This window comes from Cnephaeus nilssonii, assembly GCF_951640355.1.
Source record: "Cnephaeus nilssonii genome assembly, chromosome: Y".
Lineage (NCBI taxonomy): Eukaryota > Metazoa > Chordata > Mammalia > Chiroptera > Vespertilionidae > Cnephaeus > Cnephaeus nilssonii.
In genome coordinates, this window is record NC_137096.1 from 5,539,587 (window position 1) to 5,683,765 (window position 144,179).

Consider the following 144,179-nt stretch of genomic DNA (forward strand, 5'->3'; position numbering starts at 1 on the left):
CAAGGAGTACACCAGAAGGCTGAGTGGATCCTTTGAAATTCACAGGGTGGATTTGCATTTTATGACCTACTGCTGACTCAATGGCCTAAAACTAACACCCCCAAAACCTGATAATCTTACTCTTTACTATAAACATTTCCATCAACATGTCTGTTTGCATTCCTAAAAGGCAATTGTGTATTCTAGTAAATAAAAGCAGCTGGGAAAAGGAGACTCAGTGGAATTTGACTTCTATAGTTGAGTTTGCCCTAGCCTCCCCTATAAAATCAAAATTAATCTTGTCTTGTGTGTATCATTTGTACGTCAGCTCTTTCTCCAAGCCTTTGAACCCGAAAGCCACGCTGGCCTTGGCCTTTCACAATTGACGCTCCTGAACTGGGACTTGGAGAAAAAGGATTCACCTAAGTGGAAAATATCACCGGACCCAGTGGTGGAAAATTAACTGCACGCAAAACTCTTGTCAGCTTCGGAATCTGGAGATCCCTAAGTGCTTGAGTATTTTTCTTGTTTCAGCCAGATCATGGGGCAGAATTCGTCAAAAGAAGAAATATTTTATTGTAAACTTTTGGCTTGCTTACTAAAATATAAGGGAGTTGTAGTTTCAGAATATCTTCTTTTACAGTTTGTACAGATTATCCTCCTTAATAAAAGAGTAATATGCAAATTAACTTGCCTTCACTACACCCAAGCCACGCCCACCAGCCAAAGCCATGCCCACCAGTCAATCAGGGCAAGTATGCAAATTACCCAACAAAGATGGCAGTTAATTTGCATACACTGAGGGAGGGAGGATTGAAGACTGAAGACAACTTAGAAGGAAGAGGAAGAAAAAGCGGAAAGCAAGGTGGCTGCCAGAGGGAAAGTGCGTGTGGGGTGGGGCTGGGCGGAGCGGGGCAGGCAGCAGTGACGCACGGGTTCGGGCGTGGTGGCTGCAATGGCAGCAGCACGCGTGGCTGCAGCGGCCGCTCGCAGGAATCTTCCTGCAAATGGGCTCCTAGTTATAGAAGATAATCGATGGTTTTCTGATGTGGGTACATTGGATATTGAATGTTGGGAACGAATAGATCAGAACTTGAAAGAAGCTCAGCAGCAGGGGAAAAATTTGCCTCCAAATTGTTTCTCCTTGTGGGAAACAGTATTGCATTTGCTGGAGGCTTTCAGAGAAGAAAGACCTCCTCCCTTTGCACCCTCAGCTCCTAAAGAGAAGCAGGAAGATAAATTGGAGGAGTGGCCTTCATGTCCTGATTTTGAAACATTTAAATGGCCATTAACAGAATCACCTATGCAAAGAGCCACTGAAAGGGATTAAATGACATGACAGTGGAAGATAGACTTGTTTTTCCTATCATACAGGTAGCTAATCCACAAGTTCCTAATCCTCTCTAATAAAATGGTAATATGCAAATTAACCATCACTCCGCTACACAGGCCACGCCCACCAGCCAAGCCACGCCCACCAGCCAATCAGGGCGAGTATGCAAATTAACCCCAATCCAAGATGGCTACAGCCACAGACAGCAAGGTTTCCCAGGTAACAGAGGAAGCCAAGCTTTCCATAGCCGTTGCAGGCCTAAGCCTCCACTCAAGCTACAAAGTTTCAGTTATAGAAGGTAAACAAATTCAAACAAATGGCGGCAGAATGGAGCTTGAGAGAGCAGGCCAGGGTTGCCAGCGGCAACAGCAAAGCTTTCCCCACACCCTGGCCGGGCTCACCCACTTAAGGCTACAAAGTTTCAATTGTAGAAGGTGAATTAACTGCCACAGAAATGGCTGCTGCCCCAGGCTACAAAGTTTCAATTGTAGAAGGAAAATAAATTCCAGATACCAGGGCCTCCACTTGGGTCGCCAGGGGGCGTGGCCGGCCTGCAAACCACCACAGGCCCCTTGCTCAGGCCGCCCCACGCCCCAAGGGAAACCCACCCTGATCCGGGACACCCTTCAGGGCAAACCAGCTGGCCCCCACCTGTGCACCAGGCCTCTATCCTATCTAATAAAAGAATACTATGCAGATTGATCATCACTGCAACACACAATATAGCTGCCCCCATGTGGTCAAAGATCCTGCCCCCATGTCTACACAAGATGGCCACCACAAGATGGCCAGCAGGAGAGGGCAGTTGGGAGGCACCTGGCCTGCAAGGGAGGGCAGTTGAGAGGGACCAAGCCTGCAAGGGAGGGCAGTTGGAGGTGATCAACCCTGCAGGAGAGGGCAGTTAGGGGTGCCCAGGCCGGCAGAGGAGAGAAGCTGGGGGCAAACAGGCTGGCAGGGGATCAGTTAAGCATCAACCAGGCTGGCAGCGGAGTGGTTAGGGGGTGATCAGGCTGGCAGACAGAAGCGGTTAGGGGCAATCAGGAAGGCAGGCAGGCAAGCAGTTGGGAGCCAGCAGTCCTGGATTGTGAGAGGGATGTCCCAGATTGGAGAGGGTACAGGCTGGGCAGAGGGACAACCCCCCGCCGTGCACGAATTTCGTGCACTGGGCTTCTAGTCAAATAATAAGACAGCATGAAAGATTTGACTTTAAAATGATAAAGGCCTTGCGTGATAGTGTAATACAGAATGGCGCAAATGCTCCATTTACTGGAGAAATTATAATTAACATTTCTGAAGCATTCCTAGCTCCTTATGATTGGTATACTCTAGCCCGTGCAACTCTGGATGGAGGTGATTAATTACTATGAAAAGGAGAATTTTTAGAGAAATGTCAAGAACAAGCTTCTTCAAATCTCAGACAGAATGTTCTTATAACTTTTGAAATGCTTGCAGGACAGGAACAATTTAGTGATGTGCAAAATCAGCTCCAATACTTCCAACAGGCATATGAGCAAATTAGACTTTGTGGACAAAAAGCCTGGGTGGACTTTACCAGCAAAAGGGGACCCTGAGGGAGCCTTTAGTAAGTGCATGCAGGGGCCCACTGAATCATTCTCTGATTTTGTAGCTCGCCTCACTCAAGCAGTGAAATGGCAGATTCAAGATGAGACAGAGGAGACATTTTGACTCAGCAATTGGCTTATGAAAATGCCATGCTGATTGTAAGAAATGTCTAATGCCTCTAAGAAAAAATAGTACCATCACAGAAATGATTCAAACATATCAGAATGTGGGGTCAGGCAAGCTTACTAGCTGCCACAATTACAACAAGAAACAAATTATGTTTTAATTGTGGACAACAACGACATTTGAAAAAGGAATGTAAACAACCAAAAGGAACACAAGGTGACACTCAAGAAGGCGTAAACATTCTGCCTCCCAACTCAGGTAATGCAGGTCTATGTCCCAGATGTAAGAAGGGGAATCATTGGGCCAATCAGTGTAAATATAAATTTCATAGAAATGGCCAGCCATTAAATCAAGACATAGGAAATGGCCAGCCACAGGTTAACGGCCGGAAGGGCTCCCCACAGCCCCGTTATTAAATAAGGGGAAGTTCCACCCTGCCAGGACCACAGTAGATTACCTCCTTCAAGTCACTCCAGAAAGAAATGTTGGCTTTGATCTTAATAGCACAATAACAATCACCCTGATCCCCGATATGGCTAGACAAGTTATTCCTACAGGAATGTGGGGATCTGTGCCACCAGGAATATCAGGTTTAGTCCTAGGACAGAGTGAAAATATGCTAAAAGGACTAACTGCTTTTCCTGAAGTCATAGATTCAGAATATAAGGAAGAAATCAAAGTAATTTTAGAATGCAAATATATTCTGCAAATTATTCCAGGACAAAAAATTGCTCAGTTCCTGCTTTTACCTTATATTCAGCAAGGTGAAATTATAAATAGGAAGAGAGGAACACAAGATTTGGAAGCTCAGTTATATATTGGATACAGAAAATTAGCAAGACCCATCCTATGATTAATCCAAGAATAGAGGGAAAACTTTTTAAAGGATTAGTGGACCCTGGAGCAGATATTAGTGTCATTAGTCAAGAATTCTTGCTTCCAAGTTGGTCCATGGTAGAAGCTATAGGTTCTATCATAGGTATTGGAATTCCTGATAACACACAACACAGCGCAGCAATGTTAAAGTGGAAAGATGAAGAAGAACAAACAGGATGGTTTCAGCTTTATATAGTCTCTGGAATTGCAGTCAACTTATGGGGCTTAGATGTTTGTTTACAAGCTTGTATTATTACTGGCAAGGGACAACAGTTAACTCAGATGGGATATCAAACTGGTCAAGGTTTAGAAAAAGATAATCAGGAGATTAAAGAACCCATTCAGACCAAAGAAAACACAGGAAAACAAGGATTAAAATACCAGCCTTTTTAGGAGTGGTCACTACTCAATCTCCTCACCCCCATGCTGAGCCTATACAATGGAAAGATGATAGGCCTATATGGGTGGATCAGTGGCTCTTTTAAAATTAACCAAGGAGAAATTAAGTCATATTCCTGAATGAATACAGGAACAAGTAGAGGCTGGTCATATAGAACCTTCCAATAGTCCTTGGAATACTCCTATATTTACAATACCTAGGAAGGCAGCAGGAAAATAGCAATTGTTACATGATCTTAGAGCCATTAACGCTACTATGCATACCATTGGAGCTTTACAGCCTGGACTCCCAGCACCTTCACAAATCCCTCTAGATTGGTCTCTTATAGTAGTAGATCTTAAGGATTGTTTCTTCACCATTCCTTTTGCACTGCAAGATAAACAAAGATTTGCCTTTTCAGTACCATCTATTAATAATATAGAGCCTATGAAAAGATATCAATGGAAAGTTTTGCTTCAAAGAATGGCCAATAACCCTACTTTATGTCAAAAATATGTAGTTCAAGCTATTCAGCCTTTAAGAGGCAAATATTCCCAGTATTATATTGTCCATTACATGGATGACTTGCTCCTAGCGAGTCCACGGGAAGAACAGACTTTAGCAATGTTTTCTCAATTAGAAAAAAAAAACTTCCTAAATCGGGTTTAAAAATTGCTCCAGAAAAAGTACAGAAAGAAATACCTTTTAAATATCTAGGTACCATAATTGAAAACCAGTATATTAGGCCCCAGAAAGTAGAAATAAGGAAAGACTGCCTTAAAACATTAAATGACTTTCAAAAATTATTAGGGAATATTAATTGGTTAAGACCTTATCTAAAAATCTCTACAGGAGAAATGACAAATTTATTTAATATACTTAGAGGTGACTCTAATCTTTCCTCACCGCGAGTATTGACAGATGTAGCTAGAAAGGAGTTACAAAGAATTGAGCAGGCAATCTCCTTAGCCCAAGTGGCACGACTACTGCTGAATTGCCTTTATTGGGACAGATTAATCCTACTGCAAATAGTCCCACTAGAGTTATCTTCCAAAATAAAAACTCTTGCTATTATTGAATGGGTCCACCTAGGACATCAATCCTCTAAAACTGCAGCTACATATATAGAACTTATGGCTCAGTTGATTTTTCAGCTTAGAAAGTGATGCAGACAGCTTACAGGACAAGAATCCCAATGTATTTACCTTCCCCTTACTGGGAAGCAATTAGAAATATTATTTCAGACTGATTTAAATTGGCAAATTGGATTGAGTGGATATTCAGGGGAACTTAGTTGTCAACTACTAAAAGACAAATTATTAACAATTTTTATATTATACTCCTATTATTATACCAAAAAATACTAGGCAGGAACCTATTCCTGAAGCATTAACTGTTTTTACTGATGGATCATCAAATGGCAAAGCTGCTTATCATACAATGAATTTAGACCGAGTCATCCAAACTAGTCAAACTTTGGTACAAAGAACTGAGTTGGAAGCTATTAAGGCTGCACAACAGGATTTGCAAGAGCCTCTTAATATTATCTCAGATTCTTCTTATGTTGCAGGTTTGTTATATAGAATTGAAACTGCTCTTTTAAAATGGCTCAGTGACCAAAGTTTATTTTTACTATTCAAATAAGTTCAGCAGATTGTGCAACAAAGACAATATTTTTTCTATATTACTCACATAACAGCTCATAGTTTATTATCTGGCCCTTTGGCAAAAGGAAATGCACAGGCTGATAAATTGGTTGCTTTTTTAAAAGAGGCCTCAGAATCTCATCAGCTTTTACATCAGCCTGCCAAAAAGTTGTCTAAACAGTTTTCAATCTCTCAACAGCAGGCAAAACAGATTACCAGAGAATGTTCCACTTGCATGTTACATCTACCTCAAGGGCCTAACACAGGAGTCAACCCTAAAGGTTTGCTGAGGGACCATATCTGGCAAATGGATGTGACACATTATGCTTCCTTTGGACGCCTTGGGGCATTACATGTCTCTGTAGACACCCTTTCAAAAGTCCTATGGGCTACTGCATCTACAGGGGAAATGGCAAAACAGGTTATTAATCATTGCCTAGCTGCTTTTGCCATCATGGGAATTCCAAAAATATTAAAACTGATAATGGGCCTGCTTACACAAGCTGTCATTTTCAGCAATTTTGTAAAAAAGTGGAAAATTCAGCACATTACAGGAATACCATATAATTCCCGAGGACAGGCCATTATTGAATGACAGCATCAGTGGCTAAAATCCCAACTTGAAAAAAAAAAGGGGGGGGATTATGATGGAGAAATCACCTGTGGGTAGGCTGCACTAAGGCTTAATTACTTTAATTTTTTTCATTTGTGATGCTGATGGCAAGACAACTATGGCGTTACACTGGTGTCAGAATAAAACAAAGGAAAATGGTCTAGTTAAATGGAAAGATCCTGAATCTGGTTTATAGAAGGGACCCGATCCATTATTAACCTTTGGCAGAGGGTATGCTTGTATATTTCCAGAGAATTTTTCCAAACCCGTGTGGATTCCTGCTAGAAATATTAAACTTCAACATGGATCCAAGAGAGTAACTAGCCAGTGTAAGGTTTGAGGAGCAGGAAATGGGAGTTAGAGACCAAGACATGTTAAAGAGAAAGTTTATTCCGCACTAATGAGTGAGATTCATTATGGAGGAGGTAGAGAAACCAGGGTTAGAGGATGGGGAGGAGAAGAAGGAGGGACCCAACTGGGCTGACTCGAAGACTGGGAGAATAGTAACATGTGCAGCAGTGAACATGCCTTTTGAGGGGAGGAACAGGAAGGGGTTGGGCCCAGGGTGGAACGGGAAGGGGTGGGCCCATGGCACTCGGCACGTGCTGATTGGTGGTTCAATGTCTTGGGGATGTCCTGGTGGTAGATGCAAGTTATGTCATACTCTGCCCACCAATTGGGGGAAGGGAGGATCTATCATTCTAGGCTTTTGGTGATATTAAAAAAATTGAGAGTCCGGGCAAGGTCAGGGGCTGAATGTCTGTTTTCCGTAGCTACTTCCTGCTGAGAGGGGGCGTCATTAGGGGTGTATACCCAGGGTCTCAAGAATTCTGGTGCTAGGTTCTGAATTCAGGGCCAGATAGATCTCTTCCACCTTCTGGTTGGTGAACGCCAGCATTCTGTTCTGCAAAAGACTAGTGAAACAGCACATGAGACAGGGGCCAAAGAGCAAAATTAAAGGAATAGATACCAGTGGGCCTAATGATGGGAGGAGCCATGGGGTAAGTGAGCGAAAAACAGGGAGTGTTTTCCATGCTGGACGAAGGTGCAGCCGCATGGTTTCCCCAAGGGACTGGTTGGTAAAGTTTCAAGAGCAATCCTGTTGAGTCACTTGGGAGGTAAAAACTGGTCCTGAGGCTGCCACAGCATCACTTGTCTGGTTTTGCTGCTTTTCTGGGACTGGAGCTGAAATACAACCTGGGGGAAAGGTTCTTGAGGAGGATTGAGTCCCTTGGCTGGAGGGCTGGTCTGCAGGAGTCTTGGTCGGCTGGTTCTGGCCTGGGAAGAAACCTGTCAGCATGTTCCTGGAGGATTCTGGTCAGGGCCAGGCAGGAGGTCCAGCCAGGAGCTGCGAATTTCTAGAGAGTGTTTAGTTAGATGGTCTTTAAGGAAGCCATTGATCCTCTTGATTTTACCCAATGATTGTGGGTGGTAGGGTATATGCAGTTTAGTTAAGTCAGGATTAGAGAGAGGAAAATCTGAGAGTCCCACCCGAGGTTGAATGAGGGCCTCTAACTACCTCGGGTTGCCACAGGTTGGGTGGAGGCAATGGGAAGGAGAGTGGCCGGGTTCAGAGCTGGGGACTGGGTTAGGGAAGAGTCCTTGCCCAGACTCTCAATTTTTTTTTTTAATATCACCAAAAGCCTAGAATGATAGATCCTCCCTTCCCCCAGTCCCTAACCCAGTCCCCAGCCCTGAACCCGGCCACTCTCCTTCCCGCTGCCTCCATCCAACCTGTGGCAACGCACTCCTGCCCCGAGGTAGTCAGAGGCCCTCATTCAACCTCGGGTGGGACTCTGAGATTTTCCTCTCTCTAATCCTGACTTAACTAAACTGCATATACCCTACCACCCACAATTATTGGGTAAAATCAAGATGATCAATGGCTTCCTTGAGGAACAGGAGATGGAGTTCCTGTATGTGACAGGGGACAAGGAGAGATAAGGATCAGTGGGACAGAAGATCCTGTAGTCTATGGGTGGAGAAGACCTATAAAGGTTGCTGGAGGTAGATCTTCTGGGCCTCCTTGGTGAGAACGGTGGCTGCAGCCAGAGCCCAGAGGCAGAGCTGCCATCCCCAAACCGTGGGATCAAGCTGTCTGGACAGGTAGGCTATGGGGGTTAAGGCTGGCCCTAGAGGCTGGGTGAGAACCCCCATAGCTATTCCTGTCTTTCATCAGTAAATAGTTTGAAAGGCCAAGAGATGTCTGGGAGAGAGAGAGAGAGAGAAAGAGAGAGAGAGAGAGAGAGAGAGAGAGAGAGAGAGAGAGAGAGAGAGAGAAAGAGAGAGAGAGAGAGAGAAAGTCAGAAGGGTATATCCCGGAGCTTAGAAAAAGCCTGGCAAACGAGGGAGGGTGAGGAGAGGGGGCTTACTGGTGTTTCTTTAGCGGCCTATTATAGGGGCTTAGCTAGGAGAGCAAAGTTTGGGACCCAATGGTGGAAGAATCCTACCAGCCCTAGAAAGGATAAGATCTGTTCCACAAAAGTGAGAGGCTGTAGGTCTCGTATTGCTTGCATTTTTTAAAACTGCCACTTTTTCCTAGAGATAAAGATCTAAGTTTCTGATAAGCCTGTGCCAGCAAGACAGTTGTTCTCTAGGAAGGGTGGAGTGGGGGAGAGGGCGGGGTGAGAAGGCGCTGAGGCCAGAGCAGTTTTCAGAGCATTAAAGGATGATTTGCCGTCAATACCCATGACCAAAATCATGGAAGGGAAGAATGGCCTGGAAAAAGGAGGGCAGGACAGAGAAGGTAGCCCCTGTATCGACCAGAAAGGAGACCTGCTTACCCACTACCTTGAGCGTAGGGTGATGGGTGTCGTCGGGTCCGGGCATCTTCAGTCTTCAGCCAGTCCCAGCATGGCCAGTGGCGGGTTATGACCTGGAAGGGCGGCCTCTCTACGCTGAGACGCAGAGGGCCCGTCACTTTTACTGCATGCTAGGCAGGGCTTGGTTGGAGCCAGGGGCCGGGGCACTGCTTTGCCCAGTGGCCTACATTTCTGCATTTGAAGAATCCTCCAGGTGGCGTTCATCCTCTCATTGCACCCCCACCACGCACATTCCCCTTTGGACCATGCATGGCTGCCGTCAGCCTCAAAGCTACCAAGGCTTGGGTTTGCAGATTCACCTTTTGTCGAAGGTGGGCTTACTCTGCCTTCTCCTCACGGGCATTAAAAACCTTAAATGCCGTGTTTACTGGATCTCGGACCTGGGTCTGAGAAGGCGTTAAGGGAGGGGGTGGTTTAGCAGGTGGCGGGCCATGGGCTGGAGGAGGAGGAGGAGCACGGTGGCGGGCAGCCACACCAGGCCAGGCCTGTGGGGCGGGCTGTGGGAGGTCTCAGTAACTATTTAACCCTTTGCACTCGCTTGCTTTTTTCTCGATTCCTTTATTCTAATGCTAACCGTGTCGAGTCACACTCAACATCCGAGTGCAAAAGGTTAAAGAGAGGGGTTGGACTTAATGTGTCAAGATGGCATCCCCCATGGGAATGACAGGCCATGTGGCCAGAGAGGGGCGGGACTTGCTGTGTCAAGATGGTGGCCCCCAGGGGAATGGCAAGCCATGTGGCCAACATGGTGGCTGCTCACAATACATAAGGGAAGAGCAAACCAAAACAGAAATCTCACTTAGCTGTTTGGAGCGGCTGGTGGGACAGTGGGTGGGTGGCTCTCACGCTGTGCGGCGGCCTCTGGTGGGCTTGCAGCCCCGAGGCAGCGATGGTGGCTCCCACGATGGCGGCAGCCAGGGGAAGGGGTGGCTGGGAAAGGGGCAGCCATGGTGAAGAAGGAGAAAGAGGAAGAGAGGGAGCAGAAAGTGGGCAGTGGGATTGAGAGGGGTGGAAATGAGATATCTTCTGGGTCAAAAGAGTCAGAAGACAGAGAGAGGGGCTGAGGACCAGTTTGAGGGGGTTTCTCGCAAGCTAGGAGAACCTGGGCTGTGAAACGGAAGGAACAGAGGGAGGGATGGGAGCCCAGATAGAAAAAGGCCTGGACATATGGGACCTCGCGCCACTTCCTGGCTTTCCTGAAGAAATTACTGAGGTCAGTGAGGATGTTAAGTCCCACTTTTGGGTCATCTGGACCCATTCCAATTCATACTGAATCCATACCACATTACAGAAGTAGCCAGATTGGTGAGGAGACACCCTAGAGGTGTCTTTGGTGATTGCCCATTCCAATTCCTCGGGTTGGGTAGCAAAAGGCTAAGGACCAGCGTCCCAGTCTTTGAGCCAAGGCTACAAACGGGGAACCCGAGGGACAGTAGAGAATGTCTCCTCTACTTCCTGGGGTCTGGACAGAGGCCAAAAGGCCATAGAACGAGGGGGGAAGGAACATCTTCGCTGCCTCCCCAGGTTTGGAAACCCTTCTGGAGGGGCCCGGAGGGCTATGCCTGGCAGGCAATCTCTGATACGGGCTGCAGTTTACGGACAGAGACGCCAGAAAAACCGCCAGAAATTAGCACGGGCTGGGAATTATCACTGACACTGCTGAGCCAGGGGAAGGAGGCTGAGGGTCCCGAGCCATGAGGAGAGAAGAGGGGAGAAGTGGGGGGCACCCCAGACCATGAAAGGTAAAATGGAATGCTCTCACCCACCCGGCACCAGATGTAAGGTTCGAGGAGCAGGACACGGGAGTTGGAAACCAAGACATGTTAAAGAGGAAGTTTATTTCGCACTAACAAATGAGATTCATTATGGAGGAGGTAGAAAAACCAGGATTAGAGGAGTGGGAGAAGAAGAAGGAGGAACCCAACTGGGCTGACTCAAAGACTGGGAGAACAGCAACACATACAGCGGTGAACATGCCTTTTGAGGGGAGGAACAGGAAGGGGTTGGGCCCAAGGTGGAACGAGAATGGGTGGGCCCAGGGCACTTGGCACGCGCTGATTGGTGGTTCAATGTCTCGGGGATGTCCCAGTGGCAGACGCAAGTTATGCCCACCAGTTAGGAGAAGGGAGGATCTATCAGCCAGATTAATGAGGATCTTGCACCTCGAGCCACACCATGCAGCTCTAGACAATCGGCTACCCCAGTCACAAACAGCAGCCCCCGGCAATACACTGAATATAAGGAGTGGAAGAAGAACAAGGAGGACAATAAACAGCCCAGAGATGACTTGGGGAGTGATAAAGAAGACAGTCCAGAAAGCTGAACGAATTTGTGAAGAGACCAAAACCCCAAGAACACCTGAAAATGTCTTTCTTGCCATGCTGGCAGTAACCAGCTGTGTGGTAATTTCACCAAGGGCTAATGGGAAAGTCCTCCCTGGGTAAAATCCCTTAAGTGGACTGATCCTCCGCCTAGTATAGTAAATATATGGGCAAAGTATAATTACACAGGTGTCCCCACCTGATTTCTCTTTTTTATATAACACAAGATTCAAACTATTGCTCCTTTGTGTGTAGAATTAAAGCTGGCTAGCATCACACCAAAGGAGGGGGAAGCAAAAATCTAAATACAATCACTATCACTGCTTGATTCTGGGAGAGGCAAAGAGAATTTAACTTTACTAAGACCTCCCCACACTAAGCCATTATGTAAAAAGTCTTATGAATGGCACCCACAGGCAGCAAACTTAAGAACAGTTTTTTTTCTTTTGTGGATTGAAGCCCCTATGGGTCTGGGTATAGTAATAATCAATGAAAATCAGCTGCTGCAATTGCACCAGTAAAATGATAGTTTAAAATGATAACTTCAATGAAAAATCACCTTCTTGGTGCTTAAAGTAAAAATAACACCACCCTTGATATTTTGGAATTACAGCAGCATATTGTATAATTATCCCAGGCAAACTTACCAACTAATTCCTTAGATGCCTGGCAGCAATTTAAATAAAGAATTTGCTCCTTTACTTTTGCCTTTTAGCATAACCACTATTGCCTGTCTCATGCTTGTTCTTATTTGTTTAATTTTAGTCTGCAGATGCAGAATAAAAATCTTAAAAGAATTGAAACTCTGCAAATGGCATATCAACAACATATCAACATCTATTAAGGATTTAAAGAAGGGGGTAATGCTGGAAACAAAGATCAACCATAATTAATATGAATTCCAGGAGTGCACCAGAAGGCTGAGTGGCTCCTTTGAAATTCAGGGGGTGAATTTGTATTTTATGATCTACTGCTGACTCAATGGCCTAAAGCAAACACCCCAAAACCTGATCATCTTGTTTACTATAAACATTACCATTAATATGTCTGTTTGCATTCCTAAAACACAATTGTGTATTCTAGTGAATAAAAGCAGCTGGGAAAAGGAGACTCAGTGGAACTTGACTTCTATAGTTGAGTTTGCCCTGGCCTCCCCCCATAAAATCAAAATTAATCTTGTCTTATGTATATCATTTGTAAGTCAGCTCTTTCTCCAAGCCTTTGAACCCGAAAGACCCACTGGCTGTGGCCTTTCACAGGGCTACACAGGTCAATACCTCTATCCCTTTTCAACCCCTTATGGGAGCAGCCATATCTGGATTTCTCCCTATTTGGGAAAATGAAAACAACAAACTTACTCACCTCTTCACTATAAAAAATACTTTCTGTTTAGAAAATCAAGGCATTTCCCTTCTATGGTGAACTAATACCTATCTTTGTCTCACAGCCGACTGGACAGGAATCTGTACCCTAGTCTATCTTGCCACTGAAATAGACATTGCCCCTAATAATTAGTCCTCTCACCACTCATTCTTATACCAAGAAAGGCATTGTCCTCCTTCCTCTCCTTACTGGCCTAGGAATATCTGCAGGTCTAGGCACTGGAATAGGATGTATAGTATCCTCTTTCCCACTATCAATTCCTATCCAAATACCTTGCAGATAGCTAGGATAATGCCAAAAGTATTGTAGTGGTAGAAGACCAAATAAATTCCTTAGCAGCAGTTACCCTTCAAAATAGAAGAGGCCTTGACCTGATGTGAGGATCACAGTAGAAAAAAAGGGGGACTTTGTCTATTCCTTGGGGGAAAATGTTGATTTTATGCCAACCAATCTGACATAGTAAGAGACGGAGCCAAGAAATTAATTGATAAAGCCTCCTTAATTAGAAAATGAGCAGCTGAATCGTGGCTACAACTTTCCTCATGGATAACCTTTATCCTGTCTTTCCTAATGCCTTTCATACTACTACAATTTCTAGCCATCGGACCTTATGCTTTTAAACTCTTCACACAATTCCTCCAAAAAAATACTCAAAGCACAACTCAAACACAAATTAACCATCTTCTTCTTCTCCAAAGATACAGATATCAACCTTTAAATACCATGGAACAACCCTATTTAGACATTTACATTCCCCAGGGAGAGCACGGGGGCAGGGGAGGGGGGTGACAGGGAGGAGGGGGGTGTTGGGGAGTGGTGGTGGGGGAGGGCAAAAATGAATCATTAGCTTTCCCTTCTCAGCAGGAAGTAGACTCAACCAAGTAGACATCCCTCTTTCCTGACCCAAAGATCCCCATTATATAAAGAAAAAGGCAGGAATGACAGGCCAGCAGAGGACATTTGGCTCAGGCAGACTAGAAAGTCCTACACAAGAAAGTGGCCCTAGCCTCATTTTGTAAAACAGCCAGAAGCCACCCTATCCAGCACAACAGGAGGCAGCCACACCAGAGGGGGAGATAGCTCACACCCTCCATCTAATCAGACTAGAACCAGTATCTCCCCCAGCCTACTCCCTCTGCCATTTTTGCACATGAAATTTGAGCCAAGACAGTGGAGACTGAGTTCTAACCTTCCTCGGTTGGGGCTCCTTCCCCATTCCCAAAATAAGTAAACTCCCCTCTTGCTTATTTTAGCCTCATCTATCCCCAAGGGACTTCAATCTTACAACCCTCTCTCTTTTTCAATTTTTTTAAATTGATTTCAGAGAGAGGATGGAAGAGGGAGACAGAAACATCAATAAGAGAGAAACATCCATCCTTGAGCTACCCCCTGCATGGCCCCTACCAAGGGTGAAGAGGCAACTTGGATATGTACCCTGACCAGGAAACAATCCTGTGCATGGGCCCACTCTCAACCAATGGAGCCACACCAGCTGGGCACTCCCTCTTTTCTTGCCATCCTTCTAGCTCATTCCAGGAAAGCAAGTGGCCTGATCTAATCTTTTACCCAGTAAAGCTGGGCCCTGGATTTCCCAACTGTCATGTGTTGAAAGCAGGCCTATCACTACAGGTATTAGCGGGGACAGAGGTATCAGAATCCTTTATCCCATCTTTATTTCTTATATGTGTTCATGTGTACAGATACATGTCAGTACATGTGTTGAACAAAATCCAGGAGGCCAGATATGATATCCCTGTCTCATCACCTGTTGCTCATCAAGCTGGAACTCAACACTGTCCTTTGACTGTGATTTGGTAGTCCATGCGGTGTGTCTGCAGTCAGGTAGACATCTCAGTGTGCCTGTTTTAAAAGTGTGGGGGACAGGAGAACACACTGAATGAGGGGAAATAACAAGTCCAGGGGACTCATCCATCATAATCAGAGCTGGTGGTCCAACCTCAGGAAGAGTCTGGGCTGCAACCAGTATGTGGAGAGGCCCTTAAGAGTGAATCGGACTTCCCAAAGATAGCTAGGCCCAGGAGACCATCAGTCACAAAAGGTGCAGCCTCAGAGACTGGAGAGAAGCCAAAACAACCATGCCACAGAAACCCAGGGAAGAAAACATCTCCATATCAAGGAAGTGGACCCTGGTATCAAAAGCCACAGTGACCGCCCTGGCCAGGGGGCTCCGTTAGTTGGAGTCATCTGCACACCACAAAGTTACAAGTTCGATTTCTGGTCAGGGCAGATACAGGAAACAGCCAAGCCATGTTTCTCCCTTTCCTTCCTCTCAATCTAAAAACAAAAAAATCAATAAAAACATATCCTCAGGTGAGGATTTCAAAAAAGCCTTCAAAAATAAATGATAAAGGTGGGTGGGATAAGTAACCACAATGGTACAGAGAATGAGACATCAGGGTGGTCGAGTAGGAGTGGCTTGTCTCAGCCCTGCCCCCTCACCATAGAAAGACTGCCCTGGTGGACTGTGCTGGGGCACTGTAGTGCTGCAGGCTATACAGTATCTGTCATGGGTGGGCAGTCCTAGGCCCCGCAGCTCAAGTATGGCTCAGTTGGTTGAGCATGGGCCCATTCACAGGATCAATTCCCAGTCATAGCACATGTCCAAGTTGCCTCTGCCAGTTGGAGAATACCCCACTCCTATTCCCCAACCCTGGTGGGCTGTGTGTCACTGAAGAAAGAAAAAGAAAGAAGAGAGAGAGAGAGAGAGAGAGAGAGAGAGAGAGAGAGAGAGAGAGAGAGAGAGAGAAAGGAAGGAAGGAAGGAAGGAAGGAAGGAAGGAAGGAAGGAAGGAAGGAAGGAAGGAAGGAAGGAAAGGGAGGGAGGGAAGGAGGGAGGGAGGGAGGGAGGGAGGGAGGGAGGGAGGGAGGGAGGGAGGGAGGGAGGGAGGGAGGGAAGGAAGGAAGGAAGAAAGAAAGAAAGAAAGAAAGAAAGAAAGAAAGAAAGGAAGAAAGAAAGAAAGAAAGAAAGAAAGAAAGAAAGAAAGAAAGAAGGAAAGAAAGAAAGAAAGAAATCAAAGTGGATAAGATCTGTGAACCATGGGTGAGAAGTGTCAGTGTCTGTCCTCCAGAAACAAAAAGTCATCAGACAGGGCTCATCTGACATCAGGCCCAAGCCCACATCATGCAAGCCAGCTGCAGAGGTTTGCTCTACATGGCCTTGACCTTAGCTACTCATCCACCCTCTGTGGGCGCCACCTGTGGTGAACTCAGGTTTCCTGCCAACTCCCTGTGGCCACCACCACAGGGCCTCTTAATGATGCAGCTATCCAAGCCTGCTGCCTCCTTTCCCGGTACAGTTTCCAGAGGCAGGCGAGGGCATAGTAGACACCCTGGGACACCCTCAGGCTGCCCTTCCATTTAGGATCATTCTCTATGAGGACCCCCAGGTCAGCAGAGAAGTGGTACAGGGCCTCGGCCAGGTGCTCAGTGTTCAATGCACTCACACCAGCTTCCTCCATCCTTGTACCCACCGGTGAAAACCAGTTCTAGCCTTTTGAAGGCCAGGCCTTTCCTTGACTCCCAGGGCATCCCAAAGCCTCTGGAATTTACATCCTCAGCATCCTGGGGTATTTTGCAGGGAAGGCATTTCACATGGGTCTGCAACAGGTGGGCAACATCAGCCTCTGCCATGTCCCAAGGCACATGTGGCTGGCTAGTGCCACAATGCTATGGCAGAGCTGGGTCTCAGTGCCAGGCTTCAAAGTGCCAGCGGCACACACTTGGGCCAGTGCTTCCTCCAGGCACTGTTCATGGTGGCAGGCTGAAGCTCCTCCTGTGCCGTGCCAGCACAGCCAAAGGTTCGGTGAGCCTGAGGGGTTGACGAAGGATTGAAGAAAAGACAAAGGGAATATAGCTGGGTCTTGTTGGATCTCTGGTGCCTGACTGAGGCCACAGAGAGAGATGCAGAGGGCAAGCTGAGCCTTTATATTATAGCCAGAGGTAAACAAGGTAGTGGTCACCATAGTTACAATGTTCTTGTGAGTTTTACTTGTTTTGGCATCACTTGCTGCACCTCCCACAGTCCATTAGCTACCAGATAGGGGCATCATAAGGTCAAGCTTAATTATGGTAAGAGTGCTGTGCCCTCTAAGCTGGGACTTGTTTGTGGCCTTGCCAACAGGTCAGTCCGAGGCTTAAACCTATAGCTGCTCCCTACACCTCCCAGGCTTGGGCAATGTTGTCTACTGCTGTCATGAAGTATAGCTGCGCCAGAACTCCTGCATGGAGGGCGGGTCTCCACCATACTTCTCCTGGACCAGCTGGCTAAGCATGTGGTGCAGGTAATGGACCTTGAAGGTGGCAATGATGCCCTGATTTGTGGGCTGGATCAGGGCCAATGTGTTCTTGGGCAGAAACTCAACATGCACGCATGTGCTGCACCAGCACGGCCAGGTTCAGTGAGCCCGAGGAAGGTCAGTGAAGGATTAAAGAAGAAAGACAAGAGAATACAGCTGGGGCTAGGGCGGATCACTGTGCCTGGATAAGGAAACAGTGACCCAGCCTACCAGATGAAGCTTTATTTTTTTAAAATATATTTTATTAATTTTTACAGAGAGGACGGGAGTGGGATAGAGAGTTAGAAACATCAATGGGAGAGAAACATTGATCAGCTGCCTCCTGCACACCTCCTATTGGGGATGTGCCCGCAACCAAGGTACATGCCCTTGACCGGAATCGAACCTGGGACCCTTCAGTCCACAGGCCAATGCTCTATCCACTGAGCCAAACCAGTTAGGGCCGAAGCTTTATTTTATAGTCAGTGCACACAAATTAAAACAAGGGAAGTGGATAGCTGCTCCCTACACATGCAGGCTGAGACACTACCCAGGTGGGCAGGGTGACAGGCACGCCATCCAGGAGCATCAGGGCATGATGTGGGAGGTGGTGGCTGGTGCAATAGCTCTCTAAAGCAGGGGAGAAGCAGCCAGTAAACCACTCCTGGAAAATGCTGGGTGTCAGCCGGTCGCTTTGATTGGAGCACCAGACAACAGACAGGCAGGCTGGCTTTGGAGCAGCCCCTGAGGGCGCACGGGTTCTCTGAGGGGTACACCAGCAGGGGCTTTAGCTTGAAGTCACCAGCTGTGTTGCCATCCAGCAGCAGGGTCAGGTGGTCCTTAGGGGCCTTGGGCCCCTCAGCTTGGCTGTCCCCTCCAGCTCTAGCAGCCACTTCTAGAAAAGGCCTGTGCCATCCACATTGAAGACTTGGCACTGAGGGGTAGCAGGCAATGGCCTGGGCATCAGCCACAGCTGGGTCATCCATCAGCAGCACATTGGCATGCATTGAAACAGGCAAACCAGTGATTGCTGGCGCCAAAGGTCTCAGCCTGGGCTCCACCGCCCTGCAGCTGTGCAGAGTCCTGTGCCTTGTCCTGGATGAGCTGCATGCTCACAGGCAGGTTCTGCTGTTTCTGCTCCTCAATCCACAGACTCAGCAGGCATTTCATATGACCCATCTCCATACCCATGCAGCCAGTCAGCTGCTGGGCACTGCTGGGCATAGATGCCTGAGAAGTGGCTCAGATCTTGTCTTTGTTGAGGAGGTGACCAGGCCAGAGCCTGGGTGATCTGCATCAGCTTCTCACCCTCTTCAGCTCTCTGAAATACCTCCAACTTCATGTGCAGGGTGACGGACTTCCAGTCCCACTTAGTACTGTGGCAGAGGCCAATCCTCCAGGGGGTGCCTTCCCCAATACCTGAAGGTAGGGATTGTCTTCATTCCACGTCCTTGCGCCATGCACCTTACGAGCTCTATACTCCTTGCCCCTCCACAGTAGCTACCACTGTGCCCACAATGGTGGCCTCTTGACCTCTGTAAGAGGGAGACATATAGGCATTAATATCTGAGCACATGGGAGTCCCAACCACTACCCAGCTTTCCCATGCACTGACACGGAGCACAGAACCCTGCTCAGAGGCTTGTCAGGCCCTTCCCTCCCCACTGCTAAAAGCACTGCACACTCATAGAAGAGCATGCCACTTAGTTTTCGCTCATTAGATCAAAACACAGGTAAAACTTCACTCTCTTCACCTCCCCATACCTCCCAAACCTCCTATAACCTCAAGCATCTAGAAACCATCACCCACCTCCCAGATACTGATGAGCAGATGAGCAACCCAGCTCTAATGCTTCTCGCTGAGAAGTCAGTCCTCAGTGTGGGAGGCGGAACAAGGACATCTCCCAAAAACATCCACATCTGAATCCCAGGAACCTATGAATAAATAACCTTGCATAGCAAGAGACATTACGGGTACAATTAAGTTTATCCTGAGTTGGGAGATTATCCTGCGTTATCAGAATGGGCCCTCAATGTAATCACAGGAGTCCTGGAAAGAGGAGGCAGAAGGTTTCACTTAGAAGGCAGGGGTGAGTACTGAACTCTTGAACACCAGAAGCCAGCTCTATCAAAAACTTGATTTTAGCCCAGAGAGAAAACACTTCACATTTATGACTTCTGGTAATCTAAGATGATAAATTTAGCACTAACTTAGTAATGCTATGCAACAGCAGTCATAGGAACCTTACATGGAAGGGAAACTCCCTAAGTCCTGCACCATCGGAAGTACCTGGAGATAGAGGAGGAAGAGGATTTCCTACATAACAGCCAGAACGAGTCAGTAAGAACTAACTAAGTCAGATCTAGTCACTCTGCTCAGAGCACTTCCTGCCTCATACTTCTCCCTGAGGAAAAGCCACAGGCCTCACCAGTTTCCTTGAGGACATCAAAGCCTCCTCTTCTCCTTTGCTAAATCCTGACTCGGGCCTTTGCTCCCGTGGTTCCTTGACCCAGAGTAGAGGTGTGGGGAAGCATGAGACTTGGTTGTAAAGCTTGTAAGGAGGATATTCCAAGAAAAGTAAAGTGTGTTGAAGGCTGCCTGCCCTGTTTGTCAGAATTCCCACTAAGGGGAGACTCAGGGGAGTATCGTAGGTGGTGCCCCTAATTATCCCTTGACCTTTCCAAACAAGTCTGTGCATATGCAGACCCCTGGGTGTTTATGGAATTCTTATGCTTAATCTCCGGATGCCCTTGCCTAGAGGACAATGAAAACACATGTGTCCTTACATGACGACTCACCCTACTGATTGTATCTGAAAGATAAACTTTATCTCAAACTGTAATAAAAGCCTAGTGAGGAAGGAAATCACATCTGCTTGGTCCCTTGAGCCAAGCAACCCCTTAGTCCTCTCTTTCACAGTGAAACTGTGTTGGAGTAATCTGCTCATCCATCATTCAGGGTCTGCAGGCCAGCCCTGGCTAGTAGGTTCCCCATGTGAGGACCAAGTCATAGCGGAACCCTCAAAAACAAAGAGGAAGTTAAGAAAAGTAACTGCACAGTGAGTCATTGGAGCCTGCTTGGCATTTACAAGTTCGAGGGAATTGTTTTTCAGCAAGGTTTCACTTAGGACAGAAACTGTCCTCTGAGTAACAGATGTCTTTGTTACTTAAAAAGTTATTTAAAGCAAACGGTGCCTATAATTTATAATCCATGGTTCCCTAATGATGAAACATTAGATGTTGATCTCTTGGGACAAGTAGGTAGGAATTTAAAGATAAATCAGGCACAGGGAAAACAAGTGCCTTTGTCATCTTTAACTGTGCGGGCTCTTGCACTATTCCCACTTTATATTAAGGATCAAAAGCCTGAAGAATGCCAGGAGGATTTACCTCTGCCCCCTTATCCAGAAGTAGAGTCTGTAAAGGCTATAATACCTAAGGCCTCCAGGCCCCCACCTCTGGTGTGGGATGGCTCATCAACTAGAGAATATGGGCTAACAGTCCATTTACAAAAGGACGCCTTAATGTTTTGTATAAAAATTACCATATGGCACCGTGGGACTGGCAGATTTTGGCTAAAACAACTCTGTATGACAGCCAATATTTGCTATTGAGAGGAGAATCTGATGAGATCTTTGAACAACAGGCTGTTTGAGGGTGTTCACTTGGCCACCCCACCTGTGAGACCCTGGGCAGCACTCTAGCTGTAAGTCCCGGGCACTGTAAGACATCTTCTGAAAGATCCATGAAAAGAACTGATTTATTAAGTCTTGTCTGTGTGTTATGTGTGCCTGTAAATATTGTATATATGAGTGTCTGTTGACTGTTGTTTTATGTGTCTTGGTTGTTTGTTTTTACTTGTTTAAGGATGAGGCATATTTCACTTTGCTAGGGGCCCAGCTGCTTATAGCAGGCTGAACACATGGCAGGGATTGCAGGAACTTCCCAGCAGCTGTCAAGAATTCTTAATCTTGGGGATCCTTCCTGCTCTCCTTCTAAAGTCATCAGCCACTAGAAACTCTTAGTGGAAGTTATTATCTGTCTGTGATGTAACTTGGTTACTGATTGGTGTTTTTTGTTTGCTTCCTTATCTTTGGGGGACACTTAACCATTTTATGAACATAGAGAATCCTCTGTCTCTGCTCTTTGCACTTTGCACCACTCAGAACCCATGTGCTGTGCTGGGTTAGGGTGAAATAAGATTCTAAGGCTAATGTCCCACTCCACCCGTTTATGAGTACTCATCTATTTACTGTAGGGTTTTTCTCTTTGATCTCTTCTTATATGTAAGACTAGAGGCCCAGTGCTTGAATTCATGCAACAGTGGGTCCCTGGGTCTGGCCTGTGGGATCAGGCAAAACCAGCTCTTTGTTATCCCCCAAGGTGTTCTGGATTGCGAGAGGGCACAGGCAAGGCCTAGGGACCCCACCAGTGTACCATCAGGGCAGGGAGGGACTGTGGGAGATGTCTGGCCCATATCCCTCAGTCCTGATCAGCCAGACCCCAGCAGCAAGCTAATCTATTGGTTGCATCTATCCCCTGGTAGTGAGTGCATAGCAAGCAGTTGAGTGGCCTTAGCATATCATTAGCATATTACACTTTGATTGATTGAATGAACAACCAGATGACCGGAAACTTAGCATATTAGGCCTTTATTATATAGGACATTATGTTGTATATATATATATATATATATATATATATATATATATATATATATATATATATATATATGAAATAATCATTTAAATCCCCCAAGTCTTTTTCCCAGGATGAGCAGACCTGGAGAAGTGCCCTCCATCAGGCTGCATAAATAGCAGTGTGCATAAATAGCAGTTCATCCATCATTCAGGGTCTGTCTTCTGGTCAGCCCCAGCACTGGGGCTCTTCCCTCTCATCTGTATAGCTTGTTGCCTATCCTTCTGCAGATCTCTGCTCAAATGTAACCTCCCCAGCTATGCTTTATTGTGTGTCTGTCATTCACTGCCTATGAACTATAGCCTGTCTGTGGAGCTCTCTGCTGTCTCTGTGGGCCCAGGAATAGTGCCTGGAACTTTTCAGGCACCCAGTAGTTGCTTACTGAGTAAATGATTAAATGAAGTACATTGGTGGAACTGAGATGGCAAGCCCTTTCCCTGCTTGCACCACCATAACCTCACCTCAGCTTCTGTAATCTCGCTTGCTGCTTCTGCTTCTGTTTCAGCAGGATCCACTGCAGGTCAAGCTTCTGCTGTCCAAGGTTGTGGCACCTGCCCCTCCTCCCCAAACTGCAACAATCACCCAGAAGCTTAACTTGTAATGCAGAAAGAATATCTAGAATGTGTATGTATGCCATATATGGGAGACAAAGAACCTAGGGATGTATATAAGGCAAAGCCCTGCCTCATTTGGTGCTCAGCCTGGGGAGGATTCTGCTGAGCCAGCATCAGTGCAAATGAATAGTCCTTTTCTGAACCTCTAAGTGTATTTCATTTGTCGCTTCCTGCCAGTGATTTCTGCCATAACATTTGATTTCCTGACGATAATGCCAACAGCTTCCCTGGCCCTTTGAGCCACTGTTGTCAGAAGCCAGCGGGAGGGACTGCTAATTGCAGGAACCTGCAAAGGAAAGGGAGGCGTGATGCTGGTAATTTCACTGAACCCAACCCTCACTGGTCCCAAATGCAGCAGGCCACCACTGTGCTCAAAAGGACTCCAGGAGGACAGAAAAGCCTGCCAGGACTTCAGATAGGTAAGTGTGCCTGGGGACCCAGGACCAGTTCAGGCCCAGCTTTAAGGTAGAAGGGGAGCTTGATCACCTCCAGGGGGAACTCCTGGGTTGGAGTCTGGAACCCTGTCTGAATCGGTGTGTGTGTGTGTGTGTGTGTGTGTGTGTGTGTGTGTGTGTGTGTGTGTGTGTGTGTGTAAAAGGCTGTCTGCTGGTAACTGTGCTTGCATGGTGCCACCTGATCCTCACATTGGTTTGGGAAAAGAAATGTGGCCCTCACCTTCATCCCTGAGAAGAAATCAAGACTGGGGCCCTTGGGGAGGGAGGAGCAGATGGAGTCTCTTCTGCTGGGCCATGGTCCCTACCCCTGCAGGTCAGATATCTGGGAAAGCTGCAGCCATCCCAGATGGATGGCAGAGTCCATGCCCTCATCAATGGGTGCCAGGGTCCAGCCATCCCACTGGCACAGAAGTGCCCTAGAGACAGAGGGCCCAATCCCTTTCACCTCTCCTTCTGTTAGGATGCGGAGAGGGCACACAGCTGTCCAGCACAGTGCTGTCCTGTTCTTTCCCTATCCTGGCCTCTGCTTCTTTGTCCTGGCCTCTAGCACTCTTTCAGTCCCTTTCTCGACCCAGAGGAGGGCAGTCCCAAAGATGAGTGCCAGTGGTTAAATAAAAAGCCCAAAGCTTTTGAAGGCCTGCTCTTGCACAAGGAATGGCCTGGCCCCATGGGAGAAATGGTGGACATGGTGGGTCGGGGTGGGGCTGAACTCCTTCAGGGGAGTCAGAGGGAGGCAGTGTTAGTGCTGCAGGACCCCGAGCCTTGGACAGCTCCAGGGGTGACTAGAGGACCCCTATGTCCCCAGACCCCTGCATCTCATACTCCTCCCCATCACCTCCTTGAGGTCCTTGGTGGAAACCTCAAGCCTGCCCCATGCCAGCGGCCATCCCTCACCACTCCCCACAGGTAACCAGAGGCTGCACCCTCCCTCCTTACCTCCTCTCTTGCCGCAGTCCTTGCAGCCCCAAACCTCCTGGCCTGCCCCCAAGTCTCCTGCCCCACACACCTTCTGGTTCCCAGTCCCATGGCCTTGGCCCAACCTGAGTCACCAGAAAACTGGGCTCTGAATCAGGGTCGGGGGTGCAGCACTTGGGCCCTAGCTTGGGGATAGGGCCCAGCCACTGAGACACAGAACCGCCAGAACTGATACTGGGGCAGTAGGAGTCCTGGTCAGGACTCCATAGGAGAGAAACAGGGCAAGACAGAAACCTGGATCAAAGGTGGCCAGAGACACAGTTGCAACTAATTAGTTAAAACTAGAGACTGAGGCAAGGAGAGGCTTAGAGAGCAAAACAAGGAGAGGGACAGCGATGGATTTGGAGGTAGAGATGGACATGGGCTGAATTAAAGACAGAGACAGGGCCGAGATAAAAGTTAGGGGAGGAAAAATCAAAAATAGGTCCACAAAATAGACTAGGGTCAAGGTGAGACTGAAGACCTGAGCCACGGTCATGGACAGGGAAAGTAAGGCTTGAGGAAAGCAGAAGAAAGGGGGATGCCATTTCACACAGCTGGGCCGCCTGCAGGGTGGATGCTGACTTGTCCACATGCACTGTGTGTGAACATACTGCAGGGGAGTAGAGGGAAAGTAAGAGCCTGGAGTACCCTTGGGCCCTGGGCCCTGGGCCCTCATCTCTCTGGCCCAGTTCTCCACTCCATCTCCACGCTGCCCGGACCAGGATCCCACATGCTGGGACTAGTTAAGTCTCCCTGGATGTCCCCACAGTCCAGGCTGTAGTATATAGGATAGTCATTGGAAGCCCTGGCCACCTGGACCCGTTTCCTTACATAGACTAATCGTTGGACATAGCTCAGATCAAAACTTTCCTCGGTCCGGTTCTGCATTACTGGTCAAAGACAGTGTAAGGTCTCGTGGCACAAAGTGAAAGAAATACTTCATTAAAAGTACAGCGGCCTCTCATATTGCAAGGGGATTCTGAGGAAGCCAGTCTTCCCCTCACCAGAGACACCTGAGCCTACAGGAGGATGTTTTAGGTCAGCGGCCCAAGGACCAAGACCCCCAGCGGCAATGCAGATGACACTGCGGGAGATGAAGAGTCCCCCGAGAGTAGATCCTGATGGGACCCCACAAGAGGGGGGATCAGTCTTTAACTATCAGCCATTCTCCACCACTGACCTCCTCAACTGGAACATCACATGCTTCCATATTCTGAAAAACCCCAGACAATGATAGAGCTCCTGGAATCCATATTTCAGACTCAGAGACCCAACTGGGTCAAACAGTTCCTCCTTACCTTGTTTAACACAGAAGAATGCCAGAAAATTGTTACTGAGGCCAGCAAATGGCTCCAATCTTAGGCACCAGCTGAACATTTAGATGCAGAGGCCTGGGCACGGGAAGCCCTGCCCAATGAGGAGCCACGCTGGGACCCAAATACAGAGAAAGAAAAAAATCCCCTAGAAAGATACTGACTCACTTTCCTCCAAGGAATAAGGGCAGGAGCCAAGAAGCCTACAAACCTGGCAAAGACCTCCGAGGTCTTACAGAAACCAGATGAGGGTCCGGCTGACTTCTATGAAAGATTCTGCGAGGGCTACAGAGTCCACTCCATTTGACCCAGAGGTCCCTGAGAACCAATGCATGGTCAATGCTTCCCTTCTAGGACAGGCTCAAACCAACATCTGACAAACGCTTCAGCTATTAGAGGGATCCCTTGGAAAGAGTGTACTGAATTGCTGGAAATCGCCCACAATCACCCCTTTGTAAACTGGGACCACACAGCCAGGAAGAAAGCAAATCAAAGAATGTGAAGCACCAGGTGGCCCTCCTGGCTGCTGACGTGGGCCATCCAACCCCACCGGGTGACACAGGGGCTGAACACTCTGAGGTGACACAAAGGGTAGCACCCCTATCAGGATGGGAAGTCACCATTGTGAGTACTACTGGGACCACAACCAATAGACCATTCTGTGGCCCCGACAATGCCAGCTGGGGGCCACAGGTGGTGCATGAGATCCTGTATAAACCACTGCAAAATCCTGACATCATTCTGTACATGGACGGCAGTAGTTTCATGGAAATGGCAAAAGATATGCTGGGTAAGCAATAGTTTTGGATTACAAAATGTTGGAGGCAAGGGCCTTTCCTCCAAAGAGCATAACTGTGGGCCCTGATGAGGACATTAGAGCTTAGCAAGAATAAGCGGGTTCACATATATACTGATTCACACTACGCCTTTGCTCCCTACGTATACATGGAGCTATATACAAGGAAAGAGGACTCCTTATGGCAGAAGGGAAAGGAATCAAAAACTAAAATAAAATCCTAGAACTGTTAGAGATAGTCTAGGAACCAAAGGAGGTAGCAGTCATCCACTGTAAGGGACACCAAAAGGGAAAAGACTCAGTGTCAGAGGGGAAGTAGCAGGCAGACACTGCAGCTAAACAAGCCGCAAGAGAACAGGCAACACCACCCCAAATCATACTGGCTCCAGAACTGCACACACCCCCAAAATACACAGCTCAGAAAAAGGAATAGACACAGCAAGATGAAGGAAATATGACTAAGAAGTATTGGTGGATACTTCCAGACCACAGGATCTGTGTGCCAGAAAACTAGCCCAGGGGTTAGTCCTCCTACAACATGAACTGACCCACCTGGAAAAAAAAGCCCTAGAAGTCTTTTATTTATTTACTAGAGGGCCAGTGCATGAAATTCATTCATGGGGTGTGAATGTGTTCCTCAGCCAAGCCTGCACTCTCTCCATTCTGACATCCCTTTCACAATCCAGGATTGCTGGCTCCCACCCACTCGCCTGCCTGCCTGCCTAATTGCCCCTAACCACTTGTGCCTGCCAGCCTGATCACCCCATAACCACTCCCCTGTCAGCCTGATCAATGCCTAACCGCTCCCCTGCTGGCCCGATTGCTCATAATTGCCCTACCCTGCTCGCCTGGTCACCACTAACTGCCCTCTCCTGCCACCCTGGCCACCCCTAACTGCCCTCCCCTATGGACCTGGTCACCACTAACTGCCCTCCCTTGCCAGCCTGGTCGCCCCCAACTGCCCTCCCCTGCTGTCCTGGTTGCCCCGAATGCCCCTTCCCTGTAGGCCTGGTCCCCCCAACTGCCCTCTCCTTCATGCCTGATCCCCCAAACTGCCCTCCCCTTCAGGCCTGGTCACCCCCAACTTCCCTCCCCAGCAGGCCTGGTTGCCCTCAACTGCCCTCTCCTGTTGGCCCTGTGGTGGCCATCTTGTGTCCACATGGGGGCGGCCATCTTTGACCACATGGGGGTGGCCATCTTGTTAGAGTGACAGTCAATTTGCATATTACTATTTTATTAGATAGGCTTTATTTATTTATTTATTTATTTATTTATTTATTTATTTACTGTCTAAAGTTTTACATATGTCTCCTTTTTCCCCCATTGACCCCCCAGCCATTCCCAATCTGGGCAAGCCCCACTGCCCCAGTGTCTGTGTCCATTGTTATGCTAATATGCATGCATACATGTCCTTTGATTGCTCTCTAACCCCCTTCCTCTACCATTTGTCTCTGGATCTATTCTTGTTTATGAAATTACTAGAGGCCCAGTGCATGAAATTCATGCACTTGGGGGTTTGAGGTCCCTCATCCCAGCCTGTGCCCTCTTGCAGTCCAGGAGCCCTCAGAGGATGTCCGACTGACGGCTTAGGCCTGTGGGGAGCGGGCCTAAGCCGTCAGCCGGATATCCTTAGCGCTGTGATGGAGATGGGAGAGGCTCCCGCCACTGCAGCTGCGCTTGCCAGCCATAAGCCTGTCTTCTGGCTGAGCAGCACTCCCCCTGTGGGAGCGCACTGACCACAAGGGGGCAGCTCCTGAGTTGAGCGTCTGCCCCCTGCTGATCAGTGTGTGTCATAGCGACCAGTCGTTCTGCCATCGGACTGAAACTGGCTCTCTGACATCTCCTGAGGGGTCCCAGGTTTTGAGAGGGCTCAGGCCAGGCTGAGGGACCCCCACCAGTGCACAATCAGGGCCAGGGAGGGATGTGGGAGGTTGGCCAGCCAGGAAGGTACCGAGGGAGGGCTCCAGGGCCTGTCTGGCCCGCCTCGCTCTGTCCCAATTGGCTGGAACCCAGCAGCAAGCTAACCTACCAGTTGGAGCATCTGCCCCCTGGTGGTCAGTGCACATCGTAGCGGGAAGTTGAGCAGCCTTAGCATATCATTAGCAATTTATGCTCTGATTGGTTTAACAGCCAACTGGCTGACCGGACACTTAGCATATTAGGCTTTTATTATATAGAATGTTGATCATTATATCCCACATATGAGTGAGATCATGTGACAGTTATCTTTCTCTGACAGCCTTACTTTGCTTAGCATAATGCTCTTCAGTTCCATCCATGCTGTAGCAAATGGTAAAAAGTTCCTTCTATTATAGAGCAGTGTAGTATTCCATTGTATAGATGTACCACAGTTTTTCAATCCACTCATCTGCTGATGGGCACTTAGGCTGTTTCCAAATCTTAGCTATGGTAAATGGTGCTGCTATGAACATAGGGGTGCACATATCCTTTCTGATTGGTGTTTCTGGTTTCCTGGGATATAGACCTAGAAGTGGGATTACTGGGTCAAATGGGAATTCCATTTTTAACATTTTGAGGAAACTCCATACTGTCTTCCACAGTGTCTGCACCAGTCTGCATTCCCAACAGCAGTGCAAGAGGGTTCTTTTTTCTCCATATCCTCATCAGCACTTCCTGTTTGTTGATTTGTTGATGATAGCCATTCTGACAAGTGTGAGAAGGTATCTCATTGTTATTTTGATTTGCAACTCTCAGATGATTAGTGACTTTGAGCATGTTTTCATATGTACCTGGACCTTCTGAATGTCCTCTTTCAAAAAGTGTCTATTTAGATCCTTTGCCCATTTTTTGATTGGGTCATTAATCTTCCTTTTGTTAAATTTTATGAGTTCCCTATAAATGTTGGAGATTAAACCCTTATCTGAAATATTATTGGCAAATATGTTCTCCCATGAAGTGGACTTTCTAGTTGTTATCTTGATGGTTTCTTTTGATTGGCACATTTTATCCATTTACCTTTAAAGTTATTATTGACAATGAAAAATATCCTTGTTCATTAAGGATATTGGCCTGTAGTTCTCTTTTTTTGTAGTGTCTTTATCTGGCTTTGGGATTAGGGTAATGCTGGCTTGTTCTTCTTCTTAGGGGAAATGAGTTTAATTTTTGCCCTTTGAGTATGATGTTAGCTATAGCATTTTCATATAAGGCTTGTATAATGTTGAAGTTTGATTCCTCTATCCCCACTTTGCTCAGAGTTTTTATCAAAAAAGGGTGTTGGATTTTGTCAAATATTTTCTGCATCAATTGATGATTATATGATTTTTGTCTCTCAGTGTGTTTATGTGATGTATCACAGTTATTGATTTGTGGATATTGTACCATCTTTGAATCCCAGGGATAAATCCCACTTGGTCATGGTATATGATCTTTCTAATGTAATGATGAATCCAATTTGCTAGAATTTTGTTGAGGATTTTAGCATCTATGTTCTTCAGAGATATTGGCCTGTAGTTCTCTTTTTTGTGGTGTCTTTATCTGGTTTTGGGATTAGGTAAGGTGACCAGATTTTAACATTGGTAAAGTGGGACACCATTGACCAGGGGGGGGGGCGGGGGGCGGGTTCTTTTTTTCTTTTTTTTTTCTTTTTTTTTTTAAATATATTTTATTGATTTTTTACAGAGAGGAAGAGAGAGGGATAGAGAGTTAGAAACATCAATGAGAGAGAAACATTGAGCAGCTGCCTCTTGCACACCCCCTACTGGGGATGTGCCCACAACCAAGGTACATGCCCTTGACCAGAATCGAACCTGGGACCCTTGAGTCCGCAGGCCGAAGCTCTATCCACTGAGCCAAACTGGTTTCAGCGCTGGGGGGGGGGGGGGGGGCGGTTCTTGTTTAAAAATTAGGTCTATATTGTAATCACTTTTGTTTTTTTAATAAAAGGAAATTCACTTCTTAGATCATCGTTGAATTTGCATCCTCTTTTCTTACTCATTATGTTAAAAATCTAAAAAAAATAATTTAAAATTATATTATAAATTATTATATACATATTGCTTAAAACACAGTAAGTAGGTACATAATTACATGAACATATTTTATTGTTAGTTTATAAATTAAATTAATTTGATTGTTATAAAGTAACTATATTTTAAAAATTATTTTAATCCTATATTTCTTTCTAAATAATAACAATACTAACTTGTATTATTTTTCCTCTGAATTTGGGATTAGGGTAATGCTGGCTTGTTCTTACTTATAACGTAAGTCGTAAGTGTCACTTTCAAGGCTGGCGCTAGACTTTTTGTCGCAACTATAAAATATAAATAATACGAGTACTGTCTGCTAAATTCAAGAAAATTTATGTATTTATGAAATAAATAAATACATTACTTACCTAAATTATCTGAATAGCTGATTTATAATGACATCACTTGTTTAACTAGCTTACTAGCACACAGTACGATGTGTATCATCTGAGAGACAGTTACAAAATGTTTTCGTCATTGCCAATCCCAAAAAATGCCATTGTTCTTTAAGTCCAAACAATGGTGGTCGGATTCTAATAACTGATCAACAATGCGAACTTTGATAAGCAGTTCTCGATAATCAGTTCTCAACAATTATTTGTTATTATTAAAGTCTAACATTATAAAATTAACAAAAATAATATAAAACTCATATCCTGGCTAAATAGCCACATGGCCGCCAAAAACCGTATATTCCCTTCCCGTTCTCCCACCGTTCCCTAGCTTGTAGTGCATTCTTTCCAAAAATTGGGACTTTTTTAAAACACCACGGGACGCGGGACAAATTGTTAAAAATTGGGACTGTCCCGCCAAAAGCGGGAAGTCTGGTCACCTTAGATTAGGGTAATGCTGCCTTCATAGAAAAAGCCTGGAAGTGTGCCTTTTTCTTAAATATTTTGAATATTCTGAGGAGGATAGGTTTTAGTTTTTCTTTGGATGCTTGGTAGAACTCCCCTGTAAAGTTATCCAGACCAGGGCTTTTGTTTGCTGCAAGATTTTTGATCACTGCTTCAATTTCTTTGGTAGGTATTGGCCTATTTAGGCTTTATATTCTTCCTGATTGAGTTTTGGGAGCTTGTATATTTCTAAGAATATGTTCATTTCATCTAGGTTGTCCATTTTGTTGTTATAGAGTTGTTCAAAGTATTTTTTCATAATTTTTTATATTTCTGTGGGACCAATTGTTACTTCACCTTTTTCATTTCTGATTTTGATTATTTGGGTCATCTCTCTTTGCTTTTTGGTGAGCCTAGCTAGAGGTTCATCAATCCTGTTTATCCTTTCAAAAATCCAGCTTTTGGATTTGTTGATCTTTGTATTGTTTTATTTTTTGTCTATATGTTGTTTTATTTCTGCTCTGATCTTTATTATTTCCTTCCTTCTGCTTACGCTGGGCTTTTCATGTTGCTATCTTTCTAATTCTTTGAGTTGTAGGGTTAGATATTTTATTACCATTTTTTCTTATTGTTGTTTTTTGTTGTTTTTTGAGGTAGTCCTGTAGAGCTATGAACTTCCCTCTCAGACTTTGTCACATAGATTTTAAATTATTGTGTATTCATTGTCATTTGTTGCAATGGTGCATTTTTATTTCTTCTTTGATTTCTTTGGTAACCCAATAATTGTTGTCAACTACAAAAAAAAACAATAAAAAAGCAAACACATGTGTTTCCTTTTTTATTGTTTCTTTGTAGTTGATTTCAATTTTATGCCATTGTGATTTGAGAAGAAGCTTGATATGATTTCTCTCTTTTTTAATTTGAAGAAACTTTGCATGTTTCCCAATATGTGGCCTATGTTTGAAAATGACCCATGTGCACTTGAGAAGAATGTATATTCTGTGGCTTTGGGGTGAAATGTTCTGAAGATATTAATTACATCTGATATCTTGAGTCATTTAGGATTGATGTTTCCTTGCTGATTTTTTGTTGAGAGGATTTTTCCAGAGGTGTTTTGGGGTATTAAAGTCCCTATTAAGAATGTACTGGAGGCCTGGTGCACGAAATTCGTGCACAGGGGTGTGTGTGTCCCTCAGCCAAGCCTGCACACTCTCCAATCTGGGACCCCTCAGAGGATGTTGGAGAGCCGGTTTCGGCCCAACGGTGGAACAACCGGTTGCTATGATGTGCACTGACCAACAGGGGCAGATGCTCAACGCAGGAGCTGCCCCCTGGTGGTCAGTGCACAGGGGAAGCACCGCTCAGCTAGAATCCGGTCTCATGGCTGGTGAGCACAGCAGCAATGGCAGGAGCCTCTCCCATCTCTGCAGCAGTGCTAATGATGTCTGACTGACAGATTAGGCCTGCTCCTTGCAAGAGGGTGCAGGCCAGACTGAGGGACGGCGCCCTCCTCCCCCCCCCCCCCCCCGAGTGCAAGAATTTTGTGCACCAGGCCTCTAATGTGTGTGTGTATAATTTCCCCTGTTTTTAATCTATTTATCTATGTATTTGTCTACTGTTGGAAAAGGAGAATAATAGAGAGTAGACAGGCCTGAGTTGGTGATTGGAATTAATAAAGCTATTAGTAGAAGAGAACATGCAAGGAGAGGAAAAACAGAAGCAAGAAAAGGAAAAAACAAAAACCTAACTAACAATCAAACAAACAACAAGAAGACAGAAAGAAAGAAAAAGGTAAAAAAAAGGAAGAACAATTTGGATAGTAAAGAAAGATAAGAGAGAAATGTTCATGGATTCAAAAAATCAGCAAGGAAACATAAATCCTAAAGGGTAGAGGAAATTAGATATATGAGTAAGATCAATTTTTAACAGGGAGTAAAGAGAAAGGATAGACAAAAACTAAAGCAGGAACAGGGTAAGAAAAACAGGATGAAAAGGGTGGAGAGTGAGGAAGAGAGTGTTGGCATAAAGGAAAAATTTTAATAGAGCAAAATAATGCTAAATGAAAAATAAAAATAGAATGTAGAACACTAATCAAAAATAAAATAAAGAAAAATAAAATATAGCTTTAACAAAGGTAAGATAATAGTAATAAAAATAATAAGTAAAAATATAATAATAAATTAAATCAAGTAAGAAAAAAAAATTAGTTTCCTAAAAAATAAAGAGAAGTAGTGAAGGTTGTTCACTTCCTCTACTGTTCTGCTTGACACGTCTGTTTCTTGTCAGGTAGTCAGCACAGTATTGAAGTTCCCTGCGATCCAATATTCCTTTGTGTCATAGCCATGGCCCTGTTTTCAAGCAGGCAGGATATCTCTGCTCACTTTTGTTTTGGTTGTATTTACATAAGAGTCAATTTATGACACAACCCCTGGGTGGCTATGTTTCTGTATTAATATTCAGGGCTAAAAGACCCCTCTATCCAGTGTTTAGATTGTTCTTTCCCTGCCAAACTTAATACTCGGTTAGAGGGCCGGACTGTCCCAGAGCTGGTTTCCTGCTTGTCTCTTCCCATTCTGTTCCCCAGTTTCCACAAAAACAACTTTCCCCTGCAGTCTCAGTGAGTGTTTTTAATTGGAGAATCCTATGTACTGGACTTTGCAAGAAAAAGCAAGGAGTTAAAAAGTAAAAAAGACCAATGAATCATGCAGACATGTATCTTTTTCCCCAGCACTGCACAGCCATTATAGAACTTCAGGCTGCCTTTCTGGGCCAAGCCCAGCTGTGGGCTAATATCTAGAATCCCCTTCTATCAGCAGCCCTGTGGACCCCTTTCCACATCAAAGGATGACTCTAACCCAACGGCCATGGATTTTATGGGGCACAGTCTTCCTCTGAGACTCTAGTCCCTGCTGTGTGTGTTTCTCCCTGCAGCCTAGATCCCAGATCTCACTTTTCTCTAGGCAATATCTGACCTTTACATCCATGGATTGCCTCACCAGCTGTGTTTAATTCGCCAATTCCGGGTGTATGTTGTTCAATTCAGCTGTTCCTTCTATCTGCTCTGTAAGAAGGTGCAGGGCCTGTCTGAATATTTGACACAGCTGTGTCTGCCCCTGGACAGATTTTTTAGGCACCTGCAGTTTGGGAAGCTGGAATCTCAGTGTTTTTGGGTTTGAGGTTGTTGTTCCCTAGGCATTGTGGTTGTAGGGTCCCAGGAGGTATCAGCTGTCTCCCAGTTAAAGGTAAAGCTGAGCTTCCAAACACAGCCTGTCTCCCCTTCAAGATGGTGCAGTCTCTGCAGCAGAACCAGCCACTCCAGGACATATTTCAGCAATAGTAGAGGCTTCCCAGCCAGGGAAACCCAGTCCTCCAGTCCCCAACAGTCCTATGGAATATAGCTGTCCATCACTCACAGATACAGACACTCCCCATACGTTTATGCATTCTCCTTTCACTTTCTCCTTCAATCTCTCATTCTTTCAGCCTGCTGCCCCATCAGCAGCCATCTTGGATTCACTATCCAAGTCTTATTGAGTTTGTGATACATGATTGCTCAATGTCCATCCCTCTGTGCCTCAGTCACCCAATACTGAGTCCTGTGTGTACAAAACAATGCCAGACAAGGCCCCATTGGGACTGCTGGAATCCAGTGCTGTGGCCAAACACCTAACGAAGATCTAGAGGTGAACTTCACTGAAATAGGACCCAGCAGGGGAAATAATTATCTCCTAGTGTTTGTCTGTATTTTCTCAGGCTGGGTTGAGGCCTACCACATGCATACAGAGAAGGCAAGAGAAGTAACCAAGGCTCTAGTAAGAGAATCATCCTGAGATATGCGATCCATTAACTATGGGATCAGACAATGGCCCAGCCTTTGTGGCAGAAGTAGTACAGCAAGTAGCTAAAACTCTAGGCATCCAATGGAATTTACACAAGCCAACTGGATCCAGAGCTCAGGAAGAGTAAAACGCATGGATTGGACTCTTAAGTAGGCTATGGCAAAGCTATGTCAGGAAACCAACCTGTCCTGGACTGATATACTACCTCTGGCTCTCCTGTAGGTATGTTTACCTTGCAGACAAAGATAGGGTTCTCCCCTTTTAAAATCCTATATGGGAGACCTCCCCCACTAACCAAACTCAAGGGGGACATAAAAGAGTTAGGAAATTTAGAAATTCAGAAGCAACTACAAAGACTAGACAAAAAAGTCCTTAATATACATTGATGGGACACTGATAGAATACCCATTTTCCTGGGAATAACTGTACACCCCCACTGACCAGGGGATCAAGTCTAGGTAAAAGACAGGAAGAGCAAACCCCTCAAACCAACCTGGAAAGGACCTATTTTGTCATACTAACTACTCCCACAGCCCTTAGAGTTGCAGGTCTGAACACCTGGAGGCACCATATCCCAGTAAACACAGCCCAATCTGAGTGGTTGGATTGTCCCCAGCCAGGACAATCCTCTGCAGACCACCCGAATGAAGACAGTAAAACCTGTTAATCAGTCTACACAAAAGCCTGAGGACTCACTGCATCAGTATACCCTAAAGTCACCACCTGTTGGACTGATGATCTCAGTGCTGGACCCTGCATCCTTACTTACATTTCTCTGTCAGCAATATTAACAGTTTTTCCTCTCACCCTCCTTGTTTATTGTTTTCCCCAACCAAAATAAGACTGTTTTTTTTACTGTCACTAATCTCTCTCACTGACACCTCCAGCCTTCCCCAATGTTCCTACCAGGAAAGTGCCTATACAGGGCTTAGGAGCCAGGGGAACTAGGGAGGAGGGGTCATGGTGGGCCTATATAGAGGGTATGTCAGAAAGCTGAATACTCCAAGCCAGAGCTTTGTCCACTACACTTTAAGGTTAATGATGTTCTCTAAGTCTGCTAAAGGCAGCTTGAGAATCAAAAGTGGGGAATGAAATGGCAAGACCCCTTCCTGCTTGCACCACCATAACCATGCCTCAGCTTCTGTAATCTCACTTGCTTCTGCTCCAGCAAGGTCTGTTGCTGAGTAAGCTTCTGCTGTCTGGGGTTGTGGTGCCTGCTCCTCCTCCCCAAACTGCAACACATACCCAGAAGCTTAACATGTAATTAGCTGTAGAAAGAATGTCTAGAATGTATATGTATGCCATATATAAGACACAAAGAACCTAGGGATGTATATAAGGCAAAGCCCTCCTCATTCAGTGCTCAGCCTCTGGAGAGGTCTCTGCTGAGCCAGCATCAGTGCAAATAAGCAGTCGTTTTGTGAACCTCTGAGTGTGTTTGGTTTGTTGCTTCCCAAACAGCCTGATTTCTGCCATAACAGGACAGGCTTCTCGCCTTATCCTTTTAGCATTTTGAACCCAGTGAAAGTAGCACCTGATCAAAATAGTGAAACTGTTTTTGAATGAGTGCCATGTGAAAATCAGGGAGAAATGCCTAATGGGTCTTTATTTGTGGAGTGGCCACACTGCTTTGGAGTGGCTGCACCTAGGACCTGTGTCTGCACTAGCTTGAAACAAGGTGGTACTGATAGGGGACTTACAACCTGATAGATAGAGCACCTGAATTGACCTGAAAAATAAACACTATTTTAAATCTTAAAACACAGAGATTTATGTGAGTAGGGGGGTAAGTATCTCATATGTGAAGAGAAGGTTAAGTTTTTCTTAAGTTTTCTTTTTCAAGGCCTGTGAGGAGGTGACTAGGCTGTGTATCCTGCAAGCAGAACTGATAAGCTTGGTCAGGCACTGCCACCAGGAGTCAAAATATTGTCTATCTCATCAATATCATCTCATCCCCTGATGACTAAAGACAATAGCTGAAGTCTTTGGACCAGGGCTGCATTAGCTGAATTACCTTCACCCCAGCCCACTCCCCTTTAAAATCCTGTCCCCTGCACTTTGCTGTAAGGATTTGAATTCTTATAAGCACTCTGCCTTGGTTGGCTTGCCTTCTCAATAAATGCCTTATAGGATTCAACCCTAGCGTCCTTATTGGACACAGGGACAGGCAGTCAGAGCCCAACCAGGGGTTTCCTGTTAATAGTACAGCCCACCAAGGCCCTGGAGCCAGGGAGGCAGGAACATGTGAGTGGGCAAGAAAGGCTCCTTCCTGGAAGGAGGCCCCTAATTCTGGATGCTGGAATCCTGCTTAGTGTCCTACAGGGTGACACAGCTCTAACTTGGGGTTCTCTTTTCTAAGGAATGGAGAGCATTTGCATCCTATTAAGTTTTCCAACTTAGCATATGGACTCTCACCAAAGTAATTTAAAACAGTTGCTTTGATTAGGGAGTCAGACAGGGCTCCCAGTCAGATTTTTATTCTCTTTGTCAAGTTTTGGCTTAGTTTTCCTGACAAGTCTCCCTCCAACTCTTTCTGGCTCTCTTCTTGCTGTCACCTTCTCTTAGTCTTTGAAAACGCTCAATCCATTTTACTGTCCCTCTTATTTTTGTCTCCTTCTCCCATCTTGCCTTTGTATTCCTCTATTCTTTTCTGCCCCTTGACTCTTGTGGATGCAAGGGGCCACATGCCAACCTGACAAGCTCAGGGAAGGCCTGCATAGCAGTCTTGCAAACTCAAGGATCTAAAGTAACCACAAAGGATGGTCTGAAATTAAACTAAAAGCAGTTATGGTGGGTAGTCACCTCCTAGGCCAGTAACATCACTGACAAGGTCAACCTTTACCTTAACTGAGCCTATCTGTCTTTTTGCATCTGTGATAACATGTCATTGAAATGTCTGGGTAACTTCCATTTTTCCGGACCTCTTGGGACACAACCTAATGTGCCTGGGCATCAGGACAGATACCACAAATTCCTTCATTGTTATTATTATCACATTAATTGTTAACTGTTAATTATCCTGCACCCACCTAAGTATATCTCATGTAACCCGCCTACATCCCTTCTTTTGATTGCAATATATAAAGATAGATGAGCAATTCCCATTCTATGGAGCATTATTCAATGCATTGAGATACTGCTTCCTGGCAATTGTCCACAGTTTGGCTCAAATAAACTCACTAAAATTCTTCACAGGTTTGAATATTTTTACATTAACAATCTCCATGTCTGTACTTCCATTACCTGTTAATCTATTCCCCTCTTCCCCTTCCTCTCCTTTCACCTCCACCCCTTATTGATCTCCCTCCCTATTGCTAACTATTCTGGAACATATTTCTATCAGGGTCTGAACCCTGACCCTCTGGCTTTTTATCACATTCTCTAGGTCTGAGAGAGTAGAGATCTTTCTCTGCTATCTTCTTCTGTCTGTTCACAACTGGCAAACTCTGAGTCTCTCCCTGCCCCCAAGTCAGTCACTCTTCTCTCTCCACTCTCTTCCCCCACCCTCTTTATCCAGTCCCCTCCCCATGCCCTCATCCCATTTCTGACACCCCAAGGCTGGCGGGACCCCAAATTATTCTGGAGACCAGAGTTGCCCACAGGTTACCAAGGGCAGGCAGGGTCAGCTACCGCCCACCAACACAAACTACTGTCCTCTCAATGTGTATGTGCAGGGAGGGCCAGGCATGGGCCCCAGTCTCTCCACTCCAGGCAGGCTTGGGGGAAGGGCACCTCCCCAAATCTCCACAGGGGTTGCCATGGAGACTGTAGCTGACCTCAATTTAGCAAGGCCATGATTAGTGCAGGACCTGCTAATCCTCTGACAGGCCCTTAGAGAACTGAGAGAGAGGGCTTGGGAGGCATGTGTGGTTGCAAAGGCAGCTCTGCTGTCAGTTGCCCCCTGAGAAGTTTGCAAATGTCTCCAGGCGCAACATGCCTGTATTAGAGGCGGGCAGCTTAGGAAGAGGTGGCCTGGAGTATGACCTGATCTTTGGGAACAAAGCTACCTGGGGAAACAGGATGGAAACAGGGGCGAGGGTTGGAGAAGGGCCAGGAAGCAATCAGACTGCAAGTGCACATGCCCAGGAGAGCAGACATGGCCAATGGCCTAAATTATTTGACTAACGAAAGTGTAAAGATACAGTAATTAATTTCCAGGTGGGTCAGGGGAGTTAAACCCCGTGGACCCAGGTACAAGGTCAATGCACTGCAGGGGCTGCTGTGTGGTAGGCTTCGCAAATACAAACATGTGCAGATAAGGTGCACCCAGCAGTTCTCAGCAAGGGGTGGCGAGGGTCTTGTTTCCCAAGTCATTCTCAATGCCACCTGCCTGTGCTGAGAGAGGCTCTGAGGTTGCCCAGGCTCAGTGGGAGTGTGGTGATCTGGGGGAGGTACATCCCTGACCTCATGTCTCTTTCTCAGGGCAGCTGAGTCCATGCAGAGAGAGCAGTGGCCCCTGCTTCAGCTCTGAATTGGTTCCCAGACCCCTGCGCCCTCTCTACCTTCCCTTGTCCACCACTACAGACCTGGAAGACACAGGCACTGAAAGCTATTCATCAAGACTTGCGTTCCAAACCACCTGGTGTCTGAAGCTACCTGTGTGACTCAACTTTGAATGACAAACTAATGGCTGGGGTCACCCTCCCATTTTATAGATTGCAAACAGGCACAAAGAAGTTGAGAATCTTGCCTTAAGTCACACAGTTGGTGAGGTCAGAGCAGAGACTCAAACCCTCGTGGACTGATCTGGAGTCCACATGCTGTGCACCATAAGATGCTGACCCTAAAGAACCAACAAGGAGAGAGTGAGGGAGACCAGGTACATGCATTCCCAGACTATCACATGCAGTAGACACACACACATATGCATACACTTCCTCATTGGCTTTCACCTCTGAAACTAGAGAGGGCTGAGGAAACCAGGAAAGGAGCTAAGAGAAGCCAAGGGTAGGAGGGGAGAGCCTATTAGGATAAAAATTCCCACTTCCCAGGAATCCAGGGAATTCTCTTTCCTGGTGAGTCTGTCTCATAACCTTCTCGCAGGACAGGAACCTAACTGACTCCAGGTTTATGCCTTTCTAGGGGTTGAGTTTTTGTAGCAGAAAGTACAAAATCTCTGTGACCTTCCAGGAATTCTGTTTTCAGTGATAAGGAATGAGGTATATAGGATTCAGATTTGTATCAAAACAAATTTTATTAGAATGTGGCCAAAGAAAAAAGGGATGAGATTGGTTTAGACATGCCCTCAGCACTTAAGAAATTGATTGTCGATTTCAGCTTTTGTCATGAAAGTGGAGGATTTAACCAGAAACTTCTGTACTAATTACAACTTTGGGGGTGGATAAGAGGCCAGCAGATTTCCTCTAAAGTCCCCTCAGTGCTGGAGTATGAAGTATATGGTGACTACATTGGTCCTATGGCTGTTGAGATATGATTTAGGGCTAATGACTCACTCACCCTCCATGCAAGCATAGGACTTCTCCCCTGAGTGTGTCCTCTGATGTGTGATGAGATGTGGCTTCTTTGTAAAGCCTTGCCCACACTCCCTGCAAACATAGGGTTTCTCCCCTGAGTGTGTCCTCTGGTGTCTAATGAGACCTGAATTCTGTGTAAAGGCTTGCCCACACTCCCTGCAAACATAGGGTTTCTCACCTGAGTGTGTCCTCTGATGTCTTATGAGACCTGACTTATCTGTAAAGCCTCGGCTACATTCCCTGCAAATATAAGGCTTTTCCCCTGAGTGTGTCCTCTGGTGTCTGATGAGATCTGACTTCTGTGTAAAGCCTCGATCACACTCCGTGCAAACATAAGGCTTCTCTCCTGAGTGTGTCCTCTGGTGTTTGATGAGATCTGACTTCTGTGTAAAGCCTCGCTCACATTCACTGCAAATACAGGGCTTCTCCCCTGAGTGTGTCCTTTGGTGTCTGATGAAATGTGACTTCTGTGTAAAGCCTTGCCCACACTCTGTGCAAACATAGGGCTTCTCCCCTGAGTGTGTTCTCTGGTGTCTGGTGAGATGTGACTTCTGTGTAAAGCCTTGCTCACACTCCCTGCAAACAAAGGGCTTTTCCCCTGAGTGTGTCCTCTGGTGTATGTCAATATATGACTCATCATCCACACCTTGCCCACACACTCCAGACTTGATTGTTACAATTTTTGACATTCCTGCTCCCACAAATAATTTGCCTGTGTTGTTTGGATTCACATTCTGGCCTCTACTAGGTTCTTCCTCCATTATTCTCTCACACTCACTAGAGCTCCCCATTTGTTCTCCTGGAGGTTTGGAAAAAGTCTGTGAAATTCTCCTCTGCCTGATCCTTTTAGGCAAAGGTTTGGACCTTTTTTTGACCTCTTGACCTTCAGCTTTGTCATTCCAGCCATGTGTACCAGTATGTCCCTGCTGCTGATCCTGATCCTCTGGGCCAGGCTCCTCTGGCTGGAGGTGCTTTCTTGCGGATGTTCCTGGCAGAATCTCAGAGGAGTGATTGCGTTTCAGATGTTGGCCAAGAAATGTCTGACTGGAGAAGGCCATCGAGCAGGAGGGGCATGGATAGATTTCTGGCTTTGGGTCTGCTGAAGGAGAAAGGTTTGGTCAGGTCAGGTGTTGATTAAGGCTGCCTGTGCCGTACACTTTGTCTCCTGGTAAGACCTGACCCACAAATCATTCTTATTGTGTTGACAATGCAAGCTTTGTCTCCCACTAAGTGTTCCTTCACAGTCTATTTTTCTTTTTCTTCTTATGCACTACATCTTCTTCAGAAATCCAGAAAGCCTATATCAAGGATTTTCTATATATGGTCAGAGTAGGCACTTTCAAGGAGCAATAGAGGCCATTTCACATCTTGTATGGATGAAACTACAGTGACCTTTACTTATACATGTATTTTCCAAGTCATGCTGAAGAGAAAAACTACTGGCCCAGCCAGTATATTCAGTGCTTGAGCATCAACTCATGCTCTAGGAGGTCACTGGTTCTATTCCTGGTCAGGGCACATACCCAGATTGCTGGCTCAATCCCTAGCAGGGGGCATGCAGGGGCAGCTGATTGATGTTGATGTTTTTATCTCTCTCTCCCTCTCCCTTTATCTCTCTACAATCAATAAAAACATTAAAAGAGAGAGACAGACAGATAGAGAAAGAAACCATAGGACCCAATTAGAAATAGCTTCTTGCCCTAGCCAGTTTTGCTCAGTGGATAGAGCGTCAGCCTGTGGAATAAAGGGTCCCAGGTTCAATTCTGGCCAAGGGCACATGCCTGAGTTGCTGGCAAGATCCCCAGTAGGGGGCCTGCAGGAGGCAGCTTATCAATGATTCTCTGTCATCATTGATGTTTCTATCTCTCTCTCCCTCTCCCTTTCTCTCTGAAATCAATAATATATATATATATATATATTTTTAAAATAGCTTCTCTCTCAATTTATCACATATCATAAAATGAAGACATGTCCTTCTGCAAGCCTTATACCAAGTATTTCTAGTTGATTTTATTCAGTGTTAGCCCATTTCAAATACAATAGGAAATACTGTTTCAAAATGTTTCACTAACCATGATTCTTCTTACATTCCTGACTCTCATCCCTCTCTATCCAACTGCCATCCTCTCTCATTTGAACATAAAGTAATATCAGAGGGAATTCCCTAGTGAAGTTTATTTCCCCCAAAAATGTGTTTTAAATATATATATTTAAAATATATTTAAATATATTTTTATTGATTTCAGAGAGAAAGGGAGAGGGAAAGAGAGATAGAAACATCAATGATGAGAGAGAATCATTGATTGGCTGCCTCCTGCATGCCCCCCACTGGGAATCAAGTCCACAACCCGGGCATGTGCCCTTGACCAGAATCGAACCTGGGACCCTTCAGTCCGCAGGCTGACACTCTATCCACTGATCCAAACCAGCTAGGGCATTAAATATATTTTTATTGACTTTAGAGGAAGGGAGAGGGAGAGAGAGACAGAAATGTCAATGATAAGAAAAAATCATTGACTGCATCCTGCATGCGCCACACTGGGGACTGAGTCCCCAGCCCTGGCATGTGCCTTGACTGGGAATCAAACAATGACCTTCTGGTTCATAGGTTGATGCTCAACCTCTGAGCATTAAAATTAACAGAGCATAATTATAGAACAGAGAACATGCTACTCTGCAGCTGAAAACTTCTCAGTTGTCCCATCTCACTCAGGAAAGTCCCCAGTACCTCAGCTTGGATCACAGGCACTGTTTTTTCCAGGCTGCAAGGCATCTACTAACCTCTGTTCATGTCCTCTGTACCAAGACTGAGATCTGAGTGGCCCTCAGCCAGCTCAATGTCCCACCTCTTTTCCTCCCTGCACTAGCTGTTTCCTCTCCCCAGACCCTGTACACACAGGTATTTTTGTAAATGATACATCCTGAGAGAGCCCTTCCCTGACCATCTGACTCACTGAACCCTCCCCTCACACTCATCCCTAGGCACTTATCCTGGATCAGTCTTCTCCAAATCACTAATCACTGTGTAATTTTATGCACATGCATGCATGTATGCCTGGGTTTTCCTCCTTCACCCACCAGCTGCTCAAGAACAGTGATTCTGATCATCCTGTTAATCTGTATTACAGCTCCCAGAAACCTGTGTGGCACAGAGTAGGAACTCACATGACAAGTCACCAAAATAATGAATGAATGCATGTTTACACATTTCACTTAGAAATATGGAGCAAGTTAAGAATAAAGAGCTAGAAGGGTCAGAAAAAAATGCATTGCTTAGAGAGATGGAAAGTGCTTGAAAACTTGTTCTTTTGCTTCTAGCCTTTCAGCACTACATGATGTTGTATATTTTGTGCATGAAGCATTTAAAAAAATAAAACAAAAATCAGTGTAGCTCAGTGGGTTTAGCATAGTACCAAGAGGTTACTAGCCACTTTGATTCCTGGTTAGGGCACATTCCTGGGTTGTAGGCTTGATCCCCTGCAGGGGCCTGCAGGAGGCAGAAGATTGATGTTTCTCTCTCTCCTTCTCCCTTCATCTGTCTCTAAAATCAATAATACAAAAAAAATAATAAATCGAATCAATAAATACATACTTTTCAAAGTTAGAACAAAAATTTAAAATATTAATATTTCCCTAAGAATAAAATACCTATGTAATGAATCACTAATTTATGAAGCATCTGATTTGAAACTGTACTGACTTTAGAGTGGATTTGACTCCACTACTTAAGAGTTGGACCATGAAAATTTCTAAGAATTATTTCTTTCCTTGTTGAGGAAAAGTGGTGCCTACCTCTCCCAACTGCAAAATCTTTTTTCCACTTGCTGCCCCACTTGATGCCCAGCACCTGGCCATATTCTTCCCCATACCAGACCAGCAGCTCACAGCCCGCTTTAATGACCCGGCAGGTTCGGTAGAAAATCTGCCTGTGATATTGAAAGGCCACCAGGTTTTGCTCTTCATCATTCCGGGCACAGTTCACATACCTGGGATGGAGGCAGGTGAAAGGAAAGAAAACCACAGTGATGAGTTCTTACTACCTGTCATATCCATGTCCAGCTCCTCACTGATGCTCAAGGCCCTCAGCTCTGATGTCACCCACTCCCCGAAATGCTCCTCGAGAAGCTTCTGTTCAATGTCTGAGCCTGTGTCACAGGTCATGTGAATTCCTGTTACCAAGTCCTGCTTACTTGGAGTGCTCACCTTGTCTAATACCATTTCCAAAGCCTGATCCCAGACTTCACCATAAAACCCGGTGACCTCTACCTTCTTTAAGCTCTAAAGCAGGTTCTGTGCCATACCACAGCACTTGGTGCTTGATCTGGATTCTGCTTCTGGATTGGCTCACATCATTCAATACTCAGCCCAAGTCTATCTTCTCTTGAGAGTCCTTTCTGAAATCTCTTCACACCTTATTTTAGACATCATTCACTTGTTTCTCCAAGTTTCCCACAGAGGTCTCTTGGTCTTAGCAAAATAACACAGAACAATACTAGTTTATTCGTAATCTGTATCCCCTCATGAAAGAGAGCCCCTCACAAAGGGGCCCATGACCACTAGTACTCTACAGGCTTTAGAACCCTGTTCTAGTTAGAACTGAGGCTGGGACGATTTGCTTCACTCACAGTTTTAGATATCCTTGGTTTAAGACTACCCAGGCCCTGTGCACTTCTTGAAAAATAGAAAAATTATAGTTAGATATTTATGAAATCATTGTTTTCATGTCTATCTGCAATAAGCCCTCCATAAGGACATGGGCTGTGTGATCTAAGTAATGAATTCCTTTGTCTAAATTGGAACATATGAAGTGTTTAATTAATGATTATTAGATAAAGTGTAATCAGGGTCCTCAAGGTTTTCCCAGTGCCCAAATTGGAGATTTGTATTTGAGGACATATGCTATACTCTTACCTCCTTTTTTTCTAAATGTCTCTTGATGTGAAAGATCACTGTATGGAGAAAAAAGAGGAACAGAGGACTGAGGAGTCCACTGTGGGAGGCATGATGGGAAGGAAAGATATATGTGCTTGTGAGGCATGAGTGTCCTCTCTGGCACCCAGAAGCCTATTGACCTTACCTCATCCAGTTGGCCTGAGATGTATCCTTTCCGTCGACATACTCATAGCACTTTCTCCCTTTGGTGATCTACATTTCAGGAAAATAAGTTAAAGGCGTTTTCTCTTTTTTTGTGTGGATGTAGCAGAAGAATTATTTTACTCTACTGCCTTCAAATCTCTTTCAGCCTACATGGGGATTCAGCTGCCAATGGTGATCACAGGATATTTTTCTTACTCATCATCTACAGGTCTGAGTCGATTTGTCCACTAAGAGCAGGAGCCCTACAAGGGAGGAGTCTATACCACTTTGCTCCAATTTACCTATGATACTTTGCTCCCACTTACCTATGATCCTTCATGCAAAGGCTGCTCAGTGCACACAGATAACCATATTACCCCATCCATGTCCTAATATGTAGAAGGTGGGGGCCCACCAAGCCACAGGAAGGACATGGGAAGCCAGATACAGGGGAAGAGGTAAACTTCTCACCAGCCAGGAGTATCCATTGCTGGCTGTGTCTTTATCTTCTGTGATCTGGCCCTCATAAGGGCCAAAATGCAGGTCCACTGGCAGATCACATTCCTCATTCCACACTCCAAGCCCAGCCGCAGGGATGCCTGATGGTCTGATTCTCAACCCAGGGGGCAGAGTGAGGGCTGAGCGGTTGGCATGCCCCTTGTCCACTGCACTGTCTTTTACAAATGTAGGGGGCCCATGCACAGCACAGCTGTCTATGAAGTAGTTCTGACATTTCTCACAATCTGGAGGCAAGAGCAACAAGATTAAGGAAGGTGCAGTGTATGTTGTTGGAAATAAAGAGCTTCCAAAAGAGCCCAGTCCCTCACATCATTGAACCTCAAAGAAAGAAAATGATTTGGGGACCAATGACCAGATGAAATTATTGCATCAAGACAAAACATTCCCCTTGGTGAGGTTCAACTTACAGAGGTAGTCATCTTCCTGGGGCTCGCTGACCTCTTGGTACACACAGCCCTTTCTTTCTCGTAGGCTATACACCTTCACTTCCATCTCCTCTCCCCTGAGTTCTACATTGGTAAAGAGAAGTTTAACAAAGGTTTTGAGATCTGTCTTTTCAGAAAACATACAATCTTCTCCCATCAAATTGTCACTAACAAATAAACTCTGGTATATTCCTCCATTTTATGAGACTAGGACTCCACAGTGACATCCAATGGCCAATTCAATTTTAGTTTCTAGATTTTCCCCTTATCAGGTTCAACTCTCAACAGTTACTCATTCATAAAATATGCATTGAGGGCACATTATGTGTTAGGCATTGAGTAAAGACATGGGCATATAACAACAAGAATGTACTGTTGCTGTTATCACAAATTGATTTATTTGACAAGTTGCACGTGTCATTTGTTTTAAATTTAATTTAATGCTTTCAAACAATATGCAAGCAGAGTATCTTTCTGTTCACATTACACATTAATATTCAGGAACTCAAAGGGGTTGTTATATTTGCTCTGAGTTCAAGTGCTAACTCTATTCTCACCTTAGTCCAGCTTCAATCCAGGCCTACACAAAGTCCACCCCACATATCTAGGCCATACTAAGCAGCCTTTCTAGAGGACTTAGTAGAACTGAAATCTCCACATTATTTTCTCTTACCCAATTTTGGTCTAAAGTGCTGTCCAGAGTTACTTGCTTCTCCATGAGTAGACACTGGTTTCTGGGTCTTTTCTGAGCCACTTGTCAGCAAATTTTCTGTTCCTGCCAATTCCTTCAAAATAAATTCATTACTTAATGGCATTCTGGATGTTGCCTTCGATGTGAAAGTTACATATTAAAAAATAACATGCATTTATTTAATCCTTTGGAACTTATGATATATTTTCACATGCATGGCTTTATTAATAGCTCAACAGTTCTTGAAAATTTCTGGATAGTATAAATATTAGACAGAAAAGAACAGGCCACTGTGGGTAGTAAATCCATACTTTAGGGCTCTTTCCTTTCTAGAACAGTGAGAGTGAGGGATATTGGGAAGAAATAAATAGTTGGCAGAATCCTGGTTAGTATGGCTCAGTTGGTTGAGCATTGCCCCATGTACCAAAGGATCGCTGGTTCAATTCCCGGTCAGGACACATGGCTGGTTTACAGGTTCAATCTCCAATTGGGGCTCATGAAGGAGGCAACTGATCAATGTTTTTATCACTCATTGATATTTCTCTCCCTCACCCTCTCTCTTTAAAATCAATAAAAATATATTTATGAAATAGGAGTTTGTTTCCCTGCAGCAGACACAATCCCAGACTCCTCAGCAAAAGTCAAAGTGGAACCTGTGGGAACAGCTTCATGAGGGAAAGAAGTATAGCTCAGAACAGAGTCAACCAAGTTGTGAGACTCAAGGCAGACCCAACCTTTGAGCCATGGAGTCCCGGACCACAGTACAGCTGGTACGAAGATATTGGGATTGTACCTCACTGGCAAGTTGGAGGGGAGATGTCTCCCACAAATGAGACATTAACAATAAAGTCCCAATTACAACAGCCCAAACAGTGCATGCAAGGGGCATTCCTAGAGCATCCAGCACAGTTGAAAAAAGAGACTACACCACTGCACCTCTCAAGACACTTTCTACATAAGGCAGCCTCACGAAGACTTGGAGGCATAGCAGTTATATCTAATACATAGAAGCAAATACAAAGATACAACTAAAATGTCGAGAAAGAGACAACCCAAAATGAGAGAAAAGAAGGAATCTCAGAAAAAATAAATGAGATGGAGCCATACAGCCTATCAAACACAGAGTTTAAATCAATGTTTATAAAAATGCTTAAATAACTTAGAGCAAATTAAAACAGCATGAAAAGTGAAATGGAGGCCAGTAACAAGAACGAGACAGAAATAAAGAATAATATATCTGTTATGAAGGACAGACTAGGAGGGATTAAAGATAGACTGTATGAAGCAGAGGACTGAATTATTGATTTGGAAGACAAGGTAGAAATAAATACCCAATTAGAGCAACAAATAGAAATAAGAATTGAAAAGCAGATAGATAGCTTAAGAGAGTCCCAGGACAACATGAACCCACATCTGCATTGCAGAAATACCAGAAGGGGCAGCAAATAGCAAGGAACAGATAACGTGTTTAAAGAAATGACAGAAAAATTCCCCAACCTGAAGGTGAAGGAGAAGAAAAGTATCGTATGGTTCAGGAGGCACAGAGAATCTCATTCAAGATGAACTCAAAGATACCCACACCCAGACACTTCATAATCAAAATGGAAAATGATAGAGACAAAAAAATAATCTTAAACGCAGCAAGAGAGAAAGAGAAAATTAGATACAAAAGAATTGCCATTAGAATGTCAACTGACTTTCAAGAAAAACACTTCAGGACAGAAGGCAGTGGCATGAAAAGCAAGGACCTAAATCCAAGACTACTGTATCCAGTGAGGTTATCAATTAAAATCGAAGGTTAGGAGAAATTTGATGACAGCATAGGTAAATGCCAGTACTCACCACATCCCACAACCACATCAAAATTACAACTAAAATACAGAAAAATCATCATCCAGAACCACCTGAAAGCTGGCTGAATAGAAGTCCCACGACTATAGAACTAAAGAAGAAAGCATATTGAGGCTGGTAAGGGGGTGGAAGGGCAGAATGAGCTGGACAGGGACCCCCATGTACCACTTTTTTTAATGGGGAGGCAGATCATCCCTGTGAGTCCCCCAGTGTGGAACAAGGGGTACAAGCCACACACCAGATCCCCAACCCAGGCTCCTGCAGCTGGGAAAAGATGTCACTGTAACCACGGGCTGTAACACACTGCAGGGACTGTGGATGAGTGACATGGAGGCTGCTGGAGCCCATCTGTTCCTTTCAAAAGGCCAGCTCATGAAGTGAACTTAAAAGGCCTCACTTCCTCTGAGCTCCAGTGCCATGACAAGGCTCTGGGGGATCCAGGAGCAACTGGATTTTCTGGCATCATGGCAGGAACTCAGGGGCAGAGTACTCCCAGAGAGAGGTGCTCCCAGGGGTCATTGTTTCTATGCTGGGACCTCCACATCACAGGGCTGACTGACAACCATATCTAAGATCCCATCAACCTGAATCACAGTGTTTGTTCTGCTCTATTGATTCCTTGTGACCCTGTGGCATCCAATTTGTCACTCCACTTAACCTGTGAGCAATGTTTTTTTGCATATGAATCACCTGTCTTTCTGCAGCTTCAGACCTTGTTAAAATCTCTTAAACAAGGTGCAGCTGAGTCAAGGAGCCCCATACCGGTCAGTAAAAGGTCCAAGACCCAGCACTAGCACCAGCCTGCCTTGCTTCACAACTGAACCTCACCTGTGCACTTCCAAACTCGATACAAATAGGAGGAATCTGCAGATCTCTCTGTAAGCTCCTGCTGGGTGGCTGCAGACAGTGACATACTTTTCACCTCCCCTAGAGACCCAAGAGCCAGTGTACCCAGTGGTCAGGATCAGAATATACCACATTACAACTGTACATATCCACAAGGGACACATTCAAGGGACCAACTTAGTGAGCACCAATGCCCCAGTGAATCAAGTCCTGCTCCATAGGGGTGTTTCCTGCACAGAAGCTCTCTGACTGTAGTCACAGCCAATTGGGCTAGAGGTCACTTCCTCCCAGTGACACAAAAAGTAATAAAGTCTCAACTGCAACAGGACTATGCACACAACCCACCAAGGGGCCCACTTAGAGTGCCCAGTTAAGGTGACTGGGGAGTCTGAGCCACTGGGCCCTATTGAACACCTACTACACAAGACTACTTTACCAACTCTAGGAGATATAGCAGCTCTACTCAATACATAAAAACAAACCAGGGGAAGTAGCCAAAATGCAGAGTCAAATAAATAGGTCACAAAGGAAAGAAATGGAAGAAAGCAAACTATGGAATATAGAGTTCAAAACCATGGTTATAAGATTACTCAAGAATCTTCTTGAGACATTCAAAGGACTAATGAGACTTTCAAGGATTTTAATGAGAATTCAAAAAAAGAAAAGGTAAATTAAGAATAATATATAGGGATGAAACAGTAGAGCATTACAAATAGCAAATCAAGACTTTAGGATATGAGGAAGCAAAAACACCCAATCAGAAGAGAGAAACACACAGACACACACACACACACACACACACACACACACACACACACACACAATATGAAGACAATGTAAGATGCCTCTGGGACAACTTCAAGCATATCAAAATTTGTATTATGGGAAAGCCAGAATAAGAGAGTGATAAATATATTGAAAACATATTTGAAAAAATAATTACAAGTCTAGGACGCACAGAGATTCCCAAACAAGAGAAATCCAAAGAGGACCATACCAAGACACATAATAATTAAAATGCAAAGGGATAAAAACAAAGAGAGAATCTTAAAAGCACCAATAAAAAAGCAGTTAGTTATCTACAAGGGAGCACTCATAGGACTGTCAACTGATTTCTCAACAGAAACTATGCAGGCCAGAAGGGAGTGACAAGAAATATCCAAAGTGATGAAGAGCAAGGACCTACAACCAAGATTACTCCAGCCAGCAAAGCTATCACTTATAAAGAATTAAATTAAAAAAGAAAACAGCAAACAAAAGTCCTGGACCAAATGGGTTTGCAGATTAATTTTAACAAATATTCAAAGAAGAACTAACACCTATCTTCCTCAAGTGATGCCAAAAATAAAAGATGAAGAAATGCATCCAAGCTCTTTTTATGAAACCAGCATTATTCTACTTCCAAAATCAGATAAAGACACTAAAACAAAAGGAAATTATAGGCCAATGTCCCTGATAAACATAGATACTAAAATCCTCTACAAAATTTTAGCAAATCTCATCCAGCAATATATTAAAATGATCACCCTAAAGCTTCTACCAGGTAATTGCTAGATTTAATAAGTAAATTTGGCAGGTTGTAGAATACAAAATTAATATCCAAAAATTGATGGCATTTTTATACACCAATAATGAATTCTCACAAAGAGAAACTAAAAAAGAAATCCCATTTACCCTTGTCACAACAACAAAAATTATGATACCTAGGAATCAACTTAACTAAGGCGTTAAAAGACCATTCTTGGAAAATGATAGGACATTGCAAAAATAAATAAATAAATAAAAGAAGATACAAATGGAAGCATATACCATCTCAATAGACTGGAAGAATTAGCATGATAAAAATGTCTATACTATCCAAGCAATCTACAGATTCAACTCAATCCCTATTAAAATACCAATGGCATACTTCACAGAGTTAGAATAAATACTCCAAAAATTTATTAAAGACCCCAAATAGCTGCAGCAATCATGAATAAGAAGAATGAAGTAGGATGGATCACAATGCCAGATATTAAGTTATACTATAAAGCCACTGTAATCAAGAGAGCCTGGTACTGGCACAAGAACAGGCATATAGACTCAAAGGATCAGAACAGAGACTCCAGAAATTGACACACACCATGACAGTCAATTAATATTTGACAAAGGAGTTAAGAACACACAATGGGGTCAAGGCAGTCTCTTCAACAACTAGTGCTGGGAAAACTGGGCAGATACATACGAAAAATGAAACTAGACCATCAAATTACACCATACACAAGAATAAATTCAAGGTGGATAAAACACTTAAATGTAAGGTATGAAAACAAAAAATCATAGAAGAAAAGATAGGCACTAGAGTCTCAGACATCTCACGTTGCAATAAGTTTACAGATACATCTCTGAGGGAAAAGGAAACTAAGGAGAAAATAAACAAATTGAACTACATCAAAATAAAAAGCTTCTGCACAGCAAAAGGAACCACCATCAACTTGAAAAGGAAACCCACTGAATGGTAGAACATATTTATCAATGATATATCTGGCAAGGGGTTAATGTCCAAAATATATAAAGTACTAATACAACTCAACAAATGGAAGAGAAAGAGTCCAATTAAAGAATGCGCAGAGGACCTGAAAAATATACAAATGACTAAGAGACACATGGAAAACATGATAAAAGTCACTAATCATCAGAGAAATGAAAAATAAATCACAATGAGATATCATCTCACACCTTGTCAGAATCCTATATAATAAAAGCTTAATATGCTAAGTCATCCAGTTGTCCTGTCAACCAACCAAAGTGTAATATTCTAGTGATGTGTTAAGGCCTCTCAACTGCACACTATGAAATGCACTGATCACCAGGGGGCAGACAGTTGACCAGTCAACCAGTCACTATGACATGCACTGAACACCAAGGGGAAGACACTCCAACCATTAGGTTAGCTTGCTACTGGGGTCTGGCAGATTGGGACTGAGGAAGACAGGCCGGATATGCCCTGGAGCCCTCCCGTGGTCCCTCCTCTGTTGACCAAGCTCCTGTGTTTCTCCCCAGTACCAATCAATTGTGCACTGGTGAGGTCCCTCCACCTTGCCTGCACCCTCTCACAATCTGGGACCCCTCAGGGGATATCACAGAGCAGGTTTCAGCCTAATCCTGCAGTCAGGCCAGGCCGAGGGACCCTACTGGTACACAAATTCATACACCAAGCCTCAAATGGCTATCACAAAAAAATTAACAAACAATAACTGCTGGCAAGGATGTGGAGAAAATGGAACACTAGTTTACTGCTTCTGGAAATGTGGATTGCTACAGCCACTATGGAAAATAGTGTGGAATTTCCTCAAAAAAATTAAAAATGGAACTTCTGTTTGACCCAGAAATCCCACTTCTGGGAATATATCCTAAAAACCCCAAAACAAAAATCCGAAAGGATATATTTATCCCTATGTTCATATCCATGTTATTTACAACAGCTAATATTTGGAAACAGCACAAGTGCCCATCAATAGATAAATGGATAAAAAAGCTGTGGGACAATTACACAGAACACTATACAGCTGTAAAAAGAGAGGGATCTCTTACCCTTTGTGACAGCATAGATGGACCAGGAAAATAGTATGCTAAGTGAAATAAGCCAATCTTAGAAAGAAATATCACATTATCTCACTTATTTGTAAAATCGAATGAACAAAATGAATTGACAAACAAAATAAGACTCCAAGTAGGGAGGCATGGAACAGACTGACTTACCATGATGGGGGGTTGGGGGTAAAGAAGAAATAAACCAAAGAACCTATTCTATATAATTTATATGTGATTTAATTTGAACCAAAGAACCTATTCTATATAATTTATATGTGATTTAATGTGAATTTATATGTGACCAGCCAAAGAGAACTACCAGTTGCTATGACATGCACTGACCACTAGGGGTCAGATACTCAATGCAGGAGCTGCCCCATGGTGGTCAGTGTGTTCCCACAGGGCAAGTGCTGCTCAAACAGAAGCGGGGCTTGCCAGCGGGCTCACAGCTGATGAGTGCAGCAGTGATGTCAGGAACCTCTCCCGCCTCCCTGTCAGTACTAAAGAGGGATGTCCACCAAGGGGTTCTGAACTGTGAGAGGCTGCAGGTGGGACTGAAGGACTGCTCCCTCCCCAGTGCATGAATGTTGTACACCAGTCCTCTACTATACTTATATGCACAGACCATGGACACGGGCAATAGGGTAGTGAAGAACTGGGGAAATGGGGAGTACTGGGAGGATGGACGCTAAGTGGGAGAAATGGAGATATCTGGAATACTATCAAATTTATAAAAATAAGTTTAAAAATTAATAGAGTTTGTGAAACAATGTCTTCTTTAGATTTCAGATATGCTACCTGTAGTAGCAGACATTCTATTGTAGATTAGAGTAGTACATTGTGTTTTCAATCCTATATAATAAGGAGGGAATATACTAATTGATTGCCACACCCTCAAAGATGGCAGTGCCCACAGCCACAAGATGGCAGCGCTCAGTCCCCTCAGCCCTGCCAGGGCAGCAGGCAGGTGGCATGGCCTGGCCCACCCCCAGGTGGGTCCAGCCTCTCTGTGTGCCTGCCTCCAAAGTCCCCCAGTCTCCTCAGTCCCCCAGCTGTCCAGAGCCAGCCCAAGGCACAGGTAAGCCTCAGATGGTGGCTGCCCAGCAGACACCTAAGGCACAGGCAAGCCTCAGATGATGGCTGCCCAGTTGTCCAGAGCCGGCCGAGGCTTGCACTGCTGGCAGTGGCAGCAGCAAAGGTGTGATGGGGGCATCGCCTTTCCCTGATCTCTGGGTCACCTCCCACCCCTGCGGGCTCCCGGACTATGAGAGGGGGCAGGCTGGGCTGAGGGACCCCCCTCCAGTGCATGAATTTTCATGCACTAGGCCTCTAGTGGTTTTATAAAGTTACATTTAGGACACAAGAGTGTATGCAATTATTGTTTTCAACTAACTAATAAACTAGCAAATTAACTTTAAAGTCATGTGCCCATTAGTAAGGTAGGGGGGGAAATAAAAAAATAGTTGGCAGAAACATATCTGGACAATAAAATTTTGCTAAAATTTGCAAATTGCTATATTCTGGAGAGAATATTTGTAATTTGATTAGCTGGCACCCACTAATTCTGTTTGAATAAGGTTTTTCTACTAGCTAGTTCTCTTCTATTTCCTGACCTATATCATGCAAATTCTTAAAGTTATAATGAACTTGAAATATAATGTTCACTAAAGCATTTCATGAACTATTTAATACAGTATGAATGTGAGATTACAGTCCTACTATTAGTTACCTTAATCTATCTCCACAATGAAAATCACATATAAATTAGTAGTATCTTCATTTTTCATTGACTCACTTCTAGTTCAATGTATAAATATGAAGCCACTCATTCAGCATACATTCAGGGGACCTTCAGGGAACCTGGATTCAGTCTGGGGCTTCTGAGAAAATCAGGTATGAATCAGCCTTTCAAAGAGCTCACAATGCAGAAGTAGGCAGGCTGAACAAATGATTCCAAACAATACAAGTCAGCTTAGAGAAAGAAGTCTTACTTCTCACAGGAATGGGCATTTGAAATCAGTTCCAGATGGATACATTTCTATTGAATAGTGTGTAATCTCTATGAAGTCCTTAAGTCACTTTTTAAATTTATTGTTTAAATAATCAAATCTGAAGCTCCTCAGGGATGGGGAATGCTTTGTTTTATTAGAGTAGGAGGCTCTGATGTTGGGGATTCTATATCCTTCTTCATCCGGGACCATCCACTGTACAAACTGCCTATACCTCAGTGAGCTTCCATGAGTCAGAAGGTTCTAGTGCATCTCTCACTGCAGCGTAGCAGAAAAGAGCTGCATTTGGAATCATCAGTCAGTGAATGGTGTAATGATATATGGATAAGACAGGGTAAACTTCATAAAACTATCCAAGTTTTAATGAGCTTGTAAGTGATTTAGAGAAGAAGCTATGGATTAAACTGACCTAGCATTGATACTGTGATCTCAGACATATAATCAAACATGTATATATGTCTGAAACCTCAGTTTCCACATCAGAAATGGTGATAGTTATATTACCTACCTCATAGGGTATGGTAAGGTATAAGTGAGTTTATTCATATAGAATTCTTAAAGTCTGAAACATTGTGAAAATAAAACAAGTGGTAACTACTACTGTTGTGGTTGTTATTAACTATTAAGATAATATCAGACATTGTGTTGAACAGATCAGGAAGGAAGGCAGCAGTTCCTAGGATGCACCCTGAATTTTCCTCCTCTTACCTGCATTTGAATCTAGGAAGAAGATTTTCAACAGGATTTTGGAAATACTCACCTTTTGATGTTTACTCTGTTCCACTCTGAAGGCGACCCAAGAAGGTTTAACTAAAAGATAATGAGAAATCAGTTTTGGTTGGTAATTGTTTCAAAAATCCAGATATTCTTATTAGGAAAACAGATTTCTGAATCAGAGAGTAATCCAAGGACAGTCCAAGGATAATTGGAAAATTTTTGCTGAGGTTCCATTAGGTCTATACGTTCATAAGGATCATCAACTAATTTTCTTAAAATGTTAGAAAATTGATAATGAGCTATCTGTACTACACCCTCTGTTCAACACATATACATATATATATATATATATATATATATATATATATATATATACATATATGTGCATATATATATAGATGTTTCTCTCTTCCTCTCCCTCTCTCTTTCTCTCTCTCACTAAAAAAATTTAATAAAAATGACTTTATATGAATAGCCCCTGACTATAACACACTGTTCTGTACCTTGTTTGCTGACCAAGCAAACACTGTTCCCTAGGTAACTCCTGAGATGCAGTCCCACTTAATTCAGGTCCATTTCAGGGTACCTCTGCATCCTCCACCCCCTCACCTTGCTGCCTCGGAGTCCACTCTTCATCAGAGTCCTCTGTGTCCTCCACCTGAGTTTTGGTGGTTCTCCTGCGATGGCTCATGAAAGCAGGTCGAGGGGCTCTGAGACCTGGAAAGAAAGAAAATATCTGTCCTGAAAGTGAAGAGCTTGAAGGAGGAACAAACACCACAGAGCCAGTGCAATGGGATGGAATGAGACGGAAAAGTCTAGAACAAGGCGCTGAGAGATCTCCATGGGCAGCACCAGCCCTGCAATGATGCAAAGCATCAAAATCACCCCAGATTGGTGCTCTGAGAGGCGAAGCCTAGGGTCTGCTTGTCTGAGGGTCCCTGAAGGGCGAGGCTGGATTTCTCAGGGTCCCTGAGGAGCGGGGCCAGCGGGTCTGAGAGACCTTGAGGGGCGAGGCCGGGTGGTCCTAGGGTGAGGTCAGAGGCGCTATGACAGTTAGTGGGGGGAGGGGAACTGCCGGTGACATATCCGGGTTTCGGGAATTCCACCGGCAATTCTGGAACAATATAGGAGGGAGGAGGTGCAGTCTCTAAAGGGTAGAGACCTCACTCGCAGACTGGGGGCCTTCTGGACGGGATCTGGGGACTTACTGGCCGAGGAAATTTAGGGTGCGCAAGTGAGAGGATTTGGGACTTCTGAGGGTGAGGAGACTTGAGGTCTCTCCTTAAGGGGCTTCAGGTTTCTGGACGTTGAGTTCCCAGGATGGGGGCATTTAGGGTCTCGGAGTTGAGGAAAATTTGGTATTTCTGGGCATGTCCTGAGCTGAGGAAAATGGGGGTCTTGAGGGTGTGCTGGGGTCTAATCATTGGAGGATTTAGTGTTTATCCGGGCGAGGACACTTGAGATCCTCCCGGTTAGCGGACTTGGGGTCCCTCGAGGCTGACAGAATTGGGTGCCTCTCAGGAAGAGGGCATTCAGGGTCTCTTACGCTGGAATTTGAAGGCCTCGGGCTAAGGGGTTCACACTGCACGTTCCCGTTTTCCTGTCAGTCTCCGGCTGTGAGGCCAGGCTGCTTACCCTGGGAGAGGGCCCTCTCTGAGCCAGCGCACTTTCTACCCTCAGGAGGTGTGAGGCCACTGAGGTAGGGGAGGTTTGGGAAGGCGAGGTTCCTGCCAATAGAAAAGGTCAGGCGTCAGCAACCAATCAGTGTTGGGGTCACAGGGCCCGGTCCGCCAATGGGCGGTTAGAAGAAGCGGAAAGGGCTAGGCACAGGGTGGAGCCTTCCTGTCAGTCATGAGCAGAATCTTGGTATCTGGTCCCGCCCTGAACTGCCCCACCCCTCGGTGATTGGCTGCTCCAGGTTCTGAGAGTGTCTGTCAAGCAGCCTTCAGCAATGTCTCGGAGCTTACAGGTTTCCATGGCTTGCTTTCCAGCTGCTTTAGTGAGGAAGCCGAACCGCAGAGGCTGGAGCCCCAGCTCAGGCAGGTCTTTAGGGTGGACGTGGCCTTCCTGCCGCCTGAGTCTGTGTTCCACCCGATTGGACTTAGGATCCCGGACTTCTTCTAGACCCATTTGTGCCCTTCCTTACCAAGAATTATATAACCCATAGCATATGGTGAATACTGCATTACATTTGGGAGGAAACTGTAAATCGGTAATTCTGACTAGATAGTTCATAGACACAAAATTAGTTCCATGGGGTTCAAAGATTCAACAGAAGAAAGGAAATTATAAGTATGGTAGGAAAACTACTGGGGGGATTTTAAATCTAAAGTAAAGAGATAGAAGAGAGACAGGTAGTTAGGGCAGGACCATGGGAGGGAAAGAACATAGGGAAGTCCAAGAATAACAGAATACAGCTTGCTAAGGCAACCCAGTTGGGTGAAATCCAAGCTAGGTGGGAATTGCTGGGGCAACCCAACTGGACAGGGAAGAACCAACACTCTATAGAGAGCTTCTTCTACATTATATTTACATATATAAATATATACTAGAGGACTGGTGCACGAAAATTCATGTACTCAGGATGATCCCTCAGCCTGGCCTGTGCCCTCTCCCAATCTGGGACCCTTGGGGGGATGTCTGAGAGCCATTTCTGCCCATCCCACAGGTCAGGCCTAGGGACCCCACTGGTGCACAAATTCGTGCCCAGGCGATATATATCTCTATACAGTGAGTGAGCTTCCTCTACCCCTGGACAGAGCGTTTCCATGGAAGATCCAATCAGAAGTCAGCAGGGCATATATCTATACCAGAGAGCTTCCCACAACCCACCTGTGCCCCTCCCACCTAGAGGGAGGCTGTCTATCTCTCAATACACTTCGCTTTTGCTTACCTCTTTGTCCCTGAGACGATGAACTTGGACCTGAACGCAGCACTTTGGTTTTAAAAGAAGTGACATAATGAGTAATAGTTATGTTTAAGTAATGCAGGTCTAAAATGAATTCAGAAATAAAGACATAGATAAAACCAAATAAAACAAAACAAAGTTAAACAAACCACAAGGACAAGTATTTGCATAAAAATAAGACATCATATTTAAAGATGGGACTCCACAGAGAAGCATCAGTTTAACTGCTAATTTCACTTGTCACTGCCAAGATAAAATAGGAAGACTGTTTCTGGCCCTCACCTAGTTTTGATCACAAAAACATAACAATTTCCATGTATTATAAGTAAGCCAAGTAATTGGAATTATGAAAACTGTGAAATTTAATAAAGGGAAACCCCACTAAAGTGGAGTTGGAGAGTCAGAAGGGGCACTTCACATAGCACAGACCAGGGTCAAGTGCAGAGAAAATAAGCTACTGGGAGGATTTCAAGCTACTGGTGGCAGTTGTTGCTCAGTGGTTAGAGTTTTGGCTCATGCCAAAAGGTGGCAGTTTCGATTCCCCGTCAAGGGTACAGACCTGGGTTATGGGTTTGCAATGGCTTCAGGTTGGTATGCCTATGGGAGGCAACCAATCAATTTGTTTCCCTCTCTGGGATGTTTCTCTCATGCTGTCTCAGTCCCTTCCTCCTTCCCTCCCTTCCACTCCCTCTCTGAAAAGCAGTGGTGGGTGTGTGTGTGTGTGGGGGGGGGTGAATATCCTCTCCTGAGAGTAAACAAAAGAAATGTACAGTGTGTCTCCCAGGAGAATTGGGTTCCCCAGCAACTCAGCCATTGAGAAACCATAATCACCCTGAAATGACCTTTTTCACCAATGGACTTTCCTTCCAACTGACCGCTCCCAAATTCCTCCTTTCTTCCTTTAAAGTAAGGTCCCTTTCCTTTACTTGTGGAACTTGCCTATGACTTTTGCTATGGCGTCCTTGTGCTGAATTGCAATTTTGTACTGTTTCTGAGTAAACCCATTATTTGTTGGTAAAATAACTGCAGAAAACTTTTAAAAATTGTATCTGTTATTATAAAAAGGTTATTTGTTGGGTGGCTTATATAAGGGTCCAGAGAAGATTTCCAAAATTTCTGGGGCTGATGAGCAAGCCTGTGCAGGGTCCCTGTTCTGAGGAAAGGGTGCATCTTTGCAACCTCTCTAGTGATCATTTTGAGAATAGCCACCTAGAAGTAACATTCTCAAACTGTCTGACTCAGATATTTCACTTTTCAAAATTTTCCCTCAGTGGCCTTGGCAGGGTAGCTCAGTTGGTGAGAGGGTCATCTTAACATGCCACAGTATCAGTGAATGAATAAAGTGGAACAACAAATCATTGTTTCTCTCTCTTCATCTCTTCCCCTCTCTTCTCTCCCTCTCTCTCTCTTTTTCTCTCTCTCTCTCAAATCAGTAAAAATAATTAAAAATAAACTTAGAAAAAAATTCTCCTAGTAATGTTTTCCTGTGTGTAAAATTAGGAATGTTTAATATATTTCACCAACATTTTTATAATAATATATACAATTTTTAAAAGTTTTCTGCAGAAGATAATTTCTTAAATTAAGGTTTGCTCATACTTTTGGATATTATACAACTTTAAAAACAAGTGAGGATATATAACAATTGATAAAGGAAATGGAACTTAGATAGTTCTAATGGGTTTAGCAGAAAATAATTCTAAATACTGCTGTAATGTGAGAAAAGTATGCAAAAGAAATTGTGTTAAAAACCATGCACAAGACATATGTTGAAAGGATATAGGAACTAGTTGCTGGGATCAGTGTCTGGGCAAGGTGCCGGGGAATATTTGCTTTTTTGTGTGTGTGTGTGTCATTGGAATATTGTATCATTTTCCTCTTTATTTAAAAAACACTGTCCATAAATATTTCCTGTAGATAACTTAAATACTCAAAAGAATGAATGAATAAGTAGTTGGCCCCACTGGTGTGGCTCAATGGTTGAATGTCAACCTAAGAACTAGAAGGTCACAGTTTCTTGGTCAGGGCACATGCTAGGGTTGGGAGCTCCATTCCCAGTGTGGGGCATGCATGAGGCAGCTGATCAATTATTCTCTCTCATCATTGATGTTTCTATATTCCTCTCCCTCTCCCTTCCTCTCTGAAATCAATAAAAATATATTTTAAAAATAAATAAATAAATAAATAAATAAATAAATAAATAAATAAATAAATAAATAAACAAACAAACTAGCCCTGGCTGGGTGGCTCAGTTGGTTTGAACATTATCTGGTACTCCAAAAGGTTGCAGATTTTATTCCAGGTCAGGGCATATACCTAGCTTGTAGGCTCAATATGTCACTGTTTCTCTCTCACATCAATATTTCTTGTTCTCTCTCCCTCTCCTGGTAATAAATAAATAAATTGGTAAACATATTTATTTACCTGAGGAGGAGAGGATAAAAAAATAAAAGCATAAAATAATGAGTGGACAGGTCCTCAAATGAAAAGGACCTATATTTTATGACTGTATTAAAAGACTCAATGAGATGTTAACTACAAACAAAATCCCAACTCAATTGTAAAGTTATAAAATACCAAGAAGTTTACAAGTAAAATAAAAATATACACATATCTACACTAATAAAAGAGAAATATGCAAATTGACATATCTTCGCAACACTCACCAGCCAATCAGGAGTGAGTATGCAAAGATGGGTTAATTTACATACACAGGCACTGAGCGAAGACTGAAGACTGAAGACTGAAGACTGAAGGCTGAAGATGACTGAAGACTGAAGTGACTTGGCTTCTCCTCTACGGCTGGAGCAGAGAAGCCTTGAGGCTTTGCTTTTCTGCTGCAGCTTGAGTGAAGGCCTGGGTCCTAGGTGCCAGAGGAAAACTGGTGCCGGCAGCCAGGGGAAGGAAGGCTATTGCATGAATTTTCGTGCAATGGGCCTCTATAAAAAATATATAAATATAAGAAAAATGACATGGTTATATAAGCATTAAAGAAATCTTAGAACAATGACAATTATTTTAATAAGTGGAGTATTTGTGCACGTTGAATCTAATTTGCTTCTTATGTTGTTTTTGTATTCTTACAGATTTTTTCTGGTCTATTGTTCTGAAAGAGGTATGCTTTATCCCTCATTGAGAGAGGTGTGCTCTATTTCCTAATATGGAAGTGAATTTGTGTGCTTTTTCTCATAGTTCTGTTCTATGTAATTTGAATTTCTGTTATTATGTATGGTAAGTGACTGTGAATTTGTATCTTCTTGACAAAATTGAAATTATTGATATGAAGTATTCTTTATTTTTGTGAATGCCGTTAGATCTATTCTATGTTATTATACAAATTCAATTTGGGTTATATTTGTGTAATATATCTTTTTAAATTCTTCTACATTCAATCACTTTTTACCCTTATATTTTAGATAGCTCCAAGGGTTGTATATTCATGGTTATTAAATCCATAAGGGATATATTTTGGTGGAGGGTGTGATGTAGGGGTCCAATATATTTTACATTAGTTTTTCCAATACCATTGATTATACCATGCATATTCTTTTCTGTGATCTGAGAAGATACCTTTATCATAAAATATTTACATACAGATTTGTGTCTATTACTGGACCTTCTATTCGGTTTCAGCAGTCTGTCTATTTACAAGGTCTTGCCCTACTGTTTTAATTATTATAACTTTATAAGACAATACCTTTTTTGGAAACAATTGATGACGAAAATACTTTTTCAAAATTTATTTTTTATTGATTTAGGTATTACATATGTGTACTTATCTTCCCATTGCCCCTCACACCCCAACTTATGCTCTCATCCCCCTATTGTCTGTGTCCATTTGTTATGCTTATATGCATGCATACAAGTCCTTTGGTTGATCTCTTCCCCTCACCCCCACCCTCCTCTACCTTCCCTCTGAGGTTTAATGGTCTGATCAATGCTTCTCTGTCTCTGGACCTATTTTTATTCATCAGTTTATGTTGTTCATTATAATCCGCAAATGAGTGAAATCATGTGATATGTATCTTTCTCTGACTGGCTTATTGTGTTTAGTATTTGCTCTCCAGGTCCATCCATGCTGTTGCAAATGGTAAGAATTCCTTCTTTTATACCACAGCATAGTATTCCAGTGTGCAGATGTACCACAGTTTTTTAATCCACTTATCTGCTGATGGGCACTTAGGCTGTTTCCAAATCTTAGCTATGGTGAATTGTGCTGCTATGAACATAGGGGTGCATATATCCTTTCTGATTTGTGTTTCTAGTTTCTTGGGATATAATCCTAGAATTTGAATCTCTGGGTCAAATAGGAATTCCATTTTTAGTTTTTTTGTTTGTTTGTTTGTTTTTTTCTATTTAAATGACTTTTTATTAATAGTTTCTTTGTTACACAACTATCTTGTCCAATTGTAAATTCATTAAATAAACTTTAGAAAATACAGATAAGCCCAGAGAATAAAATAAAATCATCCTGAATAGCACTACTCAGGGATAAGCTTAATATTTTTTTTTCTTAAAAATGAGCTTACTTAAAAAAAAAAAAAGATGATGTATTAAAATATATTATATAACTTACTACCCATTTTATACAGACACAGAGGATTATACTATGCATGTTGCCTTATAATCTGATTTTTAAACTTAAACTTAATATATTTTGAAAATCTTCTCTGGTCTTTATTTTTTTTTAATTTCTTTATTGATTAAGGTGTCACAAATTTGTCCTCATCCCCTCATTCCCATCCCACACCCCTCCCCACTGATGCCCCAACCCCCTGTTGAACTTAACCATTGGTTAGGCTCATATAAATGCACACAAGACCTTTGGTTGATCTCTCCCCCCTCCCACCACCCTCTCCTATCCCCCCTCTGAGGCCCGATAGTCTGATCGATGCCTCCTTGTTTCTGGTTCTGTTGTTGTTCATCAGTCTATGTTGTTCATCATTATCCCTAGATGAGCGAAATCATGTGTCACTAGAGATATACTTATAAGAACTGAATGTGAGACGAGCAATAATAGTTATGCTGACAGGCAAATGAATCAGTCTGAGTGAGTTTCTTTCTGGACCAACAGTTCTTTTGAGACCCAATATCAATGTTCACCAGTTCCTTATGAGTACATGTCGGCACTGACCCCTCAGCTCTGGATGGTGGACAAATGGTGGTAATGCAGGTCCGACTCCCTCTGGTTTGGCCTCGGCCGGGCCCAGGGGCACGGCTTCACTCGGACCCAGGGGCATGTGGCCTCACCCGGATCCAGGGACCCACGGCCTCACCCGGACCCAGGACCCAGCCTCACCCGGATCCAGGGGCACACGGCCTCGCCCAGACCCAGGATTCAGCTTCACCTGGACCCAGGGGCTCATGGCTTCACCCGGACCCAGGGGTGTGTGGCCTCTAATGGGCCTGGGACCCAGCCTCACCCGGATCCAGGGGCACACGGCCTCGCCCGGACCCGGGATCTAGCTTCCCCCGGACCCAGGGGCACGTGGCCTCACCCGGACCCAGGGGCGCGTGGCCTCTCCCAGACCCAGGACCCAGCCTCACTCGGATCCAGGGGCACACGGCCTCGCCCAGACCCAGGATTCACCTTCACCTGGACCCAGGGGAGCATGGCCTCACCCGGACCCAGGAACACGTGGCCTCTCCCAGGCCTGGGACCCAGCCTCACCCGGATCCAGGGGCACACGGCCTCGCCTGGACCCGGGATCTAGCTTCCCCCGGACCCAGGGGTACATGGCCTCACCCGGATCCAGGAGCGAGTGGCCTCTCCCAACCCAGGGTCGCGGGGCCTCTCCCAGACCCAGGGTCGCGTGGCCTCACCTGGATCCAGGGGCCCATGGCCTCACCCGGACCCAGGACCCAGCCTCACCCGGATCCAGGGGAACAGGGCCTCGCCCAGACCCAGGATTCAGCTTCACCTGGACCCAGGTGTGCATGGCCTCACCCGGACCCGGGGCGCATGGCCTCTCCTGGGCCTGGGACCCAGACTCACCCGGATCCAGGGCACACGGCCTCGCCCAGACCCGGGATCTAGCTTCCCCTGGACCCAGGGGCACGTGACCTCACCCGGACCCAGGGGCGCCGGGCCTCTCCCAGACCCAGGGTTGCGGGGCCTCACCCGGATCCAGGGTCCACGGCCTCACCCGGACCCAGGACCCAGCCTCACCCGCATCCAGGGGCACACGGCCTCGCCCAGACCCAGGATTCAGCTTCACCTGGACCCAGGGGCGCATGGCCTCACCCGGACCCGAGGCGCATGGCCTCTCCCGGGCCTGGGACCCGGACTCACCCGGATCCAGGGCACACGGCCTCGCCCGGACCCGGGATCTAGCTTCCACTGGACCCAGGGGCACGTGACCTCACCCGGACCCAGGGGCACGTGGCCTCACCCGGATCCAGGGGCGCGTGGCCTCTCCCAGACCCAGGGTAGCGTGGCCTCACCCGGATCCAGGGGCCCACGGCCTCACCCGAACCCGGGACCCAGGTCCAGGGGCACACGGCCTCACTCGGACCCGGTATTCTGCTTCACCCGGACCCAGTGTCGCGTGGCCTCACCTGGGCCCGGGACCCAGTCTCACCCGGATCCAGGGCACACGGCCTCACCCAGACACGGGATTTAGCTTCCCCCGGATCCAGGGGCACGTGGCCTCACCCGGGCCCAGGGGCGCGTGGCCTCTCCCAGACCCAGGGTCGCGTGTCCTCGCCCGGACCCCGGACCTAGCCTCACCCGGATTCAGGGGCACACGGCCTCGCCCAGAAACCAGGATTCAGCTTCACCCGGACCCAGGGGCGCGTGGCGTCTCTCGGGCCCAGGACCCAGCCTCACCCGGATCCAAGGGCACACGGCCTTGCCCGGACCCGGGATCAAGCTTCCCCCGGACCTAGGGGCGCGTGGCCTCACCTGGATGCAGGGGTACGTGGCCTCTCGCAGACCCAGGGTCGTGTGGCCTCACCCGGATCCAGGGGCCCACGGCCTCGCCCAGACCCGGGACCCAGGCTCACCCGGATCCAGGGGCACACGGCCTCACCCGGACCCGGGATCCAGCTTCATCCGGACCCAGGGTTGCGTGGCCTTACCCGGACCCAGAGGCGCGTGGCCTCACCCGGGCCCAGGACCCAGCCTCACCCGGATCCAGGGGCTCACAGTCTCGCCCGGACCCGGGATCTAGCTTCCCCCGGATCCAGGGGCACGTGGCCTCACCCGGACCCAGGGGCGCGTGGCCTCTCCCAGGCCTGGGACCCAGCCTCACCCGGATCCAGGGGCACACGGCCTCGCCTGGACCCGGGATCTAGCTTCCCCCGGACCCATGGGTACATGGCCTCACCCGGATCAAGGAGCGAGTGGCCTCTCCCAGACCCAGGGTCGTGGGGCCTCTCCCAGACCCAGGGTCGCGTGGCCTCACCCGGACCCAGGACCCAGCCTCACCCGGATCCAGGGGAACAGGGCCTCGCCCAGACCCAGGATTCAGCTTCACCTGGACCCAGGGGCGCATGGCCTCACCCGGACCCGGGGCGCATGGCCTCTCCCGGGCCTGGGACCCAGCCTCACCCGGATCCAGGGGCACACGGCCTTGCCCGGACCCGGGATCTAGCTTCCCCCGGACCCAGGGGCACGTGGCCTCACCCGGATCCAGGGGCGCGTGGCCTCTCCCAGACCCAGGATAGCGAGGCCTCACCCGGATCCAGGGGCCCACGGCCTCACCCGAACCCGGGACCCAGGTCCAGGGGCACACGGCCTCACTCGGACCCGGGATTCTGCTTCACCCGGACCCAGTGTCGCGTGGCCTCACCTGGGCCCGGGACCCAGTCTCACCCGGATCCAGGGCACACAGCCTCACCCAGACCCGGGATTTAGCTTCCCCCGGATCCAGGGGCACGTGGCCTCACCCGGTCCCAGGGGCGCGTGGCCTCTCCCAGACCCAGGGTCGCGTGGCCTCGCCCGGACCCCGGACCTAGCCTCACCCGGATCCAGGGGCACACGGCCTCGCCCAGAACCAGGATTCAGCTTCACCCGGACCCAGGGGCGCGTGGCCTCTCCCGGATCCAGGGGCCCATGGCCTCACCCGGACCCAGGACCCAGCCTCACCTGGATCCAGGGGCACAAAGCCTCGCCCAGACACAGGATTCAGCTTCACCTGGACCCAGGGGCGCATGGCCTCACCCAGACCCAGAGGCGCATGGCCTCTCCCGGGCCTGGGACCCAGCCTCACCCGGATCCAGGGGCACTCGGCCTCGCCTGGACCCGGGATCTAGCTTCCCCCGGACCCAGGCGTACGTGGCCTCACCCGGATCCAGGAGCGCGTGGCCTCTCCCAGACCCAGGGTCGCGTGGCCTCACCCGGATCCAGGGGCCCATGGCCTCACCCAGACCCAGGACCCAGCCTCACCCGGATCCAGGGACACACTGCCTCGCCCAGACACAGGATTCAGCTTCACCCGGACCCGGGGCGCATGGCCTCTCCCGGGCCTGGGACCCAGCCTCACCCGGATCCAGGGGCACACGGCCTCGCCCGGACCCGGGATCTAGCTTCCCCCGGACCCAGGGGCACGTGGCCTCACCCGGATCCAGGGGCGTGTGGCCTCTCCCAGACCCAGGGTCGCGTGGCCTCACCCGGATCCAGGGGCCCATGGCCTCACCCAGACCCAGGACCCAGCCTCACCCGGATCCAGGGACACACAGCCTCGCCCAGACACAGGATTCAGCTTCACCTGGACCCAGGGGCGCATGGCCTCACCCAGACCCAGGGGCGCATGGCCTCTCCCGGACCTGGGATCTAGCTTCCCCCGGACCCAGGGGCACGTGGCCTCACCCGGATCCAGGGGCGCGGGGCCTCTCCCAGACCCAGGGTAGCGTGGCCTCACCCGGATCCAGGGGCCCACGGCCTCACCCGAACCCGGGACCCAGGTCCAGGGGCACACGGCCTCACTCGGACCCGGGATTCTGCTTCACCCGGACCCAGGGTCGCGTGGCCTCTCCCAGGCCCAGGGCCGCGTGTCCTCGCCCGGACCCCGGACCTAGCCTCACCCGGATCCAGGGGCACACGGCCTCGCCCAGAACCAGGATTCAGCTTCACCCGGACCCAGGGGCGCGTGGCCTCTCCCGGGCCCAGGACCCAGCCTCACCCGGATCCAAGGGCACACGGCCTCGCCCGGACCCGGGATCTAGCTTCCCCCGGACCCAGAGGTACGTGGCCTCACCCGGATCCAGGAGCGCATGGCCTCTCCCAGACCCAGGGTCGTGTGGCCTCACCCGGATCCAGGGGCCCATGGCCTCACCCGGACCCAGGACCCAGCCTCACCTGGATCCAGGGGCACAAAGCCTCGCCCAGACACAGGATTCCGCTTCACCTGGACCCAGGGGCGCATGGCCTCACCCAGACCCAGAGGCGCATGGCCTCTCCCGGGCCTGGGACCCAGCCTCACCCGGATCCACGGGCACTCGGCCTCGCCTGGACCCGGGATCTAGCTTCCCCCGGACCCAGGCGTACGTGGCCTCACCCGGATCCAGGAGCGCATGGCCTCTCCCAGACCCAGGGTCGCGTGGCCTCACCCGGATCCAGGGGCCCATGGCCTCACCCAGACCCAGGACCCAGCCTCACCCGGATCCAGGGACACACTGCCTCGCCCAGACACAGGATTCAGCTTCACCCGGACCCGGGGCGCATGGCCTCTCCCGGGCCTGGGACCCAGCCTCACCCGGATCCAGGGGCACACGGCCTCGCCCGGACCCGGAATCTAGCTTCCCCCGGACCCAGGGGCACGTGGCCTCACCCGGATCCAGGGGCGCGTGGCCTCTCCCAGACCCAGGGTCGCGTGGCCTCACCCGGATCCAGGGGCCCATGGCCTCACCCAGACCCAGGACCCAGCCTCACCCAGATCCAGGGACACACAGCCTCGCCCAGACACAGGATTCAGCTTCACCTGGACCCAAGGGCGCATGGCCTCACCCAGACCCAGGGGCGCATGGCCTCTCCCGGACCTGGGATCTAGCTTCCCCCGGACCCAGGGGCACGTGGCCTCACCCGGATCCAGGGGCGCGTGGCCTCTCCCAGACCCAGGGTAGCGTGGCCTCACCCGGATCCAGGGGCCCACGGCCTCACCCGAACCCGGGACCCAGGTCCAGGGGCACACGGCCTCACTCGGACCCGGGATTCTGCTTCACCCGGACCCAGGGTCGCGTGGCCTCTCCCAGACCCAGGGTCGCGTGTCCTCGCCCGTACCCCGGACCTAGCCTCACCCGGATCCAGGGGCACACGGCCTCGCCCAGAACCAGGATTCAGCTTCACCCGGACCCAGGGGCGCGTGGCCTCTCCCGGGCCCAGGACCCAGCCTCACCCGGATCCAAGGGCACACAGCCTCGCCCGGACCCGGGATCAAGCTTCCCCCGGACCTAGGGGCGCGTGGCCTCACCTGGATGCAGGGGTACGTGGCCTCTCGCAGACCCAGGGTCGCGTGGCCTCACCCAGATGCAGGGGCACACGGCCTCACCCGGACCCGGAATCCAGCTTCATCCGGACCCAGGGTTGCGTGGCCTTACCCGGACCCAGAGGCGCGTGGCCTCACCTGGATCCAGGGGCTCACAGTCTCGCCCGGACCCGGGATCTAGCTTCCCCCGGATCCAGGGGCACGTGGCCTCACCCGGACCCAGGGGCGCGTGGCCTCTCCCAGGCCTGGGACCTAGCCTCACCCGGATCCAGGGGCACACGGCCTCGCCTGGACCCGAGATCTAGCTTCCCCCGGACCCATGGGTACATGGCCTCACCCGGATCCAGGAGCGAGTGGCCTCTCCCAGACCCAGTGTCGCGTGGCCTCTCCCAGACTCAGGGTAGCGTGGCCTCACTCAGATCCAGGGGCCCACGGCCTCGCCCAGACCCGGGACCCAGGCTCACCCAGATGCAGGGGCACACGGCCTCACCCGGACCCGGAATCCAGCTTCATCCGGACCCAGGGTTGCGTGGCCTTACCCGGACCCAGAGGCGCGTGGCCTCACCTGGATCCAGGGGCTCACAGTCTCGCCCGGACCCGGGATCTAGCTTCCCCCGGATCCAGGGGCACGTGGCCTCACCCGGACCCAGGGGCGCGTGGCCTCTCCCAGGCCTGGGACCTAGCCTCACCCGGATCCAGGGGCACACGGCCTCGCCTGGACCCGAGATCTAGCTTCCCCCGGACCCATGGGTACATGGCCTCACCCGGATCCAGGAGCGAGTGGCCTCTCCCAGACCCAGTGTCGCGTGGCCTCTCCCAGACTCAGGGTAGCGTGGCCTCACTCGGATCCAGGGGCCCACGGCCTCACCCGAACCCGGGACCCAGGTCCAGGCGCACACGGCCTCACTCGGACCCGGGATTCTGCTTCACCCGGACCCAGGGTCGCGTGGCCTCACCTGGGCCCGGGACCCAGTCTCACCCGGATCCAGGGCACACGGCCTCACCCAGACCCGGGATTTAGCTTCCCCCGGATCCAGGGGCACGTGGCCTCACCCGGTCCCAGGGGTGCGTGGCCTCTCCCTGACCCAGAGTCGCATGTCCTCGCCCGGACCCCGGACCTAGCCTCACCCGGATCCAGGGGCTCACAGTCTCGCCCGGACCCGGGATCTAGCTTCCCCCGGATCCAGGGGCACGTGGCCTCACCCGGACCCAGGGGCGCGTGGCCTCTCCCAGACCCAGGGGCGCATGGACTCACCCGGGCCCAGGACCAAGCCTCAGCCAGATCCAGGGGCACACGGCCTCACCTGGACCCGGGATCCAGCTTCCCCCGGACCCAGTGGCGCGTGGCCTCACCCGGATCCAGGGGCGTGTGGCCTCACCTGGACCATGGGGCATGTGGCCTCACCCCGTCCCAGAGACGCGTGGCCTCACCCGGACCCAGGGGCGTGTGGCCTCACCCAGACCTAGGGGCATGTGGCCTCACCCCGGCCCAGGGGTGCGTGGCCTCACCCGGACCCAAGTGTGCGAGGCCTCACCCAGACCCAAGACACAGCCTCTCCCGGATCCAGGGGCATACAGCCTCACCCGGACCCAGGATACAGCTTCACCCGGACCCAGGGGCGCGTGGCCTCTCCCAGACCCAGGGTCGCGCCATTTTTAGTTTTTTGAGGAAATTCCATGCTGTTCCCCACAGGCTGAACCAGTCTGCATTTCCACCAGCAGTGCATGAGGGTTCCTTTTTCTCCTCATCCTCACAGCACTAGTCCTTTGTTGATTTGTTGATGATAGCCATTCTGATAGATGTGAAATGGTATCTCATGGTCGTTTTGATTTGCATCTCTTGGATGATTAGTGACTTTGAGCATGTTTTCATATGTCTCCTGGCCTTCCTTATGTCTTCTTTTGAAAAGTATCTATTTAGGTCTGTTGCCCATTTTTTGACTGGGTTGTTTATCTTCCTTTTGTTAAGTTGTATGAGTTTCTTGTAAATGTTGGAGATTAAACCCTTATCATAGATAAAATTTGCAAATATGTTCTCCCATGCAGTGGGCTTTCTTGTTTCTTTGTTTATGGTTTCTTTTGCTGTGCAGAAGCTTTTTATTTTGATGTAGTCCCATTTGTTTATTTTCTCTTTAGTTTCCATTGCCCTAGGAGCTGTATCGGTGAAGATACAGCATATGTCTGAGATTTTGCCTATGTCTGAGATTTTGCTGCCTGTAGATTCCTCTAGTATTTTTATGTTTTCCTGTCTTACATTTAAGTCTTTTATCCATTTTGAGTTTATTTTTGTGTATGGTGTAAGATAGTGGTCTAGTTTCATTTTTTTTTTGCATGTATTTTTCCAATTTTTCCAACACCACTTATTGAAGAGACTGTGTTGACTCCATTGTATGTTCTTGCATCCTTTACCAAATATTAATTGAGTATAGTGGTTTGGGTCAATTTCTGAGTTCTCTATTCTATTCCATTGATCTATATGTCTGTTCTTGTGCCAGTACCAGGCAGTTTTGAGAACAGTAGCTCACTTTGTTCTTGATATTACAAAGATATCAAGCTTTGTAATACAGCTTGATAGCTGGTATTAAGATCCCACCTACTGTTTTCTTCTTCCTCAGGATTGCTGAAGCTATTTGGGGTCTGTTTTTATTCCACATGAATTTTGGGGGAGTTCATTCTAGGTCTGTGAAATATGCCATTGGTATTTTAATGGGGAATGCATTGAATCTATAGATTGCTTTGGGTAGAATGGACATTTTAATGATATCGTTTCTACCAATCTAGCAAATATGGTATGTTCTTCCATCTGTTTGTGTCTTCCTCTATCTCTTTTTACAGTGTCCTGTAGTTTTCTGAGTATAGGTCTTTTACCTCCTTATTTAACTTTATTCCTAGGTTTCTTAATTTTTTGGTGAGATGGTAAATGGGATTGCTTTTTTTGTCTCTCTTTCTGTAAGTTTACTTGTGGTGTATAGAAATGTTATAGATTTCTTGGCATTAATTTTGTATCCTGCTACATTGCCTAATTCCTTTATTAAGTCTAATAATTTTTCATGGAGTCTTTAGGGTTTTCTATGTACAGTATCATGTCATAAGGGCAGTTTTATTTCTTCTTTTCCACTTGGATGTCTTTTATTTCTTCTTCTTGTCTGATTGCAATGGCTAGTACTTCCAGCACTATGTAAAAGAGGAGTGGTGAGAGTGGGCATCCCTGTCTTGTTCCTGTTCTTAAGGGAAATTATTTTAGTTTTTGCCCATTGAGTATGATGTTGGCTGTGGGTTTGTCATATATGGCTTTTATTATGTTGAGGTACGATCCTTCTATTTCCACCTCGCTGAGAGTTTTTATAGAGAAAGGGTGTTGAATTTTGTCAAACACTTTTTCTGCATCAACTGATATGACTATATGATTTTTTTCAATTTTTTTATTAAGGTATCATATGTGTACATATCTTACCATTGCCCCCCCCACCCCACTCCCATATATGCCCTCACCCCCCAGAGATTTGCGTCCATTGGTTATGCTTATATGCATGCATACAAGTCCTTTGATTGATCTCTTATCTTCCCCACCTCTCCCTAACCTTCCTGCTGTAATTTGACAGACTGTTTGATGTTTTACTGCCTCTCTATCTATCTTTTTGTTCAAGTTTATAATGTTCTTTATTATCCATAAATGAGTGAGATCATGTGGTATTTTGCTTTCATTGACTGGCTTATTTCACTTAACATAATGTTCTCCAATTCCATCTAGGTTGCTGCAAATGGTAAGAATTCCTTCTTTTTTATGGCAGCATAATATTCCATTGTGTAGATGTACCATAGTTTTCTGATCCACTCATCTTCTGATGGGCACTTAGGCTATTTCCAGATCTTAGCTATTGTAAATCGTGCTGCTATGAACATAGGAGTGCATATATCCTTTCTTATTGGTGTTCCCAGTTTCTTGGGATATATTCCTAGGAGTAGGATTACTGGGTCAAATGGGAGTTCCATTTTCAGTTTTTTGAGGAAACTCCATACTGTTCTCCACAGTGGCTGCACCAGTCTGCATTCCCACCAGCAGTGCACTAGGGTTCCTTTTTCTCCACATCCTCGCCAACACTTGTTGTTTGTTGATTTGTTGATGATAGCCATTCTGACATGTGTGAGATGGTACCACATTGTTGTTTTGATTTGCATCTCTCGGATAATTAGTGACGTTGAGCATGTTTTCATGTGTCTCTTGGCCTTCCTTCTATCTTCCTTGGAAAAGATTCTATTTAGGTCCGTTGCCCATTTTTTTATTGGATCATTTATCTTCCTTTTATTAAGTTGTATAAGCTGCCTGTAGATGTTGGAGATTAAACCTTTATCAGTGTTTCCATTTGCAAATATGTTCTCCCATGCAGTGGGCTTTCTTATTGTTTTGTTGATAGTTCCTTTTGCTGTAAAAAAGCTTTTTATTTTGATGTAGTCCCATTTGTTTATTTTCTCTTTAGCTTCCATTGCCCTAGGGGCAGTATCGGTGAAGAAGTTCTTTGGCATATGTCTGAGATTTTACTGCCTATGGATTCCTCTAGTATTTTTATGATTTCCTGTCTCATGTTCAAGTCCTGTATCCATTTTGAGATTATTTTTGTGTATGGCGTAAGTTGGTGATCTAGCTTCGTTTTTTTTTTGCATGTATCTGTCCAATTTTCCCAACACCATTTATTGAAGAGACTGTCTTTATTCCATTGTATGTTCATGCCTCCTTTGTCAAATATTAATTGAGCATAGTGGTTTGGTCCATATCTGGATTCTCTATTCTGTTCCATTGATCTATATGTCTGTTCTTGTGCCAGTACCAGGCTGTTTTGAGAATAGTGGCTTTGTAATACAGCTTGAAATCTGGTATTGAGATCCCTCCTACTTTATTCTTCTTTCTCAGGATTACTGTGGCTATTCGGGGTCATTTTTTATTCCAGATGAATTTTTGGAGAGTTCTTTCAAGGTCTTTGAAATATGCCATTGGTATTTTAATGGGGAGTGCATTGAATCTATAGATTGCTTTGGGTAGTATGGACATTTTAATGATATTGCTTCTACCAATCCATGAACATGGTATGTTCTTCCATCTGTTTACGTCTTCCTCTATCTCTTTTTTCAGTGTCCTGTAGTTTTCCGTGTATAGGTCTTTTACCTATTTAGTTAAGTTTATTCCTAGGTATCTTAATTTTTTTGGAGCGATGGTAAATGGGATTGCTTTTTAGTCTCTTTGTCTGTAAGTTCACTATTGGTGTATAGAAAGGCCATAGATTTCTTGGCGTTAATTTTGTATCCTGCTACATTGCCGAATTCATTTAAGTCTATTACTCTTTTGAGGGAGTCTTTCGGATTTTTTATGTACAATGTCATGTCATCTGCAAATAAAGACAGCTTTACTTGTTCTTTTCCAATTTGGATGCCTTTTATTTCTTCTTCTTGTCTAATTGCAATGGCTAATACTTCCAGTACTATGTCAAACAGGAGTGGTGAGAGTGGGCATCCCTGTCTTGTTCCTGTTCTTAGGGGAAATGTTTTTAGTTTTTGTCCATTGAGTATGATGTTTGCTGTGGGTTTATCATATATAGCTTTTATTATGTTGAGATATGAGCCTTCTATTCCCACTTTGTTGAGAGTTTTTATCAAGAAAGGGTGTTGGATTTTGTCAAATGCTTTTTCTGCATCAATTGATATGACTATGTGATTTTAATCTCTCAATTTGTTTATGTGATGTATCACGTTTATTGATTTGCGGATATTGTACATCCTTGCATTCCTGGGATAAATCCTACTTGGTCATGGTGTATGATCTTTCTGATGTATTGCTGGAGCCGATTTTCTAGAATTTTGTTGAGGATTTTGGCATCTATGTTCATGAGGGATATTGGTCTGTAATTCTCTTTCATTGTGTTGTCTTTATCTGGTTTTGGTATTAGGGTGATCCTGGCTTCATAGAAGGAGCTTGGAAGTGTTCCTTCCTCTTGAATTTTTTGGAATAGTCTGAGGAGGATAGGTTTTAGTTCTTCCTTGAATGTTTGGTAAAACTCTCCTGTGAAGCCGTCAGGCCCCGGGCTTTTGTTTGCTGGAAGCTTTTTGATGACTGCTTCAATTTCGTCCATAGTTATTGGCCTATTGAGCTGTTTAGATTCTTCCTGATTGAGTTTTGGAAGGTTGTATTTGTCTAGGAATATGTCCATTTCCTCCAGGTTGTCCAGTTTGTTGAAATAGAGTTGTTCATAGTATTTTGTAACAATCCTTTGTATCTCAGCGGGGTCTGTTGTTATTTCACCTCTTTCATTTCTGATTTTGTTTATTTGGGTCCTCTCTCTTTGTTTCTTGGTGAGCCTGGCTAGAGGTCCATCAATCTTGTTTATCCTTTCAAAGAACCAGCTCTTGGTTTTGTTGATCTTTTGTATTGTTTCTTTGGTCTCTATGTCATTTATCCCGCTCTGATCTTTGTTAGTTCCTTCCTTCTGGTTACACTGGGCTTTTCTTGCGGCTCTTTTTCTAGCTCTTTGAGTTGTAGGGTTAGGTAATTTATTACCATTGTTTCTTGTTTTTTGTAATAGGCTTGTAGAGCTATGAACTTCCCACTCAAGACTGCTTTTGCTGTGTCCCATAGATTTTGTATTGTTGTGTTTTCATTGTCATTTGTTGCCATGATGTTTTTTATTTCTTCCTTGATCTCTCTGGTGACCCAGTCCTTGTTTAATAGCATTCTGTTTAGTCTCCATGTTTTTGATTTCTTTGGATTGTATTTATTGTAGTTTATTTCCAGTTTTATGCCACTGTGATCTGAGAAGATGCTTGATATAATTTCTATCTTCTTGAATTTGAAGAGACTTTCCCTGTGACCCAGCATATGATCTATCTTTGAAAATGACCCATGTGCACTTGAGAAGAATGTATATTCTGTGGCTTTGGGGTGAAATGTCCTGAAGATGTCAATTAATTCCATCTGGTCTAGTGAGTCATTTAGGATTGCTGTTTCTTTGCTGATTTTTTGTTTAGAGGATTTGTCCAATGGTGATAGTGGGGTATTAAAGTCTCCTACTATGATTGTATTGCTATTAATCTCTCTCTGATATCCTCCAGGAGTTTTTTATGTATTTGGGTGCTCCTATATTGGGAGCGTATATGTTTACCAGAATTATTGCTTCTTGTTGGATCTCTCCCTTTAGTATTATGAAGTGGCCTTCCTTATCTCTTGTTATGGCATTTACTTTGAGGTCTATTTTGTCAGATATAAGTATTGCTACCCCAGCTTTTTTTTCATTTCCATTTGCCTGAAAGATATTTTTCCATCCCTTCACTTTCAATCTGTGTGAGTCTCTTGTTCTGAGGTGGGTCTCTTGTAGACAGCATATATATGGGTCATGTTTTTTTATCCATTTAGCCACTCGATGTCTTTTGATTGGAGCATTTAGTCCGTTTACATTTAAAGTTATTACTGAAAGGTATTTGTTTGTAGTCATATCTATTTTTGTGTCTGTATTCCTTCTTACCTGTTTATTTCTTCTTTTTACAGTATTCCCTTTAGCAATTCTTGCATTGCTGGTTTGGTGGTAATAAACTCCCTGAGCCTTTTTTTGTCTGCGAAACTCCTGATTTCCCCTTCAATTTTGATTGATAGTCTTTCTGGATATAGTATTCTTGGATTCAGTCCTTTGCTTTGCATCACTTTGTATACCTCCTTCCATTCACTTCTAGCTTGTTGTGTTTCTGTTGAGTAATCATTTGACAATCTGATGGGTATTCCTTTGTAGGTAACTCTCTGTCTCTCTCTTGCCACCTTTAAGATTCTCTATTTATTATTTATATTTGCCATTGAAATTATGACATGTCTTGGTGTGGGTCTTTTGGGGTTGATCCTGCTTGGGACTCTCTGTACTTGCGTAACTTTTATCTTTCCCATATCCGGGAAGTTTTCTGTCATTATTTCTTCAAATAGATTTTCTAATCCCTGCTGCTCTTCTTGTCCTTCTGGCAGCCCAATTATATGCATGTTACTTCGTTTCATGTTGTCCCGAAGCTCCCTTAGGCTTTCCTCCTGCTTTTTAATTTTTTTCTCCAATTGCTGTTCAGATTGAGCTTGTTTCTATACCGCTTTGTGCGTGGGGCTCTGCCGTCTAGGACTGCCCGGTTAGGCAGCCCCTTGGAAGACCTGCAGAATCTAACTGACCCTAGCTCATACACACACACACACCACACACGTCTACACTCTTCTCTATGGGTTCCTCACTCACACTCTCTCTCTCCCTACCTTCCTGCCGGTCGCCATCTTTTTTCCACTCTCGACTATATGATTTTTATCTCTCAATTTGTTTATGTGATGTATCACATTTATTGATTTATGTATATTGTACCATCCTTGCATCCCCAGGATAAAGAAAGATCATACACTACTTTTTCATTGTGTATTATCTTTCTGATGTAATGCTGAATTGCATTTGCTAGAATTTTGTTGAGGATTTTGCCATCTATATTCATGAGTGATATTGTCCTCTAATTCTCTTTCATTGTGTTGTCTTTATCTGATTTTGGTACTAGGTTAATGCTAGCTTCATAGAATGAGCTGGGAAGTGTTCCTTCCTCTTGAATTTTTTGGAATAGTATGAGGAGAATATGTTTTATCCTTGAATGTTTGGTAAAACTCCCCTGTGAAGCCATCTGGCCCTGGGCTTTTTTTTTTGCTGGATGCTTTTTGATGATTGCTTCAATATTTTTTCCATAATTATTAGCCTATTGAGATTTTTAGATTCTTCCTGATTGATTTTTGGAAGGTTGTATTTTTCTAGTAATATGTCCATTTCCTCCAGGTTGTCTAGTTTGTAGAAATAGAATTGTTCATATTACTTTTTAACAATCCTTTGTATTTCTGTGGGGTCTGTTGTTATATCGCCTTTTTCATTTCTGATTTTGTTTATTTGGGTTCTCTCTCTCTGCTCCTTAGTGAGCCTGAGTAGAGGTTCATCAATCTTGTTTATCCTTTCAAAGAACCAGCTTTTGGTTTCATTTATCTTTTGTATTGTGTGTGTGTGTGTGTGTGTGTGTGTGTGTGTGTGTGTGTGTGTGTGTCTGTCTGTCTATGTCATTTATTTCTGCCCTGATATTTATTATCTCCTTCCTTCTGCTCACTCTTGGCTTTTCTTGTTGCTCTCTTTCTAATTCTTTAAGTTGTAGAATTATATGATTTACTACCATCTTGTCTTGTTTTTTTGAGGTAGGCCTGTAGAGCTATAATAGTCCCTCTCAGGACTTCTTTCATTGTTTCCCTTAGATTTTTGATTGTTGTGTTTTCATTGTCATTCGTTTCCAAGATGTTTTAAATTTCTTCCTTGATCTATTTGGTAGCCCAATCATTGTTTAATAGTATGCTATTTAGCTTCCAAGTTTTTAAATGTTTTATTGTTTTTATTGTAGTTTATCCTATATAATAAAGAGATAATATGCAAATTGACCATCATACCCTCACACACCCAGGCCAGCAGTGGGGTTAGTGAGGGATGACCAAACTACTGAAAAAGCAGGCTGCGAGGGGTTACCAGTCCAGCATGGAGATTAGTGAGGGGTGACCCAACAACTGAACAAGCAGGCTTTGTGGGGACACCAGGCCAGCAGGGGGGTTAGTGAGGGACGACCAAACAACTGAACAGCAGTATGTGTGGGGTGACCAAGTCAGCAGGGGGTTAGTGATGGATGACCAAATGACTGAACACTGGCTGCATGGGGTGACCAGGGCGGTAGGGGGTTAGTGAGGGATGACCTAATAACAAATAGCGGGCTGTGTGGGGTGACCAGACTGGTGTGGGGGGCAGTTAGGGGTGACCTGGCCTATAGAGTGGGGCAGTTGGGGGCAACCAGGCTGGCATGGGGGGCAGTTAGGGGTGACCATCCATGCAGGCAGGTGAGCTATTAGGGGCCAGCAGTCCAAGATTGTGAGAGGGATGTCCGATTGCTGGTTAGGTCCGATTCTTGGGATTAGGCCTAAACCAGCAGTCAGACGTTCCCTGGGGGGTTCCCAGATTGAAGAGAGTGCAGGCTGGGCACCCCCTCCATGCACAAATTTCATGCACCGGGCCTCTAGTTTCTAATATTGAGGTCTGAGAAGATGCTTGATATGATTTCAATCTTCTTGAATTTGGAGAGACTTGCTTATGACTCAACATGTGGTCTATCTTTGAAAATGTCCCATATGCACTTGAGAAAAATATATATTCAATGTCTTTGGGGTGAAATGTTCTGAAGATATCAATTAAGTCCATCTGGTCTAGTGAGTCATTTAGGATTGTTGTTTCTTTGCTGACTTTTTGTCTAGAGGATTTATGCAGTGATGTCAGTAGTATATTAAAGTCCCCAACTATGATTGTATTGTTGTCAATCTCTCCCTTGTTATCTTCCAGGAGTCCTTTTGTTTATTTGTTTGTTTGGTTGATTGTTTTTTTTTTTTTAACTTATATTTGGGTGCTCCTGTTTTGGGTGCATATATGTTTATCAGGGTTATAGTCTCTTGCAGTATCGATCCCTTTATCATTATAAAGTGGCCTTCCTTATCTCTTGTTATGTCCTTCACTTTGAGATCTATTTTGTCGGATATAAGTATTGCTACTCCAGCTTTTTTTTTAAATTTTCATTTCCATTTGCCTGAAATATATTTTTCTATCCCTTTACTTTTAGTCTGTGTGAGTCCCTTGTCCTGAGGTGGGTCTCTTGTAGACAGAATATATATGGGTCATGTTTTGTTATCCATTCAGCTAGTTGATATCTTTTGATTGGAACATTTAGTCCATTTATGTTTAAAGTTATTATTGATAGTTACTTGTTTGTAGCCATTTTTATTTTTTGTGCCTTAATTAAGTCTCACCTAACTAAATTAACTCTCAAAACTAAAGACCCTTTATATACTCTCCTAACTCTAGCCCTTATGCACATCAGGACAATATCCCATGTACGCTCCTTCCTTAGTCCCTTTGAACTCATGTATGGAAGAACCTTCTTATTAGGAAACTTCTCTTCCAAAGAGATGCTTCTATAAGACCAAGTTACCATTTTAAATCTCATCCAACAATTACTGAGATTATGCCGATCAAGTCCTCCCTCCACCTTTTAAAGGAGACACTCCCACTACTCCTCTACCGTCAGGGGACTGGGTCCCCCTAAAGGAAATTATTACATCCAATAGTTTACAACCCCAATGGCAAGGCTCTTATAAGGTATTCTTAACTGCCCCAAATGTAGCTAAACTATCAGGGCATCTCCCATGGTTCCACCTTTCCAGATTAAAACCCATCACCAGAACACCACAATCACATGAGCTGGAGTCCCTAAGTAGCACAGCCACAGATTGGGCCCACCAGACTTTGCCTTACCCACATCTCAGAGGAAGAGGACAAATGAGTGAGCAATCCTGTGTATACTCCCTAGGTACCCACATAACCCTGACTTCCTTGAAAACCCATCTCCTCTCCCAGTGCAAATCCTATAGGTCCTGGCTACTGCCCCTCTCTCTTTGCATCAGGATTCTCACCTTTCTATGAGACTCCCTTCTCCAAGTGGACTTTGATTACCCATGGGATGAGATTTCCTTCTTTCTAGGTCCCAAACATACCCCTTTCCCCCACCTTGGGACAATCCTGGCCCTGGAAGTAGAAATCAGATCTCCTTATCATCCTAATCCAGCCCTGCTCTCCTACACCAATAAAGAACTTTCTCGCCTCTACTTATCTTGAATGAACTTAACCTTACCCATTCCCTCTTAAACCAGACCTATCCATCTTCTCTTCAGTGTATACCACCATACCAATACCAATCAAGAGATAGAACCAGGCAAAAAGAAATTACTCTAGCTTATGAAAAGGAAAAGGGAACTACATTTCTCAAAAAGGCAGACACCCTTCTAGGTAATTATCCTATAGCCCAGGTAAATCAAGCCTCACTTCTTTTCTATACCTACATATTCCACTAATTACCCAAGCCCCTATCAATAGGCCATCTTCTATCATCAGCTTGCAGCACCACAAGTTAACTTAGAACTACTGAATGGCCATTGGTCCCAATAGAAGCCAATGGTTATTTCATACAACTGGACTGTTTTTCTTCTTATCCAACTATCCAAGCCTGAGGTTTCAACTACTCCTTTCCTTTCCTTCACTTTCCCCTTGGATAACAGCCTATTCTAGTATTCCCACACACTTTCACTACAATAAAATCTCAACCACTCATTGTCACTCCTTATTGGTAGTGCCATGGTGACTACCCTCTCAGCCTTGAGTGTGGAATGTGGAAAAGGAACCTCATACCCTTTAGTCTGCCTATATTTACACCTTCCAGCTTGTCTCCATGATCATGGATTTTTCTTCTTCTGTGGGGAACACACATACATCTACCTCCCGATCACCTGGACAGCCACATGTACTCTCATCTATATCTCACCCAATGTAGGTGTAGCCCCCAATAATCAGTATTTACCAGTCCCCTAACCCATCATATCTGACACAAAAAGGTAGTACAGATAATCTATCTCCTTATAATTCTCGGCATCACAGCAGGAATTTGGACTGGCATAGGGGACTTAACCACTGCTTTATCATACCTTGAAATCTGCTCTCAGGAACTACTAGAAAGCTCTGGATGCCCAACAAGGGGAAAAACCGGAAATACAAGAACCTCACATCTAAGGCAAACTATTCTCCATTTTCATATCACTAGTCAGGCAACTTAGACACCTTATCTTTTTCTCCCTAAAGATAACATTTAGGTTTCAGTTGTATTTCAGCAAGTGATACTGCCAGCCTCAGGACCAACTTTTACCTCCCAAATCACTCAACAGGACCATTTTTGAGCCTGCACCAACCAGTCTCTAGGGGAAATCATGTTGCTGCAACCCCTCATCCAGCCCACTACTATCAAAGTCCATTCCCCTGTGATCTCGCTGTACCCCCTCAACAGGAAGTAAATATGACATTCTTCAATATTCCATAAAACAAAAAGGCTAAAATATTAGGTCTGATCAAATAATTGAATGGATATCCTCTCCCCTGGGAACTGACATTTAGGCCATTTTACAAAGGACATCCCACTTGCTTAGAACGATTCCACTTGCTAAGACGATTATCTCTTCCCTATGGAGTTTCCCAGAATCTGGACCTACACAGAGAATTCTCAACTCAGAAAAAGCCTGCCTAGACTTCTTTAAAATCATCTGACTCCCTACCTTGGGGGCTGGTGTCATTTTGGTGCTCAGCCCATCTGTTTTTCCAGATGACCTAATCCTATATAATAAGAGCCTAATATGCTAAGTGTCCAGCCCTCCATTCAACCAATAAAAATGTAATATGCTAATGATATGCTAAGGCAGCTCAATAGCTCGCTATGATGTGCACTGACCACTAGGGAGAAGAAACTCTAATTGGTAGGTTAGCTTGCTACTGGGGTCTGGCACAAGGACTGAGCAAGATGCACTGGATATGCCCTGGAGCTCTCCCACATCCCTCCCTGGTCCTGATCATGCACCAGTGGGGTCCCTAGGCCTGGCCTGTGCCCTTTCGCAATCCGGGACCCCTTAGGGGATTTCGGAGAGCTGGTTTCTGCCTGATTCTGCAGGGCAGGCCAAGGGACCCTACTGGTGCATGAATTCATGCACTGGGCCTCTAGTAAATGTATAATCTCTTTCCACTTTGAACTCATACATCCCTCCTTTGGGGTCCCTACGTCTGAGATATTGATGTCTATGTGTTTTTGTTTTTTTTCTAGGTTTTTTATGGTTTCATAACTTACATTTAAGTATTTTATCCACTTTGAGTTTATTTTTGTGTATGGTGTAGTTGGTGGTCTAGTTTCATTTTTTGGCATGTATCCGTCCAGTTTTCCCAACACCATTTATTGAAGACACTATCTTGACTTTATTGTATACTCTTGTCTCCTTTATCAAATATTAATTGAGTGTACTGGCTTGGGTCAAGTTCTGGGGTCTCTGTTATGTTCCTCTGCTCTTGTGCCATTACCAGGCTATTTTCATAACAATGGCTTTATAGTATAACTTGAAATTTGGTAATGTGATTTCTCCAACTTTGTACTTCTTTAATAAGATTGCTACAGTTATTCCATGTAAATTTCTGAAGTATTTGTTCTGGATCTGTGAAATATGCTATTAGTATTTTAAAAGAGATTGCATTGAATCTGTAGATTGCCTTGCATAGTATGGACATTTTAATAATGTCAATTCGACCAATCCATGAACATGGTATATTCTTCCACTTCTTTATACCTTCCTCTATCTCTTTTTTAATGTCCTATAGATTTCTGAGTACAAGTCTTTTACCTTCTTGGTTAAGTTTATTCCTATGTTTCTTAGTTATTTTGTTGCAATGGTAAGTGGGATTTTTTGTTTATTTTCTTTCTAGTAATTCATATGGGTGTATAAAAAAGTAATCGATTTTTGGGTGTTGATTTTGTATCTTGCTACATTGCCAAAATAATTTATTAAACTAATAGATTTTTGGTGGAGTCTTTGGAGTTCTCTGAATACAATATTATGTAATCTGCAAATAATGAGAGTTGTATTTCCTCCTTTAATATTGAATGTATTTTATTTCCTCTTCTTGTCTGATCACTATGGCTAACACTTCCAATTACTATCCTATCTAATAAAAGAGTAATATGCAAGTTAACCATCACTCTGCTACACCCACAAGCTATGCCCACCAGCCACGCCCACCAGCCAATCAGGACTAAATATGCAAATAAACCCAACCAAGATCGCTGCAGCCACAGAGAGCAGGAGGGAGGTTTGGGTTTCCACAGCAATGGAGGAAGCCAAGCTTTCCACCTGCCCTTGCCAGCCTAGGCCTCCACCCAAGGCTACAAAGGTTCAATGATAGAAGATACATAAATCCAAACAAAAATGGCGGCAGCCACAGAGAAAGAGCAGGAGGCTAGTGTTACCCTGGGTAATGGAGGAAGCCAAGCTTTCCACACACCCTGGCCAGCCCAGGCCTCCGCTTAAGGCTACAAAGTTTCAATTATACAAGATACATAAATCCCAACAGAAATGGCTGCCACCATGGAGCAAGCAGGAGGCTTGGCTCCGCTCCAGGCTACAAAGTCTCAATTGCAGAAGATAAATAAACCCAAGATACCAGGGCCTCCACTTGGGTCACGAGGGGGCATGGCCAGCCTGCAATACACCATAGGTTACTCGCCCAGGCCGCCCCATGCCCCAAGGGAACCCCCACCCTGATCCAGGACATCCTTCAGGGAAAACCAGCCAGCCCCCACCCATGCACCAGGCCTCTATCCTATCTAATAAAAGAGTAATATGCAGATTGACCATCACTCCAACACACAAGATGGCTGCCCCATGTGGACACAAGATGGCCACCACAAGATGGTCAGCAGGGAAGGACAGTTGGGAGGGACCAGGCCTGCAAGGGAGGGCAGTTGGGGGCAATCAAGCCTGCAGGGGAGGGCAGTTAGGGGTGACCAAGCCGGTAGAGGAGGAAAGTTGGGGGCAACCAAGCCTGCAGGGAAGGGCAGTTGGGAGGGACCCAGGCCTGCAGGGGAGGGCAGTTAGGGGCAAACAGGCTGGCAGGGGAGCAGTTAGGCATCAATCAGGCTGGCAGGGAAGTAGTTAGGGGATGATTAGGCTGGCAGGCAGAAGTGGTTAGGGGCAATCAGGAAGGCAGGCGAGCAGTTGGAAGCCAGCAGTCCTGGATTGTGACAGGGATGTCCGACTGTCCATTTAGGCCCGATCCCACATCCCTCGAGGGGTCTCAGATTGGAGAGCGTGCAGTCTGGGCTGAGGGACACCCCCCCATGCATGGATTTTGTGCACCGGGCCTCTAGTCTTGAATAAGAGGGGAGAAAGCGCACATTTCTGTTTTGTTCCTGTTCTTAGAGAAAATAGTTTTAGTTTTTCCCATTGAGCATGATGTTGGCTGTAAGTTTGTGATATATGGCCTTTATCATGTTAAGATATATTCCTTCTATTCCACTTTGCTGAGAGTGTTTATTAAAATGGGTATTGGATTTTGTCAAATGCTTTTCCTCCATCTATAGATATGATCATGTGATTTTTGTCTTTTCATTTGTTTATGTTATTGTAGCAGACTTGCATCCCTGAAATAAATCCCACTTGGTCCATGTGTATATTTTAAATATATTGCTGAATCCAGTTTGCTAAACTTTTGTTGAGGATTTTAGTATATATGTTCACCAGGTATTTTCTTTCTTTGTGTCTTGATCTAATTTTGGAATTTGGATAATGCTGGACTCACAGAAAGAGCTGGGAGTGTTCCTTCCTCTTGTATTTTTTGGAATAGTTTGAGGAGTATAAATGTTAGTTCTTCTTTTAAAGTTTTGTAAAACTCCCCTGTGAAGCCATCAGGACATGAGCTTTTGTTTGCTGGGAGTTTTTTATTTTAATTTTTAATTTTCATTACTACTTCAATTTCATCTGTTGTTAATGTTCTATTCAGGTTTTCTGATTTTTCCTGATTCAGTTTAGGGATATTTTATTAAATGTGTCCATTTCCTCCACATTGTACAACTTGTTGGCATATAGTTGTTTAAGAGTGTGTTCTTATAATCCTTTGTATTCCACTTTCATTTCTCATTTATTTATTTGGGTTATCTCTCTTTGTTTCTCGATTAGTCTGGCTATCAGTTGATCAATTTTGTTTATCTTTTCAAAGAACCACCTCTTGATGTCATTGATTTTTATTTTTTTTTTGAGTCTGTCATTTATTTATACTCTAATTTTATTATTTTCTTCCTTATACTTTTGGCTTTCTTATTGTTCTCTTTCTAGTTCTTTAACTTGTAGGGATAAATAGTTTATTATTATATTTCTTGTTTTTTTATTTATTACTAGAGGCCCGGTGCATGAAATTCGTGCTGGGGGGGGGGGGCGGTGTCCCTCAGCCCAGCCTGCACCCTCTCCAATCTGGGACCCCTTGAGGGATGTCTGACTGCCCATTTAGGCCCGATCAGACATACCTCTCACAATCCAGGACTGCTGGCTCCCAACTGCTCGCCTGCCTGCCTTCCTGATTGCCTCTAACCGGCAGGTGGTGGGCAGCTGTAGGTGACGGCGGCCGGTGGTGGTGGCGGCGGCGGGTGGTGGAAAAGTGCGGGGCAGCAGTGGAAGTGAAAGCACGGGGCAGTGGTGGCGGGAGGGAAAGCGCGGGGGGGGTGGTGGCTGCTAGAGGGAAAGCGTGGGGTGGGGGGCAGAGATAGTGGGAGGGAAGGGAAAGCACCAGGTGGCAGTGGGAGGGAAAGTGCAGGGCAGCGGTGGTGGTGGGAGGGAAAGCGCAGGGGGGTGGCGGCTGCGGGAGGGAAAGCACGGAGAGTGGGGGAGCAGTGGCAGCGAGAGGAAAGCGTGGGGTGGAGGGCAGAGGTGGCAGGGAAAGTGCGGGGGTTGGGAGAGGTGGTGGTGGTGGGAGGGAAGCCCGCTGGAAGCCCTGTTCTTGCAGGAATCTTCCTGCAACGGACCTCTAGTCCTATATAATAAAAGGCTAATATGCAAATTGTTTCCTCGATCAAGAGTTCGACCAGCAGGCAGGCCGGCCAACTGCCCATGTCCCCTACCCCTGGCCAGTCTTGCTGGACCCCACCCATGCACGAATTCATGCACCAGGTATTCAGAGATCATAATAATCTCAGTGTATGTATGTATATATGTATGTATGTATGTATGTATGTATGTATGTATGTATGTATGTATATACTAGATACCCGTTGCATGAAATTCATGCACAGAGGGGGGGGGGTGTCCCACAGCCCAGCCTGCACCCTCTCCAATCTGGGACCCCTTGGGGGATGTATGACTGCCTGTTTAGGCCCAATCCCAGTGGGCAGTCGGACATCCCTCTCACAATCCAGGACTGCTGGCTCCCAACTGCTCACCTGCCTACTTTCCTGATTGCCCCTAACCGCTTCTGCCTGCCAGCCTGATCATCCCCTAACCACACCCCTGCCAGCCTGATTGATGCCTAACTGCTCCCCTGCCAGCCTGTTTGCCCCTAACTGCCCTCCCCTGCAGGCCAGGTCCCCCCAACTGCTCTCCCTGGCAGGCCTGGGTCCCCTCCAACTGCCCTTCCCTGCAGTCCCGGTCACCCCCAACTTCCCTCCTCTGCCAGCCTGGTCACCCCTAACTGCCCTCCCCTGCAGGCTTGATTGCCCCCAACTTCCCTCCCTTGCTGGCCATCTTGTGGTGGCCATCTTGTGTCCACATGGTGGCAGGATCTTTGACCACATGGGGGCAGCCATCTTGTGTGTTGGAGTGATGTGACCATCACTGCATAATACTCTTTTATTAGATAGGATAGAGGCCTGGTGCATGGGTGGGGGTCAGCTGGTTTGCCCTGAAGGGTGTCCTGGATCAGGGTGGGGATTCCCTTGGGGCATGGGGCGGTCTGGGTGAGGGGCCTGTGGTGGTTTGCAGGCCAGCCACGCCCCCTGGTGACCCAAGTGGAGGCTCTGGTATCTGGGGTTTCTTTATCTTCTATAATTGAAACTTTGTAGCCAGGAGTTGCCGCCGTTTCTTTTGGAAATTATTTATCTTCTATAATTGAAATTTTGTAGCCTTAAGCAGAGACCTAGGCGGGCCAGGGCTGCAGAAACGTGGCTTCCTCCATTGCAACCCTAGCCTCCTGCTCTCTGCAGCTCCATGGCTGCCGCCATTTCTGTTGGAATTTATTTATCTTCTATAATTGAAACTTTGTACCCTTGAGTGGAGGCCTGAGCCTGCCAGGGTGTGTGGAAAGCTTGGCTTCCTCCATTGCCAGGGAAACCGAAGCCTCCCTCCTGCTCTCTGTGGCCACAGCCATCTTGGTTGGGGTTAATTTGCATACTCACTGTGATTGGCTGGTGGGCAGGGCTGGTGGGCAGGGCTTCTGGTGTAGCAGAGTGATGGTTAATTTGCATATTACTCTTTTATTAGATAGGATTAGAGGTACGGTGCATGAAATTCATGCACTGGCAGTGTCCCTCAGCCCAGCCTGCACCCTCTCCAATCTGGGACTCCTCAGGAGATGTCCACAGGGATTGGGCCTAAACTGGCAGTCAGACATCCCTCTCACAATCCAGGACTGCTGGCTCCCAACCATTCACCTGCCTGCCTGATTGCCCCTAATTGCTTCTGCCTGCCAGCCTGATCAGCCCCTAACCACTCCTCTGCCAGCCTGATCAATGCCTAACTGTTTCCCTGTGAGCCCGATTAGCCGCAACTGCCCTCCCCTGCTGGCCTGGTCACTGCTAACTGCCCTCCCCTGCTGGCCTGGTCCCCCCAACTGCCTTCCCCTGCAGGCCTGGTTCCCCCCAACTGCACTCCCCTGCCGGCCATCTTGTGTTGGCCATCTTGTGATCACAGGGGGACAGCCATCTTGTGAGCACATGGGGCAGCAATCTTGTGCGAGGGCATGATGGTCAATTTTCATATTACCTCTTCATTATATAGAATATTACTTGGCATAGTGAGGCAGGATTCAACAAAATCCCTCGGACCTGGACCCTGTGCTAGGATACAACGAAGGGCCCAATGAGCCTGCCATTCTCCGCCCATAGGGTGAATCTGAGTGAGTTTTCTCTTGGATCCAGGAACTTCCCTTGTATTTTGGTAGAGGGTCTGATTTTATTTGAGCTATATTAAAATCCTCAAGATGGAAATAATGTTAAGGGTTGACAGAAACCAGGCTAACTGAAGAGTGGAGGAAAAATGAGTGGCTGGTTTTGATTTTAGCTTTTCAATTGTTATTGCTTTCCAAGAGTCTGAGCAAATAAAAAATGAAACTCTATAAATGAGAGCTGAACTTATTCAGATCTGAAGATAAAAGGGCACATTCTCCCTACAGCCTATGTACTTAGGTGACTGTGAATATTTGTGGAAGTGTCAGATCTCATTCCTCATGACATGCAGGAGCCCAATCGGGAAGTCCCAACTCAACTGTAACTATTTGTTTCAATCTTTAATGTTGAAAATATTTCTATTTCCCTCCTTTTTCCTCATTGACTGCCTCAAGTCCACCTCCACCCCCCACCCTGGCCCTCACCACCCCTTTGTCTGCACCCAGGGGTTATGCATATATACTAACAATGTCTTTGACTGATTACCTCTGTGGGAACCATGTCAGGCTTGCTAGATGGTCAAGGCCAATGGGGCACAGAGGCCTTGTTATCAATACACCAGGATGGCCAAAGGCTGCTCTGGGCATTAGCCTAATTGGAATGTTCAAGGATTCTGAGCCTGGGTATCTTAATCAGGCCAAGATTCCATAAACAGGTGCAAGGACACATGGTACACTGTGTCCTTCAGTAGCCAGTATCATTGATGTAACTATTGGCATGAAGCCTTATTTGTCTAAATAGTGTAAAAGTAGGTTGCTGACCAGATAGTAGGCTGCAGTATGGAGAGAGAGAACCTAGGATGGAGTGTGTGAAGAAGTCTGCTAGAGAGAGCAGCTGGGCAGGAGAGATAGGAGAAGCTGCTGAGCTTGAGAGCCCAGTTACTGCTATGATGTGAGGCAGTGAATCCAGGAGGCAGTGTCCTGCTGCTCAAATAATAGTTGTAGGTATAGATACTGATGCTGCTATGGGAAATATATATGTTCCCCAGCCAATGTCTGTATGCTTGCCTGTATGGACTTTGCTGTTAGAACTGTTCTTATATGATGGCTATGTGGCCACTGGCTTCAGCAATAAAGACTCATTCTTACATACCTACAACTTCTCATGGCTTTTCTGTCTAAGACCCAGCATCCTAGGAGATCCAGTGCTAGGTGTTTCAGAATTTACCAGGTGACCAGAAAACACACAAAGGCTACTCAGAACATTCAGGGGGAAAAAACCACACCTTTATGTGCAGATATACTAGTGCAGTGCCTTGGGGGAATCAGTTTTCCAAAGCCTGGGTGATGACTATATACCATGCTTTTCTTTTATCTCCTTAGTTTCAGTTAGAATGTGGAAGTAAGAGTACATCTAAAGGCCTGGCCTGGATGGCGCCAATGACTTCCCCTCTGGCTAAGCTGTTAAATTCTTGGTTTATGGCCCTTGTAAACTGGGAGTATTTATGAAAATATATTATTGCCTAAGGAAAGGGGAGTGACTTAATTATAGACTAACTAGAAGCCCAGTGCAAGAAATTCGTGCACGGCGGGGGGTTGTCCCTCAGCCCACCCTGTACCCTCTCCAATCTGGGACTCCTGGAGGGATGTCAGACATCCCTCTCACAATCCAGGACTGCTGGCTCCCAACTGCTTGCCTGCCTGCCTTCCTGATTGCCCCTAACCGCTTCTGCCTGTCAGCCTGATCACCCCTAACCACGCTGCTGCCAGCCTGGTTGATGCTTGACTGCTCCCCTGCCAGCCTGTTTGCCCCCAACTTCCCTCCTCTGCCAGCCTGGTCACCCCTAACTGCCCTCTCCTGCAGGGTTGATCACCTCCAACTGCCCTCCCTTGCAGGCCTGGTCCCTCACAACTGCCCTCCCTTGCAGGCCGGGTGCCTCCCAATTGCCCTCTCCTGCTGGCCATCTTGTAGTGGCCATCTTGTGTCCACATGGGGGCAGGATCTTTGACCACATGGGGGCAGCTATATTGTGTGTTGCAGTGATGATCAATATGTATATTACTCTTTTATTAGATAGGATAGAGGCCTGGTACAGGAGTGGGGGCCCGCTGGTTTGCCCTGAAGGGTGTCACAGATAAGGGTGGGGGTTCCCTTGGGGTGTGGGGCAGCCTGAGCGAGGGGCCTGTGGTGGTTTGCAGGCCGGCCATGCACCTTGGCGACCCAAGCGGAGGCCCTGGTATCTGGAATTTATTTTCCTTCTACAATTGAAACTTTGTAGCCTGGGGCGGAGCCAAGCCTGCTGCTCCCTCCGGGGTGGCAGCCATTTCTGTGGCAGTTAATTCACCTTCTACAATTGAAACTTTGTAGCCTTAAGCAGGTGAGCCCAGCCAGGGTGTGCGGAAAGCTTTGCTTCCCCTGTTGCCGGCAGCAACCCTGGCCTGCTCTCTCAAGCTCCATTCTGCCGCCATTTGTTTGAATTTGTTTACCTTCTATAATTGAAACTTTGTAGCTTGAGTGGAGGCTTAGGCCTGCAACGGCTATGGAAAGCTTGGCTTCCTCTGTTACCTGGGAAACCTTGCTCTCTGTGGCTGTAGCCATCTTGGATTGGGGTTAATTTGCATACTCGCCCTGATTGGCTGGTGGGCGTGGCTTATGTAGCGGAGTGATGGTTAATTTGCATATTACCATTTTATTAGAGAGGACTAGAGGCCCGGTGCATGAAATTCATGCACGGGGGGGCGTCTCTCAGCCCAACCTGTACCCTCTCCAATCCGAGAGCCCTCAGGGCATGTCCTGCTGACATTAGCCCCGCTCCCTGTGGTTCTCTGCTCTCTGCGGGGCTTGCCTGCTCCACACTATAGGGATGGGCAAGCAAGCCCTGCTGGGTGCTGCCTGCAGCTGCGCTTGTCTGCACCCGGGTCGCCGCGGCAACAGCCAAGCAGGCCCTGCTGGGTGCTGCCTGCAGGCCCACTTGCCTGTTGTGGGTCGCTGGCAGCTACGGCCAAGCAGGCCCTGCTGTCTGCTGTCAAGCTGCGCCGCTGGACCCACCCCCAGGCCCACCCTGAGGTTGCCTGTCCAGCCCTGCCTGGCTCCCCGGGCCTCACAGCAGCTGTGGCCGCTGGGGTCTGGCCCTGCCTCCCTCTTTGGCCCTTGAAGCAGCCTCGGTGGCTGCTGACCAGGCCCTCCCTCAGTGCAGGAACATGGAGGCAGGAGCGGGCGCGGGTGTCGCCCTGACCCTCGAACGCTGATGGGAGCGGGTCTGATGGGGGCGGGTCTGATGGTGGCGGGTCTGATGGGGGCGGGTCAGGGTGACACCGCTGCTGCCCCAGGATCGCTGATGGGGGCGGGTCTGATGGTGGCGGATCTCATGGGGGTGAAAGGATGCACTCTCAGGGCTGGCGCTCAGGAGGCTGTTCTGGGAGGCAGAGATAGTTAAGATTAAGTGGGCATAGTTCAGTTCCCAGAAAAGAGCGTGCTGAACTCCCCTTTAGTGCTTATCAGTAAATGTCCTGGTGTTTGTTGAAACAAATTAAAGACATCCTGGCTTCTAGTTTCTGTTAAAGCAAACTCCTGTTTTTACGAGCTTTCTGTTAAAGATAAAGCATTCCGTTCCCACGAGAACGGGCCATCTCCCCCACCTTTCCACCCCCACCTGCGTGTGGTTTTTGCCCATAAAAGCTTGTAATCAACCCTGGCTCAGGGCTCCGGTCAGCAGTCTCTTGTCAGAGTTGCTGCCTGTGAGTCCCTGCGCTGCGCTTGAATAAAAGAAAACTCTTGCTTTTGCATCAAGACTCGAGTTCGGCGTTTGATTTGGGGTCGTCGCTCTGCCACAGGGTCGTCACGGCCTTACATTTGGAGGTTCCACCGAGATTGATCGACCACCCCTCAAATGTCAGAACCGACCTTGGAGGTAAAGGGGCCCCCTTGTTTTGTTGTCTGTTGTCCGGTTCGTCTGATAATTGTTTCAGTATTTCTGGTTATTTCTGGTTCTGGTGACAGGTTGTTCTCTCCATAAGGAGAGGGCTCCTCTGACCGGTTAGAGTCCGGTCAGAAAAACTGTCAAACTGGGGGACGCCCCAGATTCAGGAGACGACTGAGTAAAATTGGTCGTCGTCGGGTGTCCGGCGACGGGCGGATTGAAGTCCGGCCGGACAATCTGGAGGACGGGAGTCCGTCCGTCTGGTTATATTAGGTCATTGTTTCAGTCTCGTTGGGCCCGTTGTCTGAGTGTTTTGTTCATTGTTGTCTGTCTTTGTCCTGTGTTTCAGTTGGTCTGGTTCTGTGTGCACACTTCTGGTTTTGCAGCCGTTCGGCGACTCGTAAGAGTGACCGAGCAGTAGTCGGTAGACGTGCCTGGAGGACCACAGGTTGCAGCCCTGGGGGACGCCCCAAGGGTGGAGGAGAGCCAGGGACGCCTGGTAGTCTCCGTCTGGGGGGGTGTAAAAACCCCCGTCTGGGGAGGTGTAAAAACCCCAGTCTGGAGGGGAGTGGCTTTCCCTCAAAACTCTGGGACGAAGCGGGTCACTCCCGCTGGTTGGCACAGGGCCATCGTCCAGCTGTTCCCAGGTGTCTTTGTCTGTTTGGTTTCTGTGTCTTTCTGTGGACTTCTGTGGACTTACTGGACGGACGTTATGAGATAGACTCAGTCCACTCCAAGTGAGTGGAAAGGGGAGCTTAACCCCCCCACCCGGAGGCCATAGAGCTTCCTCAGGCAAATTAATCAGGTGACTGTTTAAACTCTGGTAAATATCTAATAGGAGTCAAAAACTCAGATTGTTTGGTATATAAATATAAATATAAAAGTATTTGTTGTCTCTTTCTGCTTTTAATTTATTTAAAGATGGGGCGGACCTGCTGTGTCGGAATACAAAGGTCTTTAGCAGCTGCTGAGACACCTTTTTCTCAGAGTCCTTTGTTCTCCGTCAGAGAGGGAATCAGCCCACTTAGATAATAAAAATTCCTCTGTTTGTATAAATGAAGGTTTCAGTTTGCTCTGATTTGTGAATTTACTGTATTAAATTGAATTTTAAAGTCCTAAGGTTGATTTTAAAATATCCATTTATAACATTTCAAAGAACAAAAGAACTTTTATTTACAGCTTCCTTATCTCTTTTGGTGCTGGGAGACTCCCAGCTAACAGCTTCGCTGGGAGGAGAGATTTTCAAGGCCCTGTCCCTGCCTGTGACATCATAGTCCAACATGAAACTAAGGCTGAAGTTACTATTAACTCTTTATAGACCCCGTTAACCATTTGTTTAACTTACTGTTTTCAGTTATTAGGATCCTCATAGAGGACATAACCTGATCTTTCCCTTCCTCTCTCATTCTGATTCTAATAGCATCTGTAACTGGATTAAAAATCTTTTCTTTCAGGAAGCCATCCAGGCTTTCAGCTCACAAGAAATCTCCTCCTGCGAGAGGAGAAAGGGACCCCCCAGAAGGGGCTGGAGGCTCTCCCTCTCAACAGGTGTTTGTTTTGTGTTTTGTCATATCGGTATCAGGACTGTTTGTTTTGTCTTTTTGTCTTATATTTTCTGTCATAATTGGGCCCTATATGTATATATTATTTATTGAATTTTGATTTGTCAAGGCTTTGTCAGTTTATTATCAGTTTGTTAAAATCCTCTCAGAGGAGAGGACATTGAGTGGTTCTTCCCTTCCTGTGTAACCTTTGACTGTGTAATTGGATTACTGAGCTTTTATCAAGGTTCTGCCTCTCCTGATATAACGCTCTATGTGTAACCTGTCCCTCCCCGAGCCGGACTGCAGGATGACTTTTCCTTCAACACACTGGTCCCGCCCACTGGCCTATGGCAGAAGCCAGAAAAAGCAATGGTAGGAAAGGGAGGCCCCCATCAGGGGACTTAGAGGCAGTATTCCTGTTATCTGCTTAGATCCCAAGAATGTAAGAATACTTGTTTACTGAAATGATATAAGGACAGATGTTTATTTGATATTTTGTTATCTGCCTGGTTATAATTATTTGTTCATATATAGAAATCTATAAAAAGAAATAAGAAACATTTAATTTGTTTAAGGCTGGGTGCTCTGACACATAGCAAATCGCCCTGAGTGGCCACTGGGATTTCTTTTTTCCCAGGGGTGTTTGCTCTCTGTCAGAGGGGGAATCGGCCCGCCTAGCAAAATTTCTGTCTAAGTTTATTAATTTGAAGGTATAACGTTGTAACAATTGTGGTCCAAGAGGTTAAAATCAGGGACCAAGTTTTAAAGTTAACTATTTATAAGAAGGAAGCTTGAGCTGGCAAAGTCACCAAGTCTGCCCAGCAAGCTCAAAAACTGAATGAATCTTATTTCTGACACCTGCTGCCACCCAGTCTGAATCAGTGGTGGAGAAACGGTCTCAGAAGTGTTTGTCTCAATTGGCCATTTAACTTTGATGTGATTAATGATTACAGCACATTGTAAAATCTTTAGGAAGGAAAGAAAAATATTTTGTGGGCCACTTGGTCCTTGTGTGTATGTGTCAACTCTTAAATTATAGTTTTAAAATCAGTAATTTTAATAGAAACACACTCAAGCAGAGGGGCTTTTCAGAAAGGTCAGGGAGTCTGATTGCAGTGTAAGGGTCACTGGTTCCCCCCCCCCACATGCCACCTTCATTGGCAGGAGACAAGCGCTTTTCCCAGTGGGAACAGAGAGTGGACTGCCAGATGAAAACGCCTCGGTGGGAGCCTTCCTTCGCCACCTGGGACCCGCGCCGCGCTCCCTGCCTCTGCCCACCCAGCGTCCATCCCCTCCAGGGGTTGTTTTGAGTAGCTGCTGGAGGCAGCGATGAAAAGGGAAATTCCCTTGTGACCCCCTGCGCCCCAATGAGACCCAAGAACCCCTGACGTCTCCTTGGACACTTTTCACCGTGTTCTGTTAGGGGACTTAAAGCCATGTTCTGTTAGGGGGCTTAAAGAAGGCACAGCTAGTAATTCCCCTTTTCAGGCTTATCAGAATCTGAGATCATTATCTGTAGGAAGAATGTGGCCATTTGGGACTCAAGTGGCTAGAGGCCTGGTTAGCCTGGGAACCGGCTGCAGAGCCTGCTCCCTCCCCCGCTGCCTTTTCTAGCATACAATACTGAAACATTGATTGCTAGACATGTTTAGAAATACTTAATAGAAGGTCTGAGGCATGGTTATGCATTTTTGAAGGACATAGAAGAAAGGTTTGAAGGCTAATTTGAAATTGTGAAGATTTTTGTAAAGGTTTGTGCATGTGATAAGATAGAACAGAGAAAAGTAAAAAGAAAGAAAAGGCCAGCAGCAAATAGGAAGCGGGGGCACTGCAAGAGAAAATGTCCTGGCAGGTTACCTAGAGAAGCAAAAGGGGAGACTCAGACTCCAAAGGTCTTTAACTTAGAGGAAGAGAACTGACAGGACTGGGGCTCCTTTCCATTGAGCCCCCAGAAGCGCAGGGTAACCTTACAAGTGGGGGGCAAACCTGTTAGTTTCCTGGTGGACACTGGGGCAGCCTATTCAGTCTTGACAGAGCCGATGGGACCCGTAACCTCTAAGAAGACATCAGTCCAGGGAGCCACCGGACAAATTGCCTGTTTTCCTTAGACATCAAAAAGGACTGTAGACCTCGAAAGGACACGGTGACGCATTCATTTCTGATCATGCGAGAATGTCCGTACCCCCTATGTAGACATGACCTCCTGCAGAAACTATTTGGATGTGCCACCATATCCTTTGAGGGGGACGGAGCGGGAATTCCTACGGGCAGTTGGATACTGCTACCTGTGGATATCGGGGCTCGCGGAGATTGCTAAACCTCTGTACTCAAGTACTAGGGGAATGCATCCACTGAACTGGACCGAAGTGGAACAACAGGCCTTTGAGAAGCTAAAGAGGGCTCTCGTCTCAGCACCTGCCCTAGCCTTGCCAGACGTCACGAAGCCCTTCCACCTCTACGTGAGTGAGGTAAGGGGCATTGCCAAAGGGTTCTCATTCAGATTCTAGGTCCCTGGAAGAGACCTGTTGCTAAGAGGCTAGACCCCGTGGCAGCAGGGTGGCCAGCGTGCCTCTGGGCAGTGGCCACCACAGCATTGCTGGTAAAGGAGGCAGATAAGTAGACTCTGGGCTAGGAACTAGCCCTGACAACACCCCATGGTGTGGAGGCCCTCCTTCGAGGTACTCTGAAGAGATGAATATCAAACACCAGGATCACCCAGTGCCAAGCTCTTCTCCTAGACCAGCCCTGTGTCCGGTTCCATAAGACACTGGCCACCAACCCTGCCAGCCTGCTTCCAGATGATAGTCCAGAGGAACCTATGCAGGGCTGCACAGAGGTAACAGACGCAGTATGAACAGCTCGCCCAGACCTGACAGCACGGTTGGGAGCAGTTATGTTCAGTTTTAGTAACCCTGCCGTACCTGGACCTACGCAGACCCCCTCTTACACCAAACAAGAGGAGAAATTGGCAGAACAGAAGCAAGCCATCAAAGGACCAGATGGTTGGTGGATCCTACCAGATGACAGACTGTTGGTCCCAGAGGCTCTAGGTCGGACGTGAGTTGCCCAGTTACACCAGGCTACCCACTTAGCATCACCAAGACTTCTGAACTTCTGCAAGGCAGGTACTCTTAGATAAAATAATTAAAAGCATAGTCACTAGAAATACAGTTTGTGCACAGGTAAATACTAAGCAAGGTAAGAGGGTCGCCCTGAGAATTCGGGCCCCACAGAAATTACTCCAGGAGATTATATCTAGCTTCGGGCTGCCAGTAGTCATAGGATCAGATAACAGCCCCGCCTTTATAGCCAAGGTATTTCTGGGTATAGCTCAAGCCTTAGGCCCAGAATCTGGACAGGCATGAGCAGGACTCTAAAAGTACTTTAACTAAATTTGTCCTAGAAACCGGTGAAAACTGGACCAACCTCCTGCCCTTCACCCTCTTATGGGCCAGGTGTACCCCTTACCGGTAGGGGTTTCCCCCTTTTAGAGATCATATATGATAGACATCCCCCCACCGCTTCCTTTCCAGGGTCAGGAAGAAACTGAAAGCTGGAATTCATAACCATTCCCTTCCTTAAGTCCTTACAGGCTCTATACCCAGAGAGCCACCCATAAGCTTGTTCGAGATGCACTGCCAGTGCCCACCGCGGACTCTGTACATCCCTTCCAGCCCGGGGACTCGGTATGGGTAAAGAAATTCACTGCCCAAGGACTCACCCCAACCTGAAAGGGATACTACACTGTTATCCTGGGCATGCCCACGGTTATTAAAATGAACAGCACCCAGATCTGGCTACACCACTCCCAGCTCCTGCACCAGGAAACGGCCTAGATCCTGGCAACCAGCAGCCTCACCCGTGAGATCCCTAGCCTGGGCTACACGCAGGCCAAGAGGAGACTCGACACCTGCAGGAGGGGAACTGGACTTCAGTGAGGACAGTACTGATGGGGACCATGGTACTGAAGTATAATAGCAACCATACTTAGATAAAAACTGCTGTTTGAATTTTAACCCTGCTATTCTGGCTTTTGTACACACTTGCTTGCTTGGACAATAGAATAGTTTGAAAAATTGATACAGCCGATCCCCTTGGTTCACCACCCTCATATCCACCCTGATGGGTCCCCTTATTATACTACAAAAGTTCCATGATTGGAACTCCCCAAAAAGAAAAGGGGGGAATGAAAGGATGCACTCTCAGGGCTGGCGCTCCGGAGGCTGTTCTGGGAGGCAGAGATAGTTAAGATTAAGTGGGCATAGTTCAGTTCCCAGAAAAGAGCGTGCTGAACTCCCCTTTAGTGCTTATCAGTAAATGTCCTGGTGTTTGTTGAAACAAATTAAAGACATCCTGGCTTCTAGTTTCTGTTAAAGCAAACTCCTGTTTTTACGAGCTTCCTGTTAAAGATAAAGCATTCCGTTCCCACGAGAACGGCCATCTCCCCCACCTTTCCACCCCCACCTGCGTGTGGTTTTTGCCCATAAAAGCTTGTAATCAACCCTGGCTCAGGGCTCCGGTCAGCAGTCTCTTGTCAGAGTTGCTGCCTGTGAGTCCCTGCGCTGCGCTTGAATAAAAGAAACCTCTTGCTTTTGCATCAAGACTCGAGTTCGGCGTTTGATTTGGGGTCGTCGCTCTGCCACAGGGTCGTCACGGCCTTACAGGGGCAGGTCTGATGGGGGCGGGTCTCATGGGGGCGGGTCAGGGCGACATCGCTGCCGCCCCACGAACGCTGATGGGGGCGGGTCTGATGGGGGCGGGTCAGGGTGACATCGCTGCTGCCCCACTAACGCTGATGGGGGCGGGTCTGATGGGGGCGAGTCTGATGGCGGTGGGTCTGATGGGGGCGGGTCTGATGGGGGCGGGTCTGATGGGGGCGGGTCTGATGGGGGCGGGTCAGGGCGACACCGCTGCTGCCCCACGAAGGCTGATGGGGGCGGGTCTGATGGGGGCGGGTCTGATGGGGGCGAGTCTGATGGGGGTGGGTCTGATGGGGGCGGGTCTGATGGGGGTGGGTCTGATGGGGGCGGGTCTGATGAGGGCGGGTCTGATGGGGGCGGGTCTGATGGGGGCGGGTCTCATGGGGGCGAGTCTGATGGGGGCGGGTCAGGGCGACACGGCTGCCGCCCCACGAACGCTGATGGGGGCGGGTCTGATGGGGGCGGGTCAGGGCGACATCGCTGCCGCCCCACTAACGCTGATGGGGGCGGGTCTGATGGGGGCGAGTCTGATGGCGGTGGGTCTGATGGGGGCGGGTCTGATGGGGGCGGGTCTGATGGGGGCGGGTCAGGGCGACACCGCTGCTGCCCCACGAAGGCTGATGGGGGCGGGTCTGATGGGGGCGGGTCTGATGGGGGCGGGTCTGATGGGGGCGGGTCTGATGGGGGCGGGTCTGATGGGGGCGGGTCTGATGGGGGCGAGTCTGATGGGGGCGGGTCAGGGCGACACGGCTGCCGCCCCACGAACGCTGATGGGGGCGGGTCTGATGGGGGCGGGTCAGGGCGACATCGCTGCCGCCCCACTAACGCTGATGGGGGCGGGTCTGATGGGGGCGAGTCTGATGGGGGTGGGTCTCATGGGGGCGGGTCTGATGGGGGCGGGTCTGATGGGGGCGGGTCAGGGCGACACCGCTGCTGCCCCACCAACGCTGATGGGGGCGGGTCTGATGGGGGCGTGTCTGATGGAGGCGGGTCTGATGGGGGCGGGTCTGATGGGGGCGGGTCTGATGGGGGCGGGTCTGATGGGGGCGGGTCTGATGGGGGCGGGTCTGATGGGGGCGGGTCTGATGGGGGCGAGTCTGATGGGGGCGGGTCAGGGCGACACGGCTGCCGCCCCACGAACGCTGATGGGGGCGGGTCTGATGGGGGCGGGTCAGTGCGACACCGCTGCCGCCCCACGAATGCTGATGGGGGCGGGTCTGATGGGGGCGTGTCTGATGGAGGCGGGTCTGATGGGGGCGGGTCTGATGGGGGCGGGTCTGATGGGGGCAGGTCAGGGCGACATGGCTGCCGCCCCGCGAACGCTGATGGGGGCGGGTCTGATGGAGGCGGGTCTGATGGTGGCAGGTCAGGGCGACACCGCTGCCGCCCCACGAATGCTGATGGGGGCGGGTCTGATGGGGGCGGGTCTGATGGGGGTGGGTCAGGGCAACATCGCTGCCGCCCCACGAACGCTGATGGGGGCGGGTCAGGACGACCCCGCTGCCGCCCTGCCAATGCTGATGGGGGCGGGTCTGATGGGAGCGGGTCTGATGGGGGCGGGTCTGATGGGGGCGGACCTGATGGGGGCGGGTCTGATGGGAGCTGGTCAGGGCGACACAGCCACAGCAGCGCAAATGCTGATGGGGGCGGGTCTGGGCCTATCCGGCCCTTGAGAGGCCACCCCGAGTCCTGCCCCCCAGCCTACCGCTGGCCCAATTGTGGGCGTAGCAGAGTGATGCTTATTTGCATATTACTCTATTATTAGATAGGCCAAGAATGTGCATCAGAATACTGGTTACTGGCACAGATTCACATTGCTAGCCCCCAATTGTCTTATTTTCCCCTTCATAATAAGAAGGGCTTAGACCCAACACCTGTTACTAGTTACTACTGAACAGAGGATAAAGGAGGAACTTGGACATAGTTCCCAACAGTTAGTACAGTAGGCAGGGTTCAAACAGGAACCAGCCCTGGCATAGTTGAGTGGGGAAATTACCTTTGAGATTCCACTCTTTGTTCCATGCTTCCAAGTCTCGGGATCCACTCCATTCATCAGTTTATTTTGTTAACTGGTGCATGAAATTTGTGCACTGGGGGTGTCCCTCAGCCCAGCCTGTGCCCTCTCATAATCTGGGAGTCCCACAATCAATCACCCCAGAGAGGTAGGTCCTGCCCACCCAGCCAGGCCACTGCAATGGATTGCCCCTGCAGAGGGAGGACCCACCTACCCATCACAGCCTGCTGCTAGGTGGACTTAGCCTTTCTCTTTGGGGTGATCATGCAGCCCCCTGATTGATCAAATACCCCACCAGCAGGTGGCCTGGGACACCCTCTGCAGGGTAATCATGGGGTGATGGTCTGGACCCCGACCAATCACATTGCACTGGCCTTGGCTGTCCTGGCACCAGTGTGTATCATAGCATGGTCATCCAGACAGTTGTCTGGACAGTCGTTCTGCTGTTCGGTTTTTTGGTTGATTTCCATATTACACTTTTATTATTAAACTAGGGGCCCAGTGAATGAAATTCATGCACTGGGGAGGGGTCCCTCAGCCCAGCCTGCCCCCTGTCACAACTGGGAGCCATCAGGGGATGTCCTATGGATGGCTTAAGCCCACTCCCCATTGGAAGCGGACCTAAGCCGCAGTCTGGCTTCCCTTTGCTTGAGGCGACTGGGCTGATCAGGGGAAGGCATCCGCCCATCACCCCTCTGCTCCAGCCACTGACAGTCACCACAGCCGCCCAGGTATTTTCATCAACACGGACTCCACTCCCTTCACCATGAAAAAAATGACAACCTTCTTTAAGCATTTTTCAAGATGTGTCTTTCGTAGAATATGGCATCTCTTTATTTTTCTTTTTATCATCCCCTAGGATTTTCCATTGATTTTTTTTCCCTTCCCTCTGATTCCAAGCTCAGCCCCTTCCCCAGCCAAAAGCCTCCTCCCCAGGTTTAGGCTTGGGAAGGGGTCCCTCCCACCTCCACTCTCAGGCTCTGCCCCTTCTTAAGCCTAAAGCCTCTGCCCCAGGCTTTAGGCTTGGGAAGGGGTTCCCCCCAGCACCTCCCCAAGCTTAAAGCCTCCACCACAGGCTTTAGGCTTGAGAAGGGGTTGCCCCCACCCCAGAACCTCCGATAACAGGCTCAGCCCCTACCCAAGCCTAAAGCCTCCGCCCCAGGCTTTAGGCTTGGGAAGGGGTCCACCCCTTCCTCTGGCACCTCTGATCATAGGCTTGGCCCCTTCCTAAGACTAAAGCCTCTGCCCCAGGTTTAGGCTTGGGAAGGGGTTTCCCCCCCACACACACACCTCCGATCGCAGGCTTGGCCCCTTCCCAAGCCTAAAGCCTTTGCCCCAGGTTTAGGCTTGGGAAGGGCTCGTCCCCCTCACCCCCCACCCGGAACCTCCAATCACAGGCTCGGCCCCTTCCCAAGCCTAAAGCCTCCACCCCAGGCTTTAGGCTTGGGAAGGGGACCCCTGCCCCTCCGATGGCAGGCTCAGCCCCTTCCCAAGCCAAAAGCCTCTGCCTGATGGCCAGCTGGGAGTGACCTGGGTGCTGAGGAGGTTCCCTGAACCCAGGTATGTATGCAAATTAACCGCCATCTTGGTTGGGTTAATTTGCATACTTGCCCTGATTGGCTGGTGGGCATGGCTTGGGCATAGCGAAGGTGCAGTCAATTTGAATATTACTCTTCTATTAGGTAGGATACTACAGAACAAGTGTATGAAAATTCATGCACTGGAGGGGGGTTCTCTCAGCCTGGCCTGCCTCCTCTCACAGCCCAGGAGCCCTCAGGGGCAGGAGGCGACCCAGCGATCAGGGGAAGGTGATGCCCCCCATCACACCTCTGTTGCTGCCATTTCTAGCAGTGCAAGCCTTGGCTGGCCCTGGTTACCTGAGCCTCAGGCAGCCCTGGACAGCTGGGTAGCTGCAATCTGAGGCTTGCCTGTGCCTCGGGCACCAGCTGGGCAGCTGGGGACTGAGGGGACTTAGAGACTCTGGAGGCAGGCATGCGGATCAGCCAGACCTCACTGGGGGCGGGCTCAGCCATGCCCTGTACCTGTGCTTGTCTGCCAGTGTTTGGGAATGGCAACCACTTTCCCTGTGTCACATTGAAAGTGATAAGGCTAGGAAAAGATGATCTAGAGGTAAAGGAGTGATGATTTCATAAGTATCAGATGGAATAATTGAGCTAAGGGACAAAACATCCGATAATCAGTATAGCAAAGCACAAATAATCCCAGTAGGAAAATGTCTGACTTATTTTCTGTAAAAAAATAGCTGGTAAGAAAATATCGGGAGGAGCCACCTTCTCCTGCAGGGGCCAATGAAGAAAGGTTGGTCTGAGCATGGTCTTGAATCACAGAAGGCATCAGCAAACAAACAAAAAAACCCAGGGGAATCCATGTATAGCTGTTTTATGGCTGGACTCAGAAGATGCACCTGAAGCCAGCTGAAAAGAATGGCATGCATGTCTGTGACATCGATAAACAAACATTCTCCATAAGACAGGGGGTACATGATACAGTAGGAACCTCCAGTGTCCCTCTCAGACCATATAGAGGAACTCCTCCATATTCTGAATAGCATGGTGTGCTTGCAGTGGAAAAGTTATGAAGTGCACCATCTACTACTTTGTCTGGGGAAATGTGCATGCTGGTCTCTTGCAGTTTTGTTTGGTTCAGTGATTTCCCATTTTCAGTTCTTGTACAGCAGGTGTCAAAGTTCAGCCCTCTTCACGGTGTCAGTCTCCCTGATACTAGCAAGAGCCTCATCGCAGTAGGCACTATCAGTGCTTTTAGGGTAGACATATTGCTGGTAACTTCATAACTTGAAACTTCAAACCTGCAACCTGCCTGGATGTCTCAGCCTTTGAGAGGTAAGACAAGCCAGGGAACAGTCTTAGAAATAGTCCACCAGTATCGCACAATGTTACAAAGCGGATAGGTGGTCTCTTGTGGGGTCACCAAAATTTTATGATCTCCTAAGCATTATTCTAGTATTGGCAGTGGCAACTTACAGTGAGTCTAAAATGTCTGAAAAAAAGGTTAGCCTGCAGGAAAAGGGCACTCATTCCTAAAATCCATGGCATCTGAATTCTATCATGAGGCTGTACACAAATGTCATAGACTGGTTTCATTTGAGAGTTCAATAAAAATACATATATATATTATATATAAACTAGCCCTCCCGTTGCAGAAAGTTTCCTGCAATAGGGCTTCCTGCTGCACTCTACCCCACCCCGCCTGCTCTCCTTCCTTCTCCCCCGACCCCGCCTCCGCTCCTCCCTTCTCCACCAGCCCACCCGCTCTCCTTTCTTCTCAGCCAGCCTGCCCGCTCTCCTCCCTTCTCCCCGACCACGCCTCTGCTCCTCCCTTCTCTGCCAGCCTGCCTGCTCTCCCCCGACCCCGCGTCTGCTCCTCCCTTCTCCGCCAGCCCGCCTGCCTCCTTCCTTCTCCCCCAGCCCCGCCTCTGCTCCTCCCTTCTCCTCTGCCCCACTTGCTTGCTTCTCCGCAGCTTTGCTCCCTTCTGCAGCTCTTGGCTTCTTTCTATGCTGTCTTGATATACAAATTAACCACCATATTTTTTGGGGTAATTTGCATACTCCTCCTGATTGGCTGGTGGGCATGGCTTGGCTGGTGGGCGTGGCTTGGTAATAGCGGAGGTGCTGTCAATTTGCATATTTGTCTATTATTAGGTAGGATTTTTGTACATGTGCAATAGAGTTTCTATAATCAGGAATGGCAAGAAAATGGCTAAATGGTATGGGAAAGATTTTCTTTAGTGAAGCTCACCCCTCCAATGTACTTAACCTTTTGCACTCGGATGTCAAGTGTGACTCGACACGGTTAGCATTAGAATAAAGGAATCAAGAAAAAAGCAAGTGAGTGCAAAGGGTTAAACATGTATGAAATGTTTATAAAGAGAATTCAAAAACTTACATGGGAAGTCCACAAACTTGTTCTTTAACAGCAAGACAAGGAATGGCTTATTGTTTCCTTGAAAACTACAAGCCTCTTCACATTGTTTGACAGTAATCATAGAAAATACGTAAATCAATAGATGTGCTTGCAATCAAATAAATATTTTATTGTGGACAACAGAATTTGCATTTCATATATGTGACAGTATTAGGCTGAAAGACATATTTTGCCCTATGGGGGAATAGGACAATGGTATGAACTGCTGGGGATTTTCACCTGGCCTAGGACTCTCTAACAGGTTACTCTGGGGCCCTGTGCTGGTTTGGATTCTTGGGAGACAGGCTCAGGTCTTTGGGGCTAGTCATCACCCTTTAGGTTTAGATGTGGCTCTTTCTGCTGAGATTCATCTCAGAGGCCCAAGCTTAGTTTAGATTCCCAGGGTAGGACACATTCCCAGACTTGAAACAGTCAGTAACTATACCATGAGGCATAATGATAATTTACACTATTGTTACTGTGTAACATAATGATAATTTACACTATTGATAGCATTGGCAACTTGTGACAAATCAAAGGGTCTGAGCATATAAAGGCATGTATGGAGCAGACACTCATTCTAAATCAACAATTGTTTCTGATATTCATCATGAGCCATTGCAAACAATCAACAATTGTTTCTGATATTCATCATGAGCCAGTGCACAGTCACTGCTGTGAACTGGTTTCATTTGAGTAGAGGCCAACTTTACACAGAGTTATGAAAACACTAGAGGTCTGGTGCACGAAATTCGTGCACGGGGGTGTGTGTCCCTCAGCCCAGCCTGCACCCTCTCCAATCTGGGACCCCTCGAGGGATGTCTGACTGCCCGTTTAGACCCTCTCACAATCCAGGACTGCTGGCTCCTGGATTGTGAGAGGGTCTAAACTGCTCGCCTGCCTGCCTGCCTGATTGCCCCTAACTGCTTCTGCCTGCCAGCCTGATCACCCCCTAACCACTCCCCTGCCAGCCTGATCGATGCCTAACTGCTCCCCTGCCAGCCTGGTCACCCCTAACTGCCCTCCCTTGCAGGCCTGGTCACCCCTAACTGCCCTCCCCTGCAGGCCTGGTCCCCCCCAACTGCTCTCCCCTGCAGGCCTGGGTTCCCCCCAACTGCCCTTCCCTGCAGGCCCAGTAGCCCCCAACTTCCCTCCTCTGCTGGCCTGGTCACCTCTAACTGCCCTCCCCTGCAAGCTTTATCACCCCCAACTGCCCTCCCTTGCAGGCCTGGTCCCTCCCAACTGCCCTCCCCTGCTGGCCATCTTGTGGCTGCCATCTTGTGTCCACATGGGGGCAGTCATCTTTGACCACATGGGGGCAATCATCTTGTGTGTTGGAGTGATGGTCAATTTGCATATTACTCTTTTATTAGATAGGATATTGACAGATGTTCCATAGTTTTGCTATAACCAGGAAATGCTAAATAACTGCTAATTGTCATGAAAAAGATGTTTTTAAAGAAACATTTCCAGAGTTCTCAAGCACCTATGCAAATATTATAAAGGGAATACAAGACCCTAGATCACAGATCTATGAGCTTTTTCTTTAACTGTCAGACAGTCTGTGATTCATGGAATTTGTGGAAAGTCCAAATCTTTCCTCATAATCAGTACTGATGAACTATAATAAAAGGTACATGTTGCTGTATGAGAATAAATTGTTATTTTTGTCCTGTATTAGGTTACAAGGCTTCCCTTGAACGTTATAAGATATAGTAACAGGGCCTATGATGCTGGGTCCCTGGGACAGAGTTGGGCCATTTATGCTTCAATACTTTGAAGAAAAAGGTATAGATAGGGCTTCCCTCTTCACATGTAGAAATACCATGTTTGATTAGGCATCACTGTAGTTCAGTGCCAGACAGACCGTGCATTTCAGCTTTGATTGCTTTTTAGTATGCTGATCAGATCTACTGTGAGTTTAATGACGTGAAAAGGCGCATTTGCCAGTGCCATCAAGATATCCAATGTCTTCCATCACATTTATAGTTTTCCCATTGGGAGCCTTCTTTTCCCCAAATTTTGTTTTCCAAGATGAGTCATGATGCAGGGCTACACATATGCCATTTTTCATCAATATGATTCTCAATGAATCTGTGACACTCAAAGGATGAGTAATACATCACATGGACACTGCAAGGGTGAGCAATAGGATTCATATGACCAACCCATTATAAATCACCCTAATCATTTTAACTGCTCCTTCTTTACTTAAAGCAGGAGCCAGGGGGCATTTTTGTCATATACTGTATATTGCATCACAATTGAATGCATTTGTCAGCCTGCATTACAATATTACTTAGCATCTGTTGCAGTGACCAAACCTTTAGACATAAATGTAGAATCTCTGTGTGGTTTCCCAAAATTAGTAGGTTCCCTATCATCCAAGTTTTTGATCATTTGAACATTGTCCCCAATAATTAATTATTTCCACACACATACCATATTTTTTTACATTTGCAAATACTGTACTCATGTATTTATTCCAAAAACCACAAACCTTATCAGATTCAATTTTCTCTCTTGCCTTCACTCCCCTCCTTGGATTTGCAGCTACTAAAGTGTCAACTGCCACAAGAAAGATAACTGCAGTTGACAAGATTTTGTGTTTGCTCTAACATATATTTCCAGTCTTTGACAAATCCTGAATTATTCTACCTTCACATGAATATTGGTAACAGTATATCAAATTTTTCTCATTTATGGTTGGAATCATTGCAAAAATAAACCCATTAATGCTCTGAATCTCTTCCATTATAATCCGGAGTCTTGGATAATAACCAAGGAAACCATCCAGGTCTGCTTTTGTGGACCACCCAGAAATTTTTCAGAATATCTACATCATTACAAAAGACATGGGTCAAGAAAAAAGGAAGAACATTGGATTGTTACAGCAGTTATAAAATGTATATCTACTGAAATTGTGGGTCCACTATTGAAAATTTTTCTTGGGTGATCTCTGGAATTAGAAATTGTTTTTCTTTAACTCTTAGTGCTTGATTTTCTTTACTTTTATTAGAAACTTTTCCTCATTAACTGTCTGATGGCTAACACCCTATAGTGTGCAGAATGAATGGAAGTTTTCTTGAACTTTACTGAACACATGATACATGACAAAACATTTCTTCATATTACTTAAAAACAGAGAAAAAAGTCACTTATCTTTTCAAAGAGGAGGGGGTATGACAAAGATTCTTTAAAAATAATTTCATTATGAAATATGGCATTCTGAAGTGGTTAACAAATGTGTATAAAAGTTAATTATACCACATGATAATACAGTAGCTCATACTCCAGTATATGCTCACACCCCAAGACTAGTTTCCCTGTATTTGAACACTTTTGCCACCTTACCCTCATGCTTTTTCTCCTCATGAATTTTTGTGGGGTTAAGGCTGTCATGTTTCTCTCTTTGTTTTGTTTCAGGCATTTGCATTCCTCGTGCGGGAGAATATACACAATGCCCCAATATATCTTCTTGATTAATGAAATCCCCCACTTTGAGGCTACACTGTGATAACCCCTAAAATACACAAATATGTTTGTATATTTTTGCTCATTGAATAAAATGAGTTCACATGCCTCTGCCCAAATTCCATTGTGCGGGAATTTCCAACCATGAGTCTTTCCTGTCTGTTCATTTGTCATACAGTCAATGTGAATAAGAAATTTGAACAGCCCCATAAACAGTCCATTTTGATTATTTGCTTTACACACTGTGGTACCTGAATATACAGAAAAGGTCTGCCCTGCTGAAGGTGAGCACTGTCTCTTGACTGTGAATATCATGAAAGGTTATCTTTAAGCCAAGCCATGCTTTTTCTTCCTCTCTCAAGATTTCCTGGGTATGTGTCCAGGAGTCCACAGGTCTAGGCTAAGTGAGTAATCCAGAGGATGGCATAGGCGCCCAAGGGAAATTTGTTCACTACTTATATATCGGCTTTGTCCTCCAGCCTTCTCACAGGTTTGATCATGTACTTGCCACTTTAATTTGACATTGTCTTCCTACAATACATGGTCTTTTATGACTCTCTGGGTGACATCCCAATCAGGTCATAGTGGATACCTCAGGTTTCTTGGTATCAAAGTGGCCATGGTTAAGAGTTTCCTATTAGAAACCAAAGGAAGCCTTTAGAATATATCTCAGACCATTTTGAGGATTAGTGACATGACCCTCATCTTAATTTATCCTAGCATACATTGAACTGCATGGACATTTAGAGGAAATGGAAGCCACCTGTGATGCCCAGATGGATCTCAGCCAGAGACAGAAACCTTTGACTTCCCACAGGTCTCTGGATAATCAGAATATGCATGTGGCTAGACCCCAAAATTAATTCATCCCCCATCTAACTAAAAGGCAGTTAAACACTATTATCAATTTTTATATTGGTTGTGTCCAGTTCATGCAATTTTTCAGATACCCAGGAGAAAGAAACATTTTCAGGAATCTTGATGTTCTCTGTTATGGTCTCCCTGCACTTTGTCAGTAAGTACAGTAAAGTGACAGATGAGTGGGATGCTTAAATATCTATTTTCTATGAGGAGATGCTTGCCTGATGATTGAATCTCAATGTTCCAAATTTATAACAGAATTTTGTTTAACAGAAATGGCTGAAAATTAGGCCAATATTTACTCATCAAAATAACCATAATTACTTTTGAATGATGTCAATTTCTTGGTTGAAACTCCTGAGCATCTGCACAATGGTTAACATCTAGTCATCCTAAGGTTCCCCAAGAATGTCTCTCTGATGGGAAACTTGTAGACAGAAGGTTGCTGCCACCATCATGACATGAAATAACCTGATGCGAAAGGAACCATATGTTATACTTTGCAGAAAATAAGGGTTCAGTAAATCAAGCAGTATAGATATCAACTCTAGGGATGTACATCAGAGTTTTCATGAAATACTAGTCCATGTGGATAGATTTGTGACCCTCTCAAATCCATGAGGGAGAGTAAAATATATGTTAGGCACAAGGCCCAGGAATATCCCTGCCCTTGTCTGCCTCTGTTTGGAATTTGCAAACAAGTTTTCCTGTAACAGGATGAAGGTTATAAAGGCAAGGACAAAGATGATCTAGAGATAAGATGAGCTGTGATTTGGGGAATTAGTAGAAGAAGTAATTGAACCAGGGGACAAAGCTTGCCATCATCAGTAGAACAAAACATGAATAATCCCAGTAGGAAAATGTCTGAAACACCTTCTATGAAAGAGTAGCTGGTGTAAAAGTGTAGGATTAGTGGAGGAAGAACTTCCCACCCATGAAGAACATCCCTGAACAAACTTCTCCTGCAGGGTACCATAAAGTATGTTTGACTCATCTAAAAAAAGCAATACAAAAGATCAATGAAACCAAGAGCTGGTTATTTGAAAGGATAAACAAGATTTATGAACCTCTAGCCACACTCACCAAGAAACAAAGAGAGAGGACACAAATAAAATCAGAAATGAAAGAGATGAGTAACAACTGACCCCAAAGATATACAAAGGATTGTAAAAAAAAAAATACTATGAACAACTCTACTCCAACAAATTGGACAACCTCAACGAAATGGACATATTCCTAGAAAAATACAAGCTTCCAAAACTCAATCAGGAAGAATAAAAAATCCTGAGTAGGCCAATAACTACTGATGAAATTGAAACAGTAATCTAAAAGCTTCCAGCAAACAAAAGCCCTGGACCAGATGGCTTCACAGGTGACTTTTACTGAACATTCAAAGAAAAACTAAAACAAATACTTCTCTATTCCAAAAAATTCAAGAGAAAGGCACACTTCCAGGCTCTTTCTATGAAGCCAGCATCACCCTAATCCCAAAACCAGATAAAGACACCACAAAAAAGAGAATTGCAGTCCAATATCCCTGATGAACATAAATGCTAAACGTCCTCAAGAAAATTCTAGCAAACAAGATCTAGTATTACATTAGAAAGATCATACACCATGACCAAGTGGTATTTATTCCAGGGATGCAAGGCTGGTACAATCCTGCAAATCAATAAGCAGTATATATATATATCACATAAACAAATTGAGAGACAGAAATCTCATAATCATATCAATTGATGCAAAAAGGCATTTGACAAAGTCCAACATCCTTTATTGATGAACATGCTCAGCAAAGTGGGAATAGAAGAATCATACCTCAACATAATAAAAGCCTTATATGAAAACCCACATCCAACATAATACACAATGGGCAAAAATTAAAACCATTTCCCTTAAGAACAGGAGCAAGACAGGGATGCCCACTTTCACCACTCTTGTTCAACATAATACTGGAAATGCTAGCAACAGCAATCAGACAAGAAGAAGAAATAAATGACATCCAAAATGGAAAAGAAGAAGTAAAATTGTCATTATTCGCAGATGACATGATTCTGTGCATAGAATACCCTAAAGATTCCATCAAAAATTATTAGACTTAATAAATGAATTCTGCAATGTAGCAGGATACAAAATTAATACCAACAAATCTATGGCATTTTTATACACCAATAGAGAACTTACAAAAAGAGATATTTTAAAAAATAATCCCATTTACCATTGCGCGCGCGCGCGCACACACACACACACACACACACACACACACAAAAGATATCTAGGAAGACACTTAACTAAGGAGATAAAAGACCTATACACAGGAAACTACAGGACATTGAAAAAAGAGATAGAGGAAGACATAAACAGATGGAAGAACATACTGTGTTCATGGGTTGGTAGAATCAACACCATTAAAATGTCTATACTTCCAAAGCAATCTATAGACTCAATGCATTCCCCATTAAAATAACAACAGCATATTTCACAGACCAAGAACAAACTCTGCAAAAATTCATCTGGAATAAATAAAAAAAAAAGACTCCGAATAGCTGCAGTAATCCTGAGAAAGAAAAACAAAGTAGAAGGAATCTCAATACCAGATATCAAGCTGTATTATAAAGCCACTGTTCTTAAAACTGCCTGGTACTGGCACAAGAACAGACATATAGACCAATGGAATAGAATAGCGAACCCAGACATTGACCCAAATCACTATGCCCAATAAATATTCAACAAAGGAGGCAAGAACATACAATGGAGTCAAGACAGTCTCTTCAATAAATGGTGCTGAGAATTTTGGTCAGATACATGCAAAAAATGAAACTAGACCACCAACTTACACTGTACTTAAACGTAAGACAGGACTTAAATGTAAGGCAATAATGCTATGAAGCTAACCAGAAAAGATGAGTGCTAAAGTGCAGAGAGAGCTGGAAGCTGAGCTGCCACATTCATGAGGGCATCTTGGGAAAATTGATTAGAGCGAATAAATGGAGGAGCAAGAAATAACAAGATATACCTTAAAATATGGAGATGTGGAACATATTTTGCCTGTGGGTTCTGCTGTCAGATTTAAACAACTTGTATTCAACTCTATTAAAAACAGATATTGTCAGGAAAACAGAAACAAAAAGAAAAGCAGATTTTAGGAATTGATGCCTCTCAATGAGAAAAATCTAAATGAGATGGGAAACATTGTATTCCTTGATGGCACGGGGAAATAGGCATGATCCAGTTAATAAACTCATGATAGATCTGATCAGCATAATAAACAGCAGTCAAAGAAAACATGAATTAGTCTGATTGGTATTGAAATTCATAGGTTGCTAATCAAACATGGTATCTCTACATGTGAAACGAGCAATCCTAAACCTTTTCCTTCAAAGTACTGAAGCAGAAATGGCCCAACTATGTATCCAGAACCCCAGAATCCTAGGCCTATGACTATTTATTAGAGATAACCAATGGTGCTTTGCCACCTAATACAAGGCAATTATAGGAAATTCACACTTCCATGTCCACAAATAAGGATTTGTTCTAATAGAGCAGCAATACTTCCTTACATATAATCTACAAATGCTGACAAAATATGAGGAAAGTCTTGGAGGTTTTGCATTTGCCATAGGCTATTGACTCTCTGTTACAGAGAAAGCTCTCAGACATTTGATCTAGGGCCTTAGATTCCCTTTATAATATTTGATCGGTGTTTTAGAACTTTGTAAATGTTTTTCCCTAAAACCATATTTTCCATGCTAATCAGCCAATTTTAGCCATTCCTGATGATAGGGAAACTATGGAGCCCTGTAAATATGCTTTCATACTTCTGTGTAAAGTCGGTGTATGTTTAAACCAAACTATTCCAGAGCAGTGGCTTCTCTTTGTAAAGCATCATGATGGAACTCAGAAGCAATGGGTAGGTTGAAATGAGTGTCTGTTCCATGCATGTCCATCTAGTGCTTTTGATTTAACACAATTTGCCAATGACAACAAAATAACAATGGTGTAAATGATCAGTGTACATCATTGAATAGTTAGTGACTTTAGCAAGCTTGGGTGTGTATCTGCCCTGGGAATCTACCCCAAGCTTAAAGCCTCTGCACTGGGCCTAAGCAACTAGGAGCCTCATTTAAATCTGAAGAGTAAATAGCACCACAAACCCTAGCTTGTCTCCTAAGAGTCCAATTGAAAAATTGGGCCCACTCAATCTGGATCACAGGATAATTTCTTAGATAGTCAAAGCCAGGCCAAATTCCCAGCAGTCTGAACCATTGTCATATTTCTCTGAAGGGCAAAATATGCCTTTCAGCTGAATAAATGTCAATTATATCAAATTCACATTCTGATGTCCACAATTAAAAGTGTATTTTAATGCAAACATGTCTACTGCTTTACATATTGTCTATGACTTCTACTAAACAATGTGGAGAAGCTTGTAGTTTCAATGGCAACAATATGTCCTTCCATTTCTTGCTGTAAAAAAAAAAAAAAAGCTTACAGACTTCTCATCTAAGTCCCTGAATTCCCTTTAAAATTTTGTGTAGCTGTTTAAGTACTTTAGAGCAGTCTGTTTACAAAATAACACATTTCCAATACCAATTTGCCATTTATTGCCATTCCTGAGTATAGGAAAACTATGGAACATGCATAAAAATTATACATAATTCTGGGTATTTTTGTGGTGCATTCCAATAAAACCAGTCTATAGCAGTGGCTCCTCTATTTAGAAGCTTGTGATAGACTCAGAATCCATGGGTCTAGGAATGAGTAACTGTTCCTTGCAGACTAGTCTGGTACTCAGACCCTAAAGATTGAGTGTAAGCTGCCACTGCCAACACAAGAATAATGCCAAGGAGAGCATAAATATAGAGACTCAAATGGCGACCAGTTGCAAAGCTTTGCAATGTGCCTTACTTGTGGAAGACTTCTTAGGCTGTCCCCTAACATGTCTTACCTCAAAGGGCTGAAAAACGCAGGAATTTTTCTAGGTTAAAGTTGCAAGGTATGCAGGGACCAGCTTGATGAATACTCAAAAAAGCTCTGCTGATGTCATAGTACAATGGAGCTCTTGTTAGTATCAGGGACACTGACAAAGTGAAGAGGGCTGAACTGGGACACCTGTACCAGAATGGAAAAACTGGAATTGCTGAACCAAATAAAGCTACAAGAGACCAGCATGCACTGTTCCCCAGGAAAATCAATAGGGTGGCAGTTTCAACCCTTTGCTCACCATGCTATACAGAAGATGGAGAATCTACTACAATGATCTGAGAGGGACACAGGAGATTCATACGGTATCATGTGCTCCCTGACTGTCATATGGAGAATACTAACCTACTGAATTGTCACAGACCATTCATGCTATCCTTTCCAGTTTGCTCAGGAACATCTTCTGTATCCATACATAAAATCGCTACATATGGACTACCCTGGACTTGTTTGTTTGCTATTTTCTTTCATAATTCATTACAATGTTCAGACCAAACTACTTCATGAAAAAGGTGGATTTTGGGACATTCTTCATGGTGCCTGGATATGCCTCAGCTCCTCCTTACACTTTCATGCCATCTGTTCTTTCACAGAATGTCCCAAAGGTGTTTTCCTACTGGTATTTTCATGGTTTGCTCTACTGATTATGGGAAGGTTTGTCCACTGGCTCAGTTACTTCTTTTTCTACTCCCCAAAATAATAGCCCATCTACCTCTAGATCATCTTTGAAGTGGACTTTTGCACTTTCACTGTGGCTCAAGGGGACTGACTGACTGATTCCCAAACATGCACAGACAAGTGCAGGGGAAGTCCTTGGGCCTGTGCCAAACACATATTTTACTCTCCCTGAGGAATTTGTGAATGCATCCAGATAGGGTGGTTCTGCACAATGAAGCTAGTCACTTTGGTGATTGAATTACTGAGTACTTACTTTCTGGAAAGCATGGTGGCAGCCTCCTTCTCCCACAAGTTTCCATGTCAGAGAGAAATTCTGTTGGGAACCTTAGGATGACCTGGAAGTTAACCACAGTGAAGACACTCAGGAGTTTCAACCAAGGACTTGCCATTACCCACAAGAACTGTGGTTCATTTGAGGATCAAATATTGTACTTCTTTAAGTCAAACTTGGAAAAGAAAGTTCATCCCTAAAAATAAAGCAGTGAGATTTGATCACCAAGCAACATTCAAAATCACCTCCACCTAGAAAACCAGCATAAATGTCCTCCTCCTCTATCACTTTAGTTTCCTTCTTGAGAAAATGCAGAGGACTTCAGGTGCCCTGACAGTGTTCCTTTTTTTCTGTGTTACTGACAATTACATGAACTGTACCCAGACCTTCTGAAATTTCATCATTATTATTTACTGCCTTGTAGAGATGGGCATGAAGTAAACTTTTAGGCTTAGCTATATCTGTATCCTAATTACCCAGAGACCATCCGCATAAACTGGGGCAGTTCACTTACTTATTCATATTTTTTGTATGACAAGTGACCAGACAGGTAGGAAACATGATTGGAAATTAACACACAATGAAATTTGGGCAGAGGTGTGTGAACTCAACTGATTCTACTCAATTGACAAAAATGTACAAATATGTTTGTTAGTATTTTAACAGGGGAGCCTCAAAGTGGAGGATTTAATTAACCAAGAAGATATGTTGGAATATGATATATATTCTTGTATGTGTTGATTGCAAAAGTTTCAAACAAAATAAAGAGAAACATAATATCCATAATCCCAACACTAATCAATGCAGGTAACAAGAAGGAAAAAATCATGAGTGAGTATTAGGTGGCAAAAGTTTTCATATACAAGGCAACTAGACTGGAGTGGTGAGCATATCCTGAAGTATGCTATGTTGTATTATCATGTCATACGATTAAATTTAATTTTACTAAGTACTTGATGATACAATTTTTTGCTAATGAAATAATATTTTAAAGAATTTTTGTCCTTTCCCCACATGTTTTAGAATAAAGAAATGTTTTTTTCTCTTTTTAAATGATATAAAGGTATTTTTGTATATGTACCATGTTTTCAGTGAATATCAGGAGAAGCATCTGTTCAGACTGGGCAGCAGCAGAAAATGTTTGCTTCAGATAGATAAAAGGGAATAGTTTCTATGAAAAGTAAAAATAAATAAATAAATGAAATCAAGCATTAAGTGTGAAACACCACTTTCTAATTCCAAAGTCCACTCAATAAAATATTTCAGTACTGGACAACAGCATCAGTAAATGGGGGATTGAGGACTACTGTGGTAATCAATGAGCTTCTTCTTCTTCTTCTTTTTTTTTTTTTTTTACTAGTTCCCATGTCTTTTGAGATGACATTGATCTTCTGAAAATGTGCTGGGTTGTCCACAACAACATACATGGTTTCCTTGATTTTTATCCAAGACTAGATTCTGATCGAAAAGATTCAGGAGGTGAATAGATTCATTTTCTCAATGGCTCCAGCCAGAAGTGAGAAAAATTGGAAAGGTTTCTGATAGAGTTATTACCATTGTTGGAGGAAAGTAGAATAATTCTGGATTTTTAAAGGACTTAAAGTATCTATGAGGAGACAAACAAGATTATCAACTGCAGTGAACTCTTTTGTGGCAGTTGACACCTCAGGTAGATGTAAATCTAATGAAGACAGCGAAAGCAAGAGAAAAAAATGGGAATCCTGAGAAGGTGTGCTGATCTTTGGAAGAAATATATGGGTATACTACTTTACAAATGCAGAAAAGTATGGCATATGTTTGAAAATAATTAATTGTTAGGGACAATGTTCAAGGATCATAAACTTGGGTGAGAGGGAATATATTTGGCCCACTGCACAGAGATTCTGCATTTATATCTACAGCATGGGTCACTAAAAAAGACATTAAAAATATATTGAAATGTTTGACTAATTTATTTAATTATGGTGCAACTAGAGCTCCAATGCATGAACATTCATGCAAGTGTAGGCCTTCTTTACCCCAGCTGCTGGCACCAGCTTCTCTCCCACATCAGGGACCCGTGCTTCACTCCAGCCACTGCCACCAGGCACCCAGGACCCAGGCTTCAAATGAATCCGGAAGGATGTTTGATGTAATTAGCATATTACCCTTTTATTATTATAGATAAATCTGACATGGAAATGTCCTCTGTCCTATCCTATCTAATAAAAGACTAATATGCAAATTAACTATCAATCCTCTACACCCACCAGCCACGCCCATCAGCCAATCAGGAGCGAGTATGCAAATTAACCCAACCAAGATGACTGCGGCCATGGAGAGAGCAGGAGGAAGGCTTGGCTTTCCCCGGTGATGGAGGAAGTCAAGCTTTCCACCTACCCTGGCTGGCCTAGGCCTCCACTCCAGGCTACAAAGTTTCAATTGTAGAAGATAAATAAATCTCAGATACCAGGGCCTCTGCTTGGGTCATGGGGGTGTGTGGCCAGCTTGCAAACCACCACAGGCCCCTTGCCCAGACTGTCCCATCTCCCAAGGGAATCCCTACCTGATCTGGGACACCCTTCAGGGAAAATCAGCTGGCCCCCACCCATGCACCAGGCCTCTATCCTATCTAATAAAAGAGTAATATGCAGATGGACCATCACTCCAACACACAAGATGGCTGCCCCCATGTGGTCAAAGATCCTGCCTCCATGTGGACACAAGAAGGCCACCACAAGATGGCCAGCAGGGGAGGGTAGTTGGGAGGGACCAGGCCTGCAAGGGAGGGCAGTTGGGGGTAACCAGGTCAGCAAAGGAGGGAAGTTGGGGGCAATCAGGCTGGCAGGGGAGTGGTTAGGGGTAATCAGGCTGGCAGGCAGAAGTGGTTAGGGGCAATCAGAAGGCAGGCAGGCGAGCAGTTGGGAGCCAGCAGTCCTGGATTATGAGAGGGATGTCTGACTGCTGGTTGGATCGGGCCTAAACCGGCAGTCAGACATCCTCCTAGTGGTCCCAGATTGGAGAGGGTGCAGGCTGGGCTGAGGGACACCCCCCCCCCCATGCACAAATTTTGTGTACCGGGCCTCTAGTGTTTAAATAAAAAGGGGCAGTACAAAAAATTAGGGATATTTTTAATTTAGAATGGATTGGTCATATGAGTCCTATTATCCACTCTTGGATTACCCATGTGACATATCTTTCACAGATTCATTGAGAATTATATTGATGATTGGGAATGGCATATGTAAAGTGCTGCCTGATGACTCATCCTGGAAAACCAGATTTTTGAAACAAAAGTTTCCCAATGGGAAGACTCTAAATATGATGGAAGACCTGGGATATCTTGATGGCACAGGAAAATGGGCATTGTCCAATGACTAACCTCATGGCTGATCTTATCAGCATAATAAACAGCAATCAAAACAGAAATGAATGAGTCTCTCTGGCACTGAACTACAATGGTGGCTAAAGAATCATGGTGTTTCGACATATAAAGAGAGCAAACTCTGTATCTTTTACTTCAAACTATTGAAACAAAAATGGCCCAACCATTTCTCATGGCCCAAGCATCCTTGCGTCTATGACTATTAGAGAATCCCAGGAATGCCTTGTCACTAATGCAGGGCAATGATATGAAATTTATACTTCCAGGTCCACAAATAATGATTTATTCTAACAGAGCAACATGTAATTCTTTACATATCAAGTATGATTGCTTATAAACTGTGAGGAAAGACTTAGTGTGTCCCCAGATGCTATAAGCCATTGACTATCTGTGTTACAGAAAATTATTGCAGACCTCTGATTATCATGGGTCTTGGATTCTCTTTAAAATATTATCATATGTTTTAATTTTTTTAGAAATGTTTGTTTTCCCCAAACCATAATTTTCAGGCCAATTAGTCATTCTTTAGCCCTTCTTGACTGTAATTTTCAGGCCAATTAGTCATTCTTTAGCCCTTCTTGACTGTAGCCCTTCTTGATGTTCCTTCATGGAACATCTGTCAACATGTTTTCATACTTAGTGTAAAGTTGGTGTATGCTGAAATTAAATCAGTCCTTGGCCATGGCTGCTCTCTGTAAAGGCTAATGATGGAACTCAGAAGAATGGGTGAGTTGGAATGAGTTTCTGTTCCATGCATGCCAGTCTAGTGCTCAGACACTTTTGATTTATCACAAGTTGCCAAATGCCAACACAATCCCAAGGGTTTAAATTAAAAGTGTTCATCATTGCATAATTAATGACATTTCAAACCCGACATTGTATCCTACTCTGGGAATCTACCCTAAGCTTGGGCCTCTGAGCTGACCCTTAGCAACAAAGAGCCTAGTCTAAACCTAAAGAATTATTATTAGTCCCCAAGACTCAAGCCTGTTTCAAAGAGTCCAAGCCAAGAACAGGTAACATGCAGTCTGAATACCAGAATAATTTCTTAGAAAGTCACAGCCAGGTAAAAATCCTAAGCAATCCAGACCACTGTGCTATTTATCTAGAGGGAAAAAAATGCCCTTCAGCCTAATACATATCAATTATATGAAATTTACATTCTGGTGTCTACAAATAAAGTTTTATTTGAATTCAAGAATATCTATTGATTTACATATTGCCTATGACTACTGTCAAACAATCTGGAGAGCTTTGTAGTTTAAAGGGAAACAATGATCATTCTTTCTCTTTCTGGTAAAGAATAAGCTTGTGGACATCCCATCTAAGTTCTTGAATATCCTTTATAAACTCAGCAGAGATGTTTAAGTGTTTGGAGAGGTCTAATTCACTAAAACAAATGTTTTTCATACAAATTAGTCATTCTCTTGCCATTCCTGATTTTGGGAACATTATGGAACATGCATAAAAATTTATACATAATTATGTGCATTATTGTTATGCATTCAAATGGACCAGTCTATGGAATTTTCTGCTCTGTGTAAAGGCTCATGATATATTTCAGATGCCACAGGGTCTAGGAATGAATGCCAGTCTTTCTGTGCCACAATGAAGGTGATCTAGGCAGAACAAAGATGACCTAGGAATAGATGAGCTGTAATTCTGCAGAGTAGTAGAAGGAGTAATTGAGCCAAGGGACAAAGCTTTCCATAATCAGTGAAGCAAACTATGAATAATGCCAGTAGGAAAATGTCTGAGAGACTTTCTATGAAATTGTAGATAGTGTGAATGTGTCAGGAGAAAATGTCTGAGAGACTTTCTGTGAAAGAGTAGATAGTGTGAATGTGTCAGGAGAAGTGGAGGCACATACCGGCAGCCACGAAGAACGTCCCCAAATCTACCTTCTCTTGCAGGTGCCCATGAAGTATGTTTGATAAGAGCATGGTCATGAATCACAGAAAGAGATAGAGCAAACAAACAAACCAGTTAGTCCATATATAGCCATTTTGGAAACAGAAGATGTTTCAAATCAAGCTGGAAAGGATGGCATTGATGGGCTATAATAATTCAGTAGGTAAGCAATCTAGATAAGACAATCAGGGAATCAATGATACAATCTGAATCTCCAGTGGCCCTCGCAGACATATAGAGGAAATCCTCCATCTTCTGCAAAGCACCAAGTGCTCACAGTGGAAAGGGTATGACGTCTACAACCCAAAGCTTTTCCTGAAGAAGTGTGCATGCTGGTCTCCTGTAGCTTTATTTGGTTCAGTAATTCTCCAGTTGCATTTCTCGCACCACATGTGTCCCAGTACAACCTTCATCACTGTGTCAGTTCTCTGATACTAGCAAGAGCTATTCATCAGTTCCTAGGCTGAATGAGTAATCCTGAGGATAGTATTGAGGCCCAGGGGCTACTTGGCCACTACTTATATATATCTATTTGTTCTCAAGCTTTCTCCAGGGTTTGATCATGTATTTACCACTGTAAATAGACACTGTCTTCATACCATATATGGCCTGTTATGACTCTGTGTGTGACATTCACAGCCAGTCACAATGGATAGCTCGGGTTGCTGGGTATCCAGTTGGCCAATGGACTAACACTTTGTCTTTAAAACAAAATTATATATATATCTCATAATATTTTGAGGGGAGAGGGTGACATGACCCTCATCTGAATGTTTGCCTCATCTAGATTGAATTGCTTTGAGGTTTAGATGGAATGGAGAAAGATGGAGCTCACAGACTGAAACCTTTGACTTTCCACAGGTCTCTGGGTAATAAGGATACCTATGTAGCTAGGCCCCATCATTTAGTTCATGCCCATCTATCTACAAGGCAGTGACCAATCATGATCAAGTTTGACAAGGTCTGAGTAGAGTTCTTGCAATGTTTCAGTAACACAGGAGAAAGGAATATTGTTGAGGGCCTTGATGTTCTATTATGGTGCCCCTGTACTTTCTCAGTAAGGACACTACAGTGACAGAGGAGGAGGATGCTTACATGCTTGTTTTCTTGATGGAGAAGATTTTTAATGTTGTGTGATGATGGAATTTCATTGCTCCCATTTTATAAAAGAACATTCTTTCTCAAGTTTCACATAAAAGAAGGCCAATATTTGTTCCTGAAAATTACTGTAGTTACTTGTGATTGATGTCAAGTACTTGGTTAAAATCATAGCTTCTGCAATGTTGTTAACCTCTAGGTCATCCTAAGTTTCCTAACCAAATGTCTCTCTGGCAGAGAATCTTTTAGGAAAAAGGCTGTTGCTATCACAATGAAATAATCAGATGCCAATGGATGTCTTACTCCCCAGAAAATAAGTGGTAAGTACTTGAAGCAGCATTGATACCAGCTATGGTGAGGAAGCACCAGACCATTCTAATAAACTTGTGGCCTTGACGAATATCTCAGGAAGAGTAAAATATATGTTGGGCACAAAGCCCAGAAACATCCCCTGCTGTTGTCTGACAGTGGTGGGGAAACACAAACCAGTCTCACTGTGCCACAAGGAAGGTGGTAAAGGTCAGGACAAAGGTGATCTAGAAGTAGATGAGCTGTGAGTTTGGGGAATAGTAGAAGGTGTAATTAAGATGGGGAAAAGCTTGCAATAATCAGTAGAGCAAATCATGATCATCCCGGTATGAAAATGACTGAGGGAAACTTTCTGTGAAAGAGTAGATGATGTGAAAGTGTCAGAGGACCTGAGGCAGAATCTAGTACCCATGAAGAACATCTCCAAAATAATCTTCTGCAGTGTTCCATGAAGTATGTTTTGTCTGAGCATGTTCATGAATCACATTAAAGAGAAAACCAAGAAAGAAACAAATGAACAAAATTAGGGTAGATCATATGTAGCCATTTTATGTGTGGTCACAGAAGATGTTCCTGAAGCCACCTGGAAAAAATGGTATGGATGGTCTCTGACAAGTAGGTAGGCATTCTCCCTAAGACTATCAAGTGTCCCCCTCAGACCACATAAGTGGAACTACTCCCATCTTCTGCATATCATGATGTACTTGCAGAAAAATGAGTTGTAGGTGCACAACCTATTGCTATTGCAGAAATACGTGCATGCTGGTTTTCTGAAGCTTTGTTTGTTTGAGCTGCTGGGAATGCAGACTGATGCATCTACTGTGGAAAACAGTATGGAGTTTCCACAAAAAATTAAAAATGGAACTCCCATTTGACCAAGTAATTCCACTTCTAGAAACATATCCCAAGAAATCAAAAAGGATATATTCACCTCTATGTTTATAACAGCACAATTTACAACAGCTAAGATTTGGAAACAGCCTAAGTTAGATTAAAAAAACTGGTACATCTACAGAATGGCATACTCAGCTGCTGTATAAAATAAAGAACTCTTTACATTTGCAAAAGCATGGATGGGCCTGGAGAGCATTATGGTAAACAAAATAAGCCAGTCAAAGAAAGATAACTATCACATGATGTCATTCATTTTTGAAATATAATGTACAACATAAATGATGAACATAGTTCCAGAGAGAAGCATCGAACAGACATTTCAACCTCTGAGGGAAGGCGGGGGAGGGTGGGCAGGGAATGGGATAAAAGGTAAACCAAAGAACTTCAATATATATAAGCATAAGCAATGAACAAAAAAAATAAGGATTTAAGAGGCCTGCGTTTGGTGGCAGGCTGGGAGAGGTCAATGGGTATATATGTAATTTCAACAAGTAACTATTAAAAAAGAATGGCTAATCAGCATGGAAAAGATCATTTTAGGGAAAAACATTTTGAAAGTTCTTAAGCACCTATGCAAATATTATAAAGGAATCTAATTCCCTAGATCAGAGGACTGCTAGGTTTTTCTGTAACAGTCAGTCCATGGCTTATAGCATCTGCAGATACTCCAAGTCTTTCTTCAGTTTTTCAGCAGTCATGGATTATATGTAAAAAAGTATGTGTTGCTCTATTGTGGACATAGATGTCTGAATTTCGTAAAATATATTATGTGATATGGCATCCCTGGGACTTTCTAATAATAGTCACAGGGTCTAGGATTCTGGCTTCTGAGATAGATTTGGAGAAATCTGTTTCAATAGTTTGAAGAAAATATATAGGTCCTGTTCTATTTACATGTAGAAATAGCATAATTGATTAACGTGCAAAGTAGTACAATGACAGACATTCATTTCTGCTTTGATTGTTTTTTATTTTGCTGATCAGAAACAGCATGAGTTTAGTGAATGGACAAAGCCCATTTACCAGGCCAAGGAAATATCCAATGTCTCCCATTCCATTTAGATATTTCCCAATGGGAGGCTTCCTTTCCCAATATCTGTTTTCCCTAGATAAGTCATCATGCAGTGCTTCACATATATCATTTCTCATCATCAATATAATTCTCAATGAATTTGTGAAAGATATGTCCATGGACACTCCAAGAGTGGGCAATAGGATTCATATGACCAATCCACTCTAAATTATAAACCTCCATAGTCTTTGTAACTGCCACTTCTTCACTTAAAACAGGAGACAGGGGCCATTTCCATGTCACATTTTTTGCAACATAATTTGGAAGCATTTGACAGAAAACATTCCAATATACTTTTAGCATCTTTTGTAGTGACCCACCAATATATATATAATATATATATATATATATATATATATATATATATATATATATATATATATATTGAATCTTTGTGTGTTGGCCAAAATCAACATGTTTCCTCTCATCCATTTTTCTGATCTTTTGAACATTGTCTCCAACAATTAATTATCTGCACACATATACCATATTTTCTGTATTTGTAAAGCACTGGTCTCATGTAGTTCTTCCAAAAAACAGCATACCTTCTCAGGATTCACATTTTCTCTCTTGCCTTCACTGTCCTCACGTTTGCATCTGCTTAAGATGTCAATTGCCACAAGAGAGATCACTGCAGATGATAACCTTGTGTGTTTCCTCTAAAATACATTTCAAGTCCTTGACAAGTCCTGAATTATTCTACTCTCCTCCAGTATTAGAAACCACTTTTACATGAACCTTTTCAATTTTTTTTTTCACTTCTAGTAGGAACCATTGAGAAAATAAATCTATTTAGGTCCTAAATCTCTTCAATCTGTATCTGTAATCTTGGATAAAAATCTAGGAATCCATTCTTGTCTGCTGTTGTGGGCCACTCAGAAAGTTTTCAGAATATCTACATCATCACAAATGATATCAGAACCAGTAAAAAGGAAGTCCATTTGATTCCTACAGCAGTTCTCAAGCCTCCATTTACTATCTGTGTTCTAGTACTGAAAATTTTCATTGAGTGGATTCTGAAATTAAAAATTGTATTTTTTAAATTCTTCATGCTTAATTTTTCTTACTTTTCTTAAAACCTATTCCTCATTACCTGCATGATGGTAACATCCTATAGCACACCTGCTGTTGCACATTCTGAACACATGGTATGTAAACAAAAATATCTTACTATCATTTAAAAACAAAGAAAGTATGTCACATCTCTTCTAAAATAAGTGGGGGAATGACAAAGAATCTTTTAACATTATTTCATTATTAAATACTAGAGGCCAAGTGTATGAATTCATGCATGGTAGGGTGCGACTGGCCAGGCACCAACTGGGCAATTGGGGCTGGGACTGTTGGAAGGAGATGGTGGGAGGTTGGCCAGCTGGCCCACCCTGATTGATGTTTGATCAGGTCTGGGTCAGCTGTGGGGAGGGGCCAAGGGCGATTGTCCAGTGGGCCTTGCTCCATATTGGGGTGGGGAGTCTGACTGGGGGGCCAGCCGAGCAGAGGGGCTGTGGGTGGTGGGTCGGCTGGCCCCTCCCCCAAATGGGGTGGGGGGGTAATGAGATGGCTGAGATGGCTGTGGGGAAGGGATGCAGGCCAATTGGGGTGGTGGGCAGCCATTGGGGACGAGGCTGTACTGGAGGAGGGGCCACAGGTGGTTGGCTGGGTGGCACTGCCCCTGATCGGGGTGGGGGGCAATCAGGGGTGAGGCCAGCTTAGGGGAGGGGATGTGGGCCCATCGGGATGGTTGGGGCCCATCAGGGGCAGGTCCATCCAGGGGGAGAGGTTGGCTGGCCAGCCTCACCCCCTATTAGGGGGGCGATCAGGGATAGGGTAAGCTGGGGGGAGGGAGATGCAGGACCAGCCAGGGGGAAGTTTCATGGGAGTGTTGGCTGGCCACCACACACTTGATATGGGTGGGAGGGGCTATCAGGGTGGGGCCGGCTTGGGAGAGGGGCCAAGGGAGGTTGGCCAGCCCCATCCCCCAATTGGGCCAGTTCACTGGCCACAGCGGGCATCATAGCAACCCAGGTCATTCAGGTCGTTTCTGCATTTTGGTTGGTTTGGGGTTCCTGTCACTGGCTTTTTATATATATACTAGAGGCCCGGTGCATGAAATTTGTGCACGGAGGGGGGTTGTCCCTCAGCCCAGCCTGTACCCTCGCCAATATGGGACCCCTCAAGGGATGTCCGACTGCCCATCCGACATCCCATAAACGGACATCCCTCTCACAATCCAGGACTGCTGGCTCCCAAATGCTTGTCTGCCTGGCTTCCTGATTGCCCCTAACCACTTCTGCCTGCCAGCCTGATCACCCCCTAACCACCCTGCTGCCAGCCTGTTTGCCCCCAACTTCCCTCCTCTGCCGGCCTGGTCACTCCTAACTGCCCTCTCCTGCAGGGTTGATCACCTCCAACTGCCCTCCCTTGCAGGCTTGGTCCCTCTCAACTGCCCTCCCTTGCAGGCTGGGTGCCTCCCAACTGCCCTCTCCTGCTGGCCACCTTGTGGTGGCCATCTTGTGTCCACATGGGGGCAGGATCTTTGACCACATGGGGGCAGCGATATTGTGTGTTGCAGTGATGATCAATCTGCAGATTACTCTTTTATTAGATAGGATAGAGGCCTGGTACAGGGGTGGGGGCCAGCTGGTTTGCCCTGAAGGGCGTCCCAGATCAGGTGAGGATTCCTTTGGGGTGTGGGGCGGCCTGAGCGAGGGGCCTGTGGTGGTTTGCAGGCTGGCCACGCCCCCTGGCAACCCAAGCAGAGGCCCTGGTATCTGGAATTTATTCTCCTTCTACAATTGAAACTTTGTAGCCTGGAGCGGAGCCAAGCCTGGGGCTCCCTCCGAGGCTCGCAGCCATTTGTGTTGGGGTTATAATTGAAACTTTGTTGCCTTGAGCGGGTGGGCCCGGCCAGGGTGTGCGGAAAGCTTTGCTTCCCCTGTTGCCGGCAGCAACCCTGGCCTGCTCTCTCAAGCTCCATTCTGCTGCCATTTGTTTGAATTTGTTTACCTTCTATAATTGAAACTTTGTAGCTTGAGTGGAGGCTTAGGCCTGGCCAGGGCAGGCGGAAAGCTTGGCTTCCTCTGTTACCTAGGAAACCTTGCTCTCTGTGGCTGTAGCCATCTTGGTTTGGGTTAATTTGCATGCTCGCTCTGATGGGATGGTGGGCGTGGCTTGTGGGCGTGGCTTGTGGGTGTGTCGGAGGTATGGGCAATTTGCATATTTGTCTATTATTAGATAGGTCTAGGGGCCTGGTGCATGAAAATTCATGCACTGGAGTGGGGGTCCCTCAGCCTGGCCTGCCCCCTCTCACAGTCCGGGACCTCTCAGGGGTGGGAGGTGACCCAGCGATCAGGGGAAGGCGATGCCCCATCACACCTCTGCTGCTGCCACTGCTGGCAGCGCAAGCCTCGGCCGGCCCTGGTTACCTGAGCCTCAGGAGATCCTGGGGGGCTGGGCAGCCATCATCTGAGGCTTGCCTGTGCCTCAGGCCATCCCTGGGCAACTGGGGGGTTGAGCGGACTGGGGGACTTTGGAGGCAGGCACACAGAGCGGCTGGGCCTGCCTGGGGGTGGGCCTGGCCTTGCCTTGTGCCTGCTGCCCTGGCAGGGCTGAGGGGACTGGGTGCCGCCATCTTGTGGCTGTGGGTGCCGCCATCTTTGAGGGCAGGGCAGTCAATTAGCATATTCCCTCCTTATTGGCTGTGGGCACCGCCATCTTTGCGATGGTGTGAGGGTCAATTAGCATATTCCCTCTTTATTAGATAGGATAAACTAGAGGCCTGGTGCATGAAATTTATGCACTGGAGGAGGGTTCCTCAGCCCAGCCTGCCCCTTCTCACAGTCCAGGAGCCCTTAGTCCTTAGGGACGCAGGCTTAAGCTACAGTCTGGCCTCCCTCTGTGGGAGGTGACTGGCCAGTCAGGGGAAGGTACTACCCCAGCACTCTCTCTGTCTCTGCTGCTGCCTCTGGCCTCCCTCTGAGGAGGCAACCCTGCAATCAGGGAAGGCAATGCCTCCATCACGCTTCTGCTGCTGCCACTGCTGTCCACAAGGCTGCCTGAGCCCCGGCCATAGCAGCCACTACAGCTTGCCTGAGCCTCACCAGGCCCTCATTGCCTGAGCCTTGGTCCTCAAAGCAGCCAGCCCTGGGCAAGAGGCAGCGGCCATCAACCATGAGCTTCCCAGTGCTTAACCAATTGGGTGTGCTCATCCGGTGAAGGGCAGACCGTGTCTTTCAATGTTCTCTTGGCTGCAGGGGAGAGTGAAGGTCTCCTTTGGGTCCTGGGTCACTGGTTCTGGCTGCTAGAGGAACTTCCCTACATGGGTTGCCTGGACACCTGGAAGCCTCCACCAATTCCTGATCCTGATCCGAGGGGCATTGAGGGGCAATGGAGGTGGCGTGGGAGTTTGAGGAGCTGCCGGAAGGAGCTGCCCTTCTCAGAACCCCTGACCTGCGATGCTGGAAGCCAAGATGGGGCATGGCTGAGCAGGGAGCTCTTAGCTGTGGAGCTCAGACTTTCCCTCACCTCACCTTCCTTCACTGATGGGCTGTCCCTTGCCTTCACCTGCCTTCACTGCTGGGCTCTCCCTTGCTCACCTGCCTTTGCTGCCAGTGTGGTTTCCCATGCTGGTCCTTGGCAAGCAACAGCAGCCATCGTGAATGCTTGCAGCCACCTCCACTGCCATGTGGGGAGTACAGTCCACCCTCCACCCGGCCCGCCTCCCCCACCTCCATTCCTGCAGCCTCTTGCCTAGGGCTGGCACTGAGAAAGCGGCAGGCACCATTGTATCCCCAGTGCTGCAAGATCCCACCCCCATCCCAGACGCTGCAAGTTCCTGCCTACCTGTGCTGGTCATTACTGTGATGGCATCCCGGCCAATTTGCATATTGCCCTTTTATTAGTATAGATAGCATCATCAGTGGTTAATAAAATTATATAAATTTCAATTGTGCAATGTGATAATACAATATAGCATACTACTCTATATACACACAATTCAAGTGTATTTGAACACTTTTGCCACCTTATCCTTACTCATGCTTTTCTATCTCTGGTAACCACCATGGATTTGTGTGGGTGTGAGGGGGTTATGTTTCTCCCTTTGTTTTATTTGAGGATTTTGTATTCCACATGTGAGAGAATCTACATAATGTGCGAACATATCTTCTTGATTAATGAAGTCCCCTGCTTTGAGGATCCTTTATGATAAACTTTAAAAGACACATAAATATCTGTATATATTTGTGTCCATTGAGTGAAATCAGTTCACACACCTCTGCCCAAATTTCATTGTGAGAAAATTTTTAATCATGTTTCTTTTTTTTAATTTAATAAGTCTTTATTGTTCAGATTATTACAGTTGTTCCTCTTTTTCCCCCCATAGCTCCCCTTCACCTGGTTCCCATCCCACCCTCTTCCCTTACTTCCCCCCCAAACTGTCCTCATCCATAGGTGTACAATTTTTGTCCAGTCTCTCCACATAAACTAGAGGCCTGGTGCATGAAATTTATGCACTGGAGGGGGGTTTTTGTCCAGTCTCTTCCCGCACCCCCTACACCCCTTTCCCCCTGAGAGTTATCAGTCCACTCCCTTTCGATGCCCCTGATTCTATTATATTGACCAGTTTATTCTGTACATCAGATTTTTAATTAACTTGATTTGTTGTTCATAATTTTTATCTTTACCTTTTTCTTCTTCTTCCTCTTCTTAAAGAATACCTTTCAGCATTTCATATAATACTGGTTTAGTGTTGATGAACTCCTTTAGCTTTTTCTTATCTGTGAAACTCTTTAGCTGACCTTAAATTCTGAATGTCAGCTTGGTTGGGTAGAATACTCTTGGTTGTAGGTTCTTGCTGTTCATCACTTTGGCTATTTCTTGCCACTCCCGTCTGGCCTGCATAGTTTCTGTTGAGAAATCAGCTGACAATTGTATGGGTGTTCCCTTGTAGGTAATTAACTGTTTTTCTCTTGCTATTTTTAATATTCTCTCTTTGTCTTTTGCTCTTGGAATTTTAATTATGATGTGTCTTGGTGTGGTCCTCTTCGGATTCCTTTTGTTTGGGGTTCTGTGCGCTTCCTGGACTTGTAAGTCTATTTCTTTCACCAGGTGGGAGAAGTTTTCAGTCATTATTTCTTCAAATAGGTTTTCAGTATCTTGCTCTCTCTCTTCTTCTGGCACCCCCATAATTCTGATGTTGGTATGCTTGAAGTTGTCCCAGAGGATTCTTACACTATCTTCAAATTTTTGGATTCTCTTTTCTTTTAGCTTTACTTGAGTGATTTTTGCTTCTTTGTATTTCGAATCTTTGACTTCATTCTTGCATTGCTGTTGGGTGTCTGCATAATATTTTTTATTTCAGTCAGTGTATGTTTAATTTCTAGTTGGTCCTTTTCCATATCCTCGAGGGTCTCTCTCATATCCTTGAGGGTCTCACTAAGTTTATTGGCCTTTTCTCGGAAATTCTTGAAAAACCTTATAACTGTGGTTTTGAACTCTATCTCCAGTTGTTTGTTTTTCTCCATTTCTTTCATTTGTGATCTGTTTTTTTTGTCTCCGCATTTTCACTGCTTCCCTGAGTTGGTAGGGTAGCTTTGTGTGTTAGGTGTCCTATATGGGCCAGTGGCTCGGCCTCCCCAGTTACCTGAGGTGGACACTCTTGGTGCACCTCTTTGTGGACTGTGTGTACAGCCTTGTTGTATTTAAGTCTTGATTGTTGTTGGTATCAGTGGGAGGAGTTGACCTCCAGGCCAATTGGCTGTGAGTATCAGCTGTGTCTACACCAGGAGACAGCCTTATTCGACTAGACTTGCAAAATTGCAAAAGCCTCTGTGCTCAGCTTGGATGGGGCGGAGTTTCAGGGTGGAGCCTACAGCCTTGGCTTCCTGTCAGCCCCGCCTTATGAGGTTCCTGGGTCTCAGTGTCCCTCAGTGTCCCTTGGTACTCGCTGCAAGCACCTCTGAGAGAAAGGTGCCCTTGAGTTTCGCCCGCTGCCAGACAGTCTAGTCTGTCCCCCAAAGAATCTGGATTCCCAGATTCTCACCCGGACCTGGGGTTTAGTGCAGTCAGAACTGGGGTTCAGCATAGTCTAGAGCTTTTGTCTCCTTCCCACTAGGGCAACACAGCAGCACAGTCAACAGTCTGTCCTCTGCGCACATTCACGTGCGTGCCTCCGGAGCTCTGCCTTTCGCCGCTCCCCTGAGTTTCTGCCTTACAGCCCAGATTCTCCCAGTATGAGCCTGGATCCCCAGGGTCTCGTCCGGAACTGGGGTTCAGTGCAGTCGGAGCTGGGGTTCAGCGCAGTCTGGAGCTTTTGTCTCCTTCCCGCTAGAGAATGCCAGCCAGGCACTCAGCCGCCCCGTCCTCTCCGGCTCCGTCCTCTCCGCACGTGTGCGCACGTGTTTCCGTACCTCAGGCTTTTACAGCTACTCTGATTTTCCTTGTGGTTTTCTCTTTCCTTCTAGTTGTAGAATTTCCAGTCAGTCAGCTTTCCTGTGGTTCTGGATGATGTCCATTTTGTCTTTTAGTTGTATTTTTGAAATTGTTGTGTGAGGCTGCAGTTTAGGTGTTTACCTATGCTGCCTCTTGGTTTCTCTTTAATCATGTTTCTTACCTATCTTTTCATGAGTCAAAAAGAAACAAATAAGGAACTGCCCCGTACTCAGCCCATTTTCATTGTTCCCTTACCCTCTATGCTGAATGAATATCCAGAAATTCTCTGCCATACTGCAGCTGAGTATTGAACCTTGGTCATCAATTTTATGAAAGACTAGAGGCCCGATGTACAAAGATTCGTGCAAGAATAGGCCTTCCTTCCCCTGGCTGCCAAAACCGCCTTCGCTCTGGCTAGAACCACCTTTTCGCTCCGGCCTGGAGCTGCCTTTCTGCTCTGGCCTAGAGATGCCTTTCTGCCCTCCCATGCTGCCCAGAGGCCCAGAGCTGCTGGGGTGGTGCAGAACACCTGTGTTGTTGCCATGGCCACTTGGCAACTACATATGCAAATTAACCCACCATCTTTGTTGAGTTAATTTGCATACTCACTCCTGATTGGCTGGTGGGTGTTGCAAAGGTACGGTCAATTAGCATGTTACTCTTTTATTGCTGTAGATTATCTTTAAGCCAATCCTTGTCTTCTTCCTCTCTCAAGAGTCCCTAGGGATCCCTCCATGAGTTCACAGGTCTAGACTCAAGGAATTAATCCAGAGGAGTTCTCAGTAAGGACACCATAGTAACAGAAGAGGGTGATGCTTTCATGCTTGTTTTTGGGATGGAGATGATTTTGAATGTTGTATTGTGATATAATCTCACTTCTCCAATTTTACAAAAGAACTTTCTCATCCAATTTTGATTCATTCATGATTGGGTGTAGTGGCTCATCTTGGTTCATAGTTGATTGTAGCCATTAAGAACTCCAAAGTTGTGACAGAGTGGTTTGGGCAGGAGCAGGCCAGTGGCATGATAGTGGTGTTTTGGTAGAGGTAGCCATGTGTGTGTCAGAAAGGAAGCATGGAAGTGAGGAGACTGAATTGGCCCATTGGTTTGTGAGTAGTGCAGAATTTTAGTGTGACAGTGGAGTGTGTGTAGTGGCATATTTGGAGATATAAACGTTCTGTGTGGGGAGTGAGAACTCTGTGTTTTCACCCTGAAATGTGGACCATGGAAGGTGGAATGCAATTATGGAATGTGTTCTGTGGAAGCCCTGTTTTATCACGATTGAGTGTGGACAGGGAACACCCTAAAATGTCACAGTGGAGTGTTGGACAGATCAAAGTGAGCAATGGGATCTGATGGGTTTACCAATGTGTGCCATGCTTGAGAGTTCCAATGGTTTCACAGGAGGGAGAGGGTGAGTGCCTTAGAGTTTAACCTTTGAGTTTTGGTGTCAGGAGAGTTGCGGTGTCATTTGGAGCTTGTGCAGAGGGAGCCTGCTGGGTTAGCAGAAATGCAGTTGTGCTCTCTAGTAGCCTTGGGGTGCCACAGAGCAGTTTGTCCTCTGAGGGCTCAGAGAGAAACAGTGAAGTATTGACAGTGGGCGATGTAAAGTGTTACAGTAAATTATTATCCATGGAATTTCTTGGCTATGACAGCAGATAAAGTGCAACTTGTCTTTTTGGTTGTTACTGTGGTGTTTAGGCATTTGGAATTGGTGTGTGCAATGGTGTTAAAGCACTTGACTTCCCTAGCATGTCATAATGGAATGTGGATAGTGGTGGCCCAGAAATTCACAATGCAATAGGGTCAGTGGAATGACAGAAGGTCTTGGAGAAGAGTGAGTTCATTGACAGGTCTGGGGTATTATATTAGAGTAAGATGGTGACGAGACACCATTGGTCACAGTGGATTTAGGGCAGAATATCTCACAGGTGTCAAAAGGGATTTACCAGTGGGGTAACTGTGGACAGTTGCCCTTTTATGCCTGGAAGCCCTCTGTTGTCCCTGTAAAGAGTAGGCAATTCGATCCTTTCTTGTTGTGATGTGCATTGGGAGGGGTATGGTAGCCCAGTGAAATGTGGGTAGCGAGATTCCTCACATCTACCTCTAGATCACCTTGAGTGTAACACTGGAATGTAATTAGTGGGGTTAGTGCATTTAGGATAGTTTCACTCTTGTGTTTCACACAGGAGCATAGGCAGCTATATCTCTGCAGTGGGATGTTTGCTGTGTAAGTCCTGAAGATGTCCCAGAAGTGTTTGCCCAGTGCGACCTGTGTGGTATCACAGTGTAAAGTTTGAATTAGAAGCCTTGAAGACTCACAGTGGAATGTGTGTTATAGGAGTCCTAATGTGTCATTTGGAAGACTAGGCAAAGACACCTCTGAGGTAAAATGGTAGAATGTAGAGCAGGTATCACAGGAATGTCAGTGTAAATATTGGAATTGAGAATTCTTGTATTCATAAAAGGATTCTGGGTTTGGCTGCTGCTGATCAGTGTTTATAGCCTTGGATTCAGCACCAAAGCTACTTGTGTTTGATTCTTGCATTTTTATCTTCCCATAAATGATACCTTCTGACTCTGTGGTTGAAATCACAGCCAGGTCATAATGGATAGCTCAGGTTGTGTGATAATGAGATGGCCCATGTTTAAGCATATCATCATTGAAACCAATAAAACAATTTTGAATATATCTCAGACCATTTTGAGGGGTGGTGACATGACTCTCATCTGTATGTATGTCCCACCTAGGTTGAACCACCTTGAAGTACAGAGGGAATGGAAGCCACCTGAGATATCCCCATGCAACTAAGCCAAAGACTGAAGCCTTCACCTTTCTACAGCTCTCTGGGTAATCAGGATATCTATAGAGTTAGGCACCAACATTTAGTTCACATACATCTATCTATAAGGCAATGAACCATGATGTTCAAATTTGACAAGTCAAGGTCAAATTCATGCAATTTTTCAGTAACCCAGGAGAAATGAACATTTTGGGCGTTTTGATGTCCTCTGATATGGTCTTTCTGCACTTTCTTAGTAAGGACACTTAAGTGAAAGAGGAAGGGGATGCTTACATGCTTGTTTTCTTGGTGGAGAAGATTTTTGAATGTTGTGAACAAATCTCACTACTCCAATTTTATTAAATAAATTTATTTTTAAAGTTTGACATGAATGAATGCCAAGATTGGTTCCACAAAAGAACCATAGTTACTTGTTGGTGATATCAAGTTCTTGGTTGATACTTACAAGCATCTGCACTGTAGTTATCCACCTAAGGTTCCCAACAGATTGTCTTTCTGATAGAAAAACTTGTAGGAAGATAGATGCTACCACCACCATGACATGAAATCTCAAGATAACAAATGATAACAAATAAGAGATAACAAATGCCCAGTAATTCAAGCTCCATAGATACTAGCTCTGGTGATGAAGAACCATCCCCTCTGGATACCTTTGTGGCCTTGAGAAATCCCTCAGAAAGAGTAAAATATATTTTGGGCACAAGGTCCAGGAACAGTCCCTGCTCTTGTCTGCCTGAGTTTTGGGATTGCAAACCAGTCCCACTATGCCACAGTGAATGTGGTAAAGGTGATCTAGAGGTGAATAATTGAGCCATGGAACAAAGCCTCCCATAATCAGTAGAGCAAAGCATACATAATCCCAGTATTAAAATGTATAAGAAACTTTATTTGAAAGAGTAGGTGGTATTAAAGTGTCAGGGAGAGCTGAGGCAGACATGGGCACCCATGAAGAAAGACCCCAAAACTACCTTCTATTGCAGTTGCCCATTAAGTATGTTATTAATTACAGAAAGAGAAACAGCAAACAACCAAAATAAAGGGTATTTCATATATAGTTGTTTTATGTATGTAAGTAGAAGATATTCATAAAGAAATCTGGAAAGGATGGCATCAATTGTCTGTGACAATTCAGTAGGTCAGTATCCTCTTAAAATCCTGAAGGTGAGCTGGCTCAGTGCACTCTCCCAGAGTCCCGGAAGGGGGGCGGAGTCCGTCCTGCGTGCCAAATTCCCCAAAGGGAAGCCCCTCTGTGCACGCTCTAAGAACCCCCAAAGGGGGAGCTGTGACCCGCGAGCCAAATTCCCCCAAATTCGCCGAAGGGGAGCCCTCTCTGTGCACTGACAGATTTCCCCGACAGGGAGCTGCTTCTGTCCTGCGTACGCGCGCACGCGCCAAATCCCCTACTGGGGAGCGCGTCCCTGCACAAAGCTCGGCAGCTTGGGCGAGGGGCGGGTCTATCAGTTACTATGGCGCTATCCGCGCGCCTGCGAGAACGGGGATAGGCTCTTTGACTCACAGAAATCTGCGGGGAAGTCTGGATTCTTGTTTTTTGTTGGTCTGAAGCTGTGATAGCAGTTCTCTGTCCCCAGTGGCTGCAGGGTCCTGGTTTGTGTCAGAAGCCAGGATCCGAGTCTCAGGCAGCTCTGTTTCTCAAGATGGCGTGGTCTCCGCGTCCGCACCAGCCGCCGAGAAGTGTCCGCTTTGTGCGCGGGGCTCCGCCGTCTAGGGCTGCCCTGTTAGGGAGCCCCTTGGAAGACCTGCAGAATCTAACTGACCCTATCTCATACACACACACACACACACACACCACACACATCTACACTCTCCTCTATGGGTTCCTCACTCACACTCTCTCTCTCCCTACCTTCCTGTGCTCTAGCTGGTTTGGCTCAGTAGAGAGAGCACACACAGGATGCAGCTCCACTTCAGGGAATTTGGCACGCCAGACACAGCTGCCTGGGATCCCTGACTCACAGCGCATTCACACTAAGAGCCAGCGAACCCAATTGTTGGTGCATACACACACAGGGGCCCTGATTCTCAACGAGAAACCGCACAAGGCAACAGAGACTTTGACACTCGAGTCTTGGTGCAGACACAGGGAAACTCTTGACTCCTGGCACATGCTAAGGATCTCATTGTCGGCACATACCAACAGTGTGGTGCAGACAGGGCCCCTGATTCTAAGTGTGCACACGAGACCACACGGAACACTGGGGACACGGACCCTGGGCAAGTCTGGTTCCCGCCAACCAAAGGCAGCCACACGTCCTAGTGTCAGAGCACTTCAGTGAAACTCGGGTGGAGCGAAGTCCCCACAACACACGGCCCAGGTCCATGCAAACGGAAGCTTGAGCTTTCTGGTAATAGCCAGAATGGGGAAACGAAATAACTCACAGAGGAAAGAAAATGTGGAGTCGCCAAGAAAAGAAATTAGTGAAACTGAAGCTTGCAAGATGACCGAAAAGGAGTTCAGAGTAATGGTCGTGGAATTTATACATCAGATGGATGAGAAAATCAACAACTTATGCAAGAATCAGGAAGAAATGAAAAGTGATATAGCTACAATCAAAATCACCATGGAAAGTTTCAACAGTAGACTACAAGAAGCAGAGGACCGAATTAGTGAGTTACAAGATCAGATACAGAAACAAGCTCAATCTGAACAGCAATTGGAGAAAAAAATTAAAAAGCAGGAGGAAAGCCTAAGGGAGCTTCAGGACAACATGAAACCAAGTAACATGCGTATAATAGGGCTGCCAGAAGGACAAGAAGAGCAGCAGGGATTAGAAAATCTATTCAAAGAAATAATGACAGAAAACTTCCCGGATATGGGAAAGATAAAAGTTACGCAAGTACAGAGAGTCCCAAGCAGGATCAACCCCAAAAGACCCACACCAAGACATGTCATAATTTCAATGACAAATATAAATGATAAAGAGAGAATCCTAAAGGCGGCAAGAGAGAGACAGAGAGTTACCTACAAAGGAACACCCATCAGATTGTCAAATGATTATTCAACAGAAACACAACAAGCTAGAAGTGAATGGAAGGAGGTATACAAAGTGTTGCAAAGCAAAGGACTGAATCCAAGAATACTATATCCAGCAAGACTATCAATCAAAATTGAAGGGGAAATCAGGAGCTTGGCAGACAAAAAAAGCCTCAGGGAGTTTATCACCACCAAACCAGCAATGCAAGAATTCCTAAAGGGAATACTGTAAAAAGAAGAAATAAACAGGTAAGAAGGAATACAGACACAAAAATAGATATGACTACAAACAAATACCTTTCAGTAATAACTTTAAATGTAAACGGACTAAATGCTCCAATCAAAAGACAACGAGTAGCTGAATGGATAAAAAAACACGACCCATATATATGCTGTCTACAAGAGACCCACCTTAGAACAAGAGACTCACACAGATTGAAAGTGAAGGGATGGAAAAATATCTTTCAGGCAAATGGAAATGAAAAAAAAGCTGGGGTAGCAATACTTATATCTGACAAAATAGACCTCAAAGTAAATGCCATAACAAGAGATAAGGAAGGCCACTTCATAATACTAAAGGAAGAAATCCAACAAGAAGAAATAATTCTGGTAAACATATACGCTCCCAATATAGGAGCACCCAAATACATAAAAAAACTCCTGGAGGATATCAAGGGAGAGATTAATAGCAATAAAATCATAGTAGGAGACTTTAATACCCCACTATCACCACTGGACAAATCCTCTAAACAAAAAATCAGCAAAGAAAAAGCAATCCTAAATGACTCACTAGACCAGATGGGATTAATTGACATCTTCAGAACATTTCACCCCAAAGCCACAGAATATACATTCTTCTCAAGTGCACATGGGTCATTTTCAAAGATAGACCATATGCTGGGTCACAGGCAAAGTCTCTTCAAATTCAAGAAGATAAAAATTATATCAAGCATCTTCTCAGATCACAGTGGCATAAAACTGGAAATCAACTACAATAAATACAATCCAAAGAAATCAAACACATGGAGACTAAACAGCATGCTATTAAACAAGGACTGAGTCACCAGAGAGATCAAGGAAGAAATAAAAAACATCATGGCAACAAATGACAATGAAAACACAACAATACAAAATCTATGGGATACAGCGAAGGCAGTCTCGAGAGGGAAGTTCATAGCTCTACAAGCCTATTGCAAAAAACAAGAAACAATGGTAATAAATTACTTAACCCTACAACTCAAAGAGCTAGAAAAAGAGCAGCAAGAAAAGCCCAGTGTAACCAGAAGGAAAGAAATAACAAAGATCAGAGCAGAGATAAATGACATAGAGACCAAAGAAACAATACATAAGATCAATAAAACCAAGAGCTGGTTCTTTGAAAGGATAAACAAGATTGATGGACCTCTAGCCAGGCTCAACAAGAAGCAAAGAGAGAGGACCCAAATAAACAAAATCAGAAATGAAAGAGGTGAAATAACAACAGACCCCGCTGAGATACAAAGGATTGTTACAAAATACTACAAACAACTCTATTCCAACAAACTGGACAACCTGGAGGAAATGGACATATTCCTAGAAAAATATAACCTTCCAAAAATCAATCAAGAAGAATCTAAACAGTTCAATAGGCCAATAACTATGGATGAAATTGAAGCAGTCATCAAAAAGCTTCCGGCAAACAAAAGCCCGGGGCCTGATGGCTTCACAGGGGAGTTTTACCAAACATTCAAGGGAGAACTAAAACCTATCCTCCTCAGACTATTCCAAAAAATTCAAGTGGAAGGAACACTTCCAAGCTCCTTCTATGAAGCCAGCATCACCCTAATACCAAAACCAGATAAAGACAACACAATGAAAGAGAATTACAGACCAATATCCCTCATGAACATAGATGCCAAAATCCTCAACAAAATTCTAGCAAATCGGCTCCAGCAATACATCAGAAAGATCATACACCATGACCAAGTAGGATTTATCCCAGGAATGCAAGGATGGTACAATATCCGCAAATCAATAAACGTGATACATCACATAAACAAATTGAAAGATAAAAATCACATAGTCATATCAATTGATGCAGAAAAAGCATTTGACAAAATCCAACACCCTTTCTTGATAAAAACTCTCAACAAGGTGGGAATAGATGGCTCATACCTCAACATAATAAAAGCTATATATGATAAACCCACAGCAAACATCATACTCAATGGACAAAAACTAAAGACATTTCCCCTAAGAACAGGAACAAGACAGGGATGCCCACTCTCACCACTCCTGTTTGACATAGTACTGGAAGTATTAGCCATTGCAATTAGACAAGAAGAAGAAATAAAAGGCATCCAGATTGGAAAAGAACAAGTAAAGCTGTCTTTATTTGCAGACGACATGATATTGTACATAAAAAATCCGAAAGACTCCGTCAAAAAACTCATAGACTTAATAAATGAATTCGGCAATGTAGCAGGATACAAAAATAACGCCAAGAAATCTATGGCCTTTCTATACACCAATAGTGAACTTACAGACAGAGAGACTAAAAAGGCAATCCCATTTACCATCGCACCAAAAAAATTAAGATACCTAGGAATAAACTTAACTAAGGAGGTAAAAGACCTATACACGGAAAACTATAGGACACTGAAAAAAGAGATAGAGGAAGACGTAAACAGATGGAAGAACATACCATGTTCATGGATTGGTAGAATCAACATCATTAAAATGTCCATACTACCCAAAGCAATCTATAGATTCAATGCACTCCCCATTAAAATAACAACGGCATATTTCACAGACCTTGAAAGAACTCTCCAAAAATTCATCTGGAATAAAAAAAGACCCCGAATAGCCACAGCAATCCTGAGAAAGAAGAATAAAGTAGGAGGGATCTCAATACCAGATTTCAAGCTGTATTACAAAGCCACTGTTCTCAAAACAGCCTGGTACTGGCACAAGAACAGACATATAGATCAATGGAACGGAATAGAGAATCCAGATATTGACCCAAACCACTATGCTCAATTAATATTTGACAAAGGAGGCATGAACATACAATGGAATAAAGACAGTCTCTTCAATAAATGGTGTTGGGAAAATTGGGCAGATACATGCAAAAAAACGAAGCTTGATCACCAACTTACGCCATACACAAAAATAAACTCAAAATGGATACAGGACTTAAACATAAGACGGGAAACCATAAAAATACTAGAGCAATCCACAGGCAGCAAAATGTCAGACATATGCCAAAAGAAATTCTTCACTGACACTGCCCCTAGGGCAATGGAAGCTAAAGAGAAAATTAACAAATGGGACTACATCAAAATAAAAAGCTTTTTCACAGCAAAAGAAACCATCAACAAAACAACAAGAATGCCCACTGCATGGGAGAACATATTTGCAAATGGCATCACTGATAAAGGTTTAATCTCCAACATCTACAGGCAGCTTATACAACTTAATAAAAGGAAGATAAATGATCCAATAAAAAAATGGGCAACAGACCTAAATAGAATCTTTTCAAAAGAAGACAGAAGGAAGGCCAAGAGACACATGAAAACATGCTCAACGTCACTAATTATCCAAGAAATGCAAATCAAAACAACAATGCGGTACCATCTCACACCTGTCAGAATGGCTATCATCAACAAATCAACAAACGACAAGTGTTGGCGAGGATGCGGAGAAAAAGGAACCCTTGTGCACTGCTGGTGGGAATGCAGACTGGTGCAGCCACTGTGGAGAACAGTATGGAGTTTCCTCAAAAAACTGAAAATGGAACTCCCTTTTGACCCAGTAATCCCACTCCTGGGAATATATCCGAAGAAACTAGAAACACCAATTAGAAAGGATATATGCACCCCTATGTTCATAGCAGCACAATTCACCATAGCTAAGATTTGGAAACAGCCTAGGTGCCCGTCAGCAGATGACTGGATCAGAAAACCGTGGTACATCTACACAATGGAATACTATGCTGCCATAAAAAAGAAGGAATTCTCATCATTTGCAGCAACCTGGGAGGAATTGGAGAGCATTATGTTAAGTGAAATAAGTAAGTCAATGAAAGAAAAATACCACATGATCTCACTCATTTATGGATAATAAAGAACATTATAAACTTGAACAAAAAGATAGATACAGAGACAGTAAAGCATCAAACAGACTGTCAAATTACAAGGGGAAGGTTAGGGAGAGGTGGGGGAGATAAGATCAATCAAAGGACTTGTATGCATGCATATAAGCATAACCAATGGATGAAAAACTCTGGGGGGTGGGGGCATATATGGGAGTGGGGTGTGGAGGGGCAATGGTAAGATATGTACACATATAATACCTTAATAAAAAATTGAAAAAATAAAAAAATAAATAAAAACAAAAATAAAATAAAATAAAATAAAAAATTAAAAAAAAATCAAAACCTACTGCTTTTATTGGGAAATTTGCATTTCCCCAGTAAAAGCAGTGGTGGTCATCTGTAGTTTTGTTTGGTTCGGCATTTTCCCATGAACAGGTGTCCAAGTTCAGCGCTCTTCACTTTGTCAGTCTTCCTAATATTAGCAAGATCTCCATTGCACTATGACACCAGTAGTGATTTTCTGAGTAAACTTTTAGCTGGTACCTGCATAACTTGCTTCTTTAGCCTGGAAACAGCCTGGGTATCTTAGCCACTGTGCAGTAAGGCAAGCCAGAGAATGGTATTAGAAATAGTCCATTGGTAAGGCACAACATTCCAAAGCTTTGCAGGGGGTCTATTGCCAAATCTCCTGAACTTGATGCTCTCCTAGGCATTATTATTGTATGGGCAGTGGCAAATTATAATGAGTCTAAAAATACTTAGTACAAGACTGACCTTCAGGGAATAGGCACTCATTCCTATATCACATGCCATCTAAGTTCTATCATGAGCCTCTACACAGAAAAGCAACTGCCATAAACTGATTTCATTTGAGTGTCCAACAAAAATACTTAGAATTGTGTATGAATTTTGTACATGTTTAATAGTGTTCCTGTAATCCAGAATGGAAAGAGAATGGTGAATTGGTATGAAAAAGAAATGTTTTTAGTGAAGCAGACCACCCCAAAGCACTTAAATATCTCTGCAAAATTTGTCAAGCTAATTCAAGAACTTAGATGGGAAATCCACAAATGTTGTCTTTAATAGCAAGAGAAATAATGGCTTGTTGATTCTATTGAAACTAGAGGCCTTTCTATATTGTTTGACAGTAATCATAGACAAGATGTAAAGCAATAGATGTGCTTGTATTGAAGTAAAACATTATATGTGGACACCAGAATGTGAATTTCATATAATTTACTAGAGGCCCAGTGCACGAAATTCATGCACGGGTGTGTGTGTGTGTGTGTGTGTGTGTGTGTGTGTGTGTGTGTGTGTCTCAGCCCAACCTGCACCCTCTCCAATCTGGGACCCCTTGGGGGATGTCCGACTGCTTGTATAGGATCGGGCCTAAACAGGGAGTCAGACAACCCTTTCACAATCTAGGACTGCTGGCTCCCAACTACTCGCCTGCCTGACTTCCTGACTGCCCCTAACCACTATGCCTGCCAGCCTGATCACCCCCTAACCACTTCCCTGCCAGCACCTGATACCCTGGTCACCCCCAAATGCCCTCCCTTGCATATTCCCTCTTTATTAGATAGGGTTTTTTCTTTAGCATATTGGACAGTCCTAACTGTTTTGGCTCAGTGGATGGATGAAGCATTGGCCTGCAGAATCAAGGGTCCCAGGTTCGATTCTGGTCAAGGGCATGTACCTTGGTTGGGGCACATACCCAGTGGAGAGTGTGCAGGAGGCAGCTGATCAATGTTTCTCTCTCATAGATGTTTCTAGCTCTCTATCCCTTTCCCTTCCTCTCTGTAAAAAATCAATAAAATATATATTATAAAAAAAGAAACATTTAAGATTCCTCCATATCTGCCTGGCTGGTGTGACTCAATGGTTGGGACCCCAGGCTGCCACCGCTGGCAGGGGATGGGGCCCTGGCCAGGCTGAGACCCCAGCCCAGGCTGCTGCCTCAGCCCAGCCAAGCTGAGACCCCTGCCCAGGCTGCCACCTCAGCCTGGCTGTGGATAGCCCGGTGGGGGTGTGCGTCTCCAGCCCAGGCTGCCTTCACTGGCCTGAAGATAGCTTGGTGGGGGTGCACCACCCTGCCATTGCTGCTGGCTGGGTGATCATGCAGTTGGGTGCCCGGCCCTGCAGGAATGAGTCCCCAGCCCAGGCAGCCGCCTCGGCCAGGGATCATGCAGCTTGGGTGCCAGGCCCTGGCGGTCTGAGACCCCAGCCCAAGCAGCTCGGCTTGCGAGCCATCGTGTGGCTTGGGGGCGAGGCCTGGCTGCCTGAGACCCCAGCCCAAGCCTGTGCAGCTTGCCAGGGATCACTCTCGGGGATAGGGGGCATGGCCTGGCGGCCTGAGACTCCAGCCCAAGCCTGTGCGGTTTGCGAGCCATCACGCAGCTTGGGGGTGAGGCCTGGTGGCCTGAGACCCCATCCCAAGCCGGTGCCGCTTGCGAGCCATTGCACAGCTTGGGGGCGAGGCCTGGCGGCCTGAGACCCCAGCCCAAGCCTGTGCAGCTTGCCAGGGATCACTCTCGGGGATAGGGGGCATGGCCTGGCGGCCTGAGACCCCAGCCCAAGCCTGTGCGGTTTGCGAGCCATCGCGCAGCTTGGGGGTGAGGCCTGGTGGCCTGAGACCCCATCCCAAGCCTGTGCGGCTTGCGAGCCATCACACAGCTTGGGGGCGAGGCCTGGCGGCCTGAGACCACCACCCCAAACCAGTGCGGCTTGCCAGCCATCGTGCGGCTTGGGGGTGTGGCCCTGGCAGCCTGAGACCCCAGCCCAAGTCTGTGCGGCTTGCCAGGGATCACTCGCTCGGATTGGGGGTGTGGCCCTGGCGGCCTGAGACCCCAGCCCAAACCGGCGACTTGGGGGCGAGGCCTGGCGCCTGAGACACCCCCAGCCCAAGCCGGCTTGGCTTGCCAGAGATCAC

At 45.7% G+C, this 144,179-nt stretch overlaps 1 protein-coding gene across 1 annotated transcript; it reads right to left on the reverse strand.

Annotated features, from left to right (window-relative positions):
• Window positions 1-17,251: 17,251 nt before the first annotated feature.
• On the reverse strand, window positions 17,252-58,143 carry LOC307096504 (histone-lysine N-methyltransferase PRDM7-like; the record flags this gene model as incomplete). The annotated part of the gene is given in 14 exon segments (XM_079766168.1): window positions 17,252-17,435; window positions 18,092-18,241; window positions 18,523-18,711; window positions 22,495-22,602; window positions 23,408-23,502; window positions 44,099-44,186; window positions 44,188-44,292; window positions 45,384-45,451; window positions 45,854-46,125; window positions 46,309-46,410; window positions 47,000-47,153; window positions 56,057-56,106; window positions 56,623-56,730; window positions 57,981-58,143. Coding segments are annotated over 14 exon segments (1,836 nt in total).
• Window positions 58,144-144,179: the final 86,036 nt, after the last annotated feature.